The sequence below is a fragment of the Crotalus tigris genome, unplaced genomic scaffold (assembly GCF_016545835.1).
Source record: "Crotalus tigris isolate CLP2741 ecotype Arizona unplaced genomic scaffold, ASM1654583v1 scf7180000024437.13266115, whole genome shotgun sequence".
Classification (NCBI taxonomy): domain Eukaryota; kingdom Metazoa; phylum Chordata; class Lepidosauria; order Squamata; family Viperidae; genus Crotalus; species Crotalus tigris.
In genome coordinates this window covers 1,690,874-1,803,330 of record NW_024100606.1, presented here as the reverse complement: position 1 = coordinate 1,803,330, position 112,457 = coordinate 1,690,874, and the positions used below count along the sequence as shown (strand labels likewise).

Genomic DNA, 112,457 nt, shown 5'->3' with positions numbered 1-112,457 from the left:
ACATACATGTATTTTTCAGGTGAAGTAGTAGAATGTAGATGTAATGGTCATAGCTTAACACATAGTTGATATGAAAAACTGGCTCTGATACTAAGACAGCAAGCACAGGCTATGATGCTATTATTTTTAATTATAAATAAATATTTGAATTCCATCTAGCTCATTTCTGAAGTACTTCAACATGAAAACACTGATGCAGATAATAAAAATCTCAGAATGTAAATAAGTCACTTTAAAGTATTACAGATTGGTCTTTATGAAGATTTTTCTGAAAAAATATATAAAGCAAAGCAAGTAAAAATATAAAATTTCCATAAACTGAAGAATTTTTATAGAAGACTTTCCATTTTTTTAAATAATCCATGATCTAACTCTGCACTTGGACCATCCCCACAAGCTACACATTTGATAAATTCTAGAGAAGCCAAGTTAAGTTTTCCACTATACTGATAGCATCCTCCCTTCAGCTATCTTCAGCTAAACAATGAATGTTTTGGAACTAATATTTAGTTCTGATATAGTTCTTTAAATTATATTGCACTTTATAAAGAATCAATAATTCTTTATAGATATTATACAGAGGGAGGTGGAATGTAAGGAAAAGCTAACTCACGGCTATCTACTGAATTTGTATAAAATTAGAGGTCTGAAGTGGCTACTTGCAACTTCTTATTTTTGGCAACTACATGACAGGTGTTGCTAATTAAGACTTTACACATCAAAATGCTCACTTCTTACCGTAACGTATTCAGATACTAGGTAGGTTCTCTCCAGAAGACTGACCTATTATTGACAAGGTGCAATAAAATGCTCCCATATTCAGACAACAAGACTCAGTGAGATCACATAAATAGGATGGAATCAATAATCTGGTTGACTGATTTTTGTAATGAGTAATGGTAAAGAAAACAATCTTACTAAGGTAACTTGTGCTATGGAGATTAACAGTTATAGGGACTGAGTCGCTATGCCATTGATTCTCTCAAGAGCTTATATTTGTCCCTCTGTAGGCAATGAAAACAGACAGGTTCTTTTTGAAAAAGAATATTTTTTATTTGTATGCCATCTGAACATCAGATATACCTGGTGTGTGTTAGCGTGAACCATTTGTACATTTTGAAATTCATGGTGCCAAACCCCCCCCCCCAAGACCAAAAAACAAAACAAAACAAAAACCAAACCCACCTCTCCCTAGAACATTTCAACTGGCTGACACAGAGAGAAACTTTAAAAATGCTAAGTACACAAAAAGAAAAAAATAAAGAGAAAAGCAGCATGAAAAAATAGGGGTAGATACAGCCAGTTAAAAGCTGTCATGCTTATGCAAAAATATTTTGTGGCATAGGAGAAGCAAGTTTACAAAATAATTATGATAAAGCAGAGAAAGAAAGTGGAAGATGAGGGCAACGATGTGGAAGGTTACACTACTCATATGTCAAGCAACACCTTAAATATAACTTCATTATTCAATGACAAAACACCAGGGTGAAGAGTGCCCTGTCTCTCCCACACAAAACCATCACTCTATAAAGTTCCTCTAGATTTGAACAGAGACAGTTTTAAGAGGCAAATCATTTACAGCAATCTCCTTCATTCTAGGATTCCCCCCCCCCATCCATGCCAAGGCTCCTCAGACCATGCCAGCTTGGAATTACTCAAGCTGAAATCCAAGCTAATTTGTGGGCATCAGGAGTAAGAAGACTGCTTTATTTTTGCTGCAAAGTTGCCTCTAAAAAGTTCTCCCCTCTCCCTGATGAAATGCTTATGGCCAAAAATTGTTTTCCGGAAGTAATAGTGAAGCAGGCAGGGATCCCTCCTACCATTGCAAAAGACAGGTTGCCAGAAAATTCAATAATTATCACTTGCTCCATCAATATATCTAGTAGTCAGATTAATTGGATATTGGAGCAATTAGTTGCTTGATCCTTAACATAGACTATGAGGAAATTCATTGCTGAAATGACCATATGGTAAACTTTAGGAAATCTGTTCTGCAGTAAATCCCCATAGATATCTGGCACAGTAACAGAAGAATGCAGTTTCAGATAGCAGCCACATGGGTAGTGTAATATGCAGCCATGCCCTCACCCTCAAAGGGCGGCTTTATTCTTGATGCTCAGGGAATGGAACAGAGATTAAAAATACCTCTGGATGGCCCAAACCAGCCTTCCGTCAATAAAAACCCATCTACTGTTTTTTAAAGAAATCAACTATTAAGAACAGAAGCTCAATTGTACTTTCAATGGCATATCTTGCAAAATTAAAAGGCAAGTACATTCTAGCCTTTAAAAAAAAAAGCATGCAGTACAGAACCAGGAAACCTTGAGTACTACTGTTCAAGAGTGGCTATTTTCTGCCCTTTTACTGTTATGGAAAACTGTATTTTAAGCAGGCCCCATGTGATAAGGCCTAAGAATTGTAGATGGGGCACTTAAGGATGACAGAGGCCTATAATATTTTTTTACTGATTCTTCAATAAGTGTGAAAATTGATGTGGCTTAGCCACCCTGACTGCCCATAACTCCTGAATTCTGAACACAAAGTTAATATAAGCTCCCAATTTCTAATTTACCCTTTACAAAGGACAAAATTCCTACATAGAACACAATGCTATGGAGGGAGTTTATGGGAAACCAACATGCACTCATGGACATTTGCTACCTGGGCACATGCTTAGAAACAGTAATTAACCTTGATTACCCAGTGCATGTACGCCTGCGGACAATCATGTTGGACACAATGCACACAAGAAATACCTTCTATGCAGGAATTTTGTGTGGCTGGGTTCTTGTGACTTACAAGACATCTTGGCCTATCCCTTTGCCACCTTCAAGAAAATGAAAAGCAAGTTTGTTCATTTTAAAGGTAGCATAAGCCTCAGTCCTTTTATTTAGGATGCTGCCACTGCTTCCCCCCGAAACATTTCTTTTTTTTTTTAAACATTATTTCCCCATCCCAGTACAAAGTTCAGCAGGTAAAAGGTTACATGGAAACTGGAACACACAATTGTATAGACAAGATGGATCAGATGAGGAAGTCTTAAAACAGCCTTCCCTATCCTAATGGCCTCCAGATATATTGGGACTATAAATCCTAGAATTCCTGGCCATGTTGATTAGGAATTCAAAGATCTATAGTTCTAACACATCTGGAGGCCACCAGGTTGGGAAAGGCTGTCTTAAACTTTTTAAGTGACAAGGAGAGCAAAAGGGGTGTGGGGAACCAAAAAACCCCACCATCTTCTAGCCTTTTGTTCCACCCCCCCAAAGGTTTCACGCATCAACGCTCCAAACAGCCAACAGTTTTCAATTCTGCAAGGGGAAAAAAAAGATGGAGGCATATCACTCAATAGCACAATCCTTCTGGAGGGGGTACAAACATATGTTACAGCTTTAATCATGGGCTGTAAGAACCCCCTCACCTATGTTAGCTTCTTGGCTTTGTTGTATAATGAATCCACTACTTTACTCATATTCTGAATGGTCTCCAGAGCAGCTTCGTATGTTTTGTCTACAGGTGGTTCATCAAAAATAATCAGGACGCCTTCACCTTGATCAAGAATCCCTAATGAGAGAAAAGTTTCAATTAAGATTCTTGGATAACTTATATCTCTAACACAGAATGTTCCACTTTAATTTTGACAGACTTCAAAGGAGCAGAGCAAGTAGAGTAGCTTGGATTAATTATTTAATAAATAAAAATTAGACCCCCAACTATATAGATTCCAAATGCAGTAGTTTTAAAGACCAGGATAAAGGAAAAACCCTACAAGTTGTAGGAATTCCTCAATATAATACAATCTATATTATATTGTTAATGCTTGTTTAGATACATATTTATTCAAAAAGAAATACTATCAAATATTACAAAGGGCAGAAACATACTCTTTTCTTGAGAATCGTGGAAGACTCACCATGGAATTTTTTGTCCAAAATCATCTGAGAGAGCTTTCTTTCCACATCTGCCTGAAATTGAATCAGGAAACGTTCAAATGAGAGAAAGCTCCTTGCTTAGAATAATTTTTCCCCTTTGTTTTCCCTTGAAAAACTATTTTCCACTACTTACTTATTTCAAAGAAACAGTTGCCAAAATTCTTACAGTTCAACTCATGAATATCTGTTTAGCAATAGAGCTTATTTCTACAGATATGTAGTTACATTATTTCAGGCTTAGTAAGTTCTTTTTTTCTTTTCGTTTAAATTCTATGAAAATTACTTATGTCTTTTTAAAATAGTTGAAACTGAATTTGGAATTTCTTAAATCACTTCTGTTGCTGAAGAAAATTAATGTGATTCCCCCCCCCCCAAACTGTTATTGACGTTGTAACAAAAAATGAGTGAAAATAGCATTATGTAGGCAGCAACATTTAAGTGCTTACCTTTGATAACTTGATAAGGATAGATATATGGTCGATCTGCAAAAGCAAATAAGGTGGGGCCACAATGAGGAAGTGTTATTTTTCTGATAGAAACATCAATATGGAGTAATTATCTGTTAATCTTCACACTATTTGCCTCTACCATTGCCTTCACAACTAATTGTGAGAAATTATCAGCCTTACCAGATAGACCAGGCCAAGAATCCACTTCACTGGAAGGCTAAAACAACTTTTATTAAGAGTGGCTATAATATCAGAATCTTACAAGTTTGATTGTGCTATACCTCCTGGCCTTTTTATATTCATGTGAATTAGGAAGATATTTGTCTGAGTCTCTTCCACATATTTTCTGCTTGTTGTAGACTTTATATATGTTTTCTCTTGTCACTTTGGTAATGGATTTTACAATGGATCTGTCAAGTTTACCTTTCTTATTTTCTACACAATTTTAACTTTGGTGTTAGCTCTTCTGATTCTTTGATTCACACTCGACATAATTTTTTCTCCATAATGAAACACAAGGTCATTTTGGCAATTACATTTTTATTAATTTAATAGAAAAAAATATTAAGATTATCCACTCATACCACAGTTTTATAAAAAAAAAGATGTCATCTTGAAATAATCTTACCAGTTTTATGATCAATTATTTGAAATAATCTTAATCTTATCAGCTGTGATCAATTATCCATTTGAAACACTGTATCTAATTCTGGAGACCTCACTTAATAAAGATATTGATAAGATTGAGTGAGTCCAGAGATGGACAACAAAAAACCCATTTATTGACCTGATGTTCAAAGCTACTGTTCAAGATTTGGAATAGTCTTACACAATTCATTCTACCCTGTAATTCCTCCTGTACTACTCTAGTCCTAATTCATGTACAGAAAATTTCAAAATGGCCTGGCTTAGACAAAATTATTTTATTATTTTATTTATTCATATAAAGCTTTTCTTCTAAAATGCTATGTCATACTATGTTTAGCATGATGACCAAATTAATCAAATAAATAAAAATATAATATAGGAAACCATGACTGATTTTTTTTCCAATACAATCAACCACAACATGATGCTCTAAGTTTACAAATCCTTCCCTGTTTTAACCAGGGTTTGTCATTATGTTTGAGATCACAATAATAGTTTAATCCCACTTTGGTTTTGTACTCCATCCAAAAGAAATAGAAGGAAGGCAAATCAGAATTGGCCAAATAAGATGTAATTAGGGGACTTTAACTAGTTCAATAAGACAGAAATTTAAAAGGATTCAAAATATTTAAAGCAAATCTTGGATTACTTTTATGTGAAAATGCCAATGTTTTAAAATAAACTCTTCATGCCCAATTTGATGGGAAAAGAGACAAAACCATGACTTCATTGAAGCAGGAAAATAGCATGGGAAGCTCTGCAGAAACATTTTACCTGCACTCTGGAAAAAGGCTCAATAACCCGGATGAGGTTTTGTTCCAATAAGTTATCATACAGTTTGCCCAAATGCGTGCTGATGATGGGGTCATCCCTGAGTTCCATTTTATAATCTTTCAATGCCTGTGGCAGATCAAATTCAATCATTACTGAATGCAGGAGGCTATCTCACTATCATTCTGACTAAGTTACCTAAAGTTATTGCAGATCATTCATGAATGAAGGCAAATATACGTGTTGCAGAATCCAATCAAGGTCAGTCACTGAGACTAGAAGTTTAGCTTTCTAAGTTTTTGAACTCAGGGAACTTCTCTCTACTGGAATGGGTGTTGTTTTTTTCCTGGTAGATGGGCTCCAGCATGAGTCCAAAAGCTCGGAGAACTAAATCTCTGGTACCGGTGACCAACCCAGATTGGATCCTACAGACCATTCATGGCCATTCATTTTTAGAATAATCTTTGCCATGATTAAAAACTTAATTAAAAAGAATTACATATGGGACTGAAATTATTATGAGACTAATGAAAATAACATTCACTAAAAACACACAGACCTATGAATATCCATTAGGCACTTAGTCTTTTGGTCTCTTGCAGATATCATATGGTATTCCTAGTGATGCATGTTTGTTCAGATCTGAAGCAAAAATAGTGCTTCGGAGGGAGTGTAAGTATGCTAGCTAAATCTGTTACCATCTCTTTATGGAGATTCAAACTAAAATGTAATTTTGTAAATAAGCCCTAATTCAGGTCAGTTGTGCAGATATTCTTCCAAGATATATCTATGTACTGACAGAGATATTTTATCAAAGTTGAAGAAGGAAATATTTGAACATAGTACTTTATTTCCCAATAACAGAAGTTAACTATTTTCCTTTCTGTTCCAATAGTTATTCTAGTTTGGCTTTGATTTGTGCATGAGAAGCCTGAAATTTCTGTAAAAATGTTATCTTCAGAATATTTTCACTGGGTGACTTATACAATAGCAGGATCCAAGTTATTGACTTTTCTGATTTTCAATAAAAAGTCTACAACTTAAAATACATCTTCTGAAGAAATCAGACTTTTCAGTTAAAACAACTGAAAATGTGGCCTTGTAATAGCCCAGCCCACCTTGACAAAGGCTATTTTCAAATGACTTCTGCAAATGTATTTTGAACACTCAAAGGCTGAGTATACTGAAGACATCTCTTCCTTTTTTTCTTTTCTGCTTTTCAATGCTTTTCCTTTTCTAAGAATTAACCTAATCCAAAGATATTCAACCCATTTTCCTTATTATAGGTGCTTACCTTTTTGAAATCATCCAGTGATCGATTCTTACTAGCTTGAGCTACACATTTCAGAGCTTCTGTCTGTAAAACAGAGTAGAGCCAACACTTATGTTCTTCTGAACCATTAGATAGTAATAATACTTATATTGTTCTCACATGAAAAAATTGCTTTAGTTGGATAAAATGTAATTCAAGAAGGAACCTTGATCAAAATACTAAGACTGTTTTAATTCTTCTATGCTCATTTAACTCACACAATTGCTAAATCACAGAAGCATTCAGGTATATTTTCAAAAAACATTATCCACACAAAATAATCCCAACATGGAAGCAGAAATTTAGGCTGCTATAATGAAGTACCTGAAAGCGCCCAAGTAGTCAATGCAACCCAAATCCATCAATGGGGATCTAAACTCATTAAAATACAGAAGTGCTAACTAGGACTGGAAGTAGGAAACTGGCTCTGATGAGTTGACAGGACAATATATTTGCTTGGTGTTTTAACTATCCCTTGAAGATTAGAGAGTTGTAATATCCTGAAAACCAGAATTTAATCCAGTTTAACCTCTCAAATAAAAGACAAAATCCCCTCCCCTATGCAACAGAACAAGTCCAGATTTTAACTAAATCACCAAGAAGACAAAATGACTATGCTGGACAGAACATTGTAAATAAAGCTAACAAGACCAATCTACATATGACCATCTGAATTGGGGTTTGGAAACAAAACATGAAAGGCAAGCATTTCTAGAGCTGTCTTCTCTTATAAACAAGGAAACCAGTGATCAGAATGCTTTCTTAGCTTTCCACCCTGAAGCAACAATTCATATATCCTCAATGAGGGAGGAGTAAGTTAAACAATCTTTAAATAAATTTACAACAGATCTTGTTGCCAGATGATGCTGACTGACTGCACAAACAGTAATTTCAATCTTCGAATATTAACCGTCTATAAACAAGAATGTGGGCTCCTTAAAAAACAGCTTTTGAAACTCTTGGGTAAAACTTGCAGATAGTTTAGCAATTTACACAGAAGGTTAAAAGACTGCCACTAACAATGGATATCTCAGAGCTAGTCATGAAAGAAAACTACTGGAGAAACCAAGTTAAGACTAATAAGAACAGTGAAATAAAGAGAGATCATATAGCATCACTTTGCACAAAAAAATAATAATGGATGCTGGCTTACTAGAAAATCTATTACTGTATTCTAGCATTTAGCCACTATTTTTGAAAACGCAGTTTTCCAACTGTGGCAAGATATCGAATTATTTTGTTGTCATTTAATCCATTACAATTCCTTCCATGTTTTGGGCACTTTGAGAGGCATTTTTCAAATATATCAACTAGGTGTTTTTCAGGATGACAAAAGGAGTGCATTCAATTTATTACTCTGAGCAGAAATTGTTTTGCCCAATGCCAAGGGCAGCATGCCACATTATAAAAACCATGGCAACCAGTAACCCTAGCATTTTTGTCACGACAAAGTTGAAATAATACTCCTAAAATAATGCGAAAAACACAAGTTACTGGCGAGGCCTTAGAAATAGTAGTAATTAACTCTTTTTGGACCAAGTTGTGAGCAAGAATACTGAGAACATAATGAACTTAAAAGCTAGAAATAATGTGTGCAGGAGGCCAAACAGTGATTTGGTATCCTTGAATTTGACAATGCAGAAAGCCTTTATAAATATCAAGTGCCCTACAATTTAACTCCATCATCAAAGCAGAGAAAACTTCACACTTGAGCAAGTCCAAAGCAGCCTGATTTGCCCTAATCTTGCCAATCACTATGCCAGAGATCTGATCCATCATGACTTGTCCAACTCAGATCAGGAAAGGGGACAAAAAGAAACTGATACATCAACACCTCATACAGCCAAGGCCTCTAGCCATCCAGTTCAATTGAGCTCAATGATAGTAATCCAATGACATAAGATCAGGGATGCTGCTTTTTAACAAACTCCATTTTGATGAATCACTACATTAATGCTGTTAGCCCATCTTTCTTCATTCAGATGGGAACACATGCCAACTGATGGGCTCCCAAACCACATAGGATGCAAAAAAGACATCTCATAAAATACAGCTGATAATAGAACAAATTAGTGGTTAACTGTTTTGAGCAGTATTTACAAACTTTTTTTTAACAGGAGTCAGCTAGAATTGGAAAAATGTTCAGGAACAAAAAATAGTTCAGGATTTTTATACCTGTCTGCCTGCATACCGCAATGCAAGCTTCCCACTCACCAATGCCTGCACATCCTCAGGTCTGTAAAAAAGCAAAGAGATATTTACTGAATCCCTGAACTCAGGCTACAAAGGTACCTCACCATATAATCACTGCTTTCCAGAAAAATCTGCATTCTATTATCAGTTTTATATTAATATATTCAAAATGCTTTATGGAAATGCCAAATAAGCATGAACCAAAGAAAATCAGGAGAAAAAGAAACCAGCTGGAAATATCAGAGTAATAATAAAAAGATCAAGAAATATACATAGAACTACAAATCAGATGTTCTGACATCAATAACAAAATAACAGTATTGATATAAAGGATTGGACAAAATGTTTCTAGTGTTTCCTTTTTCAAATGTTATTTGAATCTTTGTTTTCTCTTAGCTGTCAGAAATAAAAGTAAAGTTATATTTCAATCTCCAGCTATCCCAGTAGTCAACTGAGTCTCCTCAATATTTTGACTAGGAAAGCATGTTATAAGACACTCAATTCTGTTAGATAGCAAGGAACTCAAATATAGTGGCCTTTTCACTCTTAAGGGTTTGCTTCTATCAAGCACTGCCTAGGTTTTTTAGAGCAGAGCTGAAAGAGGTAATATTTTGCCAGTGGTAATGCAATTCCAATATGGAGAAATCTAAATGGGACACAAAGGCAAACATTCTACCCTTGTTTGCTCCCTTTCCTGGCTTTTAATTTTTCCCTTTTCCCTCTTGGTGTTCATATCTTTTCAACCACCATCAGGAATTGAAACTCAGCTTATTGATATAAGAATTTAACAAATTGCAGCCTGTGGTATGGTCAAAGCAACTGTCCTCTGTGCAGGTGTAAAAAAAGGAAGTAAGTGCGTATTGCATTCCCTATGTCAATCAATAAAATCACATACGAGTTTAACATGATCTTGCACAGCAGCATATACTTCAATGCAGTGATGGCTTTGGGGCTGTCAATAGAATCATAGCCTTCGAATGCCTCATAGAAGTAAGAATATGCTGTCTTCCAGTCCTTTTCTTCTGCTGCATGGATAATACCTATTAAAGGGGAAATAAAAAAGAAGTCTGAATATAACTGAGGTACCTGGAGAACAAGGTAAAGGAAAACATTGCTGCCAAATCCTATTTATTTCTCGAAGCCAGAAAATTTTTAAACTTTCTTATCTATCCCCTGCTGTGGGGTAGAACAAGAAAAAATAATTGTGCTATAGCTAAAATTATTCTAATCTTCACAAAATTTATTTTCATATACTCATGCAAAATAATAGATATAATTTCTTCCAATATTTAAAGTTTCACCAACTTTTCTGATAGCAGAGTGAATGAGACTCAAAACAACATCAACTATATTAAGTACTTGCTAAATTACAGAAGTCATGTCAAGGAAACAATCAAGAGATGTTCAGATATATAATTCAGGATAAACTTTAACAAAAGAGCATTATCTAACTATTCAGATAATTTCTGTCTGTATCTAGTTGCTAATGACTGCATCTTAACATATAAAATGAAATTTATCTGTTCTTGTAATCACTGAAGCAATGATCAGATGTTTCTATTTTGCATGAATTCTTCATATAAAATAAATTCTTTTCAAAATGCTACAAGAAATCCAGCAATTACAGATAGTACTTAGGTTACCACCATTCATTCAGCAACTGTTCAAACTTACAATGGCTTTGAATGAGGAGACTTATAACAGATCCTCGGAGTTCCAGCCACTGCAATGTTCCCATAGTAATGCCTGCAATTACAACACTGCAGCAAACCACAACCATGTGATCATAATTTCTGATGTTTCCTGTGGCTTCTCACAAGTAAAATCAAAGAAATCAGAAATCATGGTCACAAGGTCATGAGTTCCCTGCTTAACGATGGCTGCTGTCACTAAGTAATACAATCATACATTCCTTAGCAATGGCAATTTCTATCATTGTAACTCGAGGACTAACTGTATCATTCAAAGCAGATATTCTCAGCCTATAATAAACTTTGAAAATTATCTATTTATACAATAATCTTTGGAACATACAGTACATACTACAATTTTCCCTAGACAGACTGCTTCAGCATAATTCTGTCATAAACATTTTTGCAATATTATTAGATTTTTATATCTAACTCAAGATGGTGAATATGCCTAATATTGCTGCCTCCTATTTCCCCCACAACTATCACCTTGTGAGGTAGGTAAGACTGAGGGAGAATGACTAGTCCAAAGTCTAACTTTCATGCTAAGAGAACTCCCTCCCTCCCATTTTCTAGGCCAGCATCTACACCAAACTGGCTCTTTTTTTTTCTTTTTTCTATGACCTACAGTTTGTTCTGCATGAGATTATAAGCCAATCTTTCCCATTTTGTGCTCTGGTTGTTATAAGAATGCAAGAACTCTTATGGCCCTGGACAGCTAGCAAAGTGGCTGCGGTACATTGCAGATTAAAATAATCCGGGGACTCAAGATTTGAAAATGCTAGATTTTATTTCTCAGATTGTGCAAGTACTGATGACCTAAGATTAAGGCACCCATAATATGAAAAAAGCACAAGGCCTTACCTGATTGCATATCCAGTGCTGCCTGCAACTTGGGTGGACAATAGATCGCGTTGGCTGTGGTTCGGGCAGACGTTAATGCTGCTCTGGCTTTTGGCAGGTTGCTCAAGGCATGATAAGTTTTGCTCTCTAATAGCTGCACTTCCACCAACAAGGCCTTGTCATCCATCTTCTTTAACTCCCGCAAAAGCTGTGAGCCTGACAAAAACAACATGGATGGTAGCATTTACACTATATTAAAAGCCTTCTTCTGAATCCTTTAACAAAATTAGAAAAAAAATAATACATTACTCTGATCAAAATATAGGAAGAGTGAAAACAGCACATACAAAGTTAATACACTAAATGCAAAAACTAATATTTCTTTTTCAATATCAGTATATTCCCAAAGCTTCCAAATACATTATGTTGCCTAACTAATGGTATTAGTCATTAATAAGATACTTTATTATTCTTTACAATGCAGAAAACTCAGCAATTGCCAGTTGCTCAAATAAGTCACTATGAAAAATTAAGAACATATATTTTGTTTCAAACCTACAAGCATATTGGGTTCTGGACATTTTACCAAAACATCTTGGACTGGCTGTAATTCATCAGGAAAACAAAAGATAAATACTTAGCTAATATGATATCCTGTGGGAGTGATTTTATGGGATAAGTAGATCAAAACTGGTGCAGAACACCTTTTTTCTTCCCTTAGCAACTTCCAGTATCCCTTTCTCCTGTTCATCCCCAGTCTTTCTAGAATCTTCCCCTCTCCCCATAGCCTCTACCAACCCCAGTGGCATTGACTTTTCCCCTCTCTATATCCTACCTGAAAACAATATAGCTTGTAACAAATGTTTCAAACGGTTTCCAGATCAAAAATAGCGCTAATTCATTCCATGTTGAGGCCAAACATGTTCTCAGTTCATATAAAAATCATCTCAAATTAGCTGTTCCATGCATTCACCATTGTACACATCCCTAGAATAACTGTAAATAATCATTGGGATCAGTCTAGGGATGATTACAGAAGTCAACTTACCTAACTGCAATGCTTCTTGATACCTTTTTGTGTCAAAATACAAAGAAACCAGCCTTGCCTAAAGAGAGAAAAGCAAAGAATCGTTATCAAAACTACCTTATGATAATTAGATATTGATCAAAGAGCCAAAATGTGTAAAATATGAACCAGACAAGGCTCTTGGGAAAATGTTTCAGGAGTGACAAGAAAACACAGAAAAAAAACCCTATACTAGAAAGTTACATCCACAGTAATGCAAAAGAAATCAGCAGAAGAAATGCTTTTGAAGTGACACTTTCAAGGATAGAAACATGGACTAAAGGCATACATGGAACTGTATGTGTTAACACATACAGATAGAAACACCATTCTATTAATCCATTTACTTAAGTAAAAATCTTACTTCATATCTGAGAAAGCTCTTTTAAAAAGCAATATATATATGCATTATAAGCTGGAGAAAAAATTGCCTGGAATAACATGTGAATATTAGTTTGGAAGCTTATCATACTCCAAACTACTACTTGAGAATATGCCATCAATAATCTAGAGAAAAAAGTAATGACAAATGTTTGAGTATAATATATTGACATACAGGATGTCAGGCTCCATACCAAAATAACAAGTGAAAGAATACTGCGCATCACTACATTAACTACAATGGGCATATGTTACATCCTACCTCCAGAGCTTGGCGCAGGAATGTCCTCTTCTCTGATTTGGCCCATTCAATACATTCAAGACATAGGTCAACCTAAAAGAAAAACTACATTTATTCAATTATTTTTCTACTATTTGTACCATCACTACTGTTATGATACCATTTTCTACATAAACTGTTTCTGAACATTTGCAAGAGGACTTTTCAGAAACAACTGCCAACATTCTGAATTTGCAGTAGCATATCTGTGCCTGAATTTCAGTTGTCTCACCTCTTGTCCTGTTGCAGCTTCCATATCTAGGAATAGATCTAGCAGGGACCGAACCAGACGGGCTGCCTTTGCCTTGCTAATGGAGTTCAAGAAAGGACGCACATACTTCAGAAGTCCTCCAAGCTCTATATTAATGATAAAATAATCAAGTAGCAATATAGTTCAGGATCTGAAATTGTATCAGAAGGCATTATAAAAAGTTATGTTTATATTCTAGAAAAAAGTAACCACACATACATTTCAGCAGTCAGTTATCTGGGCCAGAAAAGGCATATTTTTAGAAAAACTACTGGTAATGTGACCGTTAAATTGCTTTAAACATAGGATTCACCTTCTGCTTGTCCTGTCTTGGCCAAGAGACTTCCGAGTTCCAGGATGCTCTGTTCTTTGACTTGGACTGCTTCTTCATCATTCTCTTGAACATCACGTTTCACTGGGAAGATAAAAGATTTTGATGAAAGAAGAGCATATATCAGTGATGGCGAACCTTTTAGAGACCGAGTGCCCAAACTGCAACCCAAAACCCACTTATGCATTGTTGGGTGCCGAGTGGGTGTAGCCCATTGGGTGGGGGTGGCTGCAGTGATAACAGCAGAATGGGTGCGATTAAAAAGTTCAATCAATCAATTCCAACTTTGCAAGATCTTTTTTTTTCTGTGAGAAGTTAAAATTGACTGATTGATTGAAACATTTTTTTTGCACACAGTGGCGGAGGCCTAAATGTTTTATAAAACCTAGCTGAAGGCCTAGGACTGGGGTGATGGTGCACATGCCCACAGAGAGGGCTCTGAGTGCCGCCTCTGGCACCCATGCCATAGGTTCGCCACTACTGGCATATATCAAATCAAAGACTCTTTACAAGTCCCCAAAACTTCCATTTTAAATTTCCTTCTTATAAGCCAAAAACAAATGCCTGACAAATTGTTCAGTCTTGGAAAGGAACTGAAAGATCTGCATGATGAAGCAATTCATAACAGAATATTTATACAGGACAACTTGATGTCACCCCATTTGGTGTTAATACTTGAATCAGTATAAATATAGGCACAACTATGAAATGAATCTCCCACACTAGATATTGTAAATAAGATAATGCATAGAAAAATATTCAACACGAAGAACAAATATGTCACTAGTGCCAATGTATTTGTATGAACAGACAAAAAACCACTATTATTCAGAGAAGCCAATACAGTAAACTTGTTTCTTAGAGTACCTACCAGTGCAACATTCAATATTTAAGGCATGAAGGAAATACAAACTTCTCGTTTGAGAGATCATCCAACTATCTTTAGCAATATTGAGGGTGAATATCAAATACTTTCTTGAAATTAAAAAACACATCTCTTCACTATAATCTACTTACAAAGGTTCATTGGCAAAATTAGCCATTCCATTCCATTCTAATTTATCTTCTTTTCATTCTGGGACAACTGGCAATGGAAAGAAGAGCAACACTGACACCTATGATAGATTGTGCTTAAAATTATGGCATTATAGAAAAAGCAAATGATATGCAGATGACCTAAATAAACTTACTGACAACAAAAGCTGTTCTCAGGATACAACAGTTCTCAATAGCAAAATTAATACTGAGCCAAATTAATATCAATTTTTAAGCCAACATTTTTTTTAGAAAAATCAGAATCTCATAAAACGTATTTTGTCTTGGGCTAAATATTGTCAAGTACAGTGAAAATGCAGAGGAACCAATTCCCTAAATCAGTTTTCTCTTTATATGTTCCAGTGACTTACTACCAGGATTCACTAAGCACTACAAGGCCAAGGAATCTTTGCCCTGTGGTATACTCATCTCCCTCATCTCTTCTCTGCTGGCAAGCTCAGGAAAGTAAAAAAGCTCCACAGCAGGGGTCTTTACTCAAATTTATTTTGTGAGAGAAAAAGTTATGTTGTCTAACTCTGTTACCAAGTAACATGTTTTATAGAAAATCAACTTAAATGTGAAATAAAATGTATGGAATATGGCCACAGATCCCCAAGATTTAACTTAAGATTTAAATCATAACATTTCTTCAAGCCTTCACAGGTCCCCTGTGACAACATTGTGGCCCCTAAAGGGCCCATGGACCAAGACTGAAGTAGAGTATTAAGACAGATGTGTAAGAGGATCTGCACTGAAAGGTAATTCGCATAATTACACACCTTTTGTACAGTAAATTGGATTTTCTCTTACTGTCTGATTTGGGAAACCTACCATTTCTGGAATATGGTTATAATTATACATAATTGATTCAACCAAATTATTTTTACATATGAACCTTACAAGGACAGTCCTTTTAAAATCAGAACAAAACCTCATCTAATCTAGTAGTTAACCAATAGTTAACTGTTCTCATAATGGACATAAGGATAATAGCTACCTTGTTTAATCACAGCAGCTGATTATTTCCACACCATATATTTACCTACATGGAGTTACAATAGACTTTTGGAACAAACAAATTTACCAGAAATACCTTTACAGGGAAAAGTCAGAAACATTTAAAATGTGGTCCACCAATAGCTTTACTCATGCTGTTTTGCTATTTTTTTCTATATCCAATTTCTGTATTAGCTCTTTTTAGATCCACAATTCTTACTCTTCACATTATTATTCTTACTGCCATCCCTATACCATAACATTCCATCTCCCTAAAAAAGTCACCTCTGTTTCATTTGAGCATGTCTCCCCTTTTCCTTTCTGTAGCAGTCCTATCAAACAATTACCTATCGTGAAAATCTCAACTAAAAATGAATCAATAAAACATTCAGGATATATTAATTTACACTTACCAATAGAGTCTCTTGACTTTCTACAACAGTGGTTCTCAACCTTTCTAATGCGCGACCCCATAATACAGTTCCCCATGTTGTGGTGACCCCCCAACCACTTATACATCACCGGGTGCCAGGGGCGTGGCCAAAGAAAAGGGGGGAAAAATGGCGGACAGCCTTGTTTGGCGACCCTCGTGAAATGGTCGTTCGACCCCAAATGGGGTCCCGACCCACAGGTTGAGAACCACTGTTCTACAACCAAAAAGTGAAAATTTTCACACCATGTAAAATGTATTATGTACTCCACCCGCCTGTCAAAACTAGTGATGTAAATATTGAATGATGGACATATTAAACTATCAGTAAAGCAAGTGTAATGTAGTTCCTTACATATTAACTGTGACCAAGAATCCACTTTCCACTCACATTAGAAAATCAACCTCCATTTCAAAAACTCATACACTTTCCAAATCTCTGTATACCGTCATCCGCTCATTTCTTTTAGCGCCAAAAAAATGGCCTTCGAACGGAGATCCGAAAAAGTGAAGGATGTGAAGCAGGCCTGACAGCCTGCTTAGGAAGTTATAAACTAGCCTAACTAGGCCAGGACAAGGGCTACAAAGTAGGTGAAAAGCGGCAGCAGAAACCATTCTTAGCGGGCAAATCCGCCGGGTTTAGCTTCTAATCTTTAAGTCACCTCTTCTGAATAAAAGCCAACATGTCAGGTCAGAGGTTCTCCGAGGCCACCTGTCAGCCTCGACCCTCGCCTCAGCTCAATCCCAGCATTTCCAGTCTTCCAAGCCCCACTTGCTTTCCTCATTTCCACGAAGCGATGCTGAATAGAGAGACCTACTCAGGCCTTTCCCACTAGCCTTCCCATTTCCAAATTCCTCCTAACAGCTCCCACTTTCCTTCGGAGTTGCTCAGTGAGTCAGCAGCGGTTCCAGCCTAACCCCTCCAGGCCCAGCGCCAATCTCCTTCCACGATCGGCAGACAGATTACCTGCCAGTTTTCCCCTTTTCGGCGGGCCCAACTCACCTATGGAATGCAGAATGCCAATGGAGGCCTCGCGATCAGTGGTCAGCAAAGACTGGGCGCGCTGGAACTCCAAGCCCGCCGCAGCCGCCATCTTAAAAGCCAAACTCGCTCACTCACGCCGGCCGGAATCACAGGGCCTTATTTCCACCGGAAACTGCTTGTCTCACTTCCTCTCCTTCGACTTTGCTGCGTCAAACTATAATGATATAACTCTATGATTATCCACCAAGAAGCAGTGTTGGCTGGGAAATGTAGTGTTTTTTGAACGTCGTAGGAATCAAGCGGGTAAATTGTTGTTACTAGGATACCAATGAAGCGAGGCAGGAGATGTTAACCTGTCTACGCTCTTCGCTAACTCAACATCGTAGAAGTACGTAGAATACGTCCATTGTTAGGTACACACACACTTGCAATTGACTGGAATTGATTTAGATGTTTGCTCATGGTTATCACCATTCCCTAGTTTCAAAGAGGACTGTTTCTAAACGTTTCTTCAGTAGCATCCCCTTATAAATTTCAGAATAAAGAGACCACTATTTCAAGTCAAAATCAAGTGATTTATCCTCAGCCCAACTTTTTTTTGCAACTTAATAGAAAACCACTTATTTTGAATGAAACACAAATGTTTTGAAATTCAGTAGATCAGACCTATGATGCTAGACCACAGAATTTAAACTACTCTTCCTAAGAATTATATGAAATGTAATTGGATGTCTTAAATCTGCACAGAATCAGGAGATAAATCAAATTCAGGTTGCAGCGAGGGAAAGGTGTATATACATATTTCTTTCATGGCAGTTTGAATTTTTATTTACTGTTTCTGTGCTCATTGATAGCACTTGCTAACCAAAGGTTATCACTTAGATTATCTGAGAATTATTACAAAGTAGATTGGCATTATCTCTATATTACATGTGGTCCTCGACTTACAACAGTTCATTTAGTGACCATCTGAAGTTACAACAGCACTGGAAAAAGTGATTTATAACCATTTTTCACCCAATAATTGCAGCATCTCCATGGTCACACAATGAAAATTGTGTGATTGGCAATTAACTCATATTTATGACAGTTGAGGTGTCCTGGGATCATGTACCTATTTTTTGCGACCTTCTGACAAGCAAAGTCAATGGAGAAGCCAGATTCACTTAACAACTGTGTTACTAACTTAACTGTGGCAAGAAAGGTTGTAAAATGGAGCAAAATTCACTTAACAACCATCTCACTTAGCAACAGAAATTTGGGGCTCAATTGTGATTTTAAGTTGAGGACTTAAAACTTCAGGTATAAGAGAGGATCTAAAGTCTCTAATGATTTTATGGCAATAAGGAATAATTAAATAGTGGTTTTCGGGGGGAACTGTTACATTTACTGTAATTGTCCCGTAGAGGTAGTCCTCGACTTACAACCATTGGTTTAGCGACTGCTCAAAGTTACAATGGCACTGAAAAAAATAACTTATGAAAGTTTTTCACGCAACTGTTGCAGCATCCTCATGGTCACATAACCAAAATACTCAACAGTCATTGGGGAATCCAGATTCACTTAACAACCATTTTAGTAACAACTGCAGTGATTCACTTAATAACTGTGGCAAGAAAGGTCTTAAAATGGGGCAAAACTTACTAATTGTCTTACTTAGCAATGGAAATGTTGAAGTTAATTGTGGTCATAATTTGAGGACTATCTGTATATCTTACCATAAACTCTGCTCTATGTATAGTATCTTTTCTATAATAAAACTATGTTCCAATAGGCATGCATACACACACAAGACACATTACAGATTCTTCTTAGAATTCTAGTTTCCATGGCAATATTTCCCCCCACTTTTACTGTAATATGTTTTCAATTTTTCCATCCAGAACATTCTTTAAATTATTGAAAAATGTCCCAGTTTCTCTGGATTTCTTTTGTGATATGGACCTTGGAAAGCACACTTATTTTCCCAAAACAAAAAAGTCATATTTCTTTAAATAAGCAAATACACATTTTGTGCAATACAATACTTCCTAGCTTTTCTATTATCTAAGTGCAATGGCTTCAATACTGCAATATAATCACTGCAGTATGCAGTAGACTGAGTCTTTATTATGAGCCATGGCAGTACAATAGAGAAAAATCAGTAATATCAATTATTAGACATTTATACAGCTATAATTGAAAACAGAATGCTGAACTAATTATTCATAATTTATTTCATAGTTTATTAAGATATGCTCTTTTGGCATATATGCATTTTCTTCTTCATATTTACATCTTGATCTTTTGAACCACTTTAAAATATATTACACGAACATCCTATTTGTCTATCGCTACAGGTCAGGGCATGTATTAGTTGTATTGATACTGTTGAATCAGTTGTTCTGAGATCATTCTCTGCACCAAAACATAAGTTGTTTCCTCCTTTGATAGCACAGAATCTACCCACTTAATCCAAGAATATAGAGTGTGTCTGTGAAGCATTTTGCCACTTTTGAAAGCATGGATCAGGTGATAGGCTCAGTGGTGTCTACTTTTGGTATATTGTCCTCCTCAGTGGTATGGATGGCTCAAATATTGATTATTCTTCTCAAAGATTTCTTAAACAAATTAGTCATTATGCTTGCTTTTAGCTGTTGGTTATTCTTAAATGTTTGTTTTAAAATAAATTGCCATTATGGATGCAGAAATAAACTTATGGCAATGGCTCCATCGTTTCTATATATTCTAAGAAGCTACAGTAGATAAGATTTTCTAAGCCACCTTCATCCTCTTAGCTTGTGAAGTACAGCCATCAGCACTGCCCATGGAAAACCTTAGGCTTATCTGCAAGATTAGAGTATTTAATAAAATCTCGCAAAGCTTCCTATTAATGTTCACCTTGATGATTGCCTACCCTTACTTTTAACTGAAAACACATTAGCTACCCTCTTCTATACGGTACTCGTGGGTCTAATCAGGGAGAATATTTTACAGACGTCACCCAGCAATGAAGACGTTCATCCTTCCCGGTTCCCCACGAACATAGGAACGAGTAAAACAGGAAAGGGCGGAAGTGGGTGGGAAGCAGGTTGACCACGCCTCTCGCAAGTGATGTAACTATTTCCTCCCGCCCCTCCTCAACAGATTTCGCGCTTGGTGTCTTCGCATTCCTTGTCAGTCGCGTCTTCGGCTGCGGAACAGCAAGATGGCGGCCCGGGTGAGTGAGCCGATGAATGACTGAAGGCGGGGGGGGCAATGACGTGTCAGCAAGACACCTTCTGCCCTCCCTTTTCTTTCTCAAATTATTAAGGCCGTATTATTTTAAGAACTCTGTTTCCCTTCCCTCTGTTGAAATGATATCTCGGTCTTTTTTACTTGGACCGGCAGGACCCGAATTGCATCAGAGCCTATTTGAAGGATTTATGGAGTTGTGGTAATCGCTCTCCTCCAGGTTAATAAAACTCAAGGAATTGATAGGGAGATCCTCGATTACACGATGATCCTCCCATCGTTTAAAGTGGGATTTGTTTAATAATCCTGGGCAAATTCCGTACATGAAAGTAACAACAACCGCAAAATAAATGCATTTACTATCTATCTACGCTTCCTCTGTGAGAACCGTCACAGTGAGTCATAAAGTAGCATCTCTTCACCAGCCTTTAGCAAATTGCTCCCCCTCCCATTTCTTAGGTTCAGATCACTGCAGTGAACCTAGAAAGGGGGCAGAAGTGAGGGCGAACCTCATTTCCATGTTCCTGAAATACTTAAAAAAAAAACTTAACAAAAACTTCCTTTTCTCCTACGTTTGTTACTCTTAAATAACAGACAGGGAAGGCTTCACACTGTCCGTGCTGAAATGTTTCTCTGTGTAACAAATATTCATTCATTGGTGGCCTCCCAGTAATTAGCTCTTGTTGTGTTACTTCCTCCATTTGGAACAGGAGAATCTGGTGAGTGAAAAGGTGGGAGTGCCAAGCTGTTGATGCAGTTCACACTTTTACTGCAATGTATGTTTGGCTAGCAATAGAGCATTCTGTCTTCAGATTCTATACTGATGCTGTTAACTCAGAGAAATGCTGCTGCTTTATTTTCCAGGGGCTTATTCTATACCCAACAGTTTGTTTCTTAGAACTAGGAGTACAACAAAAATGGGTTATATTGGAAAAAGTTCATTCGGTAGATGGTTTTAAACATCACCAAATCTTATAGACTTTGGCTACAGTTGTTCTGTTTGGAAAAGGACAGTGATGATTTAAGATCCTAGCAGAATAATTTTCTCATTCTCTGCATATTATAATATATTCAGGTAGCTTCAGGAAGTATACTATAGCAATAAAATAAACATAATATACAAACCTATACAAAAATGTGAGTTTAGGTACAGTATGAAACATTTGGAAATTAGATCTCTAATTTTATTTAAAATTCAGACATTATGCCAATGTACATTTATGTATCCTAATAGTTAATAGTAAAAAATCTGTTTTTTGAGCTTTGTAAAAATCTTAGGGCATTTTCACATTAGAACATTGAACAAGTTCAGAACCAGTTCCAGCCTATACAATTACAAGATGTTGGCTGGTTTTGAGAGGTGACTCCTCAGTATCCTCCCACTTTTATTAATATACTGCCACTTCATTGGAGGTTTTTAACTGCAGTGAAGGAAATGATGGAAGATAACTTGGATGTTGTTGTTTTTTCTGCAGTGGTTTCCCATTATGGCAAAGTGCATGGGAGAATATCTTAAATTTGTTTCATATTGCATTTTTGCCTAGGTTATTCAAAGAGTCAATTGGATGGAGTACTGTTTGACTTAGACATATGATCTATTCAAGATTTTATAGCTTGAAAAAATGGTGACAGTCACATGGGAATTAGAAACCCTACTGTGAAAATGCCAGTGGGAATATTTTATTGAATCCAGTAGGAACTGGCATTCAAACAAAAGGTAGTAATATTTATTGTTTTTTTCCCATTCAAGTGATAAAATATTTAATTGTGGACTGAAATTTTTGCTGTTAAATTAGTTAATTTTAATTTTCCAACAAAAATGTGACCATCCAATGATGGTCTCTTTAAGAAAATGAGACTTTACAGTTATTGATGAATAGAATTATGATTATGGTTGCTTTTGTGTTTGTGCATTTTTCCCATTTTTGTTTTTGAAGGCTTTTAAAAATAAAATTTAATCCAAAAATTTCAATATAAAATTAAAAAATTATTATTTTATGTACTCCAAGCCATAAGAACAATGATTCCTAACACAGTATGCTGGTCAAGAATTTTCTTCAGTAAAATCTCTTAATACTGAATGACTGGAGCAAATAGATTTCCACTGTAATGAAATTCCCTTTTAAGATATCCATTATATTTCCTATTCAAATTTTCTTTTGTTGTTGTTTTTTCCAGGACCACAGTGTACTTAGCATAGCATATGTAGCTTCAACAGCTGATAACTATCTTGAGTCTTACTGTCATTTTTCTGAATTTTAATCCTCACATTGGCACCTGTACTATAATTGTATGGTTTGTGAACCATTTTTCATCCCTAACCCATTCTTATGAAACAGCGGCTATATAGAGCATGCAGGGAAGTGGAACTGAGAAGATGGATGGGCTGTTGTTGGTCAGACTGACTGGGGAGGAGCCTGTGGTGCTTTTACAGAGGTAGACTGCAGTGGGCTGCACATTGAAAATTAACAGCATAGAGGATGTGCAAAAATATTTTATCAATCTCAAAATCATAATGACTATGCTGTTTGATAGCTATAGAAATGTACCCATCATTCAGTTATGAATCAACTCATAAAATAGTCTGGGAGCTTTCACTTTTCAAGGATATCCAGCAAGATCAGATAAAATAACAAAAAGGGTGACTGGGAAGGATTTGAGTACTATTCAAATTGTGCAAAAAGTTTGAAAGGATACATATAGTAGCAATGCTGTATTGTTTAAATTTAAAGAAACTGGACTCGCAGTGCCAAAAGATTTGGTCTGGCTGTTTGCCATATAAATCAGCACATAGTCATCCTGGAAAGGAAATCCAAAGGACATATAGGCTTGTCATAATAATCCTAGTAGAGATGTGATCTTTTAAATGCATCCATTTGAATAGTTGTTGTACATGAACTTAGACCTTAAAAAAAGAAGACAGGAAGAAAATTGACTTTTTCGAGTTGTGTTGGAGAAGGTTGTGCATATTCCTTGGATAGCAAAGGTGACTGACAAGCAAGTACTGAAGTGCATAATACCAGACACAGGAAAGCAAAATCACAAAACTGCATCTCACTTGGCCATGTCATGTGGAGGAATTCACTGGAGAAAGCGATAATGTTTGAAAGAATTAGTGGTAAAAGGAAACCAGGCCACCAAAGAACATAGTGGCTTGGCACCATCAAAGCTGACACTAGTCAGAGCATAAAAACCTCAAAGAAGTAGTACAAGGTCAGAAGATGTGGAGAGACATGGGCCATAGAATTTCCAAGAGTCAGACACGATTGAATGGATATCATCAACGTCATCATCATCATCACCACCACCACCACCACCTTATTTAGAGATGTCTTTGAAGATTACTGGAAAGTACAGTTAATACAGAATGCAGTAAATTACTTCTTGGCAGATGAGAGCTGCTTCTGCAGTATAAAAACAGTTTAGGGGTCCTACTTTGGTGAGTGGAATGAGGTTTTGGAGGCAAGTCTTGTTGCTGCCTTTTTATATGGTAGGGTATAGAAGCAAAAATGAATGAATATTCAGGATTATCCTTCTCATCTACTTTAGAATTTTGGGATAATTATTTTCATTTTATTATTTGCATTCTGTATTATGATAAATATTTCTAGGCAACAATAAATGTGATGTGATTGATCCTGAGAAAGATATACAAAGCAGTCATTTCAACATAATACTACAGATTAAGATTGTAACTCTAGAACAGCGGTTCTCAACCTATGGGTCGATCGACCATTTCACGGGGGTTGCCAAGCAAGGCTGTCCGCCATTTTTTTCCCTTTTCCGGCGGTTGCCTTACCTCCCTTGGGCTGGGCCAGCTGGTGGCCCAGCTGGTGGTTGGCCTGCTCCGTCTCTGCCGCTTGCCAGCTATGCCTCAGCCGGTGCAGGGAGCAGCACTACGCATGGGCAATGCTCCCGGGCAGGGAAAGTTCTCGACCTACGACCGGTTGGGTAGCCCTCAACTTACGACTGGCTTAGTCCTCGACTTACGACCGGTTTAGTCCTCGACTTATGACCGGTTGGGGGGGGGTCGCGGCATTAAAAAGGTTGAGAACCACTGCTCTAGAATCAACAATATAAGAAATTTATAATGATAAAGAGTAACTTTTTATTTACGGTAATGAAGTTCACTATGTAAAGGGTCTCCAACCTTGGCAACTTTAATTCTGGGAGTTGTGGACTTTAACTCCCAGAATTCTCTACTAAGCATGGCTGGCTGGGGAATTCTGGGAGTTGAAGTTCACAAATCTTAAAGTTGCCAAGGTTGGAGACCCCTGCACTATGAAACTTCTAGCCCTGTTTTATTCAGACTTACTTTGTCCTATCTTGAGTGGACAAAATTGAGGAACCCTAATAGAATCTTATCTCTTTTCAGAGAATAGTCTATTCCCTATTTTAAGCGAACAATAAAGTATTATATAAAGTTTAAAAATAAATAATTGAAAGCATTGGGGAAAATAAAAAAGATTCTTCCTTGGCATCATAATAATATTGAAGTAGGTGCTAGGATACCTTCTTGTGGCAAGAGAATAATCACATGTTGTACCTCAGATGGTTGAGAAACCTGGAAAATCATAGTGAAGATCATAGTATGAAGATATCTGGCCAATCCTTCAGATATTTGTTTTCAAGCCATTAGAGCAGGGGTGTCAAACTCAATTTCATTGAGGGCCACCTCAGCATTGTGGTTGCCCTTGCAGGGCCAGGTGGGTGTGGCCAGGATGGGTGCAGCCTACTGGGTGGGCATGGACAGAGTAGGTGTGGCCTATTGGGTGGGCATGGCCAATTCTACATCGTTTGCATCAAGGGTGCCTGTGGGGGCCTGGGCAAGAGTGGGACAGATCTGAGGGTCTCTGGTAGAAGGGAGTGGGACCAGGACAAGTGCCAAGGCATGGTCCACTGGAGGAGCCTCACTGTTCCTCTCAGACCATGGGAGGGAGGCTGGATGAAGATGCAGGCTGCACCCACGGCATCAAGCCCAGCCCCACTTCCCCAAGGGGGCGCCCAGCTGCACTTACCTCCTCAAGGCTGCTGCTGCTGTGCTTGTTCTCCTTAGCAGGTTGCTCATGATGGGTATGAGGGCAAAGTCAGAGGGAGGTCCATTCCCTCTCCATGGGAGGAGACCCGGCTCTGTATCAAAGCTTCCTTAGCAATAGGACGGGAGACCCCCAGGGTAGGCCAGGATGAGGGGGCAAGGGGATGGTAAAAGGGCAGCAGGGCAGGACTAAGGCAAGACTTCCTTCAGACCCTTCCTCTCCTTTCCTTCTTTCCTTTCTTCCTTCTTAAGTACAAAGTGGTGGGAAAATATTTGAGATGAGTGAGGGAGAAAAACTGGCAAGAAACGCCACTGGGGAGGAATAAAGAAATGCACCATTGCCTGGAAGTGGCCTGCACACAGCCTTCACCTACTTCACATACTGGCTTAGTGGGCTCTGGGTGAGGGGATGCCATGAGTCAACGTTACCTGCGCAATGCCACCCAGCCCCCAGCCTGCCCGGTTTCGGCAGGCAGCGGGGCGCTCTCCTCACAGCACCGAGAGGTTGAGCCGGGAAGTGCGAAGCTTGCCAGCTTTTCACCTTGCTGCCTGCTGAAACTGGGCAGGCTGGGGGCTAGGCAGCATAGCACTTCTCATCAGTTTTCACGCCACCCAGCTCAGCTCTTGGCGCTGTGAGGAGAGTGCCCCACTGCCTGCCGAAACTGGGCAGGCTGGGGGCTGGGCGTTGTGCTTCTTTTTGGATTTGTGCCGCCCGGCTCAGCCTCTCGGTGCTGTGAGGAGACCGCCCTGCTGCCTGCTGAAATCCCTCCCCCGGAGCCCATCAAGCCAGATATGTGAAGTAGGTGAGGACCCTTTGCTGGCCACTTCCAGGCGATAGTGCATTTCTTCATTCCTCACAAAGGGTGACACCTCCCCAGCATGCACTCAGGGGGCGGGGCTGATGTGACAGGGGTTGGTTCCTCGCTGTTTCCAGACGGTCTTGTGGAGCTAAGACTGAATGCATTTCAGCATAGATGGCCACCACAAAATTGTACATTGGCTCCCGGCCGGCCTGGGCTAGGGCCAAGGCAGCGGGGGCTGTTCCCTCACTGTTTCTAGGATGGCTTCGCAGGCCACATGAAACCACTTTACGGACCGCATCCGGCCCCTGGGCCTTGTGTTTGACATGTCTGCATTAGAGGATTTTGAAATCAAAACCACTGCCTGGGATTGGATGAACAATAGATGCTCCATGCTAATGGACTGTAAATGTTTCTTTACAGGCAGCTGCTTCGGCCTTTCTTTGAAGTCAACCTTAGCATGTGATTATTCTGCTGTTTATCTTGAGGTTTACGAACAATATGTTTGCATTCCTTCTTTTCTTCTGCAATATCAAACACGTAAATATTTATTTGTAGCCCACCTTTATTGTTGTCTGTAAGATTGTAGAATTTCCTCTTAACATATCTTCTGTTTTCCTTATTTCCTTTTCTTTTTTTGTCTATTTCTTGCTAATCAAAATACAGTAAAAATTTTCTTTCCCTTCTTAATGCATTATAACTTTACTGATTATTACAGTAATAATTATTGATGCAGTTGTATACAGAGATACCTGCCTACTAGGAAGAGAAGGGGGGGGGGAAAGGAGGGAGGGAAGAACAAGGAGGAGGGAAGCCCTGTGCGGCTTTTCTGCTCAAGCAACATACCTGTAAGTCGTCCCCAACCCAGACTTCCCCCCCCACCTTCTCCAATTTATGCAGTACCTTTTGTGCATCCCTTTGCACCCTCCCCAGCCCATGCACCCCCCCCAACGAGCCTTTCCTGATATACATGGCACTTCTTATACATCCCAGACACCTTTTCTGATCCAGCGTGCCCTCCTTGACAAATGCAGCATTTTTCACAACACCCTGATCCTCACTGTTGCCTCACATACCCTCCTCGACCCATGCTGCTCTCCCCATTGTACCATTCCTGACCAAATGGCACCTCTTGCACAGTCCCCAAAACACCAGAGAAAATATTTCTGAAATGATGACTTAGTGTGGCATGGGTATTCTAGTTGTATTTAAATTTTAAGAGATTATATATCCCATATATAAATATTGTAGTTAGATGTAGGACAATTGTGTGTGTATGTGTGTGTGTGTGTATATATATATATATATACACACACACATACATACATACATACATACAGTCTGAAGACAACCTTAAATAATAGGATAATGATTCCTTTTTTACTGCTCGAGATGAAACTGAATTCTCCTATATTTTCCTCAGCATAGCTCTGCGGTCATTTAGTTCTTTATACTAAAATTATCGATAAATCTGGGCACCATCTGTCATAGTTATTTGTGTAATCTCTTAGCATATTACCTTAATGCTAGACTGATGTAGAGTTAACTGCAAGACTGTACCTTGTACACTTTGCCTAGTGCTTTCTTTGTGTAATCTAGTGCCCAATCTCTGTTTCTAGAATAAATATATTTTCTTTCTTAGATCATATTCCTGCTTCTGTTGCTACCTCCCCCATTCCACTCTGGCAAAATTATCTCATGACCCAGATTTCTTAGGACATTATAAAACTCACTTTTTCTTACTTATGTAGCAACTTCATGTTATAATGAGATCAGGGCTATACTACTTCACAATTCAGGTTTGCAGGCCATATGGTTAAATGTTTTTGATTTCAAGATAGAAAATAATAGATGATCCTGGTCACTTTCTTTATTTTTTTCCCTTTTGATTTTTAAATCATCAACTGATTTCTCCAGTGAGACATCATTTTTCATGTCAACCTTGTAGCCTGTAATTTGTAGATCCAATTTCAATGATATTTCTATCTTCTCAAATAATACTTGTTTCTCATTTGGCATTTCTTCTGTAATGTCTTTTGGATATATTTCATCCATAAAAGTAAACATAGCTATTGACGTTATTGATTTTCAATTCCTTTTTTCAAATGCGTCTTTCAATATTTTCAATATTATAATGTTTTGCATCATTTTATAAGTCCAGTTAATTAGCTGTTAATCAGGTTTAGGTATTTTTCTCTTTTAACTAATATCTTTAGTTCCGTATAGTGACCAATTTTTAAAATTACTTTTCTTTACAAAAGTCCAAATAAATATACTAACCACAAGAAGGATTTTTTATAATTCATTCCAAAATCTTATTCCAAATTTATCTGATCCCTTAATCTATTTGTACCTTTCTGAGATCAAAGGCTTGTTTAGCTTTTTGTTGTTTATTTCAATTCTTTAAAAAATTACTTTTATTAAGGATTGAATGAAAACCTATCCAATGTTTTCAGACTTGTGGATCTGAAGGTCTCTAGCAGCTTAAAAGTAATTAATAAGCAATTTCTAAACATGATTAGGAAAGGAAATTTGCAAAGTTAGTGTCTTTTAAAAAGCACCAATAATAGTTATGAGCAAGATGACTACTCCTGTCATCTCCCAATACTCAAACACTTCCAGCGATAGCTGTCTTGTAGCCCCCAGATGAAGAGCATCTGCTAGAGTGTTTGTGAGCAACTATCTGGCTTTTCCTTGCTGGAGAAGGTTCCAAAGAACTGGTATACGCATCAGCCCTTTGTTCTTCAGTGGTGTTGTTGGCTCGGCTTTTCACAGAACCATTTTCACCGTTTCTTCCTCCAGTAGTACATAACTGCTTACATTCTGAAGTGATATAATATATGTTTACAACATCATTGTATATCTGATTAGCTTCTCCTACCTTCTATCATAGATGTACTGAGAATTACGTTTCTGTTTCTTATACTAATAATGAGCCAGCTTTGTTTGTAAGTGCTGTATGACATCTCTCTTTTCAAAAATACACAAGTTCTCAAAAATACACAAATGCTAAACAAACGGCAAACAGTGAACTTGCTGTGTTTATTTCTACAGCTTATTCCAAAATAAAACTGAACTTCAAAAATTAAAGTCATTTTGTTTTCATGCTGTTTAGTTCTTCATTGTTGACCCTTTGTCTCTGATTTTTTTCTTTCAGATTATGCAAGCTGCAAGATGTCCCACAGATGAACTCTCCTTAACCAATTGTGCTGTGATCAATGAAAAGGACTTTCAATCTGGCTTGTAAGTTTGATAGGTCTCTTTTTAGAGAAGATTGGAGAAATAGGTTTTCTTCAGTCTGTTGTTTTCCAAAGTCATACATAATCATTCTTGCAAATTATGTGACTATTATTAGCAATGTGCTAAATGAATTCAGACACCAATATATATATATTGTTAATAAAACATCAGTTCTGTTAATTACTTTTTATTTGGCATTAGGAATTTTTATGTGGAGAGGGAAAAATAAATGAGGCATTATCCCTGATATTTGGGGTATAAAAACTACTTGTTGGTTGCACAAACTAAAGATTGTTAGTCACATTTTCATATTACTGAGGAAAATTAATTGATTAATTTTTCATCCTTTCCATCTTAACTGTCAAAGAAGATATGAGAGCCAATTTTGTCTAGTGTTGGAAAAATCTGAATTGGAGTTCTGTTTAAGGCATGAAACTCATCTGGATAACCTGGGGCTAGCCATTGGCTTTCAGCCCTAGAAATAAAGAAATAGCAAAAAGCCTCAAGAGATATCAAGGTCTTGCATATGCAGTTTGCCAGAGTCAAGTCTACTTTAAGACAACAACAACAAAATCATAGTGACTTCATTTGTTTAGATTGGCTCAAACCAAAAGTATATAGAGTTATGTATGTATATGAATTTCTTAAATATTAAGTAAACCAAGGTGTATGATGCAATTGCCATCTGGAAGTTTCATTATCAACCTGTAGGAAAGACTGTTTCTGGAAAATCACTTTGAAGTTTTTTTTTAAAAAAAGGATCTTCCCAATGCTTTGGCTTCTTTTAGCATTTTATTATGCTCAGCCAGTGGTGGGATTCAAATATGTGAACAACCGGTTCTCTGGGTGGATGCCGCTTCCAGAAGTCTGTTCTGAGCCTGGGCAACAGAAAATTAGCTACCAGATCTGCTGAAATGGTGCAAACTGGCTGAATCCTACCACTGTGCTCAGCATTTTTCTATCCAGTAATCAGAAATTATTTCGTTAAAAAAAAATCTCAAAAAATACTGTACTATATTTGATGCAAAGCATAATTTTGAATATTAGACTTCAGTTATTTCATAGAACAGATAGTTTGAGATGACTCAGATATTGAAAGATTTTAATTATTTATCTTTTGCACCTCTCATTCCTCTTCTAAACTCTTTATAGACATGTAGTTGTGAAGACCTCACCCAATCACAAATATGTTTTTACACTGAGAAGTCATACATCTGTTGTCCCAGGTAGCATTGCTTTCAGTTTGCCACAGGTATGTCTTTGATTTTTTTTAATTTCTTTTTTAATCCCAGATGCAGACAATATTGCTATTGAAAGTAATTATTTTCAGCAAAAATTGAAATTGCAATGGCTCAAAATAAAATAATGCCTTCTAGAAATCCTGTGAATATAAAAGCAAATGATTCAGTTCTAGTAAAGCATTTTTTACTGATAAAATATTAGGAAAATTGGGTTGTTTGAGGACAAAGATTTATGAAGGATTCCTGTTGGCTTTGTGAAATACAATATAGGCAATCAGGCAGCTCAATTGATGACCTCTGTGGCTAGGATATAACTTGGATGAGTTAGCATTACTGTTGCAGACTAAGCATTTTTATGCTATCTGTACAGTTCCAATATTGAAAAATTTTTTGTATAATCTAATAACTTCAGCTTCTTGCACTAACACCTTTCAATTGTAGTTTCACACCGCTATTTAGCAACAAAAGTTCAGAAAATGTGACTAATCTTTGCGGCTTCCCTGATTCCCCTGTGGTGTTAGCTAACAGTTTGGACTTGTTAATGAAGAACAGTGTAGCCTTGAGTGTATATGAGTAAATAGGAGTCATTCTAATAAAATAGCAAAGAAAAAGTCACCTGCTGAGCTATAAAATAAGATTTTACTTCCATTTTTTTGTTTAATAGAGCTACAATCAGACGAAAAAAGGTATACCCTCTTTGAGTTCTATGGTTTTACGTATCAGGATATAGTAAAAATCATCTAGTCCAGTGGTTCTCAACCTTTTTAATGCGCGACCCCTCAACCGGTTGTAAGTTGAGGACTACTCAACCGGTCGTAAGTTGAGGACTACTCAACTGGTGAAGCACCGTTTGCAGAATGGGACTTTTGGTGGGCTCAGCAGGGCAGAGACAGCCTGGACAATTCCTATTGGCTTTTGAAAGCCAATAGAATTAGACTCTATTCAAGAGAGTCTATTCTATTGGCTTTCAAAAGCCAATAGAATAAAAGGGAGTAGCACAGCTAAGGAAAAGGGGGAAAAATGGCGGACTACTTTGTTTGGCGACCCCCGTGAAATGGTCGTTCGACCCCAAATGGGGTCCCGACCCATAGGTTGAGAACCATTGATCTAGTCCTTAGCAGTTCTTAAAAGTAGGTAGATACTAAATGTACTAGAGTCACAGCAGCTAGAACTCCTATTTAGCATAGTTAATATTTAGAACATTGGAGGGTACCAGTCTAAGGAAGGTTGCTCTTAGATCAGAGGTAGATAAAGTATGGCCTTCAGTCATTCAATAACAACCTCTGCCCAAAGCATGATTACTAGAAAAAGAAAGCACAAAATTATTTGCTGTTCATTTTTGAAAATATAAAACCACCTTTTAAATTCAAGTTTGTTTTTGCCTCTAAGCAAAATACACAAATGGAGTAGAAAACAGAAAGATTACTTAAAGAAATATTGGTAAATACAAAGCTGGAGATAATTTAATGTGTTGGCAGGTCATGCAATCTGTGTGAGAAAGGAGTAATGTAATTAAAGTAGGGGATCTAACTTGTAAGCTTGTGAACAGGTCAAAGCATAAGGCCTACTTGCTTGTCCCTTCATTGGTGTCATGCTTTTGTCTTTTACAGGCAAAATTCAGGCAAAAATTGTTCTAGCTGTTGGGGGGTTTTATATATGTAATGCTCAATTGTGTTCCAAGTAGCTATTTATCTGTTTATTACTTAATTCTCTTTTATGCTGCCTGATTCCAAATGACTTTAGGCAATTCACAATATACCAGAAATATAAAACAATGTAATAAGAATTCACAACAAAACCAAATTTAAAAAAAAGAAGTAGAAATAGATGTAGAACCTGGAAGACATCACAGATATCTCTCTATCTCACTTCAAAAGAAGGGGCTTTCAGTCACATTAACTCTGGGAGAACAATCAGGTCTCCTGGAACACTAACAGGGTGGAAGCCATCTGGATTTTGGGACTCTTCATTCCATAGCAATGATGATGGTAACGATAGCAGTACTATCTGGTTATTCTCCTAACAACTATGTACAGTATAATAGGCCAATAATGGCATGTTGCCTGTAGGGGATAAAGCAATCTAGAATGTGCAAGTATGTTCTAGCATGACATGAATTTTACTGTGTCTATGGGTGCTGCACAAAAGTTATTCATTGTAACTTTAGACATATGTTTTCCTTTGTGAATATATGTGTCCATTTAATGTAGGTAAATGTTCTTTTTCTTGTGTGCATTTTTTTCTATATAGAGAAAATGGGCTGGTCTTTCTATTGGTCAAGAAATCGATGGTAAGTTTTTACTATAAATTAGTACATTGTTTGACCTAATCTAATTGAAACTTGTCTTTTTTCCAAATCCTTTTATATTGGAATGAATTTTGTTACAGTGCAGTTTTTTTAAACCCTCTTTTTGCTATTTGGTATTATCTACATGAAATACTGTGCTGGGATAATTACACTGATCTTTAAATGTCTGCTTTATTGTTGTTATTATTAATTCTTATCTCTAAATAAAAGCTTTATGTAAGATATTTAAAAATTAAGGATAATAAGCATAAAACAAGCAGATCAAAAGAGAGAAGAGCCAAGCAAATAGATACATCAGAAAAGAGAAATGGGGAAAATGCATTTTATCTTTTTAAATAATCAAATGATAAAAGAGGAAATAAAATATCCTTTTGGATGAAGTTAGAAATGAATTGGTGAAAAACTATCAACAGTAAATAAATACCTATGTCAGGGCTCTTCAACCTTTTCACAGATTGTACCACTTTTAGGACATGACAATATTTGAGTACCATCAGTGCTTAGCAAGGTGTCAAAAACTTGACTAAAAAAAAGAGGGGGGATTTTGGGTTTTATTGATTAGATTAATTTGTTGTTATAGAAATGGCTAGTTTATAATATTATAGAAAAGTAAAAAGTTGAGGTTCAATGTTAATGCTTCCGTCTTCTGCAACAGAGGAAGTCTGTTCTTTTTCCCTTCTCCCCCTCACTTCCCCCCCTTTTTCTTCCCCACTGTCTCCTACTATTTGCTTTTGTATTTTTATATTTTATCCTATAATCTAATAAAATATTACAAACTGTAGAAAAAAAGGAAAAAAGTACCAGTTTTAATTTCTTTGGTGATTGTTTCTTTGCTGAATCACTTTCCCTTTACACTGACAAATGTATGATGAATTTATCCATGTTTATTAATATGCATCACTACTAGCTAGCTCAGGGTTCTTCAAACTTGGCACTTTTAAGACTTGTGGACTTCAACTTCCAGAATTCCTCAACCATCATGGCTGGTTGAGAAATTCTGGGAGTTAAAGTACACAGGTCTTGAAGTTGCTAAGTTTGTAGACTCCTGAGCTAGCTGGTCAGCCGTTCTTCCTCTTTCCCTTCTGAGCTCTCCTTCCAGTGAAATAAGAATGCACCCCCCAATCCCTTCCCTGTACCCTTAAAGACACAGGAATCAAGTGCAAAGCAGGAAAGGCTCACAAAATAAAGAAACATATAAACTCTGGGTTTTTTTTTCTTTGAGCTGCCTTAGGCGTGTCATGTGTCACAGTGTTGCAGCTCGAGACTGAAAGGCTCCGGCAATTGCAAAAAGCTTAGCCTTAAATTAAGCCTGTTTACCTTCAAAGAAAACTTTCTAAAAGCCATAGACAGACTCAAGATAAGGGGGTAAAACTAATTACATTTATTTAAAGGGGTTAAACCTGCGGAAGGCAGCACTTTGGATTCATTGTTAGACTAAAATACAGACTAAAATATTCCAATAACCAAAGCATACAAAATTGAGCCTCTGAATTACAAAATGCTGTAAAAACTGTACAAAAATCCTTATGGTAACCCAGCTGATCCAGAACTAAATAAACCTATCTCCTTTCTGACATGCTCGTCTGCCGGCTTTTCATTTCATTAACGCTGATTGCATTCTTCTGGCTGGAGAAAATGAACTAGGGGACCTTTCCAGCAACAGTTGCTGCTTCTTCCCTGTCCCTGTTTCATCCCTGCCTACTGAGCTCTCCTTCTCTTTGTCTGTTGTCTTTTTTTCCCCTTTCCCACCCAAACCACCTCCTTTTATAGCCTCTCCTCTCCCCCCCCCCTTTTCTTCAGTTCACCTCCAGCTCTGCACTACTTCCGGAAGTGCTAATCAGCTGGAGCCAGTCAGCTGGAGCCCTACTGGCTCCTGGAGCTTCTGCTGAGCCCAGACAGTCCTGCATCTGCAGCTGCCTCTCCTTCAGGCTTGGGTCACTTCAGTTCATTCCCCTCCCCCACTACACTGTCTAGGATGGTCGCGTACCACCTGCCATATGGTAAAATACCACAGGTGGTATGTGTACCACTGGCTGAAAAGCCCTGACCTATGTGATTCTTACAATTAATTTACATGCATGCGTTTTGCTTATTCATACAGTGGTATCTCATGGAAATTCACCCCGGTCTCTCAAAAGAGATGTTAGCAATGAGATTCTTATCTGTATTTTCAGTGTGCTAATATTTTCTTGAGTGCGTGTCTGATGCTTTATAACTGCAGTTAGTTATAATTCTGTGGAAAGCAAGTTTGTAGGAAGATAAGGAATCTACTGTTCAATCTTACACAATAAAAACTCATGTTTTTATTGCTCAGTAATATAAGAAAACAAATGAATAAACTCTTCAAGCATCCTAAATTGCTTTTGATGATTTAGACACAACTGTATAGCCATTACTGCATATGTTGCCTGCAGCTATATTAACTGCATATATTGCCTCTTTGCATCTGTTAAATCTAACATTACCCTCGCAGATGTATTCTCTTTTCAGTTAAAGGTGTTTGTTTCTCAGCTTTTTTATCAGAAAATCTCGCACAGAGAGTGTGGAAATATTTTTTTTTACAAAACAGATATTTACAAAACAGGTAGCTAATTAGTGATTGCAATGGTATAATTCCCACCTGTATCTAAATTTGGAGGTTTTTCCTACGTTGAGTATATTAAGTTGATGCATGGAAATATACACTTTGGTATGGTATATTCTAATTTCTGTCACTGTCACTTTTTTCATTTTTGGTGACTGTAATTCAGGGCATAGCTATACAGATATACCCAGTTCTTACTTTTAAAGGCTTTGATAAGTTTTGTGGAATGAAATAAAACTGATTTCAATTCAGACAAGAAGAGAGATACTTAACTTTTGCTTCCGTTATCAAAGTTACTAGAAAATAAATTCTACCCTCTGCAATATTGTTTGAATTCCTGATACATGCAGTGGTTAAATCCAAATTCTTATACAGGAAATTAAATCAGTTGCATTTGAGGAAATGTGTTGAAAACAACACTTTGGGGGGGGGGTCTTTGAAGTGGGAGGCTTGATTCTCTGATATTTATATAGGAACTTGCCCATTCATGGGAGACTAGAGGAGATATTGTATCTATCCATGTTTACCAGTATATTTTCGTTCCTCCTCTTTTTCTTATAGTAATTTCTTAATGTAAAATAAAACCACATTATTGCAAAAGCTAGAAAGATTTTAATATGCTTTCATAACTGATTAGGACTTAAACATTTTGATTACTTATGTAATGAATGCTTCTTGATTAAATGTGATAATTATAAATAAATAGGTAAAATATGGATGCGGAATGACAAGAATTATCCTCAGGATAAAGAATCTGAAGGTCAGAGATAAAAATGGAGGCTAGATTACAAATAGTAAAAACAGAATTGACAGAGAAAGTATTTAAAGTTCGAGGAATTCCAGGATATTTTGAAAAGACATAATTTAGAAAAATAGATTGTTCTAGATCAGTGGTTCTCAACCTGTGGGTCATGACCCTTTTGGGGGTCGAATGACGCTTTTACAGGAGTCGCCTAAGACCTTCGGAAAACATATATTTCCGATGGTCTTAGAAACCGAGACACCGCTCCTCCTCCTCCTTCTCCGCCGGCTCCTCCGCCTCCAATGCACCCTTCTCTGACAGCGCCTGCTCCTGCCACTGCAGCATCACGTGTGCCCCCGAGGCCGTACTGGGCTGGCTCAGCGGCTGGTCCGAGCTGAGCCGGATCTGGGCTGCAGCTGGCGCTGCCGGCTGAGCTGAGCTGCAGTGTGGAGCCGGTCTCCAGGCCTCCTGGTTGCCCGGCTGCGCTCCTCCCCCAGCCGCCCTCCATGCCGCGTGGGAGCCTCCTCCGCGCCACCTGGCCAGCCTCCCTCGCCGTCGGAGGTTTCCTCGGCCCTCTGGTGCCTGGCGCGGCCGTGGGGCTGCTGGGCAGGAGCGGCTCCTTCCCGGCTCGCCAGGCTCCGTGTATCGGAAGCAGCCAGGGGCGGGGAAGAGGGCGAGATGGCGATGCCCGCATGTGCGTCGGAGGCCAGCTGGCCGGGCCAGGAGGGGAGAAGTGGCACCTTCCGAGCGGGAGCTGGCGCTCCGGCTGCATCCCTCTCACATGCGAGGGGCTGCGCGGCATGGAAAGGGGCTCCCGTGAGCCCGCCACTGAGATGGCACTCAGGAGGCTGGAGAGGTGAGCAAGTCCCGGGGGGGGGGCAGCTGGGAGATGGCAAGAGGTGCCGGGATGAGGATGGGGGGCTCCAGGTTGGCGGGTGTGAGAGGGCAGCCGGCAGCTTCGAAGCACGCGGATCCTCCACGCAGCTTCCGAGGCCCCGGATGTGCTGCTGCTTGGCTCTCCCCCAGGCTCTCCCCCAGAGCCTCCCCCCTCCCCGGGAAATTGTGCGGAGCTGCTTGTGTGTCCTTGGCAGCATATCCCCCCTTCAATCTCTTTCCTTCCTTCCTTCCTTCCTTCCTTCCTTCCTTCCTTCCTTCCTTCCTTCCTTCCTTCCTTCTTTCCTTCCCCCTTCAATCTCCTTCTTGTCCATCTCCTTCCTTTCCCCTTCAATCTCCTTCCTTTCCCTTCAACCTTCCTTTCTTCCTTCCTTCCTTCCCTCCTTCCTTCCTTCTCCATCCCTTCCACTTCAATCTTTCTCTCCTTCCTTCCTTCCTCCTTCCTTCTCCATCTCCTTTCTTTCCCCTTCAATCTTCCTTCCTTCTGCATCTCGTTCCTTTCCCCTTCAATCTTCTTTCCATCTTCATCTCCATCCCTTGGCGGGTGTGAGAGGGTGGCTGGCGACTCTGAGGCGGATGTGCCGCTGCTTGGCTCTCCACCAGGCTCTCCGCCAGAGCCTCCCCCCCTCCCCGGGCAATTGTGCGGAGCTGCTTGTGCGTCCTTGGCAGCGCCTCCCCCCTTTAATCTCTCTCTCCTTCTTTCTTTCCTTTCCCCTTCAATCTCCTTCCTTTCCCCTTCAATCTTCCTTCCTTCCATCTCCATCTCCATCCCTTCTCCTTCAATCTCTTTCTCCTTCCTTCCTTTCCCCCTTCAATCTCGTTCCTTCTCCATCTCCTTCCTTTCCCCTTCAATCTTTCTTCCATCTCCATTCCTTCCCCTTCAATCTCTCTCCTTCCTTTCTTCCTTCCTTTACCCTTCAATCTCCTTCCTTTTCCATCTCCTTCCTTTCCCCTTCAATCTCCTTCCTTTCCCCTTCAGTCTTCCTTCCTTCCATCACCATCCCTTCCCCTTCAATCTCTTTCTCCTTCCTTCCTTCCCCCTTCAATCTCCTTCCTTCTCCGTCTCCTCCTTTTCCCCTTCAGTCTTCCTTCCTTCTCCATCTCCTTCCTTCCCCCTTCAATCTTCCTTCCTTCCATCTCCATCTCTTCCCCTTCAATCTCTCTCTCCTTCCTTCCCCCTTCAATCTCCTTCCTTCTCCATCTTCGTTTCCCCTTCAATCTCTCTCCTTCCTTCCTTCCTTCCTTCCTTCCTTCCTTCCTTCCTTCCTTCCTTCCTTCCTTCCTTCCTTCCTTCCCCCTTCAATCTCCTTCCTTCTCCCTCTCCTTCCTTTCCCCTTCAATCTTCCTTCCTTCCTTCCCCCTTCAATCTTCCTTCCTTCCTTCCTTCCATCTCTATCTCCATCCCTTCCCTTTCAACCTCTTTCTACTTTCTTCCTTCCCCCTTCAATCTCCTTCCTTCTCCATCTCCTTCCTTTCGCCTTCAATCTCTCTCTCCTTCCTTCCTTCCTCCTTCCTTCTCCATCTCGTTCCTTTCCCCTTCAATCTTCTTTCCATCTCCATCTCCATCCCTTGGCGGGTGTGAGAGGGCGACTGGCGACTCTGAGGCGGATGTGCCACTGCTTGGCTCTCCACCGGGCTCTCCGCCAGAGCCTCCCCCCCTCCCCGGGCAATTGTGCGGAGCTGCTTGTGCGTCCTTGGCAGCGCCTCCCCCCTTCAATCTCTCTCTCCTTCCTTTCCTTTCCCCTTCAATCTCCTTCCTTTCCCCTTCAATCTTCCTTCCTTCCATCTCCATCTCCATCCCTTCTCCTTCAATCTCTTTCTCCTTCCTTCCTTTCCCCCTTCAATCTCGTTCCTTCTCCATCTCCTTCCTTTCCCCTTCAATCTTTCTTCCATCTCCATTCCTTCCTCTTCAATCTCTCTCCTTCCTTTCTTCCTTCCTTTACCCTTCAATCTCCTTCCTTTTCCATCTCCTTCCTTTCCCCTTCAATCTCCTTCCTTTCCCCTTCAGTCTTCCTTCCTTCCATCACCATCCCTTCCCCTTCAATCTCTTTCTCCTTCCTTCCTTCCTTCCCCCTTCAATCTCCTTCCTTCTCCGTCTCCTTCTTTTCCCGTTCAGTCTTCCTTCCTTCTCCATCTCCTTCCTTTCCCCTTCAATCTTCCTTCCTTCCATCTCCATTCCTTCCCCTTCAATCTCTCTCCTTCCTTCCTTCCTTCCTTCCTTTACCCTTCAATCACCTTCCTTCTCCATCTCCTTCCTTTCCCCTTCAATCTCCTTCCTTTCCCCTTCAGTCTTCCTTCCTTCCATCTCCATCTCCATCCCTTCCCCTTCAATCTCTTTCTCCTTCCTTCCTTCCCCCTTCAATCTCCTTCCTTCTCCGTCTCCTTTTCCCCTTCAGTCTTCCTTCTCCATCTCCTTCCTTTCCCCTTCAATCTTCCTTCCTTCCATCTCCATTCCTTCCCCTTCAATCTCTCTCTCCTTCCTTCCCCCTTCAATCTCCTTCCTTCTCCATCTTCTTCCTTTCCCCTTCAATCTCTCTCCTTCCTTCCTTCCTTCCTTCCTTCCTTCCTTCCTTCCTTCCTTCCTTCCTTCCTTCACCCTTCAATCTCCTTCCTTCTCCATCTCCTTCCTTCCCCCTTCAATCTTCCTTCCTTCCATCTCCATCTCTTCCCCTTCAATCTCTCTCTCCTTCCTTCCCCCTTCAATCTCCTTCCTTCTCCATCTTCTTCCTTTCCCCTTCAATCTCTCTCTCTCCTTCCTTCCTTCCTTCCTTCCTTCCTCCTTCAATCTCCTTCCTTCCTCCTTCAATCTCCTTCCTTCTCCCTCTCCTTCCTTTCCCCTTCAATCTTCCTTCCTTCCTTCCCCCTTCAATCTTCCTTCCTTCCTTCCTTCCTTCCTTCCATCTCTATCTCTATCCCTTCCCTATCAACCTCTTTCTCCTTCCTTCCCCCTTCAATCTCCTTCCTTCTCCATCTCCTTTCTTTTCCCTTCAATCTTCCTTCCTTCCTTCCTTCCCCCTTCAATCTCCTTCTTGTCCATCTCCTTCCTTTCCCGTTCAATCTCCTTCCTTTCCCTTCAACCTTCCTTCCTTCCTTCCTTCCTTCCTTCCTTCCTTCCTTCCTTCCTTCCTTCCTTCCTTCCTTCCTTCCTTCCTTCCTTCCTTCCTTCCTTCTCCATCCCTTCCCCTTCAATCTCTCTCTCCTTCCTTCCTTCCTTCCTTCTCCATCTCCTTTCTTTCCCCTTCAATCTTTCTTCCTTCTCCATCTCGTTCCTTTCCCTTTCAATCTTCTTTCCATCTCCATTTCCATCCCTTGGGTGTGAGAGGGCGGCTGGCGACTCTGAGGCGGATGTGCCGCTGCTTGGCTCTCCACCAGGCTCTCCACCAGAGCCTCCCCCCCCCCCGGGCAATTGTGCGGAGCTGCTTGGCAGCGCCTCCCCCCTTCAGTCTCTCTCTCCTTCCTTCTTTCCTTTCCCCTTCAATCTCCTTCCTTTCCCCTTCAATCTTCCTTCCTTCCTTCCTTCCTTCCTTCCTTCCTTCCTTCCTTCCTTCCTTCCTTCCTTCCTTCCTTCCTTCCTTCCTTCCTTCCATCCATCTCCATCTCCATCCCTTCCCCTTCAATCTCTTTCTCCTTCCTTCCTTTCCCCCTTCAATCTCGTTTCTTCTCCATCTCCTTCCTTTCCCCTTCAATCTTCCTTCCATCTCCATTCCTTCCCCTTCAATCTCTCTCCTTCCTTCCTTTCCCCTTCAATCTCCTTCCTTCTCTCTCTCCTTCCTTTCCCCTTCAATCTCCTTCCTTTCCCCTTCAGTCTTCCTTCCTTCCATCTCCATCTCCATCCCTTCCCCTTCAATCTCTTTCTCCTTCCTTCCTTCCTTCCTTCCTTCCTTCCTTCCTTCCTTCCTTCCCCCTTCAATCTCCTTCCTTCTCCGTCTCCTTCTTTTCCCCTTCAGTCTTCCTTCCTTCTCCATCTCCTTCCTTTTCCCTTCAATCTTCTTTCCTTCCATCTCCATTCCTTCCCCTTCAATCTCTCTCTCTCTCTCTCCTTCCTTCCTTCCTTCCTTCCTTCCTTCCTTCCTTCCTTCCTTCCTTCCTTCCTTCCTTCCCCCTTCAATCTCCTTCCTTCTCCATCTCCTTCTTTCCCCCTTCAATCTTCCTTCCTTCCATCTCCATCTCTTCCCCTTCAATCTCTCTCTCCTTCCTTCCCCCTTCAATCTCCTTCCTTCTCCATCTTCTTCCTTTCCCCTTCAATCCTCCTTCCTTCCTTCCTTCCTTCCTTCCTTCCTTCCTTCCTTCCTTCCTTCCTTCCTTCCCCCTTCAATCTCCTTCCTTCTCCATCTCCTTCTTTTCCCCTTCAATCTTCCTTCCTTCCATCTCCATCTCTTCCCCTTCAATCTCTCTCTCCTTCCTTCCCCCTTCAATCTCCTTCCTTCCTCCATCTTCTTCCTTTCCCCTTCAATCCTCCTTCCTTCCTTCCTTCCTTCCTTCCTTCCTTCCTTCCTTCCTTCCTTCCTCCTTCCCCCTTCAATCTCCTTCCTTCTCCCTCTCCTTCCTTCCCCCTTCAATCTTCCTTCCTTCCTTCCCCCTTCAATCTTCCTTCCTTCCTTCCATCTCTATCTCTATCCCTTCCCTTTCAACCTCTTTCTCCTTCCTTCCTTCCCCCTTCAATCTCCTTCCTTCTCCATCCTCCTTCCTTCCCCCTTCAATCTTCCTTCCTTCCATCTCCATCTCTTCCCCTTCAATCTCTCTCTCCTTCCTTCCCCCTTCAATCTCCTTCCTTCCTTCCATCTCTATCTCTATCCCTTCCCTTTCAACCTCTTTCTCCTTCCTTCCTTCCCCCTTCAATCTCCTTCCTTCTCCATCTCCTTCCTTCCCCCTTCAATCTTCCTTCCTTCCATCTCCATCTCTTCCCCTTCAATCTCTCTCCTTCCTTCCTTCCTTCCTTCCTTCCTTCCTTCCTTCCTTCCTTCCTTCCTTCCTTCCTTCCTTCCCCCTTCAATCTCCTTCCTTCTCCCTCTCCTTCCTTTCCCCTTCAATCTTCCTTCCTTCCCCCTTCAATCTTCCTTCCTTCCTTCCTTCCTTCCTTCCTTCCTTCTTTCCTTCCTTCCTTCCTTCCTTCCATCCATCTCTATCTCCATCCCTTCCCTTTCAACCTCTTTCTCCTTCCTTCCTTCCCCCTTCAATCTCCTTCCTTCTCCATCTCCTTCCTTTCCCCTTCAATCTTCCTTCCTTCCTTCCCCTTCCCTCCCTCTCAACATTTTTGAGCAAGGAAGAGCAAGCTTCTCCAGCGAGCATTGCTATATTGTTTTTGTGATTAATCACTATGCTTTAATTATTTCAATTCGTAAAATGAAAATACACCCTGCATATTAGATATTTACATCACGATTCATAATAGTAGCAAAATTACAGTTATGAAGTAGCAACGAAAATAATTTTATGGTTGGGGGTCACCACAACATGAGGAACTGTATTAAAGGGTCACGGTATTAGGAAGGTTGAGAACCACTGTTCTAGATGATGATGATAATTTAAACTTGTATGATATCTCTCAATGATTCTGAATGAAGATGAATCATCATAAATTTGAGAAATCTACAGAATAAGCTCATGGACAATATATAGAAGAAACTTACCAAGTGTATGTTCATTAAAGGAAATGCTGGTGCAATGCTGACTTTAAAAAGGTGTAGCATTCTTTAAAGCTTGGACATATAAGAGATTTTATCAGATCTCATTGGATAGAAGGCGAAGAGATATGAGATTTTTCACAACCCCAAAAAAGATAGAGAACAAATGCAAATGGGCTTCTCACTTTCATGTGAAGGTTTTTACAAATTGTAGCAATAATAGAAGACATTAATAAAATACTTACATCATTAACAGCAACAGAATAAGCTGAAGAAATTCAGATAGATCAAATACTGGATCAAGCAGTAGCTGTTCTTTCATAAATGTAATTAATAGCCGACACCATGGATTAAATCAAAATATTCTCAACAAATATTAATGAACTAAAAAAACGAAAGTAAAAGGGAAGATATTGTTTGGAAATTTAAAAAAAACACAGATACATATCTAATAAAGGTATATATTTTTAAAAAAGACAATGCTAATTTGCTTGAATATAAAGAGATCAAACATTTGTGGGCCATAGACAGGTAAAAACGCACTGAATCAGAAACTTAACAGGGAATTTGGAAAATACATGCATAATGAAACAGATAGGTGATATTGAACAAGGGAAAATTGCAATTGCTTCAATTTATGCTTGAAAAAATAATGAAGCAAAATCCTATGAAAATTACAGTGAGACACATGCAGATTCTTGGAGATATTAATATTTCTCTTAAAATATTTATAACTCTGGTTGTTACAAAAGGAATTGTATGAACAAGAAAAGTATTCTAGACTAGGGGTTCCCAACTCCTGGTCCGTAGCATGCCAGAAACCAGGCCACGTAAACAAGCAAAGCCCCATCCGTGGGATGTAGGCAGCATGCAGATCCATCACCACCCCAGAAAAATCTCTCTCGATGGTCTCTGGTGCCCAAAAGGCTGCTGATCTAGACTACATGTCTTTGCAATTTTTTCTTAGATACATGGAGACCTAAATATCCTTTAGAAAAATAATCCATCTATTTGTTTGTTCATAAGACTTAATTCAAAATTGATATTTGTTGGTCTTAGTGACAAAAAACATTTTATCTTTTTTATTGATAAATTTATAAAAATATCCAAATTTATTCAGAAATAATTACTCACAAACATAGGACAGGAATCAAAAGAGGAAAAAAATTAAACTTGTCCTGGTTAGAAATAATATCAAAGGTAAAAATGAACATTTTACCTAAGATCAATGTTTTATTTCAAATATTACCAATAAGAGTTGAAAAATAGATAAAGTGACAAATAACTCTATTTGTTAAGCAAAAAAAGTGAGGATTAAATTTAGAATGCAAGATGTGAAAGAAAAATATGGACTTTCTCCAGCACTGGAGATGGATAATCCACGCAGTGGGTTGAGACTGTATTCCTGGCCAATCAGATCAGTCAGCCAAAGTTGCCACGCCCCATCTTGGACCATGATCCTTTAGTCTTGACTGATCTGGTCATGAGACATCTACAACTTTTGGCTCCTGGGCAGGTATAGTTCCTTTCCATTAGGGGGGATTTTTTTTTTTTCTAGTAGCTGAAATTGCTTAGTTTAAAAGCTAATTAGAGATAATTTAATTCAATTTAATTGATCACTCAAAAATTTCCTTGATAAATTGTAAGACTCAGGAAGTCAGATTCCTACAGGGGAAACCACCCCCACTTAAAAGGGGGAAATCCCTAATTCCCCTCCCTAACCCAAAAACCCCAGCCACCTTCCAGCAGCCGGCAGCCGCCTTAAACAAACGGGGAGGCTCGGGCAACCCCTCGCGTTTAAAACAAACAAACAAACAAACAAAAAAAAAAGACAGAAAGGCAGGCAGTTAGCAAGGGAAGTGGAGGACAAAGGGGACGCATGCTGGGAGGGAGATTGATTAAGGGAAACAGCTGGCGTGCGAAGGAGCAGTCTTTTCACTCCAGGCTGCTCAGGATTTTTTAAACGAGGCGCCATTGTCTGCACAGCTGGAAGCACGCGCAGCTCTTTGTTACAACCGCACGTGGCATAGGCAGCCTTGTTAACACATGCGCAGTAGTCTCCTGGCAGCAGCGGCCATATTTTTTGTCCAAACAGGGGAGTTAAAGTTCCTTGAGAAAGCTAGGTTCAGCCGCTGGAGTGAATTAATAGGCAAGCAGTACTGGGGTACTAAAGCATCTATTATTCATCCAGAGACATTCAAATCAGACACATAGCTACTGGTTCATTTTGCTATAGAGGATGTTTATATAACTATTTTTGATTGCATGCAAATGTATGTGTTACTTTATAAGAGATTACTCAGTCACTAAAAATAGCATGTAACAATATATAATTAATATAGATATTTACTCTGGCCTTAATACCTTTTACTTCAATATTAAATATTTACAAAATGCAAAAAGTGATCAGTGGAGAAATAATTCATATTGACTGCAAGATTTGATAAAGATGAAAAATTTTGAGGCAATGGTCAGAAATGCCTTAACGGTTCAGAATTTTAAAATAACTGGAATAACACAAAAAAGTAGGAACACATATATTTGACTGAATTTTTAAAAAATGTAACACAAAAGTCAGAACATCTGTTGAGGCTTATTTGTAATTTGTACTTATAACTCAGAAATAGAATAAGTCCATGATTTATATACCATAATATAATACGACAGGGAGATAAATATAAAATTTAATGTGAATATTATGTTCAGAGAAAATTGCTATAGATATTTTAAAATTGGTATGTTTGTACAGACAGTCCTCAACTTACTTGGATTTTCTGAACAGTCTACAAATGTCAGCATATTGCCCCCTTCAAAAAAGCAAAGACTGACTTCTGGATATTTTTTCACACTTGGTGTCAGAACCCATATTTCATTAAGGTGCTCTTTCTAATTCTATTCTTTCTATTAGATGGGTTCTGCCATGCTCCTGGAAGGGAGGGGGAGAAACCGCTGTGGGCTGTCTCTTTGTTTTCTCTAGCGCTACAATGTAACTCTTTCACTGTCTCTGCATATATACTCTTTGAACTGTCTTCCCCTTGATGTCAGCTCGAATGGGGGGGAGAAAAGAATGCACCTCCAGGCATCTGGCTTATCTCCTGTTTTGGAAGGGAAGGTGCAAAGACTCAACAAATACCATTATGAGCCTGAGAAAGACTGGCGTTATCAGTTTTTTCCCACAACGGACTTAACACCTGGGGATTGGCCCATTTGAACTGATTGGATGAACAATTGAGGTGGGGTTTGCTTGGGGCTCCTTTAACCTATTGATCTGAGCGGGAAACCCTCAGATCCTGTCTACTATACCTACCATCAGCTTCTCCCAATAAAAGTTCCTTTTGGAAGAAACTGCTTCCACGAGTTCTGCTTTCTTAGGATGAGGTTTTGAAGTGGGCCATGACATCAGACAAGATCTGCAGAAACAGCCCGGAAGGAAAACCCTTACTGGGGGAGTTGGCAAAGTATGTCAGACAACAGAATTGAGAGAGGATCCTGCAATGGGGGTGGGGGAAGCCTCCCGCTGAGCAGACCCCTGGAAATGCTCCAGCTCCAGATCCTTGAGCTCCTTGGAAGAGGAAGTCACAGAACGCAGCCACAAGCCCAGGTGGTCGATGGGCATTGGAAAGAAGGAGGATTGGGACAAGAAGGGCAGGAAGATGATGCTCAGATGGGCAGTCATTAACCAGGCAGGAAGGTATGAAAATCGGCATGATGAAAATAGCTCTCGACTCCACCGAGAGGGCTAACGAAGGGGAAACTGAACCTGAGGTTCCAGACCCCTCTGAAGGCAAAACGGAGACCTCAGTGGTCGCCGATGCTGCAACCACCGCTCAATGAGCAGCTACTGCAGACAGAGAAAGGAGATGGCACAAGTGGAAGAAAAGACACCAATCCATCCAGAAGTTCCCACTCCTGGATGTGAAATACCACAGGGAGCCAAGGTACCTTCTTGACTCAGGTGCTAAATTACATGGAGGAATATGACCATGATATCCCAAGCAACCGGGCCAGGATCCGCATCGTACAATCAGCCCTGGATGGCATCGTAGCAGATTGGGCCATAGATCTCCATGATGCAGATACAGTGGAGCTGCTAAATTTTAATCAATTCATGGCTTCCCTCAGGCATCGCTTCAAAGACCCCTTAGCTGACCGGATAGCGCGTGAGCGAATAAAGACGGTGAAACAGGGTCAACGGCCAGTGGCAGAATATATCCAGGAGTTTCGAGCTCTGACCAGCAAGCTGAATTGGCCAGAAGATATTCTGCTCAGCCATTTCAAGGATGGATTAAACTACAACCTCTACCATGCCTGCCTCCCTCGGGGGAACCCTCATTGGTTGCAAGAATGATACGTCCTAGCTGAAGAAGTAAAAATTGACCTGGCAAAGAGACAACAGCGAGGGGGGAGATCGTGGGGGAAGTCTCCATCGGAGTCCCCCTGCAAGTCTGCAAAACAACCATCCACCACTAAGGACCTCAGGATGCTTCAAATGCGGGAAGAAAGGGCACCGTGCCGCTGAATGCTGCTCACGCACCCGTACCAGAAAACCTGACCAGCAATGGTTCTACCTGGAAAATCTGGGAAGACACCAGCAAAGCTGAAGGAGACAGCCATGAAAGGCACTGAGGTCATCGAGTTCCCTGTCTCTGCTCCACGAGGAAAGGGAACTCCGATCAACATGGGAAGAACGTCCAACTCATCCAACGACAACTCCGAACCCCTGATAAGTGGACCCATTGCACCTCTCACCCAGACAGTAAAACTGTTAGCCACTGGCATGCCTGAGGCAGTAGAAGTCAGGGCATTGATTGATTCTGGTTGCACCCACTGCTTCATAAGCCCAACGTTAGTGGGGAACTTAGGAATTCCGGTGAGGAGGCTGAAGAAATCGATTTCTTTCGGTCAATTAGATGAGTCCATAACATGGGGGTGCAACACTACCAGTTCAACTCACCCTAGGGGATCACATAGAGATTATAACATTTGTGGTAACCCCTGGCATGGAATGCCCCATAATTCTGGGCATGGCGTGGCTGACTAAGTGGAACCCTTGGGTGGACTGGAGAACGGTGGAACTCAGATTCCCGAAAGGAGAATCAACCAAAACACCAGCTCAGCCCCCAATCAAGAAAGCCGCAATGGGGGGGGGAAGGAACTACCCAAAATACTGGAGGAGTATAGGAACCTGGCTGACATGTTCAGTGAGGAGAAGTTCGATGAACTGCCGTTTTACCGGCCCACAAACTGCACAATAGAAATCCAACCAGGCGTGAAACTCTCCAAACCTAGATTGTACTCCATGAGCCCGCAAGAATTGGAGGAAATGCAGAAGTTCATAGATAAAAATTTAGAAAGGGGTTTTATCCAGCTGGCAAAACAGCCTCCCTTGTACTGTTCCAAGAGAAAAGGGATGGGACTCTTCACCTTTGCGTAGACTATAGAGCTTTAAACGCAATAAGCGAAAGCAATCTGTACCCTCTCCCCCTAATAAAAGACATGCTGTCCCACCTATCGAAAGGGAAGATTTTCACAAAGCTGGACTTAAGGGAAGCTTACTACTGAATCAGAATAAAGGAGGGGGACGAATGGAAGGCAGCATTCAATTGCCCCTTAGGGTGTTACCAATTTCAGGTTCTCCCTTTGGTTTACAAGGAGCACCCGCAGTGTTTATGCAATTGATAAGTGATGTATTAAGGGAACACCTGTACCAAGGGTTACTCGTTTACCTTGATGACATCCTTATATTCACTGAGACTATGGACGAACATGTCAAATTGGTCAGAGCAGTACTAAACAAACTATGGGTGGCACATCTTTATGCCAAACTGTCCAAATTCAAGTTCCATAAAGATAAAATTGACTATCTAGGATATTGCATATCACCAAATGGCATAGAAATGGACCCTGAGAAGGTCAGAGCCATATTAGAATGGGCTCCGGCTTGCACTAGGAAGCAATTGGAAAGTTTCCTTGGTTTCGCCAACTTCTATCAGCAGTTCATTCCTTCCTTTGCCCAAATAGCATTGCCAATTACAAATTTACTAAAAACCAAAAAGAAAGGAAAGCTCAAGCCGAGCTAACCGTTAAAATAGACATTGGAATGCCAAGCTGCATTTGAGAGACTTAAAAACCTTTTTTCCGTAGAACTAGTACTAAGACATCCCGATAAATCTTTTGTGATTCAGGCAGATGCCAGCGATGTGGCTGTAGGGGCTGTACTCTTGCAAGAAAATGAAGAGGGGACATTACAGCCCTGTGCATGCATATCCAGGAAACTCATGAAGTCAGAACAGAGGTGGGCGGTTTGGGAAAAAGAGGCATATGCAGTGTGATGGGCTCTCCTCATTTGGTGGCACTTCCTAGAGGGGAACAAAATACCTTTCCAGGTGTGAACCGACCACAGGAATCTGGAAGCACTTAAAACACCCCGGAAATTAACTCCCAAGCCAGCGAGGTGGTCACAGCATTTCCACTGATTTAACTTCACTTTCAAACATCTTGGGCGGGGAACATTCTAGCCGACACATTGTCCTGAATGCCACAATATAACAGTATTTGAAATAATGTATCAAAGCCCCTGATGCCAGAAAAACAGCTGGTAGCACAGGTCACTACATGAGCACAACCAAACTCTAAAAACCTTTAACAAGTGAAGCAGGCATCAAATTCAAAAAGGTTCTAGAAACCAACGAATGGCTTCTGAGCCATAAAAACATATACACCATCACTGATGGACTACCATGAGTGGGAGGAAAATTGTACAAAGTCAGAGATTAAAATTCATGCAACTGTGCCATGACTCAAAATTTGCAGGCCATTTTGGGTTTGTAAAAACATTGCACTTAGTTAAAAGGCAATTCTGGTGGCCTTCGATCAAGAAAGACATTGAAAGCTATGTGGCCAGCTGCCCGATCTACGCAGAAAGACTGCAAGTGTCTTTCCTTGTAGCAACCCTCTCAGCACCCTGGAAGGAGATCACCATAGATTTTATTGTGGAATTACCTGAGAGTAGCGGCAACACAGTCATTTGGGTCATAACGGACTTATTCTCAAAACAAGTATATTTTATTCCCTGCACAAAAATTCCTAATGCAAAGACACTTGCAAAACTGTTTGTTCGACACACATATTGACTTCATGGAGCCTCTCAATGCATCATATCCAATAGAGGGGTATAATTCACATTGGAGTTCTGGAAAGCGTTCCTAAGCCTGTTAGGAACCACCCAGGAACTGCCATCTACTCATCATTCTCAAACGAATGGTGGCACTGAACGTTTGAACTCAGTACTTGAACAGTATTTAAGAAGCTTTATTAATTACCAGCAGGACAACTGGACTGACCTACTTCCATTCGCAGAAGTTGCTTACAACAACACTATCCATTCCAGCACGGGCTACACATCTTTCCAAGTAGCCACCGAACAGAGTTTCAACCCAATGCCTGAACTCCCCTCAACAGACCCAACAATCCCTTCATTAAAGGAGTAGATTGTGCAACTAAAGAATACCTGGCCAGTCATCAGAAAAGCCTTAGATGAGGCTAGGCAAGCATATAAAAAGCAAGCAGATAAAAAGAGAGTTGAGCCCAAACCTTTTAGTGTGGGAGAGAAGGTTTACCCATCCACCAAATACCTAAAATCCTTACAATCCTCAAAGAAACTGGGACTCAAATATGTAGGACCATTCCCCATTGCCAGAATCATAAACCCTGTGACGGTAGAATTAGAACTCCCAAAATCCCTCAGGCAAATTCATCCAATCTTTCACTGCAGCCTTCTAAAACACAATTAACTTAAACTTCATTATTAATTTAAAAATTGAATATTTTTTATAAAATTAACAACAGTCAGGGCCAAAACTCAATAGATGTTAAGCTTTTTTGAAAGGAGAAGAGAAATCAATTAACAGGTAGTCCTTGATTTATGATCACGACTGAGTCCAAAATTTCGGTTGCTATGTGAGACAGTTATTAAGTGAGTTTTGTCTCATTTTATGATCTTTTTTTGCCACAGATATTAAGTAAATCACTGTAGTTGTTAAGTTAATAACATGGTTGTTACGTGAATGAGGCCTCCCCATTGATTTCGCTTGTCAGAAGGTCACAATAGTTGATCACATGACACCAACCATCCTAAATGTGAGTTAGTTGCCAACTGCCTGAATTTTGATCATGTGACCATGGGGATGCTGCATTGCTCGTGTGAAAAATGGCCATATGTTTTTTTCAGTGCTTTTGTAACTTCAAACAGTAACTAAACAAACAAACTGTTGTAAGTCGAGCACCACATGTATATCTTTTTTTAGAGAGAGGTACTTCTTTGTATGCAGGGGAACATATGTATGTCTGGGTTCGGGAGCACATTTGCTATAACAGAAAAGTTGGGAAACTACTACCTACCTGCTGCCAAGGCAAAAGGCACAAACTCGCAGCCTTGGCTTAACTGCTGCAATGAGAGTCACTTGGTGTCACCACAGCACTGGGCAGGAGTTTCTGTTGGTCTTCTGGGGGCTCAGTCTGTATCAGGGCCAAGGCCAGGCAATCCTTGTTGCAGCAGTTCAACAGAAGCAGTGATCTTGTTCAGGATTCCCAGTGAGTTCCAAGCTTAGAATTTTATAATGACTGAATATATTACTACTATTTATAATTATTTTTGTTTGTGATCAACTTTATAAACATGTATCTGTTTTATGAATAGCATGCACACCTTAGAGGAAATGTAATTTGCCAGGGTGTTCTATGTGTTTTACTAGAAATTATATATAATTCCTTTCATAAAAAAAATATAGATTGAAGTTAAAAAATAAACTTGATACAGAATTAAGTTTAAATTGGAAAACACTTTGTGAATTGAAATTCTGCATGTGGACTTCTACATCGAGTTTGAGTTTTTGTAATCTAAGACTTTAAAATATTAGATTTTGTCTGATATATTAGACTATGCCAAATCATTTAGAAGAACATAATAATTGTTCTATTTGATGTTCTTTGTCATTTTGATTGCCTTGGTTAATTATTGATTTTTAATAGTTAAATTCAATGTGTTTATTTTTACATGTGGTACTAATTAAAAGTTACCTTGAAACTTCCTATTCAGTTTTATACAGCTTATAAATCTTTTTAAAATAGCAATAGCCCTTCTCTATAGTGCTTTACAGTACACTCTTGTTTATAAAATCAGCTATCTCCCCAACAATCTGGGTACACATTTTACCAGTGTCGGAAAAATGGAAAGCTGAGTCAACCTCAGTAAAAATAAATATTAAAAAAGTGCTTTTTTATTAATTGCATTTGAAGTTATATTTTAAAATAAAATTGTTAACCAAACAATAGCCAATTGCTTTACATGAAGTTTATGTGTAAATTAGATGTTTGGTTTCAAGAAAACAACAGTCCATGATGCATTATAGAAGGGTATTTTGATTATCATTATGCTTATTGTCTGACAATGACTCTCAGGGCAGATTTGACCATTTTGTTCAACACATTTTATAATTCCACATTAAAAATATTTTGTGACACAGTAGTCCTAGTGATAGACTCTTTTTGTTTAGAAATGAAAATCAGATGGTGTTTAACCAGAAATGAAAAAGTTATTGTATTTTTCAACTAATTTATCTACTGGTATTGTAGATGGTAGGAAACAATGGGCCATGTAAAGAAGTATTTGGTTATATTTCTTTTTTTAAAAAAATATATTTTATTGGTTTTATAATTTTAACAAAAAGTATTTAAGACACACCGTGGTGTTTGTGTAAACAAAGATTCCAACATAAAATCACACAAAAACAGCTCAACTTAATACATTCGCTGTCATCTCTCTATTTCCCTCAAATAACATAATAAATTTAATATATTTCATTTCTATCATAAGTTTCTATTACTACTAAACCTGTTTTTAAAACTTTATCAGTTTCAATTACCATAATCAGATAATGTTTTACCTCAACATATTATCACTTCAAATATTTCTTCCAAATATATTCAAACTCTTAATCTCTCTCATCCCTCTTTTTATCACCAATCTTATTTATTCCTTCTTCCAATAGTAACTAGATAATATTAAACCTTGCTTCATTTCAATTCATTACACCAACTTCAAATTTCATTCAATTAATTATCATATCTTATCAAATCATATTATTATACACAAAAATCTCTTAATTAAGTAAACATTACACGTGTATATAGTTATAGTTTTCTTACTTCTAAGTCTAAATCATTATCCTTAACCTTTCCGCCTGTAAATCCATTTTTGTTGCTTGTAATAATCTTTAACTTAATTCATTTCCAATCATTAAACAAACCAAATTCCATCCAATTAATTATCATACCATATCAAAACATTATTATACACAAAAATCTCCTAATCAATTAAACATTTCAAAATTCCAATCTAAGAAACTCAACATTTTTTCATTTTCAGTACATAATTTCCCTCTAAATCAATCTATTATTCCAAGAAGTGCATTCTATAAAGCCAAGTTTCTTTTTTCACTCCACATTTAACTTTCATATTTCCATACCGAACAAATGTCCATAAAACAAAAAAAATCATCAAACTAAATTAAACACACATGAATATAATTGTAGATTCTTACTTCTAAGTCTAAATCATTATCTTTAAAACAATCTATGGAACCAACATTGCCTTTTAATCCATTAAACAATTTTAAATTTCTTTTTCAATCTAATCCTAGGTTTTCTTCTATGCCACACAGGCTTCCATAGCAAAGCTTCCCTTTCAACCAGTGAATCCATTTTTGTTGCTTGTAGAATTCTTTGAGAAAGTAAAAATCCTTTCCTCTGCAATAAACATCTTTTCCTCTTCTCCTTGCCACATCGTTGCTTTATAGTTTGAAGTCTTAGTCTTTGCTTCTTCTGATTCTCTAAGTTGCAGAAGAAGGGGTTGTCAAGTAAAATAAGTTCCTCTACTATCTCTAGAGATTCCTCTTCTGGTATATTTTGATTTATACCATAATCAGTTGTAGCCTGGAGATCACTTTGAACAGATGTAGTAGAATCTCTAGATCTTGGTTCTAAAGTACAGTTTTTAATTGTAGCACATATTTCAGCAGAGGCCTCATAGATCTTTTCCAATATAAGTGCATAGTTCAATTGTAGCTGAGTCTCCATTTACTAATACTAAGATACTAATGCTTAAAAGAAGATCTCATTTTCTTTTTGTGGAGGCTATATTTAGTATAAACAACATCCACCTCCACAGCTTCCACAGCTGCACATCTTATCTTTCCCTCCAAAGTGTTTTGAAAATCTTTAATAGAATAGCCAAACTTGTAGTGTCAAACTTTTGCCAGTAGATGTCCTCAATGAATTAGATAAGGATTTTTCCAACAATCCATTCCTTTTTTCTGTCTTTTAAAGTATAATAATATACAAGAAGAAAATAACAACAACAACAACAACAATAATAATAATATAGTTCATACAAAGAGGGAAGAAAGAAGATCTTTTCCGTCTTTTTTCTTTCTTTTGTATCCAAAGGAAAAAAAAAAAGTAAAATATAGTCTATTTCTATGTTTACAAAACACCTTTCTTCCCAAAAAATGCAGAAGCCACCTTTCCAAGCCAGGGAAATAATTTCAAAAGCTCTTACAGGTCTCAGAAAAAAAAAGAAAAATAGAAAAGAGAGAGTTGAAAATAAAGTTCTCACCGGGCTCACCATGGGGGCTCTCACAGCTTAGATGTTCTCTGACTTACCGTCTGAAGCGGCAGGGCGGTCGGCCATTTTACTGGCCGATCTTCTTCTCTGTTGGCCCTTGGAGATTCATCCAGACAGCTGGAGGAGCCGCCGCTCCTCACAGCCGGACAGCAGCCTCCTCGATGGAAAGTCGCACCCTGCAGGGCGACTTTGGACCCATATAAGGATCCACCGACGGAGGGAAAACTAGCCGGCGAGGAGAGAAGTCTCTCTGCACGACTAGCGATGCCGCGAACCGGAACCGGAAGTCAGTTATATTTCTGTGAATCATGTGTGGGTTCCATGATTTGGTCTCCATTTTTTAAAAATGTGATTATTGTTAAACATAATTTGTAACATTAATTAGTTTTAATAAAACAATAATTTAGATTCTAGATATAATTATTTTATACCTTTGCATCAGTAATGGGTATCAGTAATTGATGTTTTCCAAATGCTTTAGAGTTTAACTTCTCCAACATAGAAGTGGTCAGGGATCATAAGAAATGTAATCCAAAATATTTTCCCCTGCTTTAGACAATAAAAGATAGTTACCTAACATTGTTATGCTGGAGACCTTCTGGTTTATTTACCTAAAACCCCCATCTTAATTTCCAAGCCCTGAGTTCCCGTACCAGTGATCATGTAATAGCATAATTTGATATAGGCTGTTTTGTGGATAATCATTACTTTAAAGATGTGCATTATGGTCTTTTATGAAAAATACTCTTTTTCTTAACTAAAAAGAAGCTTTATTGTTTTGTGAGAAAAATATGGACAGGTAAAAATAAAAAGGGATAAAATCTAGTGTATGAGCTCAATTAGTTTTGTCTCTGAAATTATTAAAATAATGTTTTGTAGTTCTCAGCTTGTTCATGTCAGGGTTAATAGTTTTATCAGTGTTGAAAAATAAATAATAAAACATAATCCAGAGTAATTACTATCTTTTTTGTTTGTTTGGAAGAGTTTGTTCTTCCAAGTAGAAGCCATCTAGATTTTCATACTATTTGTTTTTGCATTATGCCTGAACAGATTTTTAAGCTGGCATTTAGAAAGCTGTTAAGTAAAAAAGAAATTAAGCAATCATAAATAATTCAAAATGATAAAAAGATTATAGTACCTACAGAGTCCTTAAAATTCACACAAAATGATAACAAAATGTATTTCTTCTCAAAAAGACATTTTTGGCTCATATATTTATTTTAGAATTAAAATTTGTATCCCCCTCCAGTCATTTCTAAGTATAATAGCAATAAACAAGAAAACAAATAAATAAACAGATACATTAGAAGTACATTGTATTATGAACAATTCATGTTTTTCATTAAATGAGTAATTATGCTTTTTATTTTCTTTGGACACAGAGTTCTTCTGAAAGGAATCAAGGTTGAAAAATGTTTTTCTTTTCTCACAGTTTCTTTGTATAACTTTGATAAGACCAAGCAGTGTATTGGCACTATGACTATTGAGATAGACTTCCTGCAAAAGAAAAATATTGACTCAAATCCCTATGACTCAGACAAAATGGCAGCAGAGTTCATCCAGCAATTCAATAACCAAGCATTCACAGTTGGACAGCAGGTTTGTGCTCCAATGGTTTTGCACATTTGTGTGTTTCTCACTCAGTAGTATTTATATTTGATAGCAAAAGGTGAATAATTATGAATGATAAATTGCACTTTCTTTTATATTGCAAATAAGAAAAGACTATCTGTAAGCATTTTTTTTTTTTTTTGCAGGTTACAAATGTTTGGGGATGATTTGGGGCTTTTGATGCCTAGATGTAGGCAACATTTTTAAGGACATCACTTAAAAAGTTGTTGATATAATGAGTTATTTATACAACCAGAATATCTCAAGTAATCCATGGTATTCTGAAACATTTGTTGTAGAAGACCTCTGTTTGCTAGAATCTTCTGCCATATTTGTCAGAGCAGAAATGATAAGAAGCTAGACTGACCAGTATAGGGATGGTATAAGACAAGCTATATGTTTATTGTAACCATTAGGTAGCATAATAATTGCAATAGAAAATAAAAAAGTTACATTTTCACAGGTTTTTAAAACTATTTCTGCTGGAGGAAGAGAATTAAAGTTCCATTGATCCATGGTGTAAGATATCAAGGAATGTATAATAGATTTTTTTTTTCTTCCAATCAATTGTGTCTGTTTCTCAGACACAAAACTTTCTGGAGATTTTGCCATTACCTCCTTCCTAGGGCTGAGAGAAAGTGACTTAGCTGGCTTTGTACCCAAGATACAAAGTAATGTAGAATAGAAGTAAGTAGTGTATAATTGATGTTGGGTTTGAAAGTGAAAAATACTGCCTTCCAGATGCACTCGGGGGATTACAGTCCTACCAAAGTTCCCAATGAGCATGAAGAATGATTGGAGTGTTTCTTCACATGTTTTCTTAATTCTGGACTAATATCATCAACAGTGTTTTTTTCTCTCTACCCATAACAACTAATAATAAAGATGGAGGAATAGATAGACTATATGATATAAGATATAAGCTGATAATGATTAAATGAGACATGAAGAGGGATGTGATTTTCAGTAACCTATAGTTCAATTTACATAAGTAAATTGACTTTGACTTTAACTTACGACCACAATTGAACCCAAAATTTCTATTGCTAAGTGAAATACTTGTTAAGTGAATTTTGCCCCATTTAATGACCTTTTGTGCCATAGTTGTTAAATGAATCACTGCAGTTGTTTAGTTAATAGCATGGTTATTATGTGAATGTGGCTTTCCCATTGACTTAAAAAAATCACAAAAGGGGATCACATGATCCCAGGACACTGCAACCATCATAAATATGAGTCAGCTGCCAAGCATCTGAATTTTGTTCACATGACTATGAGGATACTGCAACATTTGTAGGTGTGAAAATGATCATAAGTAACTTTCTTCAGTGTTGTTGAACTTTGAATGGTCACTAAATGAACTGTTGTTAAGTCGAGGACTATCTGTACTTTTGCTCTAAATTTGCAGATCATCAGAGGGCTTAATCTTCATAGCATGTACCTTCTGATATCTAGGATAAACAATATCACCCTATTTTGCATGTGGAACTTTAGTTGTCTGTCCTGTTATATTATCTTAATGTGCATTTTTCTTTACTCCTGCAGCTTGTATTTAGCTTTAATGACAAACTTTTTGGCTTGTTGGTCAAGGACATTGAAGCTATGGATCCTAGTATTCTTAAAGGAGATTCTGCCACAGGTAAAAAACAGAAGGTAAGCTGCATAATTGTATATGCATACAGTTTTAAGACATAAAATAGTAGATCACGACATGAAAACTGGCAGCTGAACTTTTAAATCAAGGCCCAGAATTTGGGAAAGGGTACTCTTTGTGGATTTCTTGGAGGCATTTTGGCCATTCTTGTATTAATGGTATTGGAATATATCATTTGCTTGAGCAAGTAGCAACTTGAGGGATTCCTAGCATTCTCTAAGACCACCTCTCTTGAAATTTGGCAGAAAACTTGCAGACTTTGAGAATTTGATTTTCTTTCAAAACAAGCTGGCATATTAAGAAACACCCCTTCCCCCAAAAAAGATTAAAAATGAACTGCAGATTTTAGATCCTCCTGATTCAGGAATGTCATTACCATATCTCCTAAATCATCAGAAGTCTAAACAAAAGGCACATCCCCAAATAAAGTAATTACTTGCTTTTTAATTTTTAAAGGGAGGAAAAGCACTATACTTTTATTATTCGGTGAATTACATTAATTTTTCATAAAGTCAACTATGCAAAACTATCATAATCCTAGTTCTTAGACTAGGAGAATGTCATAATCAATGAAAATCAAACCAACCTTGAGAAGTTGAAGAAATAATACAGAAAATAAACAATTTAAGAAACAGCATTTGGTTCAGCAAAACTTCTAGAAATCAAGATCAAATCCTAAGTGCCAAATGTATATTATGGGAGTGTCTAATGTCTTAAAGTAACATTTTCCCTCACTAAATCTGTTTTAATTTGTCATATATAAATATGGCAAATTTTGTTTACTTTATTATGTTCGTTCTTATATTAGAACTATTCTATTCCCACCTGGTTTGAATGTCATTTCCTGGTTTGAGTGATGGTATTTTCTGCATTTACCTTCTGTGCTGGCAGCTGTTTTCCCTTTTAGAACCTTAGATGCCTGATCCTCTTCCTGTTTTCATAGTTTGAGCAGGGAGCAGATAATCACGAATTAGCCTCCTTTGACACATGCTGCTGAAAATAGTGTGAAGGCAGAATGCAAGTTGGACTGAAATAACTTTATATTCTGCTGTTTGCCAATTTGTTTCTTGCCTTCTGCATCTCAGTGGGAAATATTGAAAATGTTTTAAAGGCTTTTATTTGTGTATTTTGTTTCCATGCTCAGATTGAAATAGGTCTTGTTGTGGGAAATAGTCAAGTTGCATTTGAGAAGGCTGAGAGTTCTTCTCTTACTCTTATTGGTAAGTCTAATGATGAGAAATAATTTTCCATTCCAACCAGAAATCACAAAAGTTATTCATCCATTTTTAACTAGTCTGTCTCCCCATTTATATGGACTTAGTAGTAGAAGAAGTCTAGTTTATCTTTTTTGACTAACAAATGTCATTAAAGAGGATAAGCTTTTAGGAGCTACCAAACTTCATCAGATGCTTAAGATGTAAAGGAAAATTACACTTTTTGAGCATTTAAAAGAAGCATGGAAAAACGTTTTTCAGAAGCCAGAAGTATAAGGAGAGGTGTTACCCACTTAATAATCAAGGATCCTATAACCAGATCATGAGACTGTGAACCCAGTTACTTTCCATTGGCATGTTCAAATGATAGATACATTTGTTGGCTCACATTCTTAGGTAAATCTACTTTAGTCATATTCCTTTGAGCTGATATGTAAAGTGAGTGGTGGTTAAATATATTTATTTCATTTTTAAACTGCCTTTTAGAAATGTATTCTTTTCCAATAAATATACTAAGAATATCTAAAAATGTGCATATTAAAGAGATGCATTAGGAGGAAAGTTGGCAAAGACAAATACACTTTGGGAAGTAGGTATTAAAATGCATTTGTTAAATATATTTTTCTTCACATATATACTGACCATTGTATGTTATGCTGCTGATTGTTCTTGTTCAGCATCTCTATTGATCATGTAGAATTGTATTCATCCTGAGGGGGCCTCTTAGAATCCATAACAATGATATTTAAAATCTGTACATATCTCACTTTTTATCTCAAGGTAGCATATATCTCTAATCTTGTCTTCCCAGCATACAATGATTGCCCTAAATCACTGAATCTGCCTGGCTGAATGAGGAATCTAGGTTTCTCAGGTCTTGGTCTAACTCCTTAATTATTATATCACATTTTGGATAGACAATTCCTTTCTCTGCTTTTTCAGATGACCAAAGCTACATCACTGATAACCCCTGGGAAAGTCATTCCATAGAAACTGAATGAAAAATGAGGGATTTTCTTCATTTTATTGTTTTCAATTGGATGTAGGAAATTCTCTCTCTCTACTTTTGGATTTATTATATGCAGTATGCCATGCCTAGTATAAAAGGCTGATAATATAGATCTGCCACTGACCTGACATTTTATGTTGATAAGAGAGTTCCTTTAAAGGATTTTATCAGTATCTGTGAATGGTCTATAGATGTTTTTATGATTATGCTTTGTATGTGGTATAGCATGATAAATGTTATATGACAATCTTTTAAATCAATTTGTGAAATATTTTTCAAAATCATCTACTTAATTTAGCAAAAACTTGCATTGCTTTGCTAGTTCTACTAATTATGTTTTAATTTGCTATATTATAATTGCTTTTTTAGATTAGAGAATGCTTATGGGATTTGATTGTTAATAAAAGATGTATTGTGGAATGAAAGAAAAACCACTATTATTTTGCTGTCAGGGTTTCGAATACCACTCATGGCCAGAATGTGGCAGTATTGAATAAGAAAAATAAATTGGAAAAGCTGAGTGGTTAATTTTGCTGCTTCTTTGGAAATAACATAAAATACTAGAGCCCTGTAATTAAAAACTAACCATTTAGCTTAATTCTTTTAATGATTTTCCCTATGACCCTCCCCTCCCGCACCGCTTTCATAGACAAGAGTAATAGCAGTGAACATTTTTTTTCTCAGAATCTAGACTAAACTAAGGACATAATCCTCCCCCCCCCACACACACTTTTGATTCCAGGATATATGGCTTCAAGCCTCCGTATTCTCCTTCCTATCAGTTTATACAGCCCCTCATAACCAAAGTCCTATCTGTCATCTTGTACTTCTCCCATTATTTTCTTTATTCTTTTAAATTTTGTTTCTACTCTTTTGTTTTTCAAATCCTTGTAGCCTACAGTTGCCCCATTCATTGAGCACTTTTTTTTTCTCTTGACCCCAAAGCCATTAGCATATTGTTATCTAAATCTTCTGACATGGTTATAGGGTACCATTGTCCAATACGTTGCACACAGTGCTTTTTTTCTAAAAAAAAAAAAAAAAAAAAAGTGCTGGAACTCACACATGTCATACAACCCACCTTGCCTGCCCTACAAGGTTTCATCCAAAAAAGATGCCAGAACTCTGTTCTTGGGGTTCTATGAGAAAAAAAGCCCTGGTTGCACATAATAACAAAATACTTCAGCAGAATTCCTGCTCACTCCTAACGGATTTTTGGAGAAACTAACATGTCAAGGGCCAGTGCAGCTTTGCAGGCAAGAAAATAGATGCCAAAATACAGCCATATGAAGTAGGAAGAGTGTGGCATGGAGACTAGAGAATGCTAGTAACAATGAGAATTAGAGAGCAATAGAAGGAAGAACTGGTGAGGAAAACAGGGATATAATGTACATGTGAACTCCCAGAATGGATTTTATCAGACTCCATCAATCCTCGCAGCACAACTGTCCAAAACATTCCGGTGTTCTAGATCTCAAGTACTAGTACATTTTTCAAAACCCCTTCTCTAATTAGCCCCTTTTTGCTATAGATTTGCTTTCTTCCCTTTTTCTTATCCTTATTTCTTATTTCCTTCACTCTTATTTGCTCTCATGTCAACTCTTAATCTTCCTTTTTACTTTTAATCTTTTATTTCTCCTATGTGCCAGTGCCTGGTCTGTTCTTTTGTGAGAATATAATAAAATGTTCTTTAAAAAGCTTGACAGACTTTGCTATATAAATACTGTAGATTTCAGATCCCAGAATTATCAATGTTGACTGAAAAATTCTGGGAGATGAAGTCCACACCTTAAAATAGATCCCCAAATTCAAGAAGACTGAATTACACCAGCTTTAACTCCCTAGGTGATGTACCTTACAAATTATAGACTTGCTGGATTGACTTTTCAAGATAGAAATGTAATGGAAGGCAGAAGGGGATGTACATTAGCTGGGTCTGAATTTATTGTTAGAATTCTGAGTCATTTGCAACAGACCAGCCAGCATTCCTGATTCCCAAGTGTTCTGGAAACAATGTTCTGACTTATCTTCAATTATTTTACTCAAATTAAGAAAACAGATTTTTGTGTGAAGGGGCTGAGCTCGATTTAAAGCACATTTCTGGGCTCTAGAAGAGTTACCATATGAGACTATTGCAATAAAAAAATTAGTGTTATTGTTGCTTCTGCGGCAATAAATAGGCATACACAAGATGAAGCTGTTACAAATTATTGTAGCCTTTTGTGTTTTTTAAAAAATTTCTTCTTTCCCTTTTACTATTAAAGAATTGTGGGACTGATTTTTAATTCTAATTTGTTTTCATAATGGATTGATGAAATGATGGGCAGGATCTAGTTTACTAATAACTACTATGTATCTTGTGTAGAAATATATCAGTAATTTTCTGTATGCCAGTTAGAATGATTTATGGATAGAATGGTTAGATACATAGTACATAGTAGCTAAACTATATATATATATCCTCCCCCCCACTTTCATGCATTCTAATTTCTAATTTCTTAAACTTAACCTTGGGTGATAATATTAATTCAGATTAATTCAGTTTTTTTACTGCTACTGGGTTACTATTTAAAATGAATTAAATCATTATTGGAAGCAAATTTTGATGCAATCTTCTGCACTTGCAAAAAATAAAGGGTGTTATGGCTATTATAAACTTATTTTGCCTCTCTGCCAGCCTCTTTATGCCAAATTATATGGTACACCAACCAGAGCACCTCTCTGAGAGAGATGGGTGGTTAAGAAATGTGAAAGGTAGGTAGGTAGGTAGGTAGGTAGGTAGGTAGATAGGTAGGTAGGTAAGTAGGTAGGTAGGTAGATAGATAGATAGATAGATAGATAGATAGATAGATAGATAGATAGATAGATAGATAGATAGATAGATAATGTTCTTTGTTCCTGCTTCAACTTCAAGTAAATCATGGACAAATTTCTAGTTTGGCATTGTTAGAATATTATTCTTAGAAGAAAGCTGTTAGAGTGATGGAAAACATAATCACTTAGATGACTATACTGCTCTGCAGTGTTTTCAAACATATTTCCAAATTCATGAAATCTAGAAAGTCGATTCTTCTAAACGAAAAGTATGGTTTTTAGCTATTTCAACAATATTTCATAACCTGTCATGTGATGAGCGAATATCAAATGTTCATCATGGCTTACTGGTCTGTCCCAATTAAAAAAATATAGAGAATCTAGGGCAGTCTCTGTGACGTATTATTATATGACTCTGTGACTTATTATAACCTTTACTTGTAAAAAAGCAGAGCAGAATCTTTAACTATCCTACTTAAAATAGTGCTTTCTGCTTGCATGGAATTTATACATAAAGCTCTCCAAGTTTCCCTTTTTATTAAAACATGAGAAAATATGTGGATAAAATCTTGGTTAAATTCTTGTTAAGTCTGAAAGATATATGTATTTGTTTGATTGTTTATGTGTGTATATAAGCAAACACATTTTAGACAAGGACAATATTTTCTATTTTCTGTTATAGTGACATATTCCCAGTCTTTCAATCTATTCTTAACCAAATGAGTTTGAAAGAATTCTTAGCTCATGTTTTTAATTACTATCACTGTGATATGTATCAGACATGTATAATAATGTATTTGAAATTTATCGTAGTCTTCTGTAACAGTTCTGATTAAAATTATTATTCTTGAATTTGCTCTTTTTTTCTATAGGCAAATCCAAAACTCGAGAAAACCGTCAGTCTATCATCAACCCTGATTGGAATTTTGAGAAGATGGGTATTGGAGGTCTTGATAAGGAATTTTCTGATATATTCCGAAGGGCGTTTGCCTCTAGAGTATTCCCACCTGAGATTGTGGAACAAATGGGTTTGTATCAAACATAAAAATGAATAGATATTATGATATTGTATGACCCCAGGGCACATCACAGAAATTACAGCCCTGCCCAAAAGAACACAATAAGGGACAATGCAAGGATAAAAAATATGGATTGAGAGGGATGGGATATAAAAACTTATAGCAAGAAATGTAGAAAAGATTTGTAAGATAAAAAAACTAAAATATAGCTTTCCCACATCTTTAAGCTAGGCAAGGTAAATAAAAATAAAGTAACCTTTTCAGTGTTCCAGTGCAAATGAAATTACATTTTATGTAGACAGTTGTTACAAGTTGGATAATGGTATGTTCAGTACACAATCAACAGGTGCTCTATAGCTTTGAAACATTAAGTCTGCCTATATACCCAAATGAATATTTGCTTAACTTTCAAGTCACTCCAGGGAAATGGACAAACTGCTTTTTCCTACAAAATAATTCAACTAACAAGATGAAGAGAGAATTCATATCATTTTTACTGTTTCTAGGACGGTTTCTAGATTGGCTATTCTGCCAGCTTCAAATGTTTGATGATCCAAGCATACTTCTTAATTAAAACTGAAAATGTGCCATTCTTATGTTTCAGTATGTTTCATTTTAAAGTACAGTAAAGAACACCAGAGAGCCAGTTTAGTGTAGTGGTTAAGGGATCAGGCTAGAAACTAGGAGACCATGAGTTCTAATTCTACCTGGGCATAAGACTAGCTGGGCCAGTTACTTTCTTTCAGCCCTAGGAAAGAGGCAATGGGCAAACCACTTCTAAAAACCTTGCCAACAAAACTGCAAGAACTTGTCCAGGCAGTCTTCAAAAATTATAGACTTTAAGATGGGGGGAAGAAATGGTAGAAATACAGTAGGCAGCCGTTCCTTCTCTCATGGAGTTGTTCTATTTCATCCAATTCAAACTTCTTAAATTTCTGCTGGCCAGGGACTGAATAAATTTTTCAGAAGTCAGCAAACTTGTGATTCGTGACAGAAGATGATGAGCCTCTATAGCCTAAATGCTTGTTTCCCTTGACAAGCTACAGCCTTTTTCAAATAGGGAACTTGCTTTTTAGTAAGCAAAGCTTCCCATTTCAGTTCCATTTTCTTTTCGACAGGCCCCTCCCTTAGGCTAAAGAAGCTTATCTGAAATTTGAAGAAGAGTGCTGCTTCCTGACATTCATCTGTTTTTCTCTGCATTAGTTATAACGTGCTTTTCCAACTATATTTCAGAGCTCAAATGCCAGGATGACATCTGTTCAGGTTTATCATAATAATTCATGAGGGGAAAAGAGAAGAAAAATTTTTGGAGTCTGTGTATAGCGGGAGATGATCTTTTCCCTCTCTGCCTTTTCCTTACCTTTCTCTGTTCTTGTGCCTCATAAATGAAAAATGATAAATGTGCCAGCTGTATAGCCTGGTGGGATTGATCATCTGCACTAGAGTTTGTTTCAGAATAGGGGTTCTATAACTCTTCCATTTGTAAAATGAAGTGGGGAAAAAAAAGGAATATAAATCAACTACACTCTGCCAAATCAACAAAGATAGGCCTATTGTGAGGCAATAGATGTGTACTGGTAGAAATTGGAGGTAGCTTTGACCCTGAGATCATCCAGTCTACCTTTGAAGTGAATAGTAACTATTCAAGAATACAGTATGAAAAACAAAGAAACAAGTTTGTTACAGTGAAGAAGCTGCGTTGACTCGTCTTCCCAAATGCCAGAGAGAAGGTTATTAGTTGATTTTAATAACACAATGGTGAAGCTTCTGGCTTCTTAAAGGCTAATCTGTGCATAGTAGAAAAAGCCAGCAGTGTCAAATGATGAAATTCTTACTGAATAAATGTAAATGATTAAGGTATATTAGGCCTCTTTATCATTTCCCAGATCATGTGATTTTTATTGCAATTTTTACTTATTCACACAGAACCTTAAATATTTGTGAATTAAGGGCCTTAATTATCATTTCAATGATCTGACCATTTAAGGAAATAAGGATCTTCCTAAACATAATATCCAGAACATTTTCCATAGTTGCACTTTCTAGGAATGTTAATAGTGCCACACCATAAACTTGAGTTAGTGAAAACAATGTCTGATGGGTAGATATCATAATGAACTCCAAAATAAAATGGACACGTGTTCAGTTTATTTGTATCAAAGAAATATATGCAGAAAGATAACACTATATTTATAGCTCTGTATTTTACAATAAACATCCATGCTAGATTTTTAAAAGCTGTAGAAAATTGCTAGCAATGTGGATCAATGATATAAAATTCAATGGCTGAAAATAAGGATAAGTGAGTTGCAACCCATCAATGCTGGTGGCCTATCCTGTAATCTTCAAGCACATTTTGGGCTGCCTTATTTCAAGCTCTTAGAAAGTTAGGCTGCTGGTGTATCTCCTCTGCGGCTGTGATTTTGCTAAAAGCCTAAAATTACAGTAAATGAAATGTAGTTAAATAATAATAATAAAAAGCAAGCTCTCAGTCCCACTTTTGGGCTCAAGTTATATTTAAATATGTGCAATTTTTATTTTTAGCCCTGGGCTTTTCTCAATACGCATTAGGAATTCTTGCTTTAATCTGATTTTCTTTTTGTTTGCATTCCATCAGAAGAGATAATTGTTCTCCAGTTTGCATAAATCCTAGAGGTTCTGTTGGTTCCAAGTCATCTTCTTTCATTGTCATTTTTCCTGCAGGTGGTCTTGCTTTTACTGTAGCACTGGAGGCCAATAGATATTATGCTTAAACAAATTGTAATCACTGGAAAGAGCAATGATGCATTTAGCTATTATCTCATCTGCCTTAGAATAAGTTACTTGCTCTGACTCTTATCATTGGATATGAGTGATGTATGCTAAGAAGGCCACATGATTACAAAAATGGTTATAGGAATTCTTCAATATCTTCTATAATACTGTCATTTTCACTTGGTTTCAATATCTTCCCTGGACAAATTTCATTTGTTGGTGTAAGCATTTGGGACTTTCAGTCTGGACAATCGTTTCCTTAGCTATGCAACATTTTGTGTAACTTTTCATTTTAATTTCTACCTGCAGTCATGCCTAAATACAGGACAATATAGTAACATCCGATACTTGCAGTGTTCTCCTCATCTCCTATTTATCCTTTCTTGTCTTTCACAACTGATATTTGAAGTATAATATCCAAACAACATGTCTCTTTTTGCTTATGAAAGGCAACAATATGTGTCCCTTTGTTTATGAAACTCTGTAAGATGTTGTAGAAATAATGCTATCAGAATGCTAAAATTTCTTGGCTCTCTCTCCTCTCCATATAAATTTATGTGACTTCTGTGGGCTAACCTGTTAAAGCAGCTATCCTGAACCTACAGCCTTCCAGGTCTGTTATTTTAACTACACATCCCATTGTCCTTAACCAGCCAAGTTATTGCGCCTAATAATTGTGTGTTAACATTAATTATTGTCCCAATGTGGTTTATTTCTGTATACGAGTGTCACTTAGCCATGCAATGAACAATATAAGAAATGTGGCAGTTTGAATGAATGGTATATTGGGAGCTAAAGCAAAACAATCCTGTAAATGGCATTTCACACTGGTATTTGCAAACTAGTTAAATGATGTGGTTATCTCCTTTTAATTTGTATCAAATGTCAAACTACTGAAATGGCACACTGACAACATTGTCTTTGGACCTTTTTCTGTTATTTTGATGAGCTTAGTTTCCCAAGTGAATTGTGTGTTACTAGTGGTGAGCAAATAATTAAAAACTGGTGCCCTGTTTAAGGGGTGACCTTTGATCAGCAAATGATGGTAAGCAGAGGCATTTAGATACATCTATCTGAAGGAAGAAACTGAGTTTTAAAAGCTGTCTGTTAACAATGCTGGCATTTGGATACACTACCAGCTTTTCTCTCAAAAGAGAGATAAGATGCAAATGCAGGTATTACCCCAGTGCTAGAAGAGATACAGAGTAGCCTCATTTTGAAATTTGTCATCACCTGTCTATTTGAAAGAAGGCCTGTCTTCATATTTTCAGAGTCCTCCATGTTGGCCAGGTGGGGACTTTTTGTACAGAGACCTCTATTGGATGCAAAGAGGTGAAAGTGTGGGGGAGGGCTCAGGTGTAGAGTGTGTGCTTTGTATGGAGAAGGTCCCAGGTTTAATCTGTGACATCTCCAGCTCCTGCAGTTCCTGCCAATCAGGTCTACTGACTTTTACCCTTGCTGATGTAAATACTAAACTCTGGGCAGCCCTCTGATAACTGGTAGATTCAGAGCAGATGAAAATTTTAAATTTAAAAGGGGGTTAGGCAAGTGTATGGAGAGGGAGGGAATATAGGTCCATTAATACTGTTAGGTCTCAGATCAGGGGTGTCAAACTTCTGGCCCGTGGGCCAGATATGTCATGCTGAAATCGCGCCCACCCCATTGCCGGCAATGGAAAAAAATCGCAATACATCAAGACACATCACATGACGTTGCAAGTTTGACACCCCTGTCTCAGATGGACTTCCCATATTTAGAGACCTTGTGTGATTACCCTCATGGCTTGCTTCCATTAGAATTATTCATTGGACAGCACTATACCAGTCTAGGATAACTTGATTTCATATGTGGCAGCTTTGTAAATTCATGTTGCTCTTTGTCAAGAATGGTTTCAAAATGTTTGTTTTTAGTGCACATTCTCCACTTTATAATGAAAACTTATGAGATGAAGTATTTGGCAATTGAGCTGCATGTTTTGAACATGCATATGGTCTGCTGGGTTCTCACCTGATTTGTGCTATCGTTTCTGAATATCAGTGCCATTGCCCACATGGCTGGGAGACTATAGGGGCTCTTTTATTTATTATTTACAGTCCTGAGCCAATAAAACAGAAGCTTGTAATATTGGTGGGTTATCCTTAATCACTATTTCAGAAGAAAGCTATTTGTAATGGCCAGAGACCAAGGATAAAAGAGTGGAAAAATATTTCTTCTCAGATCTCTTGACTTGATGGACCTCAGTTTTGCAACTAGTTTGCTTCAAAAAGTGTAGCAGAGATTGACCACTCCCAGAGAATTTTAATACATTTATTGTTCAGCTGTGAGCAGCACTCTTTTTCTGAATGCTTAAATTGACTCTTTTCAAAATTAAAATTGATGCCAAGCTTAATTTTAACCTTTCATAGTCTACAAATTAAGGCAATAGCTTGGAAAGTATACTTTCTGAGGCCATTAGAAAAAATGTAAATACGTAGGTAAAAGAATGCTAGGTTGATGTAGGGATTACTATGCCAGAGTAGAAATCATGAGACTATGAGTACTGTTCTCACCTTATGCATAAATCAAGCTGGGTGTCTTTGGGCCAGTCACTCTCTCTTAATCCAAGGACGGAACAATATCAAATCACTTCTGAAAACCGTGCGAAGAAACATGCAGAAATAGTTCATTCAGTCACCAGGAATCAAAAATTGTCTTGAAGGCACAAACAAAATAAAATTAAAAATTAATTGTAGGAGGGTTTGAAAATAAAAATTAGAAGAGAAAAATATTCATCAGATATTCTTCACCAATGCTTGCTAAATTTCTATATAACATTGATTCTGAAGTTCCAAATGATGTCTCACGAAGATGAAGGGACACGAGCCATTTGAGTAATTTTGAAGGTTTTTTTTTTTCATCTTTAATCATGAAAAAAATCAAGACCTTTGGAAAAAAGATAGCAGATCTATCAACAGAGGTTACAGTATCTGAAGTAAAGCCACATCTAAACTGTGCAGATTTATAGGCAAACTCCTCTAAATAGGTGAATTAAATTCAAAGAAACCTTTAATAATTTCATTTATTTCTTATATGCAGTCATGAGGGAATAGCAAAAGACCTATAAATTGGGAAATATGCATAAGAAAAGTAAATGTCTATGGAGATTCTCAGTCATCCAATTCATAGTTATCCCAATGGTGCTTTTTCACGAGGCAACTAGACTTTCTTATTTTTCTTTGAAGACATTTCACTTCTTATCCAGAAATTTCTTCAGCTCTGACTGGGAAATAGAAGGATTTATACTCTTTGCAGACAGCGAGTCATTTGCATTCTTTTAAAGAGTCGTTGAGGTCACCTGGATATTTAACTGTGTCATCAGGTCACTGAGTAGTGCAAATTGCTGGGGAGCCTTCTTGGAGCTGCTGAAAGTACTGTGTTGTAGACTGGTGATAGATGATGTATGTTGTTTTGTTTCCCAATGTATAGATCTGCACATGGCTCACTGCACTGTACTCTATATACCATGTTGCTCAGTTTGTGTCTAGGTATTTTATCCTTGGGGTGAGCAAGCTTCTACCATAGTGTATTCGTGGGTTTAAAGTGTGCATGTATGTTGTATTGGCTAAAAATCCTCTTGAGCTTTTCCGATATTCTTGCAACCCATGGAATGACAACATTGCTTCACTTATTGTTTTCTTCTTTGTCTGTTATGGAGGAGCTTCTGCCGAGTCTTTGGGGGATTTAATAAAGGTCTACTTCGGATAGGTATACGTCCTGTAGACTTCCTTGATGTGTTTTACTTCTTTTTCTTTCCCAGCTTTGCTGGTAGGCAGATCTTCAGCTTGGTGGTGTAGAGTTCTGATAACTCCCATTTTGTGCTCCAGTCAGTGGTGAGAATCAAAATTATCTCTGTGTGTGGGTTTTCTGTAAACTTCAATATTAAGGCTTCTGTCTTCCTTAATGTGTACTGCATATTTCAGGAAGGTCGGGCTATTTTTCCTAACATCTTCCTATGTGAATTTGATGTATCTGTCCCCAGAGTTGATATGTTTGATGAATGCTTCCAATTCCTATATTTTGATCTTGACCCAAGTATTGCTCACATACCTATACCAGTGAGTGGGTGGAATTCCTGTGAAGGAGTTTAGGATCTTGGTTTCTACCTCTTCCATGTAGAGATTGGCCACAATGCGGGACACAAGTGAATCCATGGCGCAGACATGTTTCTGTCTTTAGTAACTAAGTGGGCCTTCATCAAATCCCAAAAAAGACCCAGCAGGCTCTCCTTAGAAAAAAATAAACGAAGCAACGTTGTCATTCAATATGTTGCAGGAATATCGGACAAACTCAGGAGGATCTTCAGCCAACACTACATATGTGCACATTTCAAACCCATGAATACACTAAAGCAGAAGCCTGTCCACCCCAAGGATAAAACACCCAGATACAAACTGAGCAACATGGTACATGCAGTACAGTGCAGTGAACCATGTGCAGATCTGTACATTGAGGAAACAAAACAACCACTTCATAAATTCATGGCACAACATGGAGAACAAACCCATCAGGACAAGATTCATCAGTCCATCTGCATTTAAAAGACAAAGGCCACTCTTTCGGAGACAGCAAAGTCCACATTTTGGACAGAGTGGACTGGTTTGAAAGAGGTTTGAAAGAGGAGCCAAAGAGGCCATCTATGTCCAAATTGAACAGCCCTCTCTCAACAGAAGGGGAGGGATACGTCATCCTCTATCTCTTGTCTACAACACAGTTCTTTCAGCAGCTCCAAGAAGTCTCCACACCCATTTGCACTACTCAGGTGACCCTGACAATACAGATAAACCTCCAGGTGGCCTCAATGACCCTCTAAAAGAATCCAAATTACCAGCTGTCTGCAAGGAGTATAAATCCTTCCATTCCCCACCATCCCATCAGAGCTGAAGAAGTTTCTTGAATAAGAAGTGAAATATCTTCAAAAGAAAAACAAAGTTGCCTCGTGGAAAAAAGCACCTTTGGGATACATAAGAAAAGTAGCATATGTTTGACAAGTACACTAGCACATCTCTATAGGAGCTATAGCTGCCAAGGAATAGAACTGAATATGTGGACCAATCTTTAAAATAACAGCCCTAAGAATCTAATATTGGAATAGTAATCTGGTGTTCTCCAGGGGTTTTAGATTTCAATCCTAATCAACCTGCCTATAGGACTGTGGAAGTTGTAGTATGAAACATCTGTGAATGTCAAGTTGCAAATCTCATTTGTGCTCTCCTAGCAATGGTTTATTGTTACAGTATCTTTAGCATTATAGCAATGGTTTATTGTTACAGAATGTTTAGCACTAAAAAGAAAAGTTTTGTTCTCTGCCAAGTCAGTTTCCTCTCCACTGAAGTCCTGTAGCATTGAAGTTTCTGCCAGAGTAAATTACTATTATCAGACAGGATTAGTGTGAATAAGCCCTTAAGAATTACTTGTTGGTATCACAATCAAATGAAAGTTAATATATCTGTTTGTACTGTGCAAACTCTCAGTCATTCTAGTTACATGCAGTTGCTTGATAATGGCATACCACAAGTAGATGAGATTTTGGGTGTATCCCTTTTACGTTGTTGCCTTTGCAGTAAGAGGCTAGTATACAGCATCAGAGATTACATTCATCTGGCTTGCCTGGCAACAGAAATTCCCTTAACTTGTTTGTACAGAATTTGTTCTGACTTGTTCATAGCTTTTTTGTAGCCTCTCTCATCTCAGCAAAATGGGATTCCCCTTTTCTGGCATCACTCATCATTCAAATCCCACCTCACTGATTTTTGGCTACACAAGAGATCGTGTTCCCCATAGCTGAATTAACAGGTTCTTCTTTGACACTAATTTGACAAGGATCACTTTTAATTTATCACCACCTTGCTGGTTTATTTGTATAATTAGTCTTTCACCTCCACTATTTTTTTTCTTTCCTTCCCCCCCATTTGCACTGAGTGTTTGCTTTTTTATCTGTCTCTCAAATATCTAAGAGTTGACTAATACATTTTTCTCTATCCACCTCCCCATCAAGGTAATGGCAAAGCAGATGGCATTAGAAAATATTACAGATGTCAATAGTATGAGTCATAGCAGCCATTATTTATTGCAATAATAATAATAATAATAATAATAATAAAAATAATAATAATAAAGTTGGAAGGGACCTTGGAGATCTTCTAGTCCAACCCCCTGCTCAGGCAGGAAATCCTATACCATTTCAGACAAATGGCTGTTCAGTTTCTTCTTAAAAACTTCCAGTGTTGGAGCATTTATAACTTCTGGAGGCAGGTTCTTCCACTGATTAATTGTTCTAACTATCAAGTTTTTCCTTAGTTCTAGATCAGTGGTTCTCAACCTGTGGGTCGGGACCCCATTTGGGGTCAAATGACCATTTCACAGGGGTCGCCAAACCACGCTGTCCGCCATTTTTTTCCCTTTTCCCTAGCTGTCCTACTCCCTCTTATTGGTGGCCACACCCACTTGGGGGTCACCACAACATGGGGAACTGTATTATGGGGTCACGGCATTAGAAAGGTTGAGAACCACTGTTCTAGATTGATTAGTTTCCATCCGTTACTTCTTGTCCTGCCTTCAGGTGCTTTGGAGAATAGCTTGACTTTCTCTTTTATAACACCTTGGTAAGGCCACACTTGGAATACTGCATCCAGTTTTGGTCACCACGATTTAAAAAAGATGTTGAGACTCTAGAAAGAGTGTAGAGAAGAGCAACAAAGATGATTAGGGGACTGGAGGCTAAAACATATAAAGAACAGTTGCTGGAATTGGGTATGTCTAGTTTAATGAAGAGAAGTACTAAGGGTGACATGATAGCAGTGTTCCAATATCTCAGGGATTGCCACAAAAAATAATAGTAGTAGTAGTAAAGTTGGAAGGGACCTTGGAGGTCATCTAGTCCAACCCCCTGCTCAGGCAGGAAACCCTATACCATTTCGGACAAATGGCTGTCCAGTCTCTTCTTAAAAACTTCCAGTGTTGAAGCAGTGGCCTTACCAAGGTGTTATAAAATGGTATTAATCACTTGATCTTGATTCTATCCCTCTTTTAATGCTGCCTAGCATTGTGTTGGCGGTTTTGGCAGCTGCAGCACACTTCTGGCTCATACTTAAGTGATTGTCCACTAGAACTCTGAGATCCCTCTCACAGTTGCTACTAATGAGCAAGATACCATCTATACTGTAGCTGTGCATTTGGCTTTTCTTGCCTAAATGTAGAACCTTACCTTTTTCACCATTAAATTTCATTTTGTTAGATAGAGCCCAATGTTCAAGTCTATCAAGATCCTTTGGCATTTTAAGCCTATCTTCTGGAGTGTTAACTATTTCTGCCATCTTGGTGTCGTTTGCAAATTTAATGAGTTCCCCATCTATCCCCTCATCCAAATCATTGTTGAAGATGTTGAAAAGCACTGTGCCCAGAACATAGCCCTGGGGCACCCCACTACACACTTCCCTCTATGTAGATGCAATTTCATTGAGGACTACACGCTGAGTACGGCCAGTCAGCCAGCTACGAATCCATCTGGTATTCATGCTGTGTAACCCACATTTTTCTATCTTATCAAGTAGTAGGTTATATACTACTTTTATCAAATGCCTTACTGAAGTCCAAATAAATTATATCCAAAGCATTTCTCTGGTTCACTAATTTTGTCACCTGGTCAAAGAATACAATAAGATTTATCTGGCATGATCTGTTTTTGACGTGGTAGTTTTTGGTAATGACTTTGTTTGCCTCTAGGTGTTTGCTGATTCATTGCCTGATTATCTTTTCCAGAATTTTCCCAAGTATTGAGGTCAGGCTGATAGGTCTGTAGTTTCCAGGATCCATTTTTTCCCCTTTTTTTTTGAAGACGGGAACTACATCAGTTCTTTTCCAGTGCTCTGGTAGTTCCCCAGTGCTCCTGGATCTTTGATATAGTTTGGTGGTTCTGAAATCACATCTGCCAGTTCCTTCAGAACTTTGGGGTATAATCCATCTGGTCCTGGTGATTTGAACTCATCTAGTGTGGACAGGTGCTCACTTACCATTTTCTTGCCTATCTTAACTTGTATTTCTATTTTGTTTTTTATGGTACTGTTTTTGATAGGTTGGACTGTTTTTTCCCTTTGTATAAAGATGGATGCAAAAAAACAAGTTAAGCAATTCTGCTTTTTCCCTCTTGCTTGTCACCTTCTTGCCTCTTGCAATCATTTCCTTAACTTTTTTTTTACATGTTGAAAGAAGCTTTTTTTGTTATTTTTGACTTTTGTCAAAAATGTCGCAAGCCTTAGTCCACTTTGAGCCTTAGCTTTCCTCACTTCATCTTTGCAAGCTCGGGCTATTTGCTGATATTCTGCCTTAGTTATGTGCTACTCTTTCCACTTTTTATACTTGTTATTTTTGTCTTTCAATTTATCAGAGAGTTCTTTATGCAGCCATGCTGGTTTCTTTTGAGAACTGTTATTTTTCTTCTTTGTCGGTATTGTGTTAGACTGGGCTTTTATAATCTCACTTTTCAAAATTTCCCAAGTTTCTTGAGTTGTTTTCCCTTTGAGGATTCTCATCCATGGAATCTTCCCAAGCTCTCTCTAAGTTTATTGAAATTAGCTCTCTTAAAGTCCAAGACTCTAATTTGACTATGTTCTATTGCTTGTGCTTGCATAATGTTGAATGCCAATATTGCATGATCACTCCCCCCCCCAGGTTCCTGTGGCTTCAACACCTATCATTTCATCTTATAAGAATTAAGTCCAATATAGCTGATCCCCTAGTTTCCTTCTCTACTTTTTAGAGACAAAGTTGTCTGCTAGGTTTGTCAGGAATCTGTTTGATCTTCTAGTTGGTGCAGAGTTTGTTTCCCAGTTGATGTCAGGGTAATTAAAGTTCCCCATTACTATTGTGATGTGCTTCCTACATAACTTAGTTAGCTGACTAGCAAAAAGTTCATCTATTTCTTCTGTTTGGTTGGGTGGCCTATAGTAGATACCTATATTGACCCAAATGCATTCAAGACAGTTTTCATCAATGTTGTGCTCTATTTCTGTAGAGATGTAGTTATTTCTTATATAGAGAGCAACTCCACCACCTCTTTTATTTGATCTGTTTCTTTTAAATAATTTAAATCCCTCTAGCTGTATGTTCCATTTGTGGTTTCATGCTACCAAGTTTCTGTAATGGCAACAATATCATATCTGCCCTCATTTACCTGAATTTCTAATTCACCCTGTTTATTGCTCATACCCTGTGCATTGGTGTATAGATATTGAAGTCTTTTATGACTGACCCTGTGTTTACTTTCTACATAACCTGTGTGGTGCCTGAGTTCCCCTATTTCCTTACCACATGCACTAATCAAAAGCTTGATTTTGCTTGAAAGCAAGATTGATATTCTTAACCGCAAAACATCTATGTTACATGCACTGATAACCCTTTTAGTTATGCTATTACTCAGCCCTTCTTAAAATGTTATTACCTTTCTAACTTGAAAGCCTACCTGAGCTAAATTTCAGAAATTTGGTATAATATAATTCTATTAATTCATTTTATTTATTTATTGAATTTGTATGCTGCCCATTTTTCTGCTAAATGATTTTGGGCAGCTTATACAATACCACAAATATGAGAATAAAACAACATAGGATTAAAACATTAAAACATCTGCATCTTCAGAAAGATCCCAAATCTTGGCTGCCAGAAATAATTTAGGCCTTTTGACAGTGCTTCCCTTTAGTCATCTCCCAGTAAGTTTATTTTCATACCCTAATACACAAATATTTTCTGTTTGTGTTTTATTTACTCTTTCATTACACTCATTTTGGTAATGCGTGAAGCATAGCATAGGGTTGACACATAAAAGAATAAAGTTAAAAAAACACTATTGCCTTTTCTAAGCATTGGAAAAACTGGAAAATCTTAGCCATACTCTGTTTCTGGTGTGGCCCTGTCCATTTTTTTTTTCATCTTCTCACCTACAGCTGTTCTCTCACATGCATATAGATGATAAGTGTAGAACCTAGTATCAGAAAGTGGCCCACTCATCTTAATCAACATTGCTGTTTACTATATTTGCTCTAGACTCAGGTGACTGAGATTGTTTATAAACAAGATTACTCAGAAAGAAAGTGTTAGTATTTTCTTATGTACCCATCATTTTCTAGATACTTCTTTTGGTTGTGCAGAAATTATTTGTATTTATAAGTATAATATAAAAACACATATACTTCTCTCTATAATATTTCTGTTTTCTTTCTGGTCCTTCAGTACTTTAAGAATGGTTGAGGTAAGATAGTATGCAGTAGTTACAGTAATCTGTACCATTATGCAGAGAGATTTATGTTGAATGTTGTTTTGATCTTTCAATATATTAAGTTGAAAGCTACACACAAGAAATAATTGTGTGTGGGGGGGAGTTTACTAGACTGAGTACTGGATGTCAGAGTATTCCTTGACATCCAATGTCAAAATTAGGTCTTAATTATGTGCAAAAATGTTAGCTTGAATTTTGACATATTTTGTTAAAGCCATTCAGCCCATTTTCCTTATGCTGTAGCCTGGGGTGATTGTGGTAGTTGGAAAGATTAACTTGGAAAATGTCTGCATTTTAGTTCATTGTTTTGCTACTAAGTGTTAAAAGTAGTTTTAAAGGCAAAATACAGGACATTGGCAAATTCTGAACCTAGTAATTAACCAGATGAGCCATGGAAATTTTAAAGTATTCACCCAAATACTTAGTCTTCTTCATCTCATAATAGCTAGTGATTTTTGGAGGTGACTGCTAGAATTGATGTGTGTCTGTGTAAGTGTATAATGTGAGATTTAAAAATTTGGTTGCACACCTATTGCCTTTCCCCTGCAACAAAAAAGCTTTGGGGTAGAGCCAGTTCCAACCTTGAATTGTTTAGCCTAATTAGAATAGAGGAGATAGATTACAAAATAACAGAAAAGAGGAAGATGTCTCCTTGCAATCTAAAATACGTTTAGAAATTTCTTTCTGGAGAAATTTCCTTCCAGAAGCCTCTATAGCTTTGAGAACAACAAACTTGATTCATCAAGTTTTTCAGAAAAGAAATAAAAATCATCCCAAAATAAAATATTAATTTCAGTATATGCTGAGATATCTAAAGAAATACAAAAATCTATGACAAGAAAATAATTATGTGACTGAAACAAAAAACGGAATTAATTTGCTTGAACTGAAGTATTCTGGAGGAGTTACTGAAATCAGAGGGATATTTACCATGTGCTCTCCCAACAGTTACAGGAAGAAACTTTTTAGCACTAATTTCAGATTTCCTTCTACAGAAACAAGGTCATGTAACTATCTCTTTGACTTAGTCACTCCTCTCCTTTCACTTACTAAATTTATAGCCTCCACTATGATTTGCTTTACATATTTTTGCCAAGAACAAATAATTGAGTCAGTGCAAGAGTTCTGTTATCATCCTTTGCCCCTCAGATGATAAAGGTAACTTTAGCAGTCTCCAAAAATGGGTAGTTTGCAGATTTATTGGGCTAGTGGAAATAAGTTCTATTCTGATCCAAAGCTGTCTGTAATTTTAAATAATAATACCCAGAGCTTTTTTTCTCATAGAACGCCCAGAACGGAGTTCTGGCACCTTTTTTGGATGGAACCTTATAGGGTAGGCAAGGCAGGTTGTATGACGTGTGTGAGTTCCAGCACCTTTTTTTTTTTTTTTACAAAAAAAGCACTGATAATATCCATGATTTTGAATTGTACTTATGGAGGAAAGCCTAAGTCAGCTGGTAAGATACATATGATTATCAGTTTTCTGATAAATTGTGGTATAATAGCAGGTAATAATACATTGCTCTCTATTTTGCACCCATTAATGTTCTTTCCCAAAAAAACAATTTTCTGTGTTAGTTTCACAATTGTATTCTCTCTTCTTTCCTTTTAGGTTGCAAACATGTGAAAGGTATCCTCTTATATGGCCCTCCTGGCTGTGGCAAGACCCTTATGGCCAGGCAGATTGGCAAAATGCTGAATGCCAGGGAGCCAAAAATTGTGAACGGGCCCGAAATCCTTAACAAATATGTTGGAGAATCAGAGGCCAACATTCGCAAACTCTTTGCAGATGCTGAAGAAGAACAGAAGAGGGTAATATAGAAATATGAAAAGAATTACATGTTGTTCTGTTTGGATTAGGATTCAGGCTTGTAGATGCAGCAGAGCATGTGTTAACTGCCACAGGAGCAACTTGTGGCACTGATTTTCTTCACGTCATATAATATCTATTATTAAGAAATGTGTGGCTTGATATTACATCATTATATGGCACATTTTTCTTCCATTATGAACAGTATAGAAATGGGCAGAAATGATCTTTTTTTTTCAATTAAAAATAACTTGACTTGATGAGTGAAAGAAATGGCAAAGATAGATTTTATTTTTATCAGCCTCTGTGATATGCAGTTTGAGATGTAGTAGCTCATGAGATTACAGTTTTGATAATGTGGGTATTCTAGAAGGAAAAGAATTTGGATCCATTCCAATGACTGCCAGTCAATTTTAGAAATCTTTTCATTTGGAAATTCAGCGTAGCCATGTGTCTGGCTACCCTAACTATAGAATGGGGTGGAGGAAGACTGAGACAGGAGAGTTGATTCTGTCTGCAGATAGGATTGTTGTTTTCTGTTCCCACAGTGACTAGCTAGATGATCTGAGAAGTCAGTAAACATTGCAGGAGTACAATAGAATCCTCCAGCAAAGCATTTCAATATCTGGAACCACTTTGATATACTAGTTAAAGAACTGGGCTAGGATTGGAGAGAGATTACCATTTGTTGTGAAAATTCAGTGTGTGATTCTCTGCCCTTCATATGCTCTCAACCTAATTTACCTCAGAGGGTAACTATTATGGAAACTAAGTTCTTCAAAGAAAGTTAGGATACACATCTAATCAATCAGTCAAACAATTCTATTTAGAGGCATATTGCTTGCTATTATTGCAGGTAAATATCACCTATTATAACTCTATCATGCCTCCTTGTCACTTTTCTAAGTATTAAAAAGCTCAACTATTGTATAGCTCTGTGTTTCCCCAATTTTAGATTTTATGAATCTTTGCTATTGAACATTATTAAAACATTCCTAGAATCTGAATGAACAAAGATGATTCTTATTTCATTTTTTCATTAATAAAGGTATCCATCATTCTGGTCCACTATTATAAAGAAACTGCCCTTGCTTCATTTAGTCAGTTCAAATAAGGAATAACCAGGGCCAATTATGTGAAAACCTCATTTAAAATCAGAGCTGATTTGGGCCAGCTGTCCTTTATATTAATCTTACAAACCATATGCCCTTATCACAGTGAACTTCTCACTACAGATTCTAGTAGGACATAATGCTCCCGTTAAAAGAAATATAATTCAATAGAAACGTCATGATCTCAACAACAACAAAAAAAAAACAATCCACTGATGGCCATTATTCTGGAAAAGGTTACAAAACCATTTTGAAAGTTCGAGAGCTTCACCAAACCCCAGACAGATGTTTAGACAAGTTTCGGCATTTTTATTCACCTATTGAGTCCTTTCCAAGGACCTGGGATAGGCAGATGTTTTATTATTTTTATTATTAATATGTAAATAAAAGGAGACCATCTGTCTTGCAGCTTGGACTAAATACGAGATGGGATCAAGTCCTCTTCCTATGAGTCTAGATGTTGTTAGAATCCAAATAGAGAAGAAATGGCGTAGACTTAATCCAAATAAGAGAGGATGGTTATAGATTTGGAAGCTGTCAGATTCCAGAAATAATCATTAACCATGTTCTGTCCTATTCAGAAGTGGTTTACTATCTGAAGGTTTTCTTGGACTTTTCTACTCGAAAAGGAAGGAAGACCTCAGTGTAACTCTACCTTGTACATCCGTTGCAACCATTTCTGAATCAGGAAGCCTGTTGACCATTCCTTAAGTAATTGTCACCTCACATTTGGAAGTTACACTGCATAGTTCTGCCCTTGAAGACCATCTGGTAACCACATGGGTAGCAGTTAGCTTGATTTTGTGCATGTAAGACTTTTATTATAGGAGCTGTACTAGGGAGCATTTAGCTTCCAGCCACTGTTCAGGATATTGGTTATCACTTTCAGTTATGTGTTAAGACATACATTTCATGCAATATGCCCCTCCAGTGAATTCCAAGAGGGGAGATTTGCTACAAGTCTCTGTTGAGACAATGTCAATATCTGGAAAGTGTAAGCATTTTCAATGAAGATCCCTCTCCTCTGCTCTGGAGATGAAGACAATCCTATCCTTGTTTTTAGTGCATTGGACCATGCTGCCCTGACTATGTAAGAACTGTAGAGATGGAATGAAAGATTACTGCTCCCAAAAGAGTGATGCTGCATGTTTACTGAGGGTGACAAGTTATAAATATTTTACTAATGGTTTTGGCCAATGTTGATGTTTTTAACCTTGATACTGGATTAAAGTTTTGTAAGACTCTGGGAATCGATTGATTATAGCAGCATAAAACCCTGAAAAATAATTAAGCACATGCCAGCTATAAGTGTGATTATTGTAATTGGAGGGTGACTTAGGACTTGCATGGCTTGTCATTATTGGAAGGAAAGAATCCTGTATTGCAGTAGTTCTCAACCTTTTCTTCATTATGGATCCTACCCCCTTAAGTACCTTTTGTGGTCATGGACCATGACTATGAACCCCCAAGACTTAACTCAAGATTTAAATCATAACATTTCTTCCAGCTTTTGTGGAATCCCTGTGACCATATTGTGGATCCCAAGAGTCTGCAGATCACAGGTTGAGAACCACTACTGTATAATCTTGGACCCATTACTGCCTTTGTAGTACTGTCATTACTGCTACTGTAATTGAAATTTCAAGGATCTTCTCATCAGTTGTATTTACAAAGCTCTGGATGCTGCAGCATCACTAAGTTAGTTGTAGTCATGTGATTGTGATTTCTGATGCTCCATGCCAGCTTCCCACAAGTAAAGTCAGTGGGAAAGCCAACAGAAGTTGGAAGTCACTCCTGCTGTCACTGCTTTTTTGCCTATCCTACCATGTCATTTTGTTTCTCTGTTTAGGCAAGGAAATATCTTTGAAAGGATGACCCAATAATTGTAACAGTCATGGATTGTCTAGTTCTAAAAAAAAAAATTCTGTATGTACATATAATTCTGAATATATATTGCAATATTCTATTTCCTAAGGGATTTTTAGTGCCCTTCATAATCTTAATATGAATTAGTCTATTGTTAATTGAACTGCTCTGGAATACTGGAACTGGGAATGGGTCCACAATACATGCTTTATTTGTGGCCATAAGCCTTATACCAAACAAATATTGAAAGTTTCTTCCCTTTATTACAGCTAGAATGGAATTGTTCTTTTCAAGCTCAAATGCTTTACTTTTACTCTGTATTCCTTAAAACATTGCACTGTGATAGCTATTAGAATAAGGATGACAATAGTTTAATGACATATTTTGATTTTTCTTCATCAGCTTGGGGCAAATAGTGGTGTTCATATCATCATCTTTGATGAAATCGATGCTATCTGCAAACAAAGAGGGAGTATGGCCGGCAGCACTGGCGTCCATGACACTGTTGTGAACCAGCTCTTGTCCAAAATTGATGGTGTTGAACAGTTGAACAATATCTTAGTAATTGGTATGCAGTTTACTTGTTCTCTTGGGCTCACTTGAGAGGGAGACCTTGCCATATCTTTGACATATTGCAGGGAGACATGGATGCAAGATATTTCTGGTTGCAAAGAGTGAATATATCACTCTCAGAGTCTTGAGACTAAAACAAAAGTGCAGAGCCTTAGACAAGATATTAAACTAGATGATTTATCTTGTTTGATAGGGAAATTATTATTATTTTTTTCAATATTTTATTAAGTTTTATCAGGGTAAGGGAAAACAAGGATCATTATAGGTAGTGGGATTTGGGATAGGGTTCAGGGAAGGGATTAGGAGGGGAATGGGTACAACAATGGGGTTGCCCGCAATAACATTCCACGCTTTAGCAAGGAAACTATTGTCCGGATACAAGTATTCAACAGGGTTAATTAATATAATAATAAGTAACTGTAGTCAACAAAAATAACAAAACTTATAAAGCGTATCAGTTAATAAAAAAAGAAAATCAATCTTTATTTATTTATTTATTTATTTTATTTTTCTTATTAATATAGCCGCCAATGTCATAGCAAGTTAATCTGGACAGGATAAAACAAAACTAAAATAATACATTATGAGCTATTTACTGTATATTCAGCCATAAGAATTATTAACCCTTAACTGACTGATTCTTAACTTTTTATATTCTTTATTAAAGGGATCTTTTGCAGTAAATTTTTACACTACTGTTTTTTAAGGAAGATTTTAAATTGTAATATTTAAATAGATAACTAAAAGAGATAAAATGGAAAACAAAAAAAGGTATTAAAAAGTTGTGATTACTACTTGGAAAAGAAAAACTGAGAACAAACCCAAGGAATAATATTGGTGGAAGAACCAGTTCCTTAACTTTATGTTCGTGGGGGTACAAGGCAAGATGGTGGTACTTTTCTTGTCTTCTCTCTTTCTCTCTCTCTCTCTCTCTCTCTCTCTCTCTCTCTCTCTCTCTCTCTCTCTCTCTCTCTCTCTCTCTCTCTCTCTCTCTTTCACCATCATAATGTAACTAATATTTGTTTCATGCAGACTACTTTGCATATTAGCTATGATCCTATCCATGTGTTCATTTATTTGAATAATATAACATGAGACAGCAACTCACAGATATCAGATGCAGCAACATATCCCTGAAGCATATTTTGGAACTTTGGACATTGCTAGATGAATCGCAGTTCAAGTCTTGGAACAACCCCTTTTCATCTTCCTCATTTTCTCTCATATGATTAGATAGCTCCCCCCCCACACACACACAACTTTTGAGATCCTTTTGGGATCTCCTTATACATAGTAAATAAAAGGTAAATAGAACATTATCACTTCTGGTGGGAATGCTATGTTTGATTTGCCTCTTTTGCTTAATGGAAAGATACAACAATTGAGTAGGATTGTTTGCTTGCTGCCCAGAAGGCTCAATCAGCTAACCTAAGAATCAGATATAGTATCTGGACTCATTCTAGTAATAATTTCTTTTTAATGTCCAGGTATGACCAATAGACCAGACCTGATTGATGAAGCACTCTTACGACCTGGACGACTGGAAGTAAAAATGGAGATTGGTAAATAGTCAGGGCAGCAGTTATTATCAAAACCCACAAACAAATGGTAGGCATTAGAAAGTTTGGTAGGAAATAACTTGGTGCATATGGTCCTATGGCCAAAGTCCTCTCTCCATAATTTATATTAACTTGAACAAGGAAGATGTGCAATATGGATTCTCTTGAACATTACACTAACAGAACCATGATACCCATAACTGGAAAATACTCATAGAGATTGAACAAAGGCAAAAACAGAAGACAAAAGTAGCATGTACTACAGCTCACAAGCCATTAGTTTGGCTTCATATAAATTGTCTTTCCTTCTATGTGATCATGCAGAAATGGTTGAATTCTTATATTAGAAGAACACCAAGCTTCAACAAGTTTTGAGCTTGCATTCTTTTATCTTTTCCAATTTCAGCAATAGAGAAAGGCATTTAATTTTTCCTTTCACATATTGGCTTGTTCTTATTCCCAAGTTTCCAAAGTTTGGATATTACAGGTAGATACAGCTACAGAAGTTTAAACTATATCCATCCATAGCATGTAAATATGGGAAGTACAAATGTGATTTGGATAGGACACTCATAAGAAATATCAGGGCAAAAGTCTAGACTGGGAAATTCAAAAACACCCCAAGCAATTGCAAAAGTTGTTAAGAAAATTGCATGTGTCCATACTCTCCAGTCAGACATTATCTGTGCCTAAATGTAACAAAATGATTCAGAAATCTCCGTTGCATTCTGGTTGAAAATGAAGTGCAATGTCCATCCCATTTTCCATTCTTTAAAATGGAATGCTTAGAGGACTGGGGTTTGGGGAAAAAAAGGTTATTACTTAGCTTGTTACAATATTGCAATCATGGGAGAAAGAGATAATGTCTAAAGAGCCTTTCCCAATATGGCTGTCTCCATAGATATTGGGGACAATTGCTTCTAGAATTTCCCAGCTAAGATCTTGACAAGAAATGTTGGAAATTGCAGACACACTACATAAAAGATCATTATGAAAAAAATGATTTAAAGCAAAATAATAATTATTCTGTTTAGGCTTGCCTGATGAAAAAGGTCGAATGCAGATTCTCAATATCCATACATCAAGGATGCGAACTCACCAACTGCTGGCTTCAGATGTGGATATTACAGAGCTGGCCGTAGAGACAAAGAACTTTAGTGGTGCTGAACTTGAGGGTCTGGTTCGGGCAGCCCAGTCCACAGCTATGAACAGACATATTAAGGTTTGTTCCTCCTTAGCACTACTCAATTTCTGCAGATGGCAGTAGATCTGAACTTGGACCCTGCCTCCTTATGCCACTTCCTCTTTTATTCTTCTTATGAGTTTTGCTTAATTATAAAGAATTCAAGAGTTAACCTAAAAGGCAAAATAAATCCTTAAATGATCAATATTTCCCCTCATTCTTGATTCAGATTTGTTGTAGGGGAAGAAAACTTTAACAAGTAAAAATAGTTTTCAAGGGTGATTCATGTTATTTCTGGGGACCAAAAAAAAGATGAAAGAATATTGAAGCCAGCAGTTTCTTCTGCTGTAATCTGAGATTAAATAAATAGCCCCATTTATTTAATCTACATCATTTAGGAAGCATGATACAACAGCTACATCTTTTCCTTTCTTAGTTTTTTGAGCACCATTGTCCCAAGCTTTTTTTCTTACCTGCTAGTTTCCAGATATTAAGGCTAACTGTTGAAGGCAGGGTTCACCTTTGTTAAGTGCTATAATAAGACTGAGTACGTACATACATATTAAACATGACTGGGAAAATGATGGTATTGTGAGATTCTGTCATGGAATGTTCCAATTCTGAAATGGACATGTTTTGGAGCTACTTTAACTTCCATTTGGGAACAATCTGGGGTTGGAATGTTTCCTTCATATAATGTTATGCATACCTATTTTTCAGTTATTTCCAATTTGAAAGTAACACTTGGCTGTCTGCTCTTGTGGGCTGGATTTTTAAAGAAATTCAGTGCAAAATTGTGCTTGTGCTCACCTAATGGAATGTTGTTCATTTGACAAAGAGACAAAAAATATAACAGTACACAAGGCAAAAAGCATGCACATTTGAATATATAGGCTGATTGATACACTGGTAGGATGTATGAAATAGATTGTATCTTCTTTGTATTATATCAAACATTTGTCTCCTTATTTATGAAGTTTCATCAAATATTGTCCTGGTCTACTATTAGATATTGAAATGGGATTAGATTTTACTCATACAGTATCATGAATTATGATATGCACCAAGAGGGTAAACATCTACAATAGTTTCATTACTTAGCTCCCAAAGGCGTGATTTCAGACTGAGATATTCTTTGGAGTGTTTCTCTCTCTTTCCTTTCTCTTGTTTTCTTTTTCTCCATTTTTAGTTGTAAAGGTCACTGGGCTCTAAGCAAGAAATGAGTGATGTCAGATGTGAAATGTCAGGATGAGTAAATTAGAGATTAGTTGAAACAAGCTAAATTAGTTTTTTATATTGGACAGTGTTGAAATGCTGATTTTTGTTAGCTTGTGACTGTAACAGGTGTTGGGCTTGGAATGCATCCTGGAACACATAGCCTTAGTGTGTATGCTGTGCAGATGAATTTGGGGAGGGATGAGACCCTTGTAGTTTATAAAAATGAAGGAAAACATATTTTAAAGATGATCTAAAATCTGAAGCAGAACAAAGTTTTTACTATGGCAACTCCACAAAGTGGCAGATTCCATGGTGCTGATCTACTTTCCCTGGTTCTATCAAGTCACCCCCTTCTTCCCCAGTTCAGAATCACTTATGAAGCTAGTTAGCTTCTGCACATTTCTTTGGCACCATCTCTTTTCTTTTCTTTTTTAAACAGTTTTTATTAGTTTTCCATTTTACACTAACAAGGCTTGAGAACCAACGTGGAGAAAGGGTAATAAATTAAAAAACAAAAGTAACATTGTAAATATAAAGCTCACACAGTATTCCTTAAAATTTTCCTCTCTATTTAGGATATTATAATAAAATTAGTACATTTCTCAAATAAATTCATTCATTAGTGTATCTCTAGATACAAATTCCATTAATCAATAAAAATTTTCAGCAGCTCATTATCTATCCTTTAAAACTTAAACTAACACTCTCTATTTGTTTAAAATATTATAATCAAATTAATACATTTCTAAAACAAATTCATTCATTAATATATCGCTACACATAAATTCCATTAATCAATGTTTGCAAAAACTCATTATCTATCCCATAAGAGCCTGTTTTATGCTTTGTTAATTTTTTAAATATTTAAACTTGAACTAACATATTTATTTACTATTCAGGTACCCCTAATTTCCCTTATTTAAACATGTTATTTTCATAACTAGATTCTTACATTTCTCAACTGTATTCTATTTTTTTTCAGTAATTCTCCAATTATTAAATTCATCTCTTCCATTATTTCAATCCTTTTCTCATTATATCATCTCTAATGTTAAAAAGATATAAAAAGTACAAGGGAAAAAAAGAAAAAGTTTGCACAAAAGGAAAGGGACCTAAATAAACCAAGAGAAAAAAACAAGCAAAGAAGAAAAAGAGAAAGCAAGAGAAAAAAGAAAGAAGAGAATAATCTATCATTCAAAAAAAAACATATTCTTACTATAATTCATTATTAAATTCTAAATCAATTCATAATGGCCTCCCTTTTGACAAAATCCAAATCAATCCGCTATAAGACCTTTACCACCCATAACTAATCTCTAATTTAATGTTTATATCTTATTCTGCGTTTCTTTCTATTCCAAATGGGTTTCCATAGTCAAGTCTCTAGTTCCGCAAATAGACCTCCCATTGTCTCTTGCCTTAATGTGCACACCAAAAGGGAGTCTCCCATTGTCCATTTTATTAGGTTGGTATAAGAATTATAACTATTCTCAATCACTCGTAGCTGAACGTCATTTCCCATCTTTTTTAAAATTGCATAAGATTTAGTTGAAGTCATTTTCTTAGTAGATTGTAGATAAAATAATGTATAGTCCTCTTTAGTCAAGTTTTGCTTTTCTTCTGATACTTTTTTCTCTGTCAAAGAGTCAGATGGTGTCTGCAAGTTGGCTTGTCCTTCTGGAGTAAGATCCTCCATTTCCTTATTATAAGTCATTTGTTCATTAGCATCAAGACTTTTTTCCAGTATCAGTTGATGATCCAAATGTAAATTTGCTTCTTCCGTCTCAGTGGGCTGGGAACAAGTCTCTTGAGTATAGACCCGCTCTGTTATTTCTTGGCTTCCAAAGTGCTTACTTAAGCCTTGTGCTTTGACTTGTTGTTGCAAAGAGATCTCCTTTGTGTAGGCAATTATCATCTCCATGTTTTCCAGGATTTTGTCCAATATGTACTTATATATAAGGTCTAAACAGGTTTCCTCCATTTCTATCATATTTAAAGACATTGTCCTTTTGGGGGAGCCTATATTTAAAAGAAATCAGCCTCTTCCCAGGCTTCTTTATCTTTTTCCTTTGTACTAATTTGAAGGCCAAACTCAAATTCCAAGAGAAAAAAAAAATAAATAACAAGTGCCATAAGTAGTTTCGCCAGAAGATGTCCCCCAAAGGATAATCAAAGCTAGTCAAATATTCAGTCTTTCCAGACACCATAAAAATAAAAGAAAACAGTAGTCTCCAAATAGTTGGCATGTTGAATCTCTATAAAAAAGTTTCTTGGGGTTCCCCAATATCCAAAAATAAAATCAGCCATTAGAAAAAAAATTAATTTAATCCTTTTCATAAGCTTATCTTCCCCCATCTAAAACGCTGCTTCAACAAAAAGGGAAATAATTCCCCCCCCCCCCAAAAGCTTTTCACAGGAACAATAAAAAGAAGTAGAGGTAAAAAAAAGGTCTCACCGAATCTTCCACGGCGGGTCTTTTTGCTTAGATGATCTTATGGCTTATGGTTGACGCAGCTAAATGATTGGCCATTTTACTGACCGATCTTTACTCCATCGGCCCAAAGGAGATACTCGGATTGCAGAAGACGATGACGCCCTCTGCAGTCATCCGAGAAGCCTCCTCAACAGTAGTCACTCCTCCAGAGCGACTTTTCAACCCACTCAGGGGTCTACCGGCGGAGGAAACTCAGCTCGACCACACCACTGCAACCTGGAACCGGAAGCCTCACCATCTCCTTTCTTAATGTTGTAATGGGCTTATTTATTTTACTTTTAGAGGAGACTTGGAAATATGGATTGGGCTTTATGTACATAGAAAGATTTTATGCACTCTCACATTAGTCATCTTAACTGCAGTCCTCGTATGCCCCACCACAGTATCTTCCCACTATCTTGGGCACTTAACAAGGAAGAATTGTAAATCTTCTATAAGGGATGTGATGTGAAAGGGTATAAGAGAGAAAATGCTGGGGATTTTTTATGAATGTGGAGTAGAAAGGTCCAAGCTCAAATTATACATTCTGCTCAACTAGTGGGATAGACAGAAGCAAATAGAAAGGAATGAATGCAGGCAGGCACATGTACACACTTATTCATTTATTCCTTTTTGAAATAACTAATATTATTTATGCAAGATGCAGTAAAGAAATACTGTAAATAGCATGACTAATTTATTTCTATGACATAAAGCTGGAGATAAAAAGAAAAGGTGAAATAATTAAACTAATTTATTTCAAACATTTTTATACCACTCCATGCCTTTTTGTTCTTACAGTCCTTTTTTTTCTCATCAGACATGTACCAGTTTCTATGTTTCTTAATGTACTTTAAACTTCTTGCTTCTTTTATTTTGCCGCCTACACTCATGAATTCTATTCTGATACATCGTTTCTTAGAGATTCTTTAAAAAAAATATATAGATATATATATTTATTCTTTTAATTTAAAGAGAAACAGACTACTTGAGATTTTTCTTGAAAGTTCCATTATTTGAGCTTTGTAGATCTATTTTGAATTTACACCTTGGTTGGCTACCTTATTAATGCGCCATCTCCCATTTTCATTAGGCCAGCACTAAGGTGGAAGTTGATATGGAAAAAGCAGAATCTCTACAGGTGACAAGGGGAGACTTTTTGGCTTCACTGGAGAATGACATTAAGCCAGTGAGTGTGTCTTTCATTATTTCAGTTGCTAAACAGGAGAACTATTTCACATCATTCCTACTCTTGGAAATGGAGGCAGTTATTCATTATTTGCTTTACTACATCTGTTTCTTTCTAACCACAGGCATTTGGGACCAATCAGGAAGATTATGCAAGTTATGTTATGAATGGCATTATTAAATGGGGTGACCCTGTTACTCGGGTGCTGGATGATGGGGAGCTTCTTGTTCAGCAGGCCAAAAATAGTGATCGTACTCCCTTGGTCAGTGTTCTTTTGGAAGGTATGTTACTTGCTCTACAGAGGATGGATTAAATGTGGTCTGCTTCTAGAAAAAGTACTGGGCTTGAGAGAGCTTGCTTCTATTTGGAATGTTATATGATTTCTAAAGGAAGATTATTAGTGTTATATTAGATTATAAAAGGGGATTCTGGCACCTCTGTGAGAAAAGAGAGTTGGATTGGTATATTCTTCTCTCTCTTAACACCTTATAGAAACTTAATTCAGCATCACCTCAAATCATATTTGTTGTGATATCTAAAATGCTATAACATGGTTTTTAATAGTGAACAAGCAAACTGGGAACCATTGAAGTGGCTTTGCACATATGATTAGTGCTAACTGCTATCTGATGTTATGGTTAAAATAATACATACTCTCTATCTTGCTCTATCTTCTTAAAACTTCTAGAAGATTTATGTGTCTGAGTACAAATCATGAAGATAGATATAGAGCTTAGAACTGTGAAAGAGGTGATCCAAAAAATATAGTATTTATTATATCAAAAGCTGATAAGAGTTTCATCAAAAGCAACAATGAAGCATTGTCCTTGTCTGATTCTAGGAGTAGATTATCCAAAAGGAGGATCACTAAGTCTTCACTCAGTTTGTAATAGCTTTGCTTAATTAATTAATTTTATCCAGGAGAGCCTGAAACTTCAATGCTATAAAAACTGTCAAGAAAGGAGGCCTTGTAATGCTTTACATATCCATGTAGTAACAGTGGAATATGTTAGCCTCAAACCCATTACAATTTCTGCACAATAAATGACAGATCAAGCAAACGTTCAAATTAACAGAGTTGATAAAATTCTGAACCATCTTCCTTCCTGACACCATAAATTTAAGAAACTTCAAAATTATATGTACATCCTTTGTGTAATTTCAAGCAGATAATGGAGGTTGATGAGTGGATTAGATGTACATATATGTTGACAAAATCTCTGTTCTGTCCCAAGAGGCAATGCGTCAGGGAAACAAACAAGTTGCTAAAGGTTAGCACACATGGTTTGGTATTAAAAGTGATTTGTGTCTCAATGAACTTTCTAGGTTCATAGCTCTTTTAAGAACTTGAACATGTATGTAAATTTCAGCCAAATAAGAGACCTTTTCTTCCATGTGTCTTCAGTTTTCATGGAGAGACTTTCTCTTTTTAACACTGGCAAGATATGCTATTCCTTTTGTCTATCCCTGGAATATTTTTGCCAACAGGTCCCCCACATAGTGGGAAAACAGCTTTAGCTGCAAAGATTGCAGAAGAATCTAATTTCCCCTTCATCAAGATCTGTTCTCCTGATAAGATGATTGGCTTTTCAGAAACTGCCAAGTGCCAGGCAATTAAGAAGGTATAACTACTAATCTGTTCTTTATTAATCAATTTTTCTGATATATTACTTAATCATTTTTCTCTACTGCTCTCTCTATGTCTAACAATTTGTTAAATAGTTTTACAAATTAGCTATGTAACTTTGAATTAAAATCAGAAACATGAGTACGAAAATAGCTTTATTGTAGCAAAGGAAAAGATATTCCAAAAACTAAAACAGATATTTATTTATTTACTTACTTACTCACTTGCTTACTTACTTACTTGCCACACATATTGTTTCAAAGTGACTCTGGGTGGCCTATAGCATTAAAAGATAAAAATAATAAAAGATAAATATTTCTAAAGCAATAAAAACGGAAATTACAATGAAAAATAGAATTACAATTAAAAGATGGGGAGGGAGGGAGGGAAAGAGGAGGAAGCAGAATGCATGGCAGGGGGGGTAGAAGGCAGGATTTCCTGTTAACTCATCAGCCACCTTTAAGATGTGATATTTCACTGTTGGGGGAAATTTCCTCAAACTCTCCTAGTGGATGTACAACTTTGCCAAAATATTGGTAGACTGCATTTTTTCCCAAAGAATCCCAATTTATCCTGAAATAAATTGAAATTGACACAGTTAAATGGCATTCACTTTTCTTTATTCCATAGTCCAGATACTTTGTTTTTCATGTAAGACTGCACATATTTTGTAAATAATAAAGCAAATGAAAGTGGCATAAACATCACCATCATCATAATATAGATCCGTGGAAAAGACTCAATAGGTAGGCAGAAATGCCAAATCCAGCCTGAACATCTGGCTGACTGTGAGAGGATCCATAATAATAATAAAGGATGACTGCAATTATTATCTTAAAGTGTGCTATGAAATATTATGTTAGGGATATCAGTATTTCATAGCATATAGGATTGCTTTGAGGCAATAACTGCAATCTAGTATTTTCTGTAATTCTGAGAATGAGACTTCTACATTGGCAATTTGAGGAGTGACCATCTCACCCCAATAGTATTAGCCCTCTCCTCTTGTGCCAACAGAAGAGGTGTGTATACAGACACTGTTTGCCAAGGAATCCTAGAAGGCAGGGTCAAAGAGAAGATTCTTTTCCACTTTGATCCCAACTCCGTGGAACACTCTACCACTGGAGGTGAAAACTGCACCCACCCTTTTGGCCTTCCAAAAGGGTATTACAACTTGGTTTTGCCAGTTAGCTTGGTGCTCCAAAGGGAGTTCTCACTGCTGGAGACGGCTGATGGGGTAAGAAGACCCCATCCCTTATTCCATCTGGCTCTTCGTTCCTGAGGTTTTTTTCATAGTTTTAACATTTTGAATTTGCATAATTTTAAATTTTCAACTGTTTTTCTATTTACCTAAGCTGCCCAGAGTCATTTTATCAGAGAAATGTGTGGCATGTGAATTTAATAAATAAATGTAACCCCCCCCCCCGTTTTTGAGTGCAGCAGCGCTTGCTAAACATCCTCTGCAATGTGGAGGTCACTGAGGCAAAATCATTCATGGAAAGGAATTTTTTTATATTTACTGTCAATAACGTCTGAAGGGAATGCATTGAATCTAACCAGAACAAATATTCTGTGATATCTGTTATTTATTATTGATTATTAATAACTACCTGGCATGGTGCTAAAAGAGTGTTTCTAAGACTTAGCTTTGGTGCTAAACTGACATCTGGTTACCATCCTGTGTCAGTGACTCTCCCTTTCAGGAATTTTTTTTGCTTGGTCAAATCCCATCTTTTATATTGCCACATTAGAGAACTCATAGCTTTCTAGTTTTTCCCTAATGAATATATTTCAGGTAGATTGGAAGTTACCAGTGTTAATCAGGCCTGTTGGATTAAATATTAGTTTTAGCTTTCTAGTTTTTCCCTAATTAATATATTTCAGATAGATTGGAAGTTACTCGTGTTAATCAGGCCTGTTGGATTAAATATTAGTTTTAGCTAATAATTAAAAATAATTAGATATTGCTTCTGTACTGGTAATTCCCAGTTCTCATCTTAAAGCTATACTGGATACACTTTTGGGGACTTGCATGATAATCTTAAAAATTCGGATTTTTGTATCTGCCTTTCAGAAATAGGGTCTTCCTGGTCAAACAGTCAAACAGTACTTTTACCCATTCAAATAGCCTAAGTAAATATTTTGCCTGAAAAATCATTGAAATCCAATAGTGTCTTTTAACTTCTAACGGATAGCAATAATTATCCCCATGCCGTTTTCATTTGTTTTATTATTTAGAAAAATAATGAGAGTCATGCATCAAAAATAAAGTGTCTATGGAATAAAGGTTGCTGGATGTCATTTACTTGTAATCAATTTCAACTTACTCTACTGCAAACTGGGATTTGGGAAGCGGGGAGGGGGGATGTCAAATCTTTTGGCCGCATTTAATGAAAAAGATCCATGAAGACAGAATCTGTCTGAAGTACAACAGATTGTTGGAATAGTCTACAGCTATTCTCTGAATTGCAAATTGGGATGTCATTTTTTTTAGCTTAATGTAAATTATCTTATTTTCTTTTCAGTTTCATAATGTTATTTAATACAGTGCTTCCAATAACTGGAGAAAAAATCATTTACAGTAGAGTAATATTTTGAAATTCATTGTTATTTTCTGGATATTATGAGAGTGAATAATGATAATTATGGTTAGTCACATAAAATAATAAAATGTAGGATATTAAACTGGAATACTTGGGAAAACCCCAGAGAAGTTTGGTGGTGGTGGTGGTGTGTATAACTGAGCCAAATTCACTTAATCTGTGACTCTGCTAAAAGAGTCATGCAGAGTACAAAATCTAGTATATCTAAATAAGAGGTCTTCACATTTCTGTGTAAGGAAAGATACATATCTATATATGCAGCAAGAAAAAAACCATTTCTTGATAAACCAAAGGAAAAAATAATTTTAAGAATGTGGATGGGCCACAGGTAACATCTTCCAAATCTGAGGAAATGGATATTTTTTAAAAAATATTTTCAGCACGTTTTACATGGCATAGGGGTAGCATTCTAAGAAATAGAATAATTTTCCAAACTTTGAGTGGTTCCATTCAAAAATTTCCAATATTAATGAACCCTTCAAAGAAGGGAAACAAAATTACTAGCTATCTATAATATAATATTTTTCCTAATCTCTAATTTTAGAATGTGTTTTGTATAGAAATCAATTTCTCCCTTCGTAATATTACAATTTGTTAAAAAGCTTTTTTAAAAAAACAATTAAACTAAAACTTGAATTTGATAGAAATTAAATCTTTTAAGTTCCAAGAGGCAAAGCTTTATTTATTTTTACTTGAAGGCATCATTAACAAAATTCTTTGCTGTTCTTTTTTCTGATGTTTAGATCTTTGATGATGCTTATAAGTCCCAGCTCAGCTGTGTGGTGGTGGACGACATTGAACGGCTTCTTGGTGAGAATGCCTGTAAAAGAAATATCTGTGAAGAACAGCGCAATCACATGAGATTGGGGCAAAACCATGGTTTTCTATGAAAAGAAGGGCTGTTGTGGCTGGTGTTAGGCAGTAGCAAGGCTCAAATGGAATTCTTTAGTAACACCTATTGGAGCATTAGTTATCTTAATACCACACTTGGAAGAGTATAACTGACCTGACCAAACTTTGAAACGCAACAATATTTGAACTTGTTGCCACTCTGTATGATTTTTCATGAGCTATGTAAATATATGTATTGTTATTTTGTTATCTTAAACTTTCAGATTATGTTCCAATTGGGCCACGTTTCTCCAACCTGGTGTTACAGGCTCTTCTGGTGTTGTTGAAAAAAGCACCACCTAATGTAAGTACCCTGTCTTGCAACAAGTCAAAATGTTTGTAAGCTGAGCTATGTTCTAATCCAAGGTCTTTAAAGTCTTTAAAGAGCAGTGAAACAATTTCATATAAAAGAGGTGAAGCATTTACAGAGCAGCCTTTTTTTTTTTTTTTTTTTGCCCTTTCAAATTAAAAGAGTTTTAAGTATACTTTATGTTGGATGGGAAGTCAGTTTGTCTTTCTGCTTTATCTAATTTTTTTCGGTATGAATTAAGGAGAAAATTAGCATTTCTGAGTTCTGAGACATTAGCGAGGAAAATAATTCAACATACATTATTCTGCATACTGGCATGCTTCTATATATGTTGCTATGCATAGTAATATCATTATGAAGCTGCTGTATGAGGGCTTTCAGGCTTTACTTTTTCATTGGGTATTACTATAAACAATTGAAAACAGTTAATCAGGGAGATATTTCTGCTGTCTCTATAGGTAGAGCTGTACTTCGTGTGTGTGTGTGTGTGTGTGTGTGTGTGTGTGTGTGTGTGTGTGTGTGTGTAAAGGTAAAAGTTTCCCTGCCCAGTCGTATCTGACTCGGGGGTGTAGTGCTCATTCCCGTTTCTTGGCCGAGGGAGCCAGCATTGTCTGAAGACATTTTCTGTGGCCATGTGGCCAGCATGGTTATACGCCAGAAGCGCATGGAATAATGTTACCTTCCTACGAAAGTGGTACCTATTTATCTACTTGCATTTCCATGCTTTTGAACTGCTAGGTGGACAGGAGGTGGGGTAAGAATGGGAGCTTATGAATGTTGTGCAACACTTGGGTTTTGAACTTGGGCTATTAGCTTTCCAGGTGACAAGGTCAACATTTTTAACCATTAAGCCATTGCGCTTGCTTATATGTACAGTATGTATGTACACTCACACACACACCTACTGAGTGGTGTGTATGTATGTGTTTAGACAGACAAACAGACAGACATTATTTAGATGTGGGGCATTCTTCAGCTTTGTAAAATCAATCCAGAGAAAGAAAGAAAAATCCAGTTCTTTCCCTCCATACATGTGATCTGTATTCATGTATTTGTATATTCTCTTATACAGATTTTTTTAAAAGCTTATTAAAATTAGTGTAGATTTTCCAAAATAAAAGAAACAAAATAAATCCATCTCTCTGAGCTTTTTTATTTTTCCATGTTTCCAGGGGTTTTGCAAGGAGAGGAGAGGATTTTTACAAGCACGGAGGGGGGGAGGGGAAAAAAGAGTGGAAGATTGAAAAAAAAACGCTGGCCCAGCAGGGAGCCAAGCCAGAGAAAAAAGCATTTCTCTGAGAAAGGAGCAGTAACAGCACAGCAACCCAAAAGGCTTCCTTCATCTACATGCAGAGTCACACAAGGCATTGGATGCTCTGCTCGGGAACCCCACAGAGGCTTCATATGGGGTTCCCTGCTGGTTCCTATGAAAAAACTAACAATTAGACTTAGAGAGTAAAAGCCCAGTGCAGTATCCCTCTCTTCTGCTCTCCCCCCTCCCCCCCCTTAAGGTAGATTAACAGTTTTGATAGTGTTACGAAAAACCCAGCAAACTGTTTTGGGGATCTTCTGAATGGGGCCTGCTTAAGACATCCTCCCTATGTTTGTCTTACATATTTCTCTCTCTCTCTCTCTCTCTCTCTCTCTCTCTCTCTCTCTCTCTCTCTCTCTCTCTCTCTCTCTCTCCCTCCCTCCCTCCCTCCCTCCTTCCCTCCCTCTCTCTCTCTCTCTCTCTCTCTCTCTCTCTCTGTGTGTGTGTGTGTGTGTGTGTGTGTGTGTGTGTGTGTGTGCAAAGTATGGCACTTAATGGAGCTACACCAACTTTTTAGCACAAAGCAATTCTTCTGTGATTATTTTCTGGAACTTGGAAACTCAGTGAAAGTGGAAACTCTCGGTGAAACATTGGCCTGAGAGTTTAAATAATCCAAGTGATGCCTGTTGCAGAATTTGTAGTAAGCATAGCCAGTAGTTGGGAAGAATGGTCTAGATTTTGCTCAAACCCTTTTAGTTTCATTCAATATTTTATTGAAAGCTGATGAACCATGCAATCCATACACGAGGAGAAAAATGTCAAAAGGTGAAAACTATTCAGGTAACATTGCTAAAATAATTGGAAAATGTAACTTGTTGCTGATTTTCCCCCCAAAAGAGAATAAATTCTTTTTCAATAGTGGCGAATATCTGTAGCTCTGGTGTTGGATGAGGGTGGTCATTCTCTGAGCTTTTTGAATATTTCGTTACCAGACTAGGTAACATCTTCAGCGGAGTTTAGGGGATGTCAGAGTCAGTGTTCTTCTGGGCTTCAGGTGTGGGCTGTGACAAGTGAGGGTCTTGTGATGGGTAGGTTACATCAGGTCAGACTCATTGGGAGGTGAACTGGTGGGGATGGCTTGCATGGGTTGGTTGAAGGTCAGTGCTGTCTCTAGTTGGCTGTGTGGTTGATCTGGATTTGGAGGGGGTTTTACGCTGGTTGTAGGTCAATGTGTCTGTTGATGGAATTGCTTGTAAATTATAAATAAATTTTTTCTAGGAATTATGTCCAGATCTTTTTGGCATTTCACAAGACAATTTATACCGAATGAAATCTATTTCCTTCCATAAAAATGACAACCAACCTTAGAAATGAAAAACTGCCATATATGAAAAAAAAAATTCCTGTTTCTAAGAGCAGTTTGTTCTCATAGACTTGCCCCTGCCATTGCAGACAGCCTAATACTCTGGTGCTAGGGAGTCCTAAGGAAGATGGTTTCTTTCTTCCCACATATCTCTCCCTTGGGAAAAAGAGCACCTGCTTACTAATCCCTTCCATTGTGATTGGAAAGGTTGTCTCGCACAATGTCATTGCCTCCCAGTCAGCAACTTGCTAATTGTGGTGGTAAGTATGATGCAGCTGATCATTGGACTGCATTTCTTTTCTCTTGAGGACAATTTGCTATGTGGTAAGGCTCATAGATAGTTTGGCTGGGAAAGACTAAGCCAGTTTCTCTACACTACATAAACAACTATGAGATATAAGATCAGTCTCCCATAACAAGTTTAGATTGTAAATTAATAGCCCACCTTGCTCTATAAATTGCCTTTTTACATATATAAATGTTTGATATCTTTGAGAAAGTATTTTGTGGGCTTCTTGGGGTTCTCTGAGCTTGGAAGCAACAAGTTCAGAGACCATCAAGGGCACCACAGTTCAGCCCTTAGCTACAACTATTCTCTTTCATTGGTAAAAAGTTATTTCTTAGATCTTAGGATTGGTTGATAATCAAAACTCGTGTCCTTGTGGCTTCAGAAAAACAGCTCATCTTTTAGTTAAAATGTTTAAAAATAGAAATGATTTCCTTCCATATCCTTTATGAGTCAATTGCTCTATTTTGCATCCATTACATATAAGACTAACATATACCACATTCTGCCCATCTTCAGACAATTTAATATGTTTCTGGAAACCTGGATAAAATCACAGAGGCTTGAGAGAGTTTCCCAGTAGAAAAGACAATTCTATAATTATGTCAATTCTTCCATAATACATTGATAATTATACTGCTTGATATAGAGTTTTGCTTAGGGTACATTTGAGGGGAGCAGATGAAACTAACATGTTCTCAGCCTCAGTGGCTTTAAGACAGATGGACTTCAACTCCCAGAATTCTCAAGCAAGGCCAAATGTTGGCTGATGAATTTTGGGAGGGAAGCTAAGAAAATTTGCTCAGCTTGGCTGTCCCAAGATTTTGAACCTTCTGCATTGTCTTGCCAACTGGGAAGCTCTGCTGGGCTGGGTATCCTGGTATACCAATCATAGGATGCCAATTGGCACCCACCCAAAGCTTCACTGAGTTCCCCAAGGATCTGTTTGCCCACCGGCATGATTTTTATTTCACTAATATTCTTTTAATTAGCCAACATCCTTTATGAAAATCTTAATTTCTTTCTCCTGTCTGTCTATTCATTATTCTGTCTTCTCATGCCCCTCTTTTAAGCCCTTGTTTTATCTCCCTCCTGTCCTTTTAATTTATTAAATCATTTTGCATAGCGCCTCTCAAAAGTTGCCCCTCTTCCTTTGCACCCACTCCCACATTCATTTATTTCAGCTTTTCCCAATCCCATCTTGCGTGTGAACTCTTGCCTTAGGCAGAGGGATGGACTAGAAAACCTCCCAGGTCCCTTTCAGCCCTAGGATTCTATGATCCATCCCAAATCTGTAATACGAGCCTGAATACCCAATAACTAGATTTTGTTCATTTATAGGGAAGAAAAGTCATTTTTGAATTGTTATTTTTAATCAGTACAGAATCATTAGGAATACTAATAATAAAGGTGTGGAGATCAGAAATTCTGAATATAAAATTAGCTTGTATGCATATGATTTACCTGATTCAAGTTTGTCAATGAATTCCCGAGAGACTGGATTATATTAAAGTAATTTCATCTCCTTTTGGTTCTCTATCTGTCAGCAAAATGCTAATATGTGTTGTAGTTAACATGAACATGAAGGACCTTCTTATGGATTATACCACACAGGTATTGAACACAGATATGAAAACTTGAATTAGACATGTGCAATAGGAAAATTGAATTAGCCACATAATTGGAGATGTAATTGTCAGATTGTAATTGTTTACTTTTTTATATTGAATGCAGTGATAGAATCTTATTAGGCTTTCTTTGTTATACATTCACCTGAATTGGAGAGGGGGAGTTTATTTTTTTGTTTTTACAAAAGCAACATTCATATGTTCTGTTGAATAATTAAAGCTGAGTTTTTTAATATTTTTAATAGCCATTGCTATTATTCTTTAGCCCAGGTTTTATAAATTTTTAAAAGATTCAATAAAACTTTTTAAAATAGGTCAGTGATGGCAAACCTTTTAGAGACCAAGTGTCCAAAAACTGCCCCACCTCCGCACCGCCCCCGCTCCATCCCTGCCCCACCCCCACCCACAGGGCCACCCACCACCTCCATGGCCCACCACAGATCGCCCAGGCAGTCCAGTAGTGCTATGGCGGCCACAGCCTCCACCTGTGCCCCGCAGCATCAACTTTTTGCGATGGGGCGCAAGAGCAGAGTCTTGTCCCCACTGCCCGGCTGCTATGTCTTGGTTGCCGTGCCTTGAGGTGACTCTTCGGGGGGGCTGCTGGTGTGAAGGGGGCCACAGGGGAAGGTGGGACTAGAGCGACAACACGTGTGCCCACAGAGAGGGCTCCAAGTGCCGCCTCTGGCACTCGTGCCATAGGTTTGGCCACCACTGAAATAGGGAGAATGAAAAATCTCTGCCTATGTATTGGCCAATTTTCAGACCAGATTGTTTCCTTACTCTTGAACAATTTGGGTAAAAACTGGGGAGTCGAAACTTGCAAAGAATTGCAATTCTTTTTTAGCTTCTTCTATTTGGAAAAATGGCACTGCCAATCATGGTGTGCCTAACTATGATAAATGATTTTTAAGAAAGGAAGTAAGGAGTGAGGAAGTATGGTCCACTGCACTTCTTTATTGCACCCCACCTGCTTTTTGTACCTACTCTTCCTTCTAGCATTGAAGATATTACCTAGTTGAGTACTGAAGTGTCTGCAAGAAAACTCAGCTTAGAGAGCACCAGGACTCCACACTCTGATATCTGCTAGGACTCCCATTTCATTTTACCCAATGAATTTAATTTGATCCTTAAGAACTATGTTTACCACTTGTAGGAGATGACCAGGCTGAGCCCAATGGAGGGATCAAACATGTCATAAGACATGAGTCCCTACATGCCTGCAAGAGATCTAAATCCAACCCACCTTGAATTCATTTCTTAACTCCATGCATTCCCTTAATGGTCACTTGGCCAGATTCTTGTACAGAGCTAAGCTTGCAATAAATCTTTACAGTATACTCATTGGAACTGCGTAAATCTTCTCATTTCCTAGGCACTTGACACCATCTTGTTTATTAGATTTGTATTTAATTTATATCTTTTGTACAGAAGTTTAAGGCAACATAAATAACATTCTCTCCTGTTTTTCTCCAAGGCAACCATAATGTAAAGCAGGCTGGGCTAAAAAGGAATGACTAGACCAAGGTCATTTAGAGGATTTCTGTGACTGAGGGTAGACCAGCACCTGGTTCCCAGTGCCAGCCCACGCTGGCTGAATGGACTTGGGAGGAACTGTAGTACCTGTCCTTCTGAGCTGGAAAATGATATCATTTAATACTTTAGTACCTTAATTGTTTTCCTAGTTTAGATGAAAGATTTGTCTGGAAGTACATTTTGTCATGTTGGTGTTTAATATCCATCTCACCATTTAAACTTCATGACCTTCCAGTTGGCAATGTAAAATTATTTCCTGGGTGGGCTCCATCTTTCATCATAATAATTGCTTTATAGTTTTAAAAGCATAGCTTTCTCTACTTCCAGCAGCTGACAAAACTGTTCTCCTTCACATATTTCACCACTTTTTTGTGCTTAATCAGATTGATTTTGCCAGAGGTTAGATCAAGCACTGGAGTGACTCATGAGAATCAGAAAGATAGAAATAAATTTATGGGAAAAATGAACAGCTCTATTAACTTTAAAACAGTGGAAATAATTATGGTGTACAGTATCTATTATAAAATCATTTATTTTGGGAATTTCCCAGAGTGTTTTAGATGTTGAGTGCTAAAGAAATGTAATTAATTGAACACATTTTTTAAATTACTTATTTTAATAGTTCCAACTGAAGTATTAATTTTGGTTTAATGGCTTGTTAGTGCCTTTTCAAGCAGTACCTAAGTACTGTTGCATTTGTGGTATCTCTTCCAGTCTCCTGTTTTAGTGAGCATCTCACCAAGGAGAGGTAGAGATATTTGGAAATTCAGGCAAGATTAGTGATGAATCTGGCAGTTTGATATTTTTCATTTACTTGATGGGAACCTTTCCTTTACTATACTATACTATTACCTTAATCCAAGCTATGCAACAAATCTATAACAGTTTAACTGTACTGATTTAATCTTAGAAGAAATCTAAAAAATATAAGTTAACAAGAACGTAGCCATTTCCTTAGTATTGTGTTCCATACATCGCAGTAGTTTTCAGATTTTTTGGAAATAACTTTTAATTTTTTTTAAAGAGTGAAATGCATAGAGTATAAGGCTATCAAAAGCTACTATCATTTGTAGCAAAATGGTATTTCCCTGTTTGCCTATTTTTTTAAAAAATTGAGAAATCGTTGCTTTCAAGCCCTCTTTTGGCTTTCCCAGCTTCATGTGACTTGCCTCACTGTGAAAAAGTGGTTCGGAGTACTGAACTGGTCCAGTAGGGGAGCTTACCAAGCTGCTAACTATTGAAATGGAATGATGAAAGCCAAAAGGGTAAAACTATTTGAGTTATTTTCAAAAAGGTTCGTTTTCATGTACCTTTACCTTCCCATTTTTATTACCATTTAGAGCCGCAAGCTCTTGATCGTTGGGACTACTAGTCGCAAAGATGTCCTGCAGGAGATGGAGATGCTTGATGCATTTAGCACTACTATCCATATTCCCAACATTGCTACTGGCGATCATCTCATGGAGGCCCTGGAGGTGAGATCACTAGTGTGCCCTGAAGGAAGGAATCTGAAAAAAGAACCCAATTTCTTTGGAGTTCTAAAACAAATCAAGTCGGTGGATCTTTTGAAATCCTGTTGTCAGCCGACTAGATAGCCTATACCAGGAAATTTCCTTTAAAAGAAGGCTGAAGCTACTTTTATTCACATTGGCTGTATAATAGAATCTTGCAAATCTGATTGTTCTGTATCACCCACTACTTTGTGAATTAAGGAGTTGTCTGCTTGAGCCACTTCCGAATATTATCTAGCAGTTTTAGATTTCCTCCCCTTTGTCTAGGCAACAGATCTTGCATATCTCTGTCAAGGTCATCTTTCTACAACAATATTTAGGAGTGAAAATATAACTTTATCTTGGAAAAACAGAGCTTTATCTCAGAATGAAGAGTAGAAGTGGCAATAAATATTTCTTCTGTCTATGATTATTGAGAAATAACTGCCATCTAAAATATATGAACAGTTACAACTTCAAATGAAAGTATTTCAGTAGGAAAGATTTACCAGTAATTGAGTTCCTTTCTCCAAAAATGCTACTTAAGTCTGCAGATCATTATTTTAAAAGGTCCTTTAATGTCCAAATTTATTTGATTAAACAGTGCAGTTTCTATGCAGTTTTATATAGCTATTCCTTTAGAGGCAAGATTCTTGATTCTGAAGATTCTAGAATTAATCAAATTGTATTATATATATATTTAAGTTACAGCTGTGTTTTGTAATTAACATCTTTTGAGTTGTGTAATTTACAGTAGAAGTAACCCTAACCATCATTATCCCGGGTGTATTGATAGTTTTATATAAACTGAAATTATTGAAAGCAAAATAATTAATGCTAGGGCTATGTCACTGAACTAATGGATTAGTTAGATCAATTTATTGCAACATTTACAATTAACGTAAGTTGTATTTCCATCTAAATTATGGTTTCTGTCTGTAATGTCAATATTGTATAGTTCTTAGAAGTTGGATTTACTAATTGCAGTGAAGTGACAGAGTGAAATTTGTTATTAATTTAATCCCCATTGATTTCAGAAGTTACTGACTGTGACAGTCTAAGTTGTACACAATCTATTAGTTAAAATTAACAACATTTCAAAAGAAACATTGCTTCCCCTTATAGTATGTAGGGAGGAATCTCTTCTAAATATTATGATGCCTCTGTTTGTACTGGTTATGTTTATACAAATTTCTGAAATGATAGAATAAAATGAAATAAGGTGCGCATTTCCACACGTCCCTTTTGATTTCACAGTTTGATCTGCTTCTGTCTGGAGCAGAAGATTTCAGAACATCAACTGAAATGATGATTTCTAGCTGGCTTATCTTTCGAGTAGTTAACATAAAAATCTTGCTGTATAAGAAGAAAGTGGAGTCCAGATCCCATCCATTTTCCTGACTGAGTTTTCCTTATAACTTAGGTAACTTTCTTTTTCCAACTTTTAGCTCCTGAGTGTCTTCAAAGATAAGGAACGCAGCACTATTGCTCAGAATGTCAAAGGGCAGAAGGTCTGGATTGGCATCAAGAAGCTCCTGATGTTAATTGAGATGTCAATGCAGGTAAAATGCTTACTCTTAGATCAACTCAAGAAATAAAATTTAAAAAGAACTCCAGAAGTTCATTGATTTGCAGTTAAGTGCTTCTTATCATTTTTTATGTTGCCTACAATTGGCAAGAGCTGAAAGACATGTTTGAAGGGTCAAATCTCTGGCCCATCTCTGAGCTAGACATATGGATTGCTTGGCCCTTGGTCAAGCCACGATATTAAAAAAAGGCACTGGGCACTGGAAAAAAAGGGCCTTATGTTTTTATTTCTGCTTAGGAATTAATTATGAAATACAATCTCTTATTTTTAAAGGTTCAGAGCAGTTGATGTTCCAAACACCTGCATAATGAAAGTTCGGTAATAATGAAACCAAATAAAATATGGACCTGTAGTACCACTTATAGTTATATTTTAACAAGGATTAACACTGTATTGAAATGTCTCATTTTTCTTCGCAAAGTAGATAGTAACTTGATTATAGTGGGACAGAAGATGGCAATTTCCACTTAGCAGAGAGGGAACCTCTTTGCATATTACAATAGATCAGAGAAAAAGGATCTCTTGTAAACATTTACAACTATTCATACTCCAACCAAGTGCCCTCCAAATTTATTAGGACTAACTTCCAGGTGGCAGGAAACTTCAGTAGATTGTTCATTTGTCATGCAAAAGGGGAAAATGTGTTTAAATCATTTTTCCTCTCATATATTAGGAGGCAAAATTTTAGGGATCTAGTTTCTTCTAGAGTTTGACAAAGTGGTTTTATCATTCACATTTGCTATATAAGACTACAGGTGATTAGAATTTATATATCTGAATCAATATAGTTTTTAAAATTAGTTTTATGCCATCTAAATTATTAGTGGCCACCTAAAACAATTTTCCACAGACAGCTAGTGAATTAGTTTGTAAAATGACTGCTTACAATTTATGCAAAAGAAGCTAGTGAAATCCTATCCTATCACCTCCCAAGGAACATAGTTCATGAACCATTCAAAGTTTATATCTCTTAGCTTGGATGTAAATGTGCCAGACAAATGAAAATGGAGTCAGGTGTGCATTAATAGCAGGGATGCATATGGGCAATTCTATACCTCTCCAGGACTGATGCCTGCTAAATCAGCTGGTGTAACTATAAATTAAGACTTTTTGCCTCTTTTTCGGATAGCTTTTAAGTATAAGCCAAGAAGTATGCAATTCGTCATTGTGTTATAAATGCTTCCCCACTCCCTTCTGAGTGACTTGTTCTTTGCAGTTCTGTTGAAACTTGTATAAAGCTTTGGATCTGCTTTGACTGGATGTCACCTGAGGGTACAAAGACATTTATCTAGATTACTTTTTCCTTTCTTTCCCTTGTCTCTATTTTCATAGCTATAGGCAAAAGTCAGTAACTTATTGCTCACACCTATTAAAGGTAATAGGTAGAGACCTGTACCATTTGACTCTGGCCTGGTGATGTCCAATTTCACTCTTTTTATTACATTAAGAAGCTCCCTCTTGGTTGGCTACTGGTTCTACATCTTAATACCTTGAATTCATGTGATTCAGAAGTGGAAAAAAGGCTACAGGAGAGAATGAGAGATATGATGAAGAAAAGATTGTGTTGTGTTCCCTCCTTGCTTTCTAGCTAACAAGGGAAAGGGGGCTGATTCATGGAAGACAATTTTATTTGATTTTTTTGTTGTCATATCATTCTTATCCTTTTATTAGACATACTCCTTAGTATTTGAAATTGGATTTGAAATGAGGCAAAAATTAAATAGTAGATCTGCAGTCATGAGTATAACATGTTTTTCAATAGACTCTTTTGTTTAAGATCACTGTTAATTTTATTTTTTGCCAATGGCCAAAAAAAGGAGAGTAAATAGAAGCTGTAGAATTAACACAGCTTCCCAATCCATGGGAGGACCCATTAGGCATAAACAGGAAGAACTAGCCTGGTGTGTTTGCTCTTGATTCTTATTATGACTTAGCATGTTTTATGAACTTGTTCATTGCCTGCTTAAATCTATTTTAATAACTGCAAAGATCTGCATGGTTGAATATTTCAGCATGCAGTTCTTTTTTGTAAATTTTTGTGCTGAGTGCAGAAATTATAGAATGGTTATATATCTTAGTGCTCTTTTTCTGAGAATATTGAATTAGTACTTGATTGTTGGCTGCTTTTGAAGCCAAGCATTGTTTCCCAACATAAAGTTGGGGGTGAGGTGAATAGAAACAGAAAGGCTACAATCACTGACTTTGGTTCTTTAGTTAAAAATAATAATAATATAACTGTGACAAAACTTTTTTTGATCTAGTTGGTACTGCCTCTCTTACCTTTCCTTTCGTTCATTAAATTTATTGTGATTAATTGGAGAGTTTTTGTGTATTAACTATGTGTGTTTTTAATACATGTAATTTATGAAGATGGATCCTGAGTACCGGGTGAGAAAATTCCTGGCGCTTCTACAAGAAGAAGGAGCGTAAGTAATAAAATAATTATTAGGAATGTGCTTACCTAATCTGCATGCATGCTTAAGAACTATTTATTGTTGGCCAAATAGGGATTTTGTGGGAGCATGCTTTGTAAATTTTGTTTTATAAAAACATTTGTTGTAATTCATGAGAGCTGTTGAACTATTCCATCCCTAAATCAGCCTGGTCCATTGGTTAGGACTTGTCACACTGTTGTGTTGACAGCTACTATTTCTATATAATGCATATATGTATATGTATAAATCTATATATATTAAAAGGGATGGAGTTTTTATGGATCAAGCATGCATATAAGCCATGCTTTGTGTTTCTCAATATCTTATGCATAGGTATTTCAAGATTGACTTTGATAACTCAGTTATGTAAGAGAAATACATTTTTACCTGTTTTACAACCCTAACTCACACATTGGTTTATATTCTAATTCCAGGCCACTTTCATGCTCAAAAGTGTTTGTACGCTAAATTTTCTTCTGGCTTTTACCTTTTCAGATTCTCTGAATATATAAAACTAGCACATCAAGGAGCAAGCAAAGCTAACACTTTGATTCCATGACATGCTGGCTTCCAATAGAGGGAGTTTTTGGTGAATGGAAAGTTACAGTAATGTGTGTTCTCCTTACATGTGTATTTATTTCCCCGCATGAAACCATAATCCCTCAAGGGATAGTATTTGAGATATTTTTAAATGCTGATACTATTTTTCTTCTAGTTAGATCTATTCAGGTCTAATAAGAAGGATAGTGCATTATTTGAGTTGATGAATCTATTATTTAATCCTTTCATAACTTCTAGACAGGGACTGTGCCAGTACATTAAAATGCTACTTTATTTATTTAGTTCAGGTAACCACCTAATGTTGGGATGAAATAGAATTCACTTCTTTAACCAGTATGTTTGGGAAACAGTTTTTAGCTTTGTCATTTTCCCATAGCCTGTTTTAATGCAGAGTCAGAGTACAACCCTCTTTTTTTTTTGCAGCTATTGAGAATAATGTCTGAGGCACAACTGGTCTGCAAATTTGCATGCAGTTCCCCTCTTTGGATGACCATCTCTGTGTGCCACCACCCATTCCCCAAGACCTGCCTATCCTTGTGGCTGTTGCACTCTCTCTCTTTGCAGTAGTCCACTGGATTTAGAATGAAGCTTGAACCTTGTTAAAGGCTGGTGACCTGGAAAATAGCCAAGCAGAAGACTGCTTCTCTGGGACCTTCCTCCATGTGGCACGTTTGGACAACTGCATAATGCTTGGTTCTCTTCAGAAACTCTCCTGAACTTTTTTTTTGCATGTTAGATACAACTAAGTACTTCACCTTTGTCTTTGATATCCTGGTGTATTGTGACAAATCAAATTTATTCTAGAATAACTGCTTTGTTGAATGCACCCACTTGATTTATATTGGTGCACAAGCAAAGGAGTGGAAATGTGCCATGTGCAGACTACATACATTAATGTTGAAACTCAGGCGTAAAATATGGGGAAATCCCTCCATTCTTAGCTTACACCAATCCAGTGTGAAAGCTAGTAACAGTCTGCATGGTTATAAACATTTGGTGATTATTTTTCCCACCCCAATCTTGTTAAATAGCTGCTTGTTCTTGTAGATTTGTCCCATATTGTGGAGTTTCAGACTCCTCTCAAGAAAATACATATGTGGTGTAAAGCCTCTCATTTCAGATGAATTAAGCTCCAAGGGCTGCTTTCTACCTAGATTTTAGGCAAGATTAACTGCTGGCCTGCAAGTACACATCAGCATTTGCAGTGGCTCAGCTAGTTGAGGTTCAATAGAATTTGATCACCAGCTACAGAAGCAACAGTGGAGCATCTGACATACCTAAACTATGAACAGGCAGCAAGCTACCCTTGATTCCCATAACATTTTGAGAACATTCTTATCTTTTGTCACATTGACCCTTACCTGCTACAATCTGTCTCCTTTATGGAAATGTTGCACAGTTATTTTTAAGAGATCTGTCAAGTATGCAGTTGTAAGATGTTGAGCTCATAATGTATCTTCTTTCCTTCCTCTGCCACTTAGCAAGTAGCTTATTGACATTTAATCTCAGTCACTGTGGTTGGCTGTTGTCTGCTGTTGGCCTCATATTCTGCATAGTAGAAATTAGGGGAAAGCCTAATTTGCCTTTTCCAGAAATGTTTTCCTGTGATTTTTTTGGTGTACAATGCAATATTGAATCAGTGAGAGCAATAGGCTGCTATTTAGAATGCTCAATCACTTATTTCTTATCATTCCATCCTTTAGGGTAAGCACACTGACCAACATCCTAAAGAATGTAGTATGTACTTAAATTGGAGCCAGTTAGCTACCTATCATACTAATTATATCACATCTTATCCTTGCCTATCATATAAGTAGTTTGTTTGCAATTCTTGTCAAGATTCTTGTCTATTAGGAGTTGCCTAATAGAATAGAAGTATGAACTAGAAGGATGCAGTTGAGTTTAAGGTGTTCTAAATAGCTAGAAATAGAAGGAAACTAAATGCACAGCTGTCATTCCCTCTTGCAACAAAATATTTATTGGCTCTTAAGCTCTTTTTTAGAAACAGTTCATTGCATGTAACCCATTTACTCAAATTCAACAAATGGGCTACTCTATTATTGGCGTGGTTCCCTTTCCCTGTTTCTCCAAGTTGCTAAATTTGGAAAAATAAAAACAGTACTTGACATCTTCCAATTCTGTGCTAAAAAAGACAGACCTGCAGTATTAGAAACTGCTGCAGTGTATTTGAACTATAATGGATATTTATTTTACTATGGATTAGAATTATCTCTTATTCATATTTATTGATTTTCTGCCATGAACTATAATGTGTGAATGTCTGGTGTACATGTAAAGACTTCCATGTTTTGTAGGTGATATGATTGAACTGCTTTCAGCTAGACTTTTCTCTGCTGTCCTCCCAAACTCCTCCCCCCCCCTTTCCTTCCATTTTTCACTAAAAGCGAAGCATACATATTGTACTCTCTTGGATCAAATAATATAAACATTTTTATTGTGGGTTCTTTTGTCCAAAGCTATACTGAGAAAGAAAAATACAAATATATATATATATATATATATATATATATATATATATATATATATATATATATATATATATATATATAAAGATTGCTTGTATGTTAAAATGCAGGATGCAATAAAAAGGCACAAATGTTTAAAATGTATTGATGGTTTCTAAATAGTTGAAATGACGGGATGAGTAAATTAGTTCTCCTGAAAGATCTGCAGAAAATGCTCATTTCAAAAGAACAAGGGTTTTCAAGCAACTCACTATTACCTATTAGAGGATACATTTAATTATGATAGAGTTGGGAGAGAACAAAAAAAAAAAAATCACAAGTTTAACTTCTGGCCAAAATTGACTGGGCCTCACTGGGCTGGGTGAGTATATTTTCAAGGCTACTGAGATTCAAAAGTTAGGAGTTAGGATTAGCTAAGAGCAAACATGAAATTCCTACTTAAAGTTTGTCCCAATCCTGAAGTATACTTTTACTGGTCGAAATTCTTAGGATTAAAAAAGAATGGGAAGGCGATAACATTTAAATTGCAAAAAAAATTGATTATGATTTTCTTTTGCTGTACTTTGTGGATTCCAACTGCATTTTCTCAGATCTCTTTTTATAACCCAGAAAAATTACAGTATGCTACGGTTTTTAGAAATCAGCAACACCTCCTTACATAATAGTTGATTATATCCACAAGAACAGTATGAAAATATTAAAAAGATTGTTTTAAGTGCCTTTGTATCTTTATTGACATGAGAAACAAGGAAAGATGAAATATATTTTTCTTCAAATATATCTATATATATTTATATAATATATAATCTTAGTTAACTCAAAGGTATATACATTATATAATAAATAATTATAAAAACAGCATTTTCAGAATACAGCTTAAAATAAAAGATGAATACCCTCTAGAGCTGCTTTGTCCCCTGGTGTTCTCCTAGATGTGTTTGATAGCTCTCAACACCTCTGATCTATTAAGCTGAGCTGTTTAAAGATTCTGGGCGTTGTGGTCCAACTCCTTTAAATGAGCACCAGATTATGGACAATCTTTTCTGCTTAATAAAGAACTTTGGATGCAGCAGGTTGAGGGAAAGGGAAGCAGATAGACTGCAGGGCTTGCTTTCTTACAACTATACTCCCTTTAAAATCTACAATATCTACAGCAAGAAAAAAATGACAAAACCACTATAGTCTAATAAGGAATATATTTCTTATTTTTAAGTCAGTTTTTAATGTGACAACAAGCATACATTCTAAATGTAACAAAAAAATGGAAAATACTTCCCTTGAAATGTAGCAAGTGCATTTTGAAACCAATTTTCAATGATTCCTGAATGATGAGTAAAATATATAATTTATTAGAATACATATTTCTACTCCACTCCTTCAAATGCTTAAAATTAGAGGTTTCTTAGACACACTGAAGTTAAATAATGCAACTCACTGACCTTGGCTGATCTCAAAAAAAAAAAATAAAAAAAAAAAATAAGCAGAACTGGATATGGTTAGTACTTGGATAGGAATTACCAAAAAATACTACTGCTGGAAGTTACACTTGGAAAGTTAAAAAAATCCTGTAAGAAAGCAGTGACAAATTATTTCCATATTTAATTATTTATAGCCCACCAATAATTGTAAAAAATAATTGAAGGTGGCAAACATACCTAACATTTCTTCCTCCTCAAAGGGTATATTTAAGTTATTCTAAGAGACTAAAAGCAGGCTAAATTGATCGTAAGCTTGTTCCTGCTATTCTAGTGGAATATATTTCCATTTAATGATATAATATTTTAACTATGCTCAGTGATGTCAAAACTGACTATTAATTCCTCTAATAAGTTTGAATTTTGTTAACTGTTATTGATTAATATGAATGTTGGTTAATATTGACCTATCTCTATACTATAGTTATAGTGGGATTATTAAAAGAAAATATTTTTTGTTCAGGGTTTTTTTTTGTAAGCAAGGATCGAATTGGACAGAAAGGTTCTCTATGATAGATGCACAGCAAGTGGAAACAGTTTTTATTAAGTTGATGATAAGGTTATAGAAATGCATTACCTTTCTTTTGGCTGGTATTAGTTGACTA

At 37.3% G+C, this 112,457-nt stretch overlaps 2 protein-coding genes across 5 annotated transcripts; one reads left to right on the top strand and one right to left on the bottom strand.

Moving 5' to 3' along the window:
• Positions 1–1,319: 1,319 nt before the first annotated feature.
• PSMD11 (proteasome 26S subunit, non-ATPase 11) lies at positions 1,320–17,765 on the bottom strand. Its single transcript, XM_039331707.1, has 14 exons — positions 17,612–17,765; positions 14,130–14,231; positions 13,799–13,923; positions 13,549–13,620; positions 12,888–12,945; positions 11,861–12,055; positions 10,201–10,345; positions 9,288–9,348; positions 7,095–7,157; positions 5,804–5,929; positions 4,379–4,414; positions 3,914–3,965; positions 3,422–3,564; positions 1,320–3,311 (listed from the first exon to the last, which is right to left on the bottom strand). Exons 1-13 carry the CDS (start codon positions 17,700–17,702, stop codon positions 3,422–3,424), a joined length of 1,269 nt encoding a protein of 422 aa, XP_039187641.1. The 5' UTR covers positions 17,703–17,765; the 3' UTR covers positions 1,320–3,311.
• Positions 17,766–20,648: 2,883 nt separating this feature from the next.
• Positions 20,649–110,303, top strand: NSF (N-ethylmaleimide sensitive factor, vesicle fusing ATPase). Of its 4 annotated transcripts, XR_005555208.1 has the most exons (22): positions 20,649–20,792; positions 29,799–29,884; positions 31,034–31,133; positions 33,373–33,412; positions 56,390–56,556; positions 58,114–58,221; positions 59,367–59,442; positions 64,132–64,287; positions 78,954–79,153; positions 82,532–82,697; positions 84,190–84,264; positions 85,296–85,483; positions 90,229–90,324; positions 90,449–90,605; positions 91,813–91,946; positions 95,298–95,364; positions 95,670–95,749; positions 103,158–103,292; positions 104,756–104,869; positions 107,266–107,321; positions 107,826–107,941; positions 108,315–110,303. XR_005555208.1 is itself a non-coding variant. In XM_039331704.1 (21 exons), exons 1-21 carry the CDS (start codon positions 20,781–20,783, stop codon positions 107,887–107,889), a joined length of 2,277 nt encoding a protein of 758 aa, XP_039187638.1. In that variant the 5' UTR covers positions 20,649–20,780; the 3' UTR covers positions 107,890–110,303. The 4 variants fall into 4 exon arrangements, 3 of the variants coding, with proteins under 3 accessions (XP_039187638.1, XP_039187639.1, XP_039187640.1); XM_039331704.1 differs by having other exon boundaries at positions 107,826–110,303; XM_039331705.1 differs by lacking the exon at positions 107,826–107,941 and having other exon boundaries at positions 20,650–20,792.
• Positions 110,304–112,457: the final 2,154 nt, after the last annotated feature.

Bases quoted from the DNA above. Each gene is read 5' to 3' on its own strand.
- PSMD11 (XM_039331707.1), bottom strand. From the start codon at position 17,702: ATGGCGGCTGCGGCGGGCTTGGAGTTCCAGCGCGCCCAGTCTTTGCTG. The intron at 13,621-13,798 runs GTGAGACAACTG...TTTTTCTTTTAG, and splicing joins AAGCTGCAACAGGACAAGAG to GTTGACCTATGTCTTGAATG. The intron at 12,946-13,548 runs GTAGGATGTAAC...TTCTCTCTTTAG, and splicing joins TCCTGCGCCAAGCTCTGGAG to GCAAGGCTGGTTTCTTTGTA.
- NSF (XM_039331704.1), top strand. The intron at 33,413-56,389 runs GTAAGTTTTTAC...CTTTTCTCACAG, and splicing joins TATTGGTCAAGAAATCGATG to TTTCTTTGTATAACTTTGAT. The intron at 59,443-64,131 runs GTAAGTCTAATG...TTTTTTCTATAG, and splicing joins TTCTTCTCTTACTCTTATTG to GCAAATCCAAAACTCGAGAA.